The sequence below is a fragment of the Strongylocentrotus purpuratus genome, unplaced genomic scaffold (assembly GCF_000002235.5).
Source record: "Strongylocentrotus purpuratus isolate Spur 01 unplaced genomic scaffold, Spur_5.0 spur5_scaffold_14, whole genome shotgun sequence".
Lineage (NCBI taxonomy): Eukaryota > Metazoa > Echinodermata > Echinoidea > Camarodonta > Strongylocentrotidae > Strongylocentrotus > Strongylocentrotus purpuratus.
In genome coordinates, this window is record NW_022145599.1 from 6938461 (window position 1) to 7053343 (window position 114883).

A 114883-nucleotide genomic window follows, 5' to 3' on the forward strand; every position below is an offset into this window, starting at 1 on the left:
TACGGAGATTATCTGTACATCTACAATGAAATATTCGTGTATTAAAGTAAAGTACCTTCCGGAACAGTCCTGATATTGATGAATATTCCAGGATATCCTAAATATAAGTTTTGGACCAAATTAATATTAACTGATAATATAAAGACCTTTCAATTGATGTTATCATGAGTTTGAAGTAAAAAAAATCTTTTTAATATAGGCCTACATTTAATTGTTGGATATTGCACACATATTGTATTTATATGGTGTTATAAAAACTACAGTGTTATTACAGAATGTACATAAGTTATCTGTAACTAATTTAAATCTTAACTAAGCATCTTTCACATAAAGAATTCTATTCAGTATCTTGAACTGAAACCACTTCATGTTAACATCGATAATTAAATTGAAGGGAAGAAGATGATAAGAACTCCAAACAGTATTGTCAAGGTCAAAATCCTGTTTCCACTTTGTAAGACTTTTACATTCCTTTATCTTATGCTTCAACAAAGAACGGTATATATGTGCACAACCTTTTTCCACTTTTATTATTAATTACAATGCTTCCGGGATAATACATGTAGGTTCAATGACCTTTGGTATGATATTTCTATTAAAACCAAATCGAATAGCATGACAAAAGCCATAATATTAAAGAAAGTTTACATGTACATTGTATTTACGTTGAAAATCAAAATATGAGAGAAATGATTCTTTTGTTTCTAAAACATCGTTAACACAACGTACCCCTTTATAGCACACCAAGACTTGAAATAAATTACGTTATTATTAACTTGTATTTTAGGGTTATTCGCAAAATGGGCTGCGCTTTGTGGTGGCTAATTCTTTGTAATATTCAGCCCCCATGAATATCTTAAGTGATTTAGAATGCATACAAAATAATGTCAGTCACCTTAACCCCATCTTCATTGTACAATTATAACATTTGTTTCCTAAATACTTATTTTATCACGTTTGCCATGCCATATAAATTCGAAAAAACGTCGATTGATCTCCTTCATAATTTCTCATTTTGCTTCAGGAAGAGATAAAAATAGGTAATTCAATTTGGGTATAAATAAGGATTTTACTGTCCTTAAGGGAGTTTTTTTCAACCATATCGTCATCTGACGGTTTATCTCTTGAACCTTTTCTTCATAATTGTGATTAACCATTTCTGATAATTTAACTGAAAAGTCTATGCCCAAGTACATCCCTCAAATATCCAATTAAGTTTGTACTCGTATAAAATCTCTTTTTTTGAAATTTCTATTCTTCCCAAATGATATCACTTGAGTTTTGGTTGTGTTGATTTTGAGATTGGACATATTTGCAAATTCATTAAGTCTTGTAAGGGCACATTGTAAATCCTGCATTGAACCGTTGAGTGTCAAAAGGGTATTATCTGCATATTGCAACGGTTTAAGCGTTTTTCCATTCATATGCAATCCAACTAAAGAATCTGAGTGTCGTATTAGGATACCAAGTATCTCACTGACTAACAAAAAGACGTAGGAAGACAAAGAATCTCCCTGACGACACTCTCGTTCTATTTCAAATCTACCTGTACAGTGTCCGTTAACTAATACACAAGAGGATGCATTTGCATAGAACAGGTTGATCCATTTCGTTCTTTCAAGAAATTATTTTATGTTCATTCAATTCAATTCAACTCAATTCAAAAAGAGTTTATTAATCAAATGATTCGCAGTCAAAGGCTGAATTGCACATTTGTTACATTTGTTACATTTAAAGATATACAAAATAAATAATTGAAAATAGATACATACAAACAAAATTGCAAAGTGCACGTTACAAACCAATAGTAAATGTTAAAAGTTTAAAAAGTTTAAAAAGTGATGAGTGGCAGTGGGCATTCTCGTGGTGATGGGCACACATGTCCAGGAGGTGGGCCCCTTCCCCTTCAAAAAAATAATTAATCAAAACAACCCCCTCCCCCCCAATAAATTAAGATTAGATCCCACCAACAAGGAAAGGGCGCCCATCACCCAGAGAATGCCCATGCATATACAACCAGCAAATACACAATTGTACATAGGAGAAGAAAATAATCATAACAAAATAAACTATATATTGTTTAAAATGTGAACAAGGTAAGGAAGAGCACTATTTTGAAATCTTTGCGTTTTACATTTAAAAGTGTTATATTTGTTTGAGTTTCTCAAATTGTATCTATTTTCTCTTTTAACCGGTAACCAATCATTAAAAACAGGGTGTTTTTCTAAAGATATTACAAAATGTTCACAAAGTTGTTTTCTTCTTGCTTCAAGTGTGATCAAGTTACACAATGAAAGAGCATTGACATATGTTATATAGTCACCTCCCAATATTATTCTAAGGACTCTCTTTTGAATTCGTTCTAAATTTAATATTTGCTCTTGAGTAATATTTCCATTAAAAACAGGACACAATAATCAAGTACTGGTCTTATGTATCCCATGTATATAGTTAAAAGGTCATTGTGAGGAAAATTAAATGATTTCAATCTACGGAGCATATACAATTTCCTATTACACCTTAACATCGTATCTTTGATATGTAAGTCCCATTTGAGATTACTTTGTACAATGACCCCAAGAATTTTAGCAAATTTCACTATATCTAATTCAACATTCCCAATAAGTAAATTTTCAAACACTAGTGGTCGTTTCATAAAAGTAATAACCATGGCATGACCTTTGGCTGCATTTAATTTCATATTATTTACACTAGTCCATTGTTGAAAGTTATTAAGAGATTCTTGCATTCTTGAAATTTGAGTACATTTCCTACTTTCAACAAGTGTAAGATCATCAACATACTTATAATATGATATAATGTCATCTTTACAAGCATCGTTTATCATTATCAAAAATAGTACAGGGCCTAATTTAGTTCCTTGGGGAACACCAGTATAAATCAATTGTGAGTCAGAAATTGTACCTCTATATTTCACACATTGGGTCCTATTTTGTAAAAAGTTAACAACTAACGAAGTTACACAGGGCCTGACGCCCAAGTCAATTAATTTTCTAATTAAAATGTTGTGGTCTATTCGATCGAAAGCCTTAGACAGATCAGTTAAAACTAATGTAGATATAGACTTGGGTGAATCAGCATTTTCATACAATTGGTGTAGCAATTTAATCAGATAATGACAAGTTGATACCATTGGTCGATTTCCATATTGATGTATATCAATTTTTCCTTCAATATCTTCCAGTAGCCACTTAACAATAAAGGATTCACAAATTTTAGCAAAGTGGCTTGTTAAAGCTATCGGTCTAAGATCTGTAATTGTGGGTGTATTTTTCTTAGGTATAGGAACAATTTGTGCATGTTTCCAAGAGTTAGGAATAATACAAGTTTCAAAAGACACATTAAGAATATCGGCCAATGGTACACACAGTTCATAAGAAAATTCACGAAGAATTCTCACTGGTAAATCTCCCGTTATACTAGATTTTTGTAAATTTATTTTACTAAGCAACTTATAAACTTGTTGACATTCAATGAAAAGACATTTTACAGGTGATGGTAAGTATGCAGGTAAGAATGAGCTATCAAGATGAGGCAAATCTTCAGCAATAGATATAAAATGTTCATTAATTTTGTTAGCAGTTTCAGTATAGCAGTTTGGATTACTAGAGTCAATTCCAGGAATGTCAACAGCAGTCTGTTCTTTTCTGCCTTGAGTGAGAATTTTTATTTTATTATGCCAACCAGCAGGATCATCTCTCTTTAAATTGGTTATCCTGCAGGGGCGGATCTAGCTTTTTGCTAAGGGGGGGGGTTGACCAAAATAATGACGATGCGGAGCATCGTCCACGAGCCGCGAAGCGGCGAGCCGATTTTTTTTTTGGGGTGTTTATTTGAACCCCGTAAGTGATGTTTTCCTGGCATCTATTAACACAATGGAGACCATAAAAAGCAGTGCATGATAACGTCTTTTTAAATCAAGTAACAGTTAAATACACAGTTATATCCAGAGTTATCATGTGTTTGGTTAAGTTACCTGATGAGTTGAATATCTTCTCACAATATTTGCACTTGAAAGGGTTTCTCTCCAGCGTGCGTTCTTTTTTCTTTCTTTTTTTCTTTTTTTTCTTCTTTTTTTTTCCTTTTTTTTTTTTTTTTTTTTTTTTTGGGGGCCGCCCAAGGGGGGGGTTGCAACCCCCCCAACCCCCCCCTGGATCCGCCACTGTCCTGGTATTATGGTAATGACTTTTAGCTAATGGTATTGCTTTAGCAACTTTGTTCTTAAAATGACGCCACAGTGGTTTATTGTCTTGGCACCATGCTCTTTGTCGGTTTTGGATTGTTGACTTAATATCTGATGTCATCCAAGGTTTATCGTCCTCATGGAAACGAATCTCACGTACTGGGAGGCTGTCATCAAGATGTTCCTGAACTGTACTTAGTAAAATTGTCAACTTATCATTGACGCCGGTTGCTTGGAGAACTTCTTTCCAGGAATGTTGGGTTATCCAAGATCCAAAAACCCTTCGACCACTATCCGTCAAGGGTCGAACAATTTTTTTGCGTATTTTATTTGAACGGTTAGCTTGAGGAAAACGTGGTTGCCACAAAACACAGTTGTGGTCACTATTAGCTATTGGACATAAAATCTCAGGTGAGTGATATAATAATGAATAATTTGTAATAATCATATCTAAAATATTTTCTCCTCTTGTTGGTTGCTGTACCACTTGCTTAAATCGTTGATCTTGTAGAAAGGGCTCAATATCGAGGTCATTAAAATCACCAATTATGAATATTCCGGCTCCAGGATATCGAATTAGTAGTTCATCAATGGTAGAAGTAATGTGATCGATATAATCCGGTGAGAGCGGGTCCCTGGGTGGGAAGTAGATCACACAGATTATAATAGATGATACTTGGCGTGGTAATTTTGGTGGTCTCATCTGGATCCACAGGACCTCTAGGCCGTCAGGAACTTGTACTGGGAGTTGTTTGCAGTGGAGTCGTTGTTTACCGTAGAGCGCGACGCCGCCACCAACACGATCCTTTCGGGATTTGAAGAATAGATTGTAATTTGACAATGAAAAAAGCTGCAGAGGGGTATTTTCGTTGAACCAAGTCTCTGTAATTGCAATTAAGTCAGCATTATTGATATCAGCAACAACTGACATATCATCAAACTTGTTTTGTAATGATCTAGCATTCAATAAAAGGACAGAGGGTAGATCATACTTCTGTTTCCTATTCTGATGTGTAGAAGTTTTCTCAATATGTATTGTAATAAGGCATTTGTTTCTATCTTGTTGGATATGCCTATTACTAGTTCGTTTAGTAATTCGTTGTCGAACAAGGACAGGAATTTGTTTCCGATTTCGTGAATGATTGCCTCCTCTCTTACCTCGGTGGGGAGCAGGTTTGCTATTGATACCCAGGTGTTTGATGATGTCCCACGTAGCAGGGGGTAGTTTGGTGCGTGTACATGTTGTCCTTATATCATGTAAAGATGAGATGGGATATCTACGGATTTGAGATATTTGTCCATTTTCATTGATGTTGCCGTTGAGTCGAGGTCCAGGGTTGCTCTCAACGTCTCCACATCGAAGAAGTTCACTACGAAAAGTTGATATCGAGTTGTTATAATATTGAATCCGTCTTCCGACGAATTTATGGTGGAAAAGTTTGGTTCCAATGCCATGAACATAACCATCATTGAAGTCGTGAATAGGCGAGTTTATTTCAAATAGTGGTAGGGTTACGTTTCTCAAAAACAGAGTGTTCCGAAAATTGTTGTACCAGTAATTATATGGGTGGTACACATTACACAGCAGCAAGCACAAAATCATTAAGTCTTTTAACTTCATCTTTCATGGTTCCAAGTAAACAAACTGATATAAAACTTGGCGTGACCATGATCTTTATTAAATCAGTTGTAAAGCAATGGTAATTCTTGATATCAAGAAATAGGAATAAAATTTAAAACGGCTTTCCATAGACACGCATGATCAGTGGACGTTCACGCCGTTCTCGTCCACTCAATCTAAAAGTCTCTAATGTTAAGCAATGTCAACATCCTTGATGCAATCCGCTTATTTGCATGTTAATTTATTTCATATCTATAAAATATGATTGCGAGTGAGCTTATAGAATAACCTGTGGGGACATTTTTAGCTCTTCCGGCACGAAGATTTTGATTTGGTTTGCTTTATATCGTAAAGCTAACTTTGGTACACTAAACTTCTACACAGAATTTTGAAATTGTTCTCCATTAATTAATTATGGTAATTTATGCAAATTTATTCCAAAAATAACAAAATTGCTTCTTCTCCCTCATTTCTTGACCGATTTTGCTTTGGTTTGCCTTATCTGGTCGAGCTAAATTTGGAACACTAAATTCTGCACCGAATTTTGAGATTTTGCTCCATTGATTAATTATGGTAATTTAGGCAAATTTATTCCAAAAATAATTAAAAAAATAACAAAAAATGCTTCTTCTCCATCATATTTCGACCGATTTCGATTTGGTTTGCTTTATATCGTAGAGCTAACTTTGGTACACTAAACTTCTACACAGAATTTTGAAATTGTTCTCCATTAATTAATTATGGTAATTTATGCAAATTTATTCCAAAAATAACAAAAATTGCTTCTTCTCCCTCATTTCTTGACCGATTTTGATTTGGTTTGTCTTATCTGGTAGAGCTTAATTTTTATTTTTTGACCAGTTCAAAAGTGTACCACATAAAATTTACGATATTTGTTGTTGCGAGATGCGGATGAGCACTACGTCATTGACGTTCTGGTTTGAAATATTGCCCTCATTTGCTGATAATGGGCACCGTGACATGCGAACCATCGGGATGAACAATAATTTCCTGTTGGGGTTAGGAATGGTGGCAAAATGTGTTGCCATTTAACCTTGAGTAAGAATACATCTACTCATTAGTGACAATGGACATGGTAGTTGTAAACATATGCCTTCAGCCATAATGCATGGTCATACCGAGGATTTGTTTATGTTGGGGACCGGGGGGGGGATTCAATGAATTATTGAAAATCATTATTGCATTTTCTTGGTTTTTTTTTATTTGTGGGAACTGCCCCCTACCCTAGCCCCCGCTGCGTACAGTCATGGTTCAGTGGCGAAGCAATGGCCTCCTAACTGTGAGGCCCCAGGATCAAATCCGTGTCGATGTGCCATATCGAAGCCCTTTTGTGGGGCATTAATCCTCATTACTGTCATTTATGACTTAAGGGCGTAGGCCCCTAGTTGATAAGCATAGTAGCATACACATGCTTTAGCATTCACACAAAATAAACACTGGCAAAATATTATTCAATACAAATTGAGAATGCATGTTATTATCTAGATCTATTAGGAATAAATCATTGTCAAAATAATTCCATGAATTGGGGTTTAAAAAAAAAATATTCCAACTATATGAGCGACAGTGTATATAGAAGTATACATCTTTATACACATTCACAAATAAATGCCCCTTTCCCCTTCTCTTTAGATCCTCTCTTCACCTGTGATGTGTGCCCATTTTCCGTTGTAATAAATGCCCCTTTCCTCTTCTAGTTAGTGCCAAATTTCACCTTCGATGATTACCACTTTTCAGGTGCGGGAAGTGCCCCTTCTCACTGCTTATAAGAGACCCTTTTACTTTGACACCAGATCCTTTGTTTTTCCTTGTATCATTTGCTGTTTTCCTTATGTCAATCTTTGTTTTTCCAGCTTTCATCTCCTCTTCTATCTTTTTTTTCTTTTTATCTTTTCTCATGTTATTCTTTATTTTCTTTCTATTATTTTCTTTTTCTGTTTTCTTTTGTTATTCTATGTTTTCCATCTTTCATTTCCTCTTCCGTTTTTTAATTCTATATTATTTATCATTTTCTCTTTTAATCTTTCTTTATGTTAGTCTTTGTTTTTCCTTCTTTCACTTCTTCTGTTATTCTTTGTTTTCCTTTTTTTAATTCTTTTTTTGTTTTTACATATGTTATTCTTTGTTTTTTGCATGTTTCATCTTCTCTTCTTCCTTTCAGTATATACTCTTTAACATTTTCTCTTTCTGTCTTTCCTTATGTTATTCTTTTTTTCTTTCTTATATCATACCTTATGTGATTATTTGTTGTTATCATGCTATCATTTATCTTTTAATCTTTCTTAATGTTATTCTTTTTTCTTCCCGTTCCCCTATTCTTATGTTATTCTTTTTTGTTAACCTTCTTTCACTTTTTATGTTAGTCTTTATTTTTCTGTTATAATTTTCTTTTATCTTCTCTTCTTTCTTTTCATTATCTGTTCTATGTTTTTTATCTATCAACTTTCCTTATGTTATTCTTTGTTTTTCCATGTTTCATCTCCTCTTCTTTTTTTAAATTTTCTATAATTTATCATTTTCTCTTACTATCTTTCCTCATGTTAGTCTTTGGTTTTCCCTTTTCACTTCACATTTTATTATTTGCTTTCCTTTTATAATTTTCTCTTTCTGTCTTCTTTATGTTAGTCTTTATTTTTCCTCAGTTCTTTCACTTCTTATGTTATTTTTTTCCTTTTATAATATTCTCTATCTGGTTTAATTCATGGTTTTCTTTGTATTTTCAATCTTTCATCTTCTCTTCTTTCTTTTCATAATGTATTTTTTGTTTTTCCTTCTATCAACTTCCGTTACGTTATTCTTTGTTTTCATTATTCTATTATTTCATCTTCCTATTTTTCCTAACGCCATCCTTTGTTTCTTCCTTTTATCACCTTTTCTTATGTTATTCTTTGTTTTTATTAATTCATCATTTTTTCTCTATCTATCCTTATATTGTTCCGTGTTTTTATCCTGGAACTGTAATCTCTTTCTCTCTTGTATAACTTTCCCGCCAGAACACACTCACTTCCAGTTGAAGATAGCTGCCTGGCACGGTTTATGTTCACACTGCAGGCAAGATCGGTCTAAAGCGGTCTAGGAAGCGAACCGGTCCAGAAGACCACATCGCGAAATGATCTTCTGGATCGGTCCAGAAGATCGCTTCCGTTCATACTCACCGTTATACCGATATACCCTAGATCGGTCTGGCCTAGATCGGTGCAGGTAGTGAGTGAGAACGAGGTCTAAATTGTCTATAGAGGCTTACATGTTTGCTCCGAATGGTAAATTCGAATCTCTGATTATGTCGCCGGTTAGAACTTCGCTCAAATTCCAGTCATATTGACTCAAATTGTGGGCTAACGTGCAACTTGTAGAAAAACAATTCAAGATGTAATCTACGTCTTTTTATTGTAATTTTAAGGCAAATCTTCCTCCAAAAAAAAATTGAAATGGAACTAAAAAACGAAAACATTGTTGGCTGCTCGGCCCACGGCCTAATAGTTTTTATTGATATTCCCATTTATGTATGCTATGCCTTAATTTGCTCTGTCATTAGGTTTAAAAAGACAATGGAAGGAGTGAGTGATATCATCATACTCGCGATGGCGGAGAGGATTGGAGTTAGTACACCGTTAACGAAGCTAGCTTTGAAACTCGGCTTAAAAATGGAGGATGCTGAAAGATTTACTGCGATGAACCGGATGAATGGCCAAGTATCTACGGAAGGAACAATGAGGATGCTGCACACATGGAAGAATAAGACACTTGTGAACAAACAATGGGCCACATTAGAGGCAGCTCTCATAGATGCAGATCTTGCCGGGATAGCTGACAAATTTTCAAGTAAGATTTATTTTGTTCTCTCTCACCAGAGGGTTCTGTTCTGTTCTGTAAAATGCTCTGATATAACGAGGTATCTGTTATAACAAGGTGATTTCACTGGTCCCAGCTTTTCGTATTTCTCTCCCCTTGATATAACAAGATTCCTGATATAGGAAGGTAATTATTTTTGGTCCAAGGACCTCGTTATTACGAGATTCCACTGTACAGCATTTAACTCATTATGTAGGGTATATGCCTAACAAACTTGACATTGGCTTTTCCAGACTAGTAAATAAATCGGAAGGCCCGTTTCTGCTGACAGGAATGTAAAATCTAAAAGTGAAACCAAGGTTATTAATACACACAAATTAAACATTTTCGCTCTCAGGTGGTGTGATATGATTTTGCGATAGAAATTGTAATTCTCAACATGAAATGCCCACATTCCCTATTATTCTAATTAGTTACAGATCATCTCTCTTTCTCTTTTAAAGACAAATTCCTCAAACTGTTCCCCCCCCCCCCTAATATACTACTTTCGTCCGAAATCTTTGTTGGCACATAATGTGCCATTTCATTGGCACTCCAATCTGTATGTGTACTTTTTAGTTTCAAGTTCTTCTCTTTTTCTTTCTTTTTCTTCTCTCTCTCTCTCTCTCTCTCTCTATCCTTATCTTGTTATATATTTATATCGCTTTCATCTTTTTTCTTCTCTTTGTTCCGTCATTTTCTCTTTCCCCCTCCTGTCTTTTATTAAGGCCACCAAAGAAAAAGGGTCGTGGCCGATTCGCCCTCCCCTCCCTGGTCCACCACTGATTTATGTACGCATTATGAATAACTTTTGTTGGGGTTGGGCTTTCATTCCATCCAAAATGTTGCCGACCCTTAATACTCAGGATAGCGTTATATTTATATTTTTTCTCGCTCTCTTTCCTGTTTCTGTCTTCTTTTCTTTTATATTCTTTTCTCTTTCTTCAATTTTTTTCGTCCGTTGCTATCTCTTCCCATCTTTTTTAGGCCGCCAAACGGAGTGGAGGGAGGGGGGGGGATTCGGCTTCTTGATCCGCCACTGTTGAATTGGTTATTCCAGGCTATAATAGTTTTTTTCCTTTCTTAAATTTTTCGTTACCCTTTTATATGGCCTGACATTGAGTTCTTTTTTTCAATTGAAATACGCATCATTGTAGGCATGGTAGAAGAAAAAGCGAGGAAGGTACCGAGGTCCTCCATGGGGCTTCGAAGCAAGCTAGTCGACCCTGATGGAGATGAAGAAGGTATTGCAAACAATATGCATACATTATAGTCTAGTCAAAATGATCCTTTACCGTTATAGTTAATGAAATATATCAATATTTCCCTTAACTACCAAATACTGATATGATATCAATGTTAAGAAAAAAGAAAAGAAAAGGGAAACATGGTAAAATAGCAAAACATTGAACCATTGAATTGTGTGTGTGGGAGGGGGGGGCGGGTAGGGAGGAGGAGAAATGATAATGATAATAATAAAAATAATAATAGTAACAATCATATCAATCATAAAAACAATGAAGATAATGTAAATTATGATATTAATAATAATACAACTTAATTTGAGATGAGCTTTTGCATAATTTGAATTCTTAAATCTTATTTCTGACGGATTTGACATGTATATGAATAATTCATTTATTCATAATAGGTTTATGTTTTCAGCAGCTTGAATATTCGTCAGTGTTAGTGCTATAATAAATAATATGATGGGTGCATGTAATACACTTTAATAATTATCCTCTTTCTCTATTTTCACTGCCCTTGATCTTCGTTTACAGAACGTAAGTATGCAATTTTATCCAATCTTGATTATTTCATAGACTGACTTTAGTCATTCATCTGATATTTCTTTCCTTTCATTTACTTTTTTGCTTCATTGAAACTATGCACAAGATTACAATTCATGAATATATTGAAATCAATAGCATTATCATGGTATGTAGAATATTACAAAACAACAATATCATATTGCTACATTTATAACCTCGTGTTCGCAATTTCAATTTACATCCATCTTCTCATGGATGATAATTATGTGTGTCTAATTTACTAATTTTACTCTCATAGATATGAAGTGCAGTTCTTTCATTTGATGAGTGTGTATGGTCGATACGTAATATAACTTGGAAACATGGAACATGTCAATTACCTGTAAAGGTCCGGAAAATGAGAAAAGAACGATATTAGAAAATGTGTTGTTGTTACGCCAAACTGAAAAAGAAGAGAGGCACCTTGCATGCGAATTAAGAAGTAGAAAAATATGTTCTCACGTATAGTAGTTTTCTATCGATAATTTTAGATAGTTCACATGAGATTTGAAGGACAAAATGACGTATCATGATCTTCTTTCTCATTTGCATGTATTAATTGCATGTATTGTAAAGCAGCAATGCACCTTGAACAAAATGTAAATGCGGCGTGTCATAGGGTATCATTATTATTCCTATTGTCAAAGAAGGAAGCTATTTGTACTGCATATCTGTCATGTTCTTCATGTCTTTTCTACCTTCCTCAATCTTCGTTCACAGCACGTAAGTATGCAACTTCAACCAATGATGTATATTTCATATGTTCAATAAATCTCAATAAATTTGTCTTTTTAATAATTTCTCTGTTCAATTGCAACATCTAAAACAAAGTGAACGTCCGTGAATGCATTCAATCTCAGAGCAATACAATAATTATAAGAAAAGTAAAAAAGATACCATCTATAGGTATTTTAATTTTTTTCTACTCCCGGATAACATATGTACACGATTTATCAACCATATCTCAATACACTCATGGTGCAACGTTTCAATAAACTGGATTATTCGAGCAAAATAATAACCATGATAAAGCTATGTTCCCTACGACAGTGTGAACATGAATGTTACTTACACTGAATAAAAACATTTAAATGGACCGCAATATCACTAACTGATTAACTAACGAAATCATCTAAAAAGGAGGAACATAATTTGTACATACAGTCTTTTAGTCTAATCTAATATGCATTTTAATCTATTTTTCATCTGTCCGTGATCATCGTCCATAGCTCGTAGTAAGTATTCAACTTATTCAAAGGATTTTTGTATAAATATGTTGAACATTCTGGTTTACCACTTGACATATGCTTTTTCTATCAATAGCAATATTTGCCCTTTTAAAATCCTTTTATACAAGACTATTATTGAGAAATATACTCAAACTGAAAGCATATCAAAATTTATCTTAATGTTGGATAGATCAAATTAAAAAAAACATTACAAATAAAATTAAAACATGCTAAGAAAAGAAAAAGAAAAAGGGTAACATATTTTTTTCTTTCTCTATCCTCTTTCCTGATTAATTTCTTTGTTTTCTTTTCTTATTTTACTACACTGATAATATGTTTATGCTGCCATAAGACGGAATTTTCGTCAGTGTTCATGCGATATAATACATATACGTTTTTTACGATATTGTACACAGAAAGCGAGTAAAAAGTGAACCAAAATAAGAGAGGAAAAAACGATTGCATGTATGATTATATTCTAATATGTATCTCTTCGTTCTTCTTCTTTTCCTTATGCCCTTGATCATCGTTCAAAGAACGTAAGTATTCAACTTTATTCTAACATTATTATCTTATTTAATCTGATTTTTCTTTCTTCATCCAACTGATACATTTCCCTTACATTTACATATTTGCTTCAGTGAAACTTGGCACGAGGTTAACATTTACAAATGTATTGAAACCGAAAGTGTTTTCATGATTAGGTAATATAGAATCGAAAAAGATACCTCATAAAGCTATTTCATTTATAACTTCGTGTTGACGATTTGTATTTACATCCATCTTCTCATGAATGATAGTTATATGTATATGATTTATTTGTTTTACCTTCATAGATATTTATATAGTTCTTTCATTTGATTGGTGTCGATGGTCAATAATAAATATAATTTTGGAACATGCAACATGTCAATTAATGGTGAATTAATACAAATGAGAGAAAAAATATAAGGAAATGGTTCATAATTGTTACACAAAACTTTACAACTTTAATCTACCTAATGATAGTTACATGAAAACATGTACATGATTAATAATCCAAATTTGATGAACTCGTGTTGCAGTGTTTCGGCAAGAAGGGATGTGCAAAACGATAAATCATAAAAATGTAGACATGAATGATAACTAACGTAAAGGGTACATATTCGAAAAGAATATTACCAAAATGATTAGCCCTAACCAGGCGCGTACGCAGGGGGGGGGGGGGGGGGGGGGGGGGTTGGGGTTAAACCCCCCCCCTTGAGTTTTTTTTGTGTGTATGTTTTGTGTATGTGTATATGTGTGTATGTTTTATTAAAAAAAGAATTTAAAAAAATTACGCCAATGGCTGACCTAAAAAAGGTGACCTTACCCCCCCCCCCAAACGGAACAAAATGTCGAATTTTCAAATTTCGAGACCAAAAAAAAGAAAGAAAAGTGCCCCCCCCCCCCCACTGAGCGACTTTTTAGCTGGCTGAGTCGTTACGATTTTTTTTTTGGACTCCAAAAAAAAAAAAAAATGTCCGCTTACCCCACCCCCCCCCCCCCCCCCAAATGAGGAAAATATCAAATTTTCAAATTTCGAGACCAAAAAAAAAAGAAGAAAAAAGTGCCCCCCCCCCCTCCCCCACTGAGCGACTTTTTCAGCTGGCTGAGTCGTTACGATTTTTTTTGGACTAAAAAAAAAAAAAAAAAAAAAATGTCCGCTTACACCCCCTTCTACTGAGGAAAATATCAAATTTTCAAATTTCGAGACAACAAAAAAAAGAAAAAAGTGTCCTCTTACCCTCCCTTAACAAACTCAACATTGCTATTTATAGAAAAAAAGAAAAAAATTATACCAATTGCTGACCTAAAAAAAGTGTCCTCTTCCCCCCCCCCTTATTCAGCGGCTGGCTGAGTCGTTGTGAAATTATCGGCCCGATTTAAAAATTGTTAACCCCCCCCCCCCCCCCCTCTTGAAAAAATCCTGCGTACGCGCCTGGTTGCAGTGCTTCGGTACAAAGGGATATCCATGCAATACAATAAAAACAAGTGTTTGCTAAGCCATTGTTAAAATGAAAACTAACTAAAAATAAATGAACTCGCGAGAAATAATACCAACAACTTGAAGATTAACAGAAAATTCCCTTCCGTTCTCCACCCAGAGAGGAACATGAATAATATATGTAATCTAAACTTATCTGTAATTCTATCTTTTGTCTTCGGCCCTTGATCTTCCTTCACAGAACGTAAGTATAGAACTTAATACTATAATATAAATTTGATAAGTGGTTACTTGCTGATGACCTTTCTTACATGTCCTTTATTATCAATTCATTTTCATTCATTATTCTGAACCTTTTCACGCACTCATAGCTTATAATGCTCTTATCTTCATAAAATCCTGGTTACACTTTGTACTTTTTTTTAAATATTTCATTTCAGGATTTGTATATGTAATGCGTTCAATCATTTGACCTTAATAACAGTAAAGTGTATTGCGTTCATACCATGTGGTCTGTGAATATTATTTCTACATGTTGAACATGTTAATTGATAGTAAAACTAAGACATCTTAAAGCTTATCTGCCATAGTTTACAGGAGGGATTAGACCGCCCTGCAAGGTCACTGGACAGGTGGTTATCTCATCAACTCAGCTATCAGTTAACATAAGAAAAAGAGGATCATGGGGGACCAATGGTCACCGATTAGGCATTGTTTGTTATATAGAGGGCGCAGGTAGCTACAAGTAGTGCAGTGGGCCTTTAAAAATTTAGATTAATTTTAACATCAAACACAGAAAGAAAAGAGGCACCTAAAAAAGAAATGATCTTTCCTACGTTTAAATTCATATTTCCAATGTTGTAATTCCAAGTAATAGTAAATGATTAAAATAACTTCAAATATGAGTTGTCATTTTTTTATAGAGCTTTTAAAATGTTATGGAATACACCGTACAAATTTAATATGATGATTATTTATGAATAACAAAGAAAAAGCCTATTTGTACGGTATATCTATATTGATCTAGATCTCATTATTACTTCCTCCGATCTTTTTTTATGGCCCCTGATTTTGGCCGATTATTCATCGTTTATATGGATATTAAATGTTGGTTATTTGTCAGAGAATGTTATTCTTAAAGTAAATCCTGTTTTTATTTGTACATTTTACAAAAGATAATCATTTTTATAATGTATGGAAACGATACAAAGATAAATGAATGTAATGGTACCATTTATTGATATCTAATTTCTCACATCGGTTTTAGGATTTGAATTTACAAATTTTGTATTCATAAGGATTTTTAAATGATTGTATCTGATTTTCATAGCCTCCTTAAAAAAAGCAGTGTTGCTGTTTTTCGGTACGAACAGAAATTTTTGCAATAAATTAAGAACAAGTGTATGTTAAGCCATTTTTAAAACGAAAACTAACTTAAATAAAGGACACGAACTCTCGAGAAATAATCACGAAATGATTAACCGAAACTCCCCCCCCCCCCCCCGTTCTCTACCAAATGAGGAACATGATTTATACATATAGTCTTTACTTATCTGTAATTCTATTTCTTTCTTCTGCCCTTGATCTTTGTTTCACAGGCCGTGGTAAGTATGAGACATAATCCTATAATATCTTTTTGATAAGTGTTTTAATTCTGCTGACCTTTCTTACATGTCCAATATGAACAATTCCTTTTAAATTAATATGGCGTTTGTAAATTTAATTGTTAATTATAGAACATCTTAATTGATAGTAAAGACAAGAAATGCTTCAAAGCTGCCCGGCATCCATGTTTCATCGGTAGAAAGCCTTGACAGAACGTGAAAAACGTGTCAGTCCTTGATCAGAACGTGAGAAATGTGAGGGACCCCATCAGAACGTGAACGGCCGACACTAAACGTACTAGCATCCTTGGTAGTCCGCAGTGTGCCTTGGAACTCCTTACCCTCCCACGACCCGTCACGGAAACCGTGATAGACACTGAGAAAAATCGACAAAATCCCACGACACTCTACGTTTCGAGGAGATGGGGCTGCCGTGGCTACCAAGAACATAGTGTAAAAGTAGCATTACATGTTGTTAATTTTTCAGGAAATATTATTCTTATTTTTTTTAAACATTTTACACAAAATAATAGTTTTAGAATGTATGAAACAATAAAAAGAGATAAGAAAATGTTGACAGGGACAATGGTATCATATATTGATATAACATTTCTCATACATCAGTATTTCGATTTAAATTTACAACTTTTATGTTCATGAGAATTTTTATATGTATCTGATTTCCATGTCATCCTTTAAAGAAATAGTGTAACAGTGCTTCGGAACGAAAGGGTTTTTGGCTAAACAATAAAAACAAGTGTTTGCTAACCTAGTGTTATAATTTGTATAATAACGAAATGATTAACCTAAACTTCCCTCCCGTTCTTTACCAAAAAAGCAACATGATTTATATTTGTAGTCTGTATTATATTATTTATTTTTTTATTCCCTTCATCTACGTTCACAGAAGGTAAGTATGAAACTTAATCTTTATATGTTTATTTAATATGTCAGTTCCTATATGAGGTTTAATTTTTTTTCAAGACCTTTTAAAACACTGTTTTGCGCTGTACAAATGTAATATGATAATTTTTACGATTATCAAAGGAAAAGCCTATTTGTACAGTATACATCTTTATTGATCAAGATCTCATTTCTATTTCCTCTGATTTTTCTTCATGGCCCATGATTTGGGCCATTTTTTGAAAATCTATATGGTTATTAAATGTTGGTTATTTATCAGAGAATGTAATTCTTAAAGTAAATCCTGTTTTTATTTGGACATTTTACACAAAACAATAATTTTAAAATGTATGGAGATACACTAAAAAGAGATAAGAAAATGTTGACAGGGACAATGGTATCATATATTAATATAACATTTCTCATATATCAGTTTTTCGATTTAAATTTACAACTTTTATGTTCATAAGAATTTTTATAAGTATCTGATTTCCATGTCCTCCTTTAAAGAAATAGTGTAACAGTGCTTCGGAACGAAAGGGTTTTTGGCTAAACAATAAAAACAAGTGTTTGCTAACCTAGTGTTATAATTTGTATAATAACGAAATGATTAACCGAAACTTCCCTCCCGTTCTTTACCAAAAAAGCAACATGATTTATATTTGTAGTCTGTATTATATATATATATTTTTTTTGTATTCCCTTGATCTACGTTCACAGATGGTAAGTATGAAACTTGATCTTTATATGTTTATTTAATATGTCAGTTCCTATATGAGGTTTAATTTTTTTTCAAGACCTTTTAAAACACTGTTTTGCGCTGTACAAATGTAATATGATAATTTTTACGATTATCAAAGGAAAAGCCTATTTGTACAGTATACATCTTTATTGATCAAGATCTCATTTCTATTTCCTCTGTTTTTCTTCATGGCCCATGATTTGGGGCATTTTTTGAAAATCTATATGGTTATTAAATGTTGGTTATTTATCAGAGAATGTAATTCTTAAAGTATATCCTGTTTTTATTTGGACATTTTACACAAAACAATTGTTTTAACATATTGTATGGAGATACACTAAAAACAGATAAGAAAATGTTGACAGCATATGGAAACGTTTGCTTGTATGTGTCTCATAAAAGAAGTTGACCACAAACTGACTCCCACACGGTGTTGAGTGCTCAGGGGTCACTAGCCTATAATCTAGGCGGAGTGCCGAGCTTTTTCTTTGCTGCTAGACTAACCCTAAGCAGAACGTCTGATACGGCGAGACTACGAACCGTGAGTCGCGAAGCGGCTCACCGCCTATAATCACTGGTCTAGCTAATCAATATTCATATATATTCAAAATGGCGGATCTATGAATCATTCAACAGCCCTACCAAATAAGGTACACCTATGTTACGTTCGACCAATCAGATATAAAAAACCGCAACGAAAAAAGATTGCGCTCGAGTCATCATGATCATAGTATCCGTGGTCCCGTAGAAAATCACAGCACAAGGGGATTGCTTGGTATATTGCACTCTTTCCAAAACCAGTAGGTAATGCAACAAAAATTTCCCTGCCGGCTTCAATAACGCTACGAATAGCGGATTCCTGCAGTTCTCTGAATTTTCCATTAGGAATGCCTAGTTTGTTGGCCGCATATGATAAACTTTCTCGCAGAAGATCGTCGTCGCATGAACTACCCGCCATCTTGGATGAAGAAAATGACGTAATGTCACGTGATTTATAATATGCATATGCATAGCTCTTCTCCATACGTGTTTCTGATTGGTTGAGTTCATTTCGTATTCATGAGGTTTTTTCGTACGAAAAACTGCCACGGATTCATGGTCGATAATAAAAAAAAACAACGACTAAAGCTAGACCAGTGATTATAGGCGGTGAGCCGCTTCGCGGCTCACGGTTCGTAGTCTCGCCGTATCAGACGTTCTGCTTAAGGTTAGTCTAGCAGCAAAGAAAAAAGCTCGGCACTCCGCCTAGATTATAGGCTAAGGGGTCACAGGCTACTGGCTTCATCGGGCAGGTAGTTCCATTATGTGAATGGGTAAATTAACTATTACAAAATGAGGGGACACATTACATTGTACAATAGGGACACACGTTGCAGAACATACTCTTTTGTTGACTTACTCACTACATGAAACTATAAAACTAAAATACATTTTGTATTCTAACAATTGGAGTACAAATAATAATAACAGGTGAATGAAATGCATAAACACCACAAACACCTGGGGAGGAAGCATTCATAAATTTGAATACATATAGTTGATAAACGACTCCGATGAAACTATAAAACTAAAATAAAATTTGCGTTCTGGCAATTGGAGTAAGAATGATAGCAGGTGAATGAAATGCTTCAACAACACAAACACCTTGGAAGCTAGGAAGCATCCATGAATTTGAATAATTTAGTTGATAAACGACTCCGCATGTGGACGTTTGGTGGAGCAGAAAGCATTGGATTATTAACAACACAAACCCATTTAACAGAATGTCGGAACGTAAATTAAATTTGGCGCGGTTGGAAAATGCATCTTTCTACCCTGCGACTTTAATGGTACGATCCAGTAAATTAAAACAGTAAAATGGATCTTATTTTAAAATTACTCATTAAATAAAACCCAAAACTTCAGTGATATCAGAAAAAAATATGTTATATCTTACTAATAATTAAAAAAAGATGTATAAACATTGTGAAAGTGTCGCATTTTACGATAAAAAGACACCGATTTAGCGAAGATGACGTCATTAGTGCGCTTGCATCAGGGAATTCAAGGTCAAAAGGTCAATTCAGACGCTGATAAGTTAATGGTCGAGCCTTTTTGTTTCCTTTATTCCGACAAAATTATACAATCAATCAAAACAAGTTTAATACCAGGAGAAAGCTAACGATTAGTATTTTCATTAACCGCTTGCCCCAAAGTCGCTTGACCACAGTGAGAGCTTGCGAGAGCGGCCAAAGTGTGATTGAAACTCGCTATTTGCTCTTCTCCAACGCAAAAAGACACGACATTGTGCTGGATAAATGTATTTTTTCCGGCAAAAGTACAGAAAATTTGCATATGGTCTTTTTATATTATAATTTATGAAATGTTACCCGAGTGAATTCCGGGCGCCCCAATGCTGGAAAGAAACGCACATTTTAGAAAACTTCACTTTTTCATGGAAAAATGCTTATTTGTTCTATGCACACAAGTCAGATTGAGCGGATGATACAACGTTTCCATATGGGATAGTGGTATCATATATTGATATAACATTTCTCATATATCAGTATTTCGATTTAAATTTACAATTTTTTTCTCCATAAGGACTTTGTATATGTATCTGATTTCCATATCCTCCTTAAAGAAATAGTGTTAAAGTGCTTCGGAACGAAAGGGTTTGTGGCTAAACAATAAAAACAAGTGTTTGCTAACCCAGTTTCATAATTTGTATAATAATGAAATGATTAACCGAAACTTCCCTCCCGTTCTCTACCAAAAGAGCAACAAGATTTATACATATAGTCTGTATGATATTATGTAATTCTTTTTTCTTCTTCCCTTGATCTACGTTCACAGAACGTAAGTATCGAACTTAATCTTAATATATTAATTTGATATGTCAGTTCCTATATGAGGTGTCATTTTTTTCTTCAAGACCTTTTGAAACACTGTTATGCGCTGTACAAATATAATTTGATTAATGAGTACGATTATCAAAGAAAAGGCCTATTTGTACAGTATATTGATCAAGATCTTATTTCTTTTTCCTCTCATTTTTCTTCATGGGCCATGATGTAGGCTATTTTTTAATAATCGATATGGCTATTAAATGTTGGTTATTTGTCAGAGAATGTTATTCTTAAAGTAAATCCTGTATTTATTTGGACATTTTACACACACAAAATAGTTTTTCAATGTAGGGAGATACACTATAAAGAGATAAGAAAATGTAGACAGAGTAAAATGGTGTCATATATTGATCATATAACATTTCTCATTTCAGTTTTACGATTTAAATTTACAACTTTTATCTTCATAACAAACTTTTAAGATTGTATCTGATTTTCATAGCCTCCTAAAAAGAAGTAGTGTTGCCGTCCTTCGGTACGAACAGACATTTTTGCAATACAATAAGAACAAGTGTGTTTTAAGCCATTGGTAAAACGAAAACTAACTAAAATAAAGGACACGAACTCTCGACAAATAATAACGAAATAATTTACGGAAACTTCCCTCCCGTTCTCTACCAAAAGAGGAAAATGATTAATACATAAAGTCTTTACTTATCTGTAATTTTATTTTTCTTCTGCCCTTAATCTTTGTTTCACAGTGCCTGGTAAGTATGGGACATACTCCTATAATATCTGTTTGATAAGTGTTTTAATTCTGCTAATCCTATAATCTTTATTTGATAAGTGTTTTAATTTTGCTGACCTGTCTTACATGTCCAATATAAACAATTCCTTTTAAATTAATATGGGGTCTGTGAATTAAATTGTTAATTGTAGAACATTTTAATTGATATAGTAAAGACAAGAAATCTTGAAATAAAGATTAATTTTAATACCAAATTGAGAAATAAAAGAAGCATACAAATTGCAAATAATCATAAAGTATTTTCCTATGTATAATTTCGTATTTCCAATGTTGTCACTTCAAATAATAATTAATTGATTAAAATCAGGTCCTATATGAGGTGTCTTTTTTTCTCAAGAAAATTGTCCCTGAAGTCATGTGCGAATGAGAAGCCTAGTAGGCCGTAGTAAAACGGGGTGAAAGCAACAAAACGTGACAGTACGTAATAGACCGTAACAAAACTTGGGAGGTGGTCCGTGGTGGGACGATTTACGGGCCTGGCGCGCCAAGAGTGTTGGGTTTTACTACGGTCTGACATGCATGTTGCGCTGGTCTCAGGATACAATAATAGCTTTTGCTTTGGAGGTCTCTTTTTATATCGTGCTTCAAAGCTGCCCGGCGTCCATGTTTCATCTGTAGAAAGCCTTGACAGAACATTAAGAACAAGTGTGTGTTAAGCCATTGTTAAAACGAAAACTAACACAAAAAAGGGGACACTAACTCTCGAGAAATTTGACCTTACCTTTCCTCCCGTTCTCTACCAAAAGAGGAACATGATTGTAGTCTATACTTATATGAAGTTCTATATTTTTTCTTATTCCCTTGATCTTCGTTCACAGACAGTAAGTATGGAACATAATCCTATAATATTTATTTGATAAGTGGTTTTATTCTGCTAATCCTATAATCTTTATTTGATAAGTGGTTTTAGTCTGCCAATCCTATAATCTTTATTTGATAAGTGGTTTTATTCTGCTAATCCTATACTCTTTATTTAATATGTGTTTGATTTTGCTGACCTGTCTTACATGTCCAATATGTACAATTCACTTTTCATTTATTTTTGTGAACATTTCCACGAGGTTAACATTCTTACAAATATTCAAACAGAATGCAATATTAAGATACAGTAAAATTGAATTCGAAAAAAGCTTATAATGCTCTAATTTTGTTAAAACCCTGGGTATTATATGCATTTCCATTCATTTTTCACAAGGATTGTTATATGTATCTCATTATCAAAGCCTCCTGAAAGGAATAGTGTTGCAGTGCTTCGAAACGAAGAGACATTGTTACAATACAATAAAAACAAGTGTTTGCTATTCCATTGTCAACATCAAAACTAACTAAGATAAAGGACACGAACTCACAAGAAAGAACAACGAAATTAATAACCGAATCTTCCCTCCCATTCTCTTCCAAAAGAGGAACATGATTTATACATGTAGTCTATACTTATCTGTAATTCTATCTTTTTTTTCTTCTGCCCTTGATCTTCATTCACAGTCAGTAAGTATGAACATAATCCTATAATCTTTATTTGATAAGTGTTTGAATTTTGCTGACCTGTCTTATATGTCCAGAATGTACAATTCACTTTTCATTCATTGTTCTGAACAATTCCACGAGGTTAACATTTTTACAAATATTCAAACAGAATGCAATATAAAGATACAGTAAAATGGAATTCGAAACAAGCTTATATTGCTTTAATCTTGATAAAACCCTGGGTACTCTATGCATTTCCATTTATTTTTCTCATTTTGTATGTTATATTTCATTGATTCATTTTGCTTTTATAAAAAATTGGGCGGAGTACTTTCAGACATGACGTCTGTGAATATTATTGTTAAATGTAGAACATTTTAATTGATAGTAAAGATCAATTTCAACACCAAACTGAGAGAGAAAAAAGGAATATCAATTGCAACTTATCAGAAAGTATTTTCCTATGTATGATTTGTTATTTCAAATGTTGTAATTTCAAATAATAGTAATTGATTAAAATAAGTTCAAATATAATGTGTCATCATTTTTTCTCAAGAGCTTTTAAAAGAACGTATACGCTGTACAAATGATAAATGATAATCATTTACGATTATCGAAGAAAAAGCCTATTTGTACGGTATATATTTATTGATCGAGATCTCATTTCCAGTTGCTCCGATCTTTCTTCACGGCCCATGATTTTGGCCAATTATATATAATGTATATGGTTATTACAATTAACAATTATTATCTTCACAATAATTTTTATTCGATCTGATTTGTATAGTCTCAATTAAATAAATAACGTTGCAGTGCTTTGGTACGAAAAAAACATTCTTGCAATACAATAAGAATAAGTGTTTGCTAAGCCATTGTTAACATGAAAACTAACTAAGATAAAAGAATCAAACTCTCCAAAAACAATAACGAAATGAATATTACCGAATCGTCTATTCCGTTAAACCAAAACAGCAAGATGATTTATATATGTAGTCTGTATTTCAATATGTCATTTCTGTATTTATTATTCCCTTGATGTACGTTCACAGAACGTAAGTATGAAACTTATTCCTCATACATTTATTTGATACGTCAGTTCCTATATGAGGTGTCATTTTTTTTCTCAAGACCATTTAAAACCCTTGTATGCGCTGTACAAATGTAATGTGATAATTTTTAAGATTATCACAGAAAAAGCCTATTTGTACAGTATACATCTTTATTGATCAAGATCTCATTTCTATTTCCGCTGATTTTTCTTCATGGCCCGTGATTTTGGTTGATTATCCATCGTTTATATGGTTATTAAATGTTGGTTATTTGTTGGTTATTTGTTGGTTATTTGTCAGATATGATAATTTGTACGATTATCACAGAAAAAGCCTATTTGTACAGTTTACATCTTTATTGATCAAGATCTCATTTCTATTTCCGCTGATTTTTCTTCATGGCCCGTGATTTTGGTTGATTTTTCTTCGTTTATATGGTTATTAAATGTTGGTTATTTGTCAGATAATGTTATTCGTAAAGTAAACCCTGATTTTATTTGGCGATTTACACAAAACATCAGTGTTAAAATGTATGGAGATACACTATAAAGAGATAAGAAAATGTTGACAGGGACAATGGTATCATATATTGATATAACATTTCTCATATATCAGTATTTCGATTTAAATTTACAACTTTTATGTTCATAAGAATTTTTATAAGTATCTGATTTCCATGTCCTCCTTTAAAGAAATAGTGTAACAGTGCTTCGGAACGAAAGGGTTTTTGGCTAAACAATAAAAACAAATGTTTGCTAACCTAGTGTTATAATTTGTATAATAACGAAATGATTAACCGAAACTTCCCTCCCGTTCTCTACCAAAAGAGCAACAAGATTTATATATGTAGTCTGTATGATATTATGTAATTCTTTTTTCTTCTTCCCTTGATCTACGTTCACAGAAAGTAAGTATGGAACTTAATCTTAATATATTAATTTGATATGTCAGTTCCTATATGAGGTGTCATTTTTTTCTTCAAGACCTTTTGAAACACTGTTATGCGCTGTACAAATGTAATTTGATTAATGAGTACGATTATCAAAGAAAAGGCCTATTTGTACAATATATTGATCAAGATCTTGTTTCTTTCTCCTCTCATTTTTTTTCATGGGCCATGATGTATTTTTTTTTTTTTTAATAATCGATATGGCTATTAAATGTTGGTTATTTGTCAGAGAATGTTATTCTTAAAGTAAATCTTGTATTTATTTGGACATTTTACACACAAAAAATAGTTTTTCAATGTAGGGAGATACACTATAAAGAGATAAGAAAATGTGGACAGAGGAAAATGGTGTCATATATTGATCATATAACATTTCTCAATTCAGTTTTACGATTTAAATTTACAACTTTTATCTTCATAAGAAACTTTTAAGATTGTATCTGATTTTCATAGCCTCCTAAAAAGAAGTAGTGTTGCCGTCCATCGGTACGAACAGACATTTTTGCAATACAATAAGAACAAGTGTGTTTTAAGCCATTGGTAAAACGAAAACTAACTAAAATAAAGGACACGAACTCTCGACAAATAATAACGAAATAATTTACGGAAACTTCCCTCCCGTTCTCTTCCAAAAGAGGAACATGATTAATACATAAAGTCTTTACTTATCTGTTATTCTATTTTTGTTCTGCCCTTCATCTTTGTTTCACAGTGCGTGGTAAGTATGGGACATACTCCTATAATGTTTATTTGATAAGTGTTTTAATTCTGCTGACCTGTCTTACATGTCCAAAAAGAACAATTCCTTTTTCAATTATATGGGGTCTGTGAATATTATTGTTAAATGTAGAACATTTTAATTGAAAGTAAAGACAAGAAATCTTGAAAATGAAAATTAATTTTAATACCAAATTGAGAAATAAAAGAAGCATACAAGTTGCAAATACTCATCAAGTGTTTGCTAACCCAGTGTAATAATTGGTATAATGAGAAATGATTAATCGAAACTTCCCTCCCGTTCTCTACCAAAAGACCTACATGATTTATATATGTAGTCTGTATTATATTATGTAATTTTTTTTTCTTCTTCCCTTGATCTTCGTTCACAGAAAGTAAGTATGGAATTTGATCCTTATATATTTATTTGATATGTCAGTTCCTATATGAGGTGTCATTTTTTTTTTCAAGACCTTTTAAAACACGGTTATGCGCTGTACAAATTAATATGATATTTTTTACGATTATCAAAGAAAAAACCTATTTGTACAGTATATATCTTTATTGATTAAGATCTCATTTCTTTTTCCTCTCATTTTTCTTCATGCCCCATGATTTTGGCTAGTTTTTGATAATCGATACAGTTATTAAATTTTGGTTATTTCAATTAAATTCAATTCAATTTTATTTCGCAATAAAAAAAATCAGAATATACAAAGTGGTTTTATTCTGCCAATCCTATAATCTTTATTTGATAAGTGTTTGATTTTGCTGACCTGTCTTACATGTCCAATATGTACAATTCACTTTTCATTCATTTTTCTGAACATTTCCACGAGGTTAACATTCTTACAAATATTGAATCAAGATACAGTAAATTTGAATTATATAATGATTTAATCTTGATAAAACCCTGGGCACTCTTTGCATTTCCATTTATTTTTCTCATTTTGTAAGTTATATTTCATTGATTCATTTTGCTTTGATAAAAAATTGAGCAGAGTACTTTCAGACATGACGTCTGTGAATGTTATTGTTAAATGTAGAACATTTTAATTGATAGTAAAGACAAGAAAACTTGAAATTAAAGATTAATTTCAACACCAAACTGAGAGAGAAAAAGGATATCAATTGCAACTTATCAGAAAGTATTTTCCTATGTATGATTTGTTATTTCAAATGTTGTAATTTCAAATAATAGTAATTGATTAAAATAAGTTCAAATATAATGTGTCATCATTTTCCTCAAGAGCTTTTAAAAGAACGTATACGCTGTACAAATGATAAATGATAATCATTTACGATTATCGAAGAAAAAGCCTATTTGTACGGTATATATTTATTGATTGAGATCTCATTTCCAGTTGCCCCGATCTTTCTTCACGGCCCATGATTTTGGCCAATTATATATAATGTATATGGTTATTACAATTAACAATTATTATCTTCACAATAATTTTTATTCGATCTGATTTGTATAGTCTCAATTAAATAAATAACGTTGCAGTGCTTTGGTACGAAAAAACATTCTTGCATTACAATAAGAATAAGTGTTTGCTAAGCCATTGTTAACATGAAAACTAACTAACTTTCAAAAAATAATAACGAAATGAATATTACCGAATCGTCTCTCCCGCTAAACCAAAACAGCAAGATGATTTATAAATGTAGTCTGTATTTCAATATGTCATTTTTTATTTATTATTCCCTTGATGTACGTTCACAGAACGTAAGTATGAAACTTATTCCTCATACATTTATTTGATACGTCAGTTCCTATATGAGGTGTCAATTTTTTCTCATGACCATTTAAAACACTTGTTTGCGCTGTACAAATGTAATATGATAATTTTTACGATTATCACAGAAAAAGCCTATTTGTACAGTATACATCTTTATTGATCAAGATCTCATTTCTATTTACGCTGATTTTTCTTCATGGCCCATTGATTTTGGTTGATTATTCATCGTTTATATGGATATTAAATGTTGGTTATTTGTCAGAGAATGTTATTCTTAAAGTAAATCCTGTTTTTATTTGAACATTTGTATGTAGATACACTATAAAGAGATAAGAAAATGTAGACAGGGGACAATGGTATCATATTGATATAACATTGCTCATATATCAGTATTTCGATTTAAAGTTACAACATTTATCTTCATGAGGATTTTTATTTCTATCTGATTTCCATATCCTCCTTAAAAGAAATAGTGTTACAGTGCCTCGGAACGGAAGGGTTTGTGGCCAAACAATAAAAACAAGTGTTTGCTAGCCTGGTGTTATAATTTGTATAATAACGAAATGATTAACCGAAACTTCCCTCTCGTTCTCTACCAAAAGAGCAACATGAAATCTGTATTATGTAATTCTTTTTTCTTATTCCCTTGATCTTCGTTCACAGAACGTAAGTATGGAACTTAATCCTTATATATTTCTTTGATACGTCAGTTCCTATATGAGGTGTCATTTTTTTTTCCAAGAACTTTTAAAACACTGTCATGAGCTGTACAAATGTAATATGATAATGTTTACGATTATCAAAGAAAAAGGTTATTTGTACAGTACACATCTTTATTGATCAAGATCTCATTTCTATTTCCTCTTAATTTTCCTCATGGCCCATGATTTTGGCCATTTTTTAAGAGGACACTTTTTTTTTTTGTCTCGAAATTTGAAAATTTGACATTTTGCTCCGTTGGGGGGGGGGGGGGTAAGGTTACCTTTTTCAGGTCAGCCATGCGAATATTTTTTTTTTTTTTTTAATAATTAAAAAAAAAAATCAAAAGGGGGGTTAGGGGGGTTTTAGAGTGGTTAACACACATAAAAATACCTAAGGGGGAGTTTAACCCCCCAACCCCCCCCCCCCCCCACTCCCTGAGTACGCGCTTGTCCATGCAATACAATAAAAACAAGTGTTTGCTAACCATTGTTAAAATGAAAACTAACTAAATATAAAGGACATGAACTCGCCAGAAATAATACCAACAACTTGAAGATTAACAGCAAATTGCATTCCGTTCTCCACCCAGAGAGGAACATGAATAATATATGTAATCTAAACTTATCTGTAATTCTATCTTTTGTCTTCGGCCCTTGATCTTCCTTCACAGAACGTAAGTATAGAACTTAATACTATAATATAAATTTGATAAGTGGTTACTTGCTGATGACCTTTCTTACATGTCCTTTATTATCAATTCATTTTCATTCATTATTCTGAACCTTTTCACGCACTCATGGCTTATAATGCTCTTATCTTCATAAAATCCTGGTTACACTTTGTACTTTTTTTAAATATTTATTTTCATTTCAGGATTTGTATATGTAATGCGTTCATTCACTTTACTTTAATAACAGTAGAGTGTATTGCGTTCATACTATGTGGTCTGTGAATATTATTTCTAAATGTTGAACATGTTAATAATATTTTAAAAAAACTAAGACATCTTAAAAATTTAGATTAATTTTAACTTCAAACACAGAAAGAAAAGAAGCACCTAAAAAAGAAATGATCTTTCCGAAGTATAAATTCTTATTTCCAATGTTGAAATTCCAAGTAATAGTAAATGATTAAAATAACTTCAAATATGAGTTGTCATTTTTTTTTATAGAGCTTTTAAAATGTTATGGAATACACCGTACAAATTTAATATGATGGTTATTTATGAATATCAAAGAAAAAGCCTATTTGTACGGTATATCTATATTGATCTAGATCTCATTATTACTTCCTCCGATCTTTTTTTATGGCCCCTGATTTTGGCCGATTATTCATCGTTTATATGGTTATTAAATGTCCGTTATTTGTCAGAGAATGTTATTCTTAAAGTAAATCCTGTTTTTATTTGTACATTTTACAAAAGATAATCATTTGTATAATGTATGGAAACGATACAAAGATAAATGAATGTAATGGTACCATTTATTGATATCTAATTTCTCACATCGGTTTTAGGATTTGAATTTACAAATTTTGTATTCATAAGGATTTTTAAATGATTGTATCTGATTTTCATAGCCTCCTTAAAAAAAGCAGTGTTGCCGTTTTTCGGTACGAACAGACATTTTTGCAATAAATTAAGAACAAGTGTATGTTAAGCCATTTTTAAAACGAAAACTAACTTAAATAAAGGACACGAACTCTCGAGAAATAATAACGAAATGATTAACCGAAACTCCCCCCCCCCACCCCCACCCCCGTTCTCTACCAAATGAGGAACATGATTTATACATATAGTCTTTACTTATCTGTAATTCTATTTCTTTCTTCTGCCCTTGATCTTTGTTTCACAGGCCGTGGTAAGTATGAGACATAATCCTATAATATCTTTTTGATAAGTGTTTTAATTCTGCTGACCTTTCTTACATGTCCAATATGAACAATTCCTTTTAAATTAATATGGGGTTTGTAAATTTAATTGTTAATTATAGAACATCTTAATTGATAGTAAAGACAAGAAATGCTTCAAAGCTGCCCGGCATCCATGTTTCATCGGTAGAAAGCCTTGACAGAACGTGAAAAACGTGTCAGTCCTTGATCAGAACGTGAACGGCCGACACTAAACGTACTAGCATCCTTGGTAGTCCGCAGTGTGCCTTGGAACTCCTTACCCTCCCACGACCCGTCACGGAAACCGTGATAGACACTGAGAAAAATCGACAAAATCCCACGACGCTCTACGTTTCGAGGAGATGGGGCTGCCGTGGCTACCAAGAACATAGTGTAAAAGTAGCATTACATGTTGTTAATTTTTCAGGAAATATTATTCTTATTTTTTAAAAACATGTTACACAAAATAATAGTTTTAGAATGTATGAAACTAAAAAGAGATAAGAAAATGTTGACAGGGACAATGGTATCATATATTGATATAACATTTCTCATACATCAGTATTTCGATTTAAATTTACAACTTTTATGTTCATGAGAATTTTTATATGTACCTGATTTCCATGTCCTCCTTTAAAGAAATAGTGTAACAGTGCTTCGGAACGTAAGGGTTTTTGGCTAAACAATAAAAACAAGTGTTTGCTAACCAAGTGTTATAATTTGTATAATAACGAAATGATTAACCGAAACTTCCCTCCCATTCTTTACCAAAAAAGCAACAAGTTTTATATTTGTAGTCTGTATTATATTATTTTTTTTTTTTATTCCCTTGATCTACGTTCACAGAAGGTAAGAATGAAACTTAATCTTTATATGTTTATTTAATATGTCAGTTCCTATATGAGGTTTAATTTTTTTTCAAGACCTTTTAAAACATTGTTTTGCGCTGTACAAATGTAATATGATAATTTTTACGATTATCAAAGGAAAAGCCTATTTGTACAGTATACATCTTTATTGATCAAGATCTCATTTCTATTTCCTCTGATTTTTCTTCATGGCCCATGATTTGGGCCATTTTTTGAAAATCTATATGGTTATTAAATGTTGGTTATTTATCAGAGAATGTAATTCTTAAAGTAAATCCTGTTTTATTTGGACATTTTACACAAAACAATAGTTTTAAAATGTATGGAGATACACTAAAAAGAGATAAGAAAATGTTGACAGGGACAATGGTATCATATATTTATATAACATTTCTCATACATCAGTATTTCGATTTAAATTTACAACTTTTATGTTCATAAGAATTTTTATATGTATCTGATTTCCATGTCCTCCTTTAAAGAAATAGTGTAACAGTGCTTCGGAACGAAAGGGTTTGTGGCTAAACAATAAAAACAAGTGTTTGCTAACCTAGTGTTATAATTTGTATAATAACGAAATGATTAACCGAAACTTCCCTCCCGTTCTTTACCAAAAAAGCAACATGATTTATATTTGTAGTCTGTATTATATTATATATATTTTTTTTTATTCCCTTGATCTACGTTCACAGAAGGTAAGAATGAAACTTAATCTTTATATGTTTATTTAATATGTCAGTTCCTATATGAGGTTTAATTTTTTTTCAAGACCTTTTAAAACACTGTTTTGCGCTGTACAAATGTAATATGATAATTTTTACGATTATCAAAGGAAAAGCCTATTTGTACAGTATACATCTTTATTGATCAAGATCTCATTTCTATTTCCTCTGATTTTTCTTCATGGCCCATGATTTGGGCCATTTTTTGAAAATCTATATGGTTATTAAATGTTGGTTATTTATCAGAGAATGTAATTCTTAAAGTAAATCCTGTTTTTATTTGGACATTTTACACAAAACAATAGTTTTAAAATGTATGGAGATACACTAAAAAGAGATAAGAAAATGTTGACAGGGACAATGGTATCATATATTGATATAACATTTCTCATATATCAGTATTTCGATTTAAATTTACAACTTTTATGTTCATAAGAATTTTTATATGTATCTGATTTCCATGTCCTCCTTTAAAGAAATAGTGTAACAGTGCTTCGGAACGAAAGGGTTTGTGGCTAAACAATAAAAACAAGTGTTTGCTAACCTAGTGTTATAATTTGTATAATAACGAAATGATTAACCGAAACTTCCCTCCCGTTCTTTACCAAAAAAGCAACATGATTTATATTTGTAGTCTGTATTATATTATATATATTTTTTTTTATTCCCTTGATCTACGTTCACAGAAGGTAAGAATGAAACTTAATCTTTATATGTTTATTTAATATGTCAGTTCCTATATGAGGTTTAATTTTTTTTCAAGACCTTTTAAAACACTGTTTTGCGCTGTACAAATGTAATATGATAATTTTTACGATTATCAAAGGAAAAGCCTATTTGTACAGTATACATCTTTATTGATCAAGATCTCATTTCTATTTCCTCTGATTTTTCTTCATGGCCCATGATTTGGGCCATTTTTTGAAAATCTATATGGTTATTAAATGTTGGTTATTTATCAGAGAATGTAATTCTTAAAGTAAATCCTGTTTTTATTTGGACATTTTACACAAAACAATAGTTTTAAAATGTATGGAGATACACTAAAAAGAGATAAGAAAATGTTGACAGGGACAATGGTATCATATATTGATATAACATTTCTCATACATCAGTATTTCGATTTAAATTTACAACTTTTATGTTCATAAGAATTTTTATATGTATCTGATTTCCATGTCCTCCTTTAAAGAAATAGTGTAACAGTGCTTCGGAACGAAAGGGTTTGTGGCTAAACAATAAAAACAAGTGTTTGCTAACCTAGTGTTATAATTTGTATAATAACGAAATGATTAACCGAAACTTCCCTCCCGTTCTTTACCAAAAAAGCAACATGATTTATATTTGTAGTCTGTATTATATTATATATATTTTTTTTTTATTCCCTTGATCTACGTTCACAGATGGTAAGTATGCAATTTGATCCTTATATATTTATTTGATATGTCAGTTCCTATATGAGGTGTCATTTTTTTTTCAAGACCTTTTTAAACACGGTTATGCGCTGTACAAATTAATATGATATTTTTTACGATTATCAAAGAAAAAACCTATTTGTACAGTATATATCTTTATTGATTAAGATCTCATTTCTTTTTCCTCTCATTTTTCTTCATGCCCCATGATTTTGGCTAGTTTTTGATAATCGATACAGTTATTAAATTTTGGTTATTTCAATTAAATTCAATTCAATTTTATTTCGCAATATAAAAATCAGAATATACAAAGTAACGGTAAATTTTAACTATGTTTACAAAGGTTATATGCGGGGCTTTCCATGAAGGTTGCGAAAACCTGTGAAGTTGGATCGCCCATTAAAGAATGAAAAACAAAACAAAAAGAAATATCAAATATTATAAGCACACAACAATAAACTAAGTAATATAAGCAAAATACAAACACTTCAACTATATTTGTCAGAGACTGTTCTTCTTAAAGTAAATTCTGTTTTATTTGGACATTTCACACAAAACATTAGTTTTTAAATGTATGGAGATACACTATAAAGAGATAAGAAAATGTAGACAGAGGAAAATGGTGTCATATATTGATCATATAACATTTCTCATTTCAGTTTTACGATTTAAATTTACAACTTTTATCTTCATAAGAAACTTTTAGGATTGTATCTGATTTTCATAGCCTCCTAAAAAGAAGTAGTGTTGCCGTCCTTCGGTACGAACAGACATTCTTGCAATACAATAAGAACAAGTGTTTGCTAAGCCATTGTTAACATAAAAACTAACTAATATAAAGGACACGAACTCTCAAGAAATAATAACTGAATTAATAACCGAATCATCCCTCCCGTTCTCTACCAAATGAGGAACATGATTTATACATGAAGTCCATACTTATCTGTAATTCTATCTTTTGTTCTTCTGCACTCGATCGTCATTCACAGTCCGTAAGTATCGGACATAATCCTATAATCTTTATTTGATAAGTGTTTGATTTTGCTGACCTGTCTTACATGTCCAAAAAGAACAATTCACTTTTCATTCATTTTTCTGAACAATTCCACGAGGTTAACATTCTAAAATTTTCAAACAGAATGCGATATGAAGATACAGTAAAATGGAATTCGAAAAAAAAAGCTTATAATGCTGTAATCTTTATAAAATCCTGGGTACTCTATGGATTTCCATTTATTTTTCTCATTTTGGAAGTTATATTTCAATGATTCATTTTGCTTTGATAACCAATTGAGCGGAGTAGTTTCAGACATGACGTCTGTGAATATTATTGTTAAATGTAGAACATTTTAATTGATAATAAAGACAAGAAATCTTGAAAATAAAGATTAATTTCAAAGCCAAACAGAGAGAAAAGGGATATCAATTGCAACTTATCAGAAAGTATTTTCCAACTAATAATTTGTTATTTCAAATAATAGTAACTGATTAAAATAAGTTCAAATATAATGTGTCATTATTTTTTCTCAAGAGCTTTTAAAGGGATCGTTTAACAATGTTAAATCTGAGATACACGGCACTACGTGTTATCACTGTCTGTGATATGGTATAATATTGAAGTCCTAACAAAATTGCGCTTCAAAATGATCAAGGAGTGCCTCAAAAAAGTAAAAATCTTTGAGTGACCGGTTTTACCATAATTGTTTTCCCCAATAGACTGTAGTGTTATGAAAACCGTTTGGCAACCGGTTTTCAAAATTTGTAATTTCAATCATAAATATCTTGATAATTAGAGAGGCGATGGGATTGTAAAACTCATCGGCCTCCTGACTGACCTAAAGGTTTATAATTATCATTGCAGCATGAGCTAAATACAGAATTTTGTTTCAGAATCTGAAACAAAGTTACCGGATCCCTTTAAAAGATTGTATACGCTGTACAAATGATAAATGATAATCATTTACGATTATCGAAGAAAAAAGCCTATTTGTAGGGTATATATTTATTGATCTAGATCTCATTTCTATTTGCTCCGATCTTTCTTCACGGTCCATGATTTTGGCCAATTATATATAATGTATATGGTTATTAAATGTTGGATATTTGTCAGACAATGTTATTCTTAAAATAAACCCTGTTTTATTGGACATTTTACTCAAAATAATCGTTTTAAAATGAAAGGGAAAATATAGAGACAAATTAATGTTGTTATTGAAAAATGGTACCTGTGGCTACAGCGAGGTTGATAATAAATAAACACGTCTGAACATAGGCTTCTACGGGAATTTGTAGCTTTAATTGGAGTAACCACTTCATTCCATTCCAATTCATTCCGTTTTATTCCGTGAAAACTGTGGATAAATCACAGAAAAAGAATCTTAAATATAAGTACATCATAGCATCATCATCAATATGGCAATAACACAGTCTCTTTGAGAAACTCATAAAATAATATAGTATTAATGACTGCTTTGAGAGAAATAGTTGTTTTATTACGCTCAAGGGAAGGTTAGAATTGTGCTATTCCCCGAGGCTTGCCGAGGGGAATAGCCCAATTGTAACCTTCCCGAGAGCGTATGAAAACAACTATTTCTCGAATATTAAAGCAGTCATTAATACTTTTATATGCCGAAAAAAAATAGACTAAAAAATAAAAAATAAAAAATACTTTTTTTTTTTGTCGAAGGTGAGAGTCGAACCCTTGCGTAGATTGAGTGATCAATATTACACCAACGCCTTACACCACTCGGCCATCGCGCACTGTTCACATGCTCGGCAGTTTTGTACAACATATACATTAAAATGGATTGAAACCGGCTTCGGCGTGATGAATGCTTCGCAAAAGCACCCTTCTTTTACTTTTGCAATGCATATTGGCACGAACTTAGATCAAGATCTATCGGCAGATGTTGTTTTTTTGTTTTTGGAAGTTTATTTTCGTCTTCATGTCAACAATGCAAGATAAAATTGTCGGTAAGATCGATCGAGATTCAATTGTATTGAAATTACCGACCAATCCTTCGCACACATACGGTATCCTCGATCGCTCAAACCATTTTTTAACATGTAAACCTATGGGGTAACCATGGAGGCTGACCTATTTTTTTAATAACCATGGTTATTAAAAATATTAAATGTTTTATGCATGGTTACCGGGAATTTTACAGGAACAGTTGAAGTTTATGAATGCAATTCGACCAATCAGATGGCTGGATTACTTAAGTGAGGTATATAATGTACATTGTGTCATGATCTTCATAACCTATTAAAATAACCCCAGTCACTATTTTAGTCCCATCTGCATTATGGCTTTACATAAATATAGACTCGCACTGCAAGTGTCTCAACTAGACTTAATTATGGCTTGAATAAACAATGAACTAAACAATAATGAATTCCAAATCTCTACTCTAAGTGCTTCAGCACCCTCATAATATATCTTCAAATTATATCTTTACTGTTATCCTTGTTCTTGATACAAGGTCAAATGTACATACCGTGTGAGTCAAAAAAAAGTTTACACCTAGAAAATTGCTAGTCATTTTTAAAATCATCTTTGAACAGTAAATCATTATACATCTTATGAAAAAGTGTTTTATCCCAAATCATTTGGTATCATTTGTGTGTGGTATGTGTTCACGCTTGGATGAACAGGAGGCATTGTTTGTGAGAGTACAAAAATCGACTTGCGCCAAAGTAATGCCTACAGTATTGCCTCGTTGACACTTGCCCGCATTTTGGTCCCGCACTGCCCAGCTCTATGGCGTACCCCAATAAACAAATTCACGTGAAAATCACGTCATTATCAAGGTATCGACTTGAACAGATTTACATTCTTCAAACACTTGACATTTACGTGATTGTGTTAACACGTTTCTTGCACTAGGTCACTTATAAATCACGTACACTAAATCACGCAATTGTCACTGGAATATCACCAATATAATAACGTGATTATCCCTACCTTGGAGACCATGGTTTGTAAACCTAATACTCCCGTTTTTGTTTGGTTATGAAATTACATCTTCATAAACGAAATTATCACATTCTTTAGAAGTTTTAGAATCGCGTCACAGAAACACGTGAGGCGTTAGTGATAGTTTTAGTCAAAATATCTGGGTGAAATTCACGTGAATATTAAGAGGCTGACTTGAGATGAATCATGTTCTTCATTCACGTGAAATTTACGTCGAAGAGGAAATATGTTACTATAACCCGCGTTTAACCCAATAATTACGCAAATGTTACACAATAAAAGAACCAAAATAATGGCTTTCTCATCCCGTTTTTGAACATCGTGTTTTGGATCTTCCATAATTACGTCCAGGCGCGCCGGAAGCAGTTTGGGATTGGAGGGGTTGGGGGGATGCAAACACCCTATAAGAAAAAGCTAGTTGCAACTGGTCCAGTTGATGAACCAGTTAATGCCAACTTTTAACCCTGGAAATTGAAATGGGCTAAATGATCCAGTTGATCCAGGCCAGTTAGAATTCAACTGGTCTAGCTGAGCCATTAGAACCATTTGGTAAAACTTCCAACCAGTTGAACGGCAACAACACTTCAATACTGGTACGTCTGTATTTCCAATGTAAAGGCATTGGTAATAAGTAGACTTACATAATTTAATTAATCGAATTTTTTTCATATACTTGTATTTAAATGAAATTATTTTAGTTCATAGTTAATGTTTCCCTTATTCATGTGTGTGCGTGTGTGTGTGTGTGTGTAAATTCACATATCTTAGTTAATGACTGATACATATTTAAAACTTTTTCTGTAAAGTGAAAACAATTCGAGTATCTGGATAATGGTCCGATCTGCTCACCCAGCCAAAACTATTTTTTAAAGCCAGGTGGTGGTGTGATGTTTTGAGAGGGAGGAACGTGTTGGAATCCGGTATGCATGCTTGCCTATCATTATGTCGGGCTGACGTTTGGTGTTCTTTCGAGTTGTCGGGAACGCCCTTTAGGAGTTTTTTTTAGGGAGTGCATACAAAATGATCAGGTGCGTGAGCCGGTCTATTTATTCATTGGTGAGGCATATTATGCAAATTATAGAACTTGGTAAATGATAGCATGATGGGTTCGGTTAACATGAACAGTTTATTGGGATGCCGAACTGGTGTCGTTTGGGGGAATTTGGTTTATTGGGATCGTGTTTTTATTTTTAATTAGAAGGTGCGTATTATGATTAGGTACGCGGGCCGGTCAATTCACTGTAATGCATTTTAGGAAAATCATTTAACTTAGTTATGACGAGGTTCCGTATTACAATTCAAGGCATTTGTTAAGGGATAAAAGCTCTTTGTAATATATTTTTTTTTAAATTAGATTACGGTTATATAACAATACAACGTATTTCTCATCGACTTGTGCAAGAAGAAATGTTTAGAATTGAGATGAGGAGTTCTGTCATTGGTCTAGTTAAATTGACAGGGAAAGGGGGAGGCTCTTGCTCTCGGATGTATACGTATTGTGTATACCGAAGAGCAGATTTGGGTTGTTTTGTGTGGGGATGTTGTATGTGTAGTGAATATGCTTGTGTGTATGAATGTGGTGGGTTGTGTGGTACGGGGTGGAGTCTGCTTACATCTTTTAAAATATAATTCGACGATAAGTATGCATGTATTTTTGGCTGCAGATAGTTTTTTCTATACATTTGCTGGAGTTTATGGATGTAAGGTTTTGGATACAATTACACACAAAATAACATGGCAGTGAAATTATCTTTCATGACATTAAATGTTAGAGGAATAAGAGATAGGTTAAAAAGAGTGAATATTTTTGAATGGTGCAAAACTAAAAAGAATAGTATAATTTTCTTACAAGGAACATATAGTACAGTAGAGATAGAAGAGCGGTGGAAACAAGATTGGGGAGGGCCAATGTTTTTTAGTCATGGGTCAAACCATAGTAGAGGGGTTCTTATTTTATTTTCTAATCATTTAGATTTTGAAGAAAACAAAATTGAAGTAGATGAAGAGGGGAGATACATTATTTTTAAAGGTGAAATACAAAGGGTTAAAATGCTATTGGTTAATGCTTATTTTCAGTGATGATCAATGTGATCGGAACTATTTAGTTTTATTAGGAGGTGATTTCAATAGTATATTGGATGGAAAATTATGTGGGGTCAAAAACACCTGTGAAATCTCGGGTTATTGATTTGATTAAGGAATTTTTAAATAAATACGATTTAGAAGATATATGGAGAAAAAAATTCCGAATGTAAAGCAGTTTACTTTTCGACAAAATTGGCCGGTTGTGCAAAGCCGTTTAGATTATTGGTTTATACCTTGTAGTGTTGAAAAATCTATTACGCCAGATCATTCTGGCGTTGGGCTAGAATTTAATGATTTGGTTGATAAGTTTGTTTTGGGGAAATCATATTGGAAATTTAACAGTAGTTTATGTATGGATAAAGATTTTGTTGAAGAGGTGAATAAGGAAATACAGGAATTAAAATCTGAATGGTCATTACAGATTTTGAATAAATTAGTATTTTGGGATTTTTTAAAGATATAAATGAGAGAATTCATTAAAACATACTCGCACAAAAGGCAAAAGCAAGGAGCGTTGAAATAGAACTGTTAGAACTGTAATTTAATATATTCCCAGATTTTAGTTTCAAATAATTGTAATTATGGAGAAGGGGCTGAATAATTGACATCTTTTCAAAAGCGACTTTGGAGAATATTCTCAACAACAAAAAACCGAGAAACATATTGATTGGGGGGAAAATCTGTTCAAACCCCAAACAAACATTTCACAAACGTCGAATTATTTTACAAAGGTATCCTTCTCATCAACGCTGTAAAGGTAGTTAACCATATACTGTTCAAATTACATAAGCAAATACAGGTGTCGAAGTCAGAAACAAGCTAATTAAATATAAGTATTGTCCTTTAAATTATACTTAATAATTACGTGTTATCAATTAATGATTTTTAACAATAATGAGACATTTAAAGCCCCTCTAAAGCGTTGGGGGCCTCAAATTCCAAAAATGTGATCGCAAAATGTCACTTCAATTCTATAATGATGTACTTACTTACTGCCCATTATGCCTCCTGGCACATAGGGCAGCAACAAAAGTCTTCCACTCCTTCCGATCCTGGGCCAGTCTTTGGATTGTATCTCATGTGTGGTTCAGGTCTTTAATCTCTCCTTCCACAGTTCTTCGCCAAGTGGTTTTTGGACGTCCCCTCTTTCTTTTGCCTTCTGGTGTCCAGAAGGCAAAAGAAAGGCTGTTCGTGTGAACAGCCTTATGATGTTACGAAGGCTGTTCGTATGATGTCATCTCTGTCCTTTCTCATTACATGCCCGATCCATCTCCACCTTCTTCTCGTGATGATGCTCTCCATGCTGTCTTGATGGCATTGGGCATACAGTGCTTCATTTGAGATGGTGTTTGGCCAGAAAATGCGGCATATTCTTCTAAGACTCTTTGTGTGGAAGACTGATAGCTTGCTAAGGTCGTTTTTAGTCATTCTCCAACATTCAGAGCCGTACAGGAGAGTGGAAAGGACACAGCTCTGGTACAATTTTAGCTTGGTCTTGGTGCTGTACTGCTGCGATCTCCATATATTATTGAGCATTCTGAGTGCATTTCTGGCTTTATTCAGACGGTTCTTAATGTCTTTACCTGCGCCTCCATTTTGCCTGACAGTGCTGCCCAGGTAAGTAAACTCCTCAGTTATAGGTAGGTCTTCCCCGTTTGCTTGAATTGGTAAAGGATCCGAGATGTTCAGGGTCATCACCTCTGTTTTCTTTTGGCTGATCTTCAAGCCAATTTGCTGGGCAAAATCACTGAGTCTGGATGTTTTTTCCTGCATATGCTGGTGGGTGTGTGAAAGTAGAGCGAGATCATCTGCAAAGTCGAGGTCCTCAAGTGTAGAAAAGAGGGTCCATCTTATGCCTCTTTTTTGGTCTTCAGTTGCCTGTCTCATCACCCAGTCTATGGCGATATTGAAGAGCAGTGCCGACATGACACACCCTTGCCTAACTCCAGTCTTCACTTGGAACTTATGGTTACTGTTTCCAACTCTGCATGTGAAATTGGTGTAAAAGCTCTTAATTACAAGAACTAGCTGCTCTGGTATCCCATATTTGCGTAGTATTTTCCAAAGGCTGTCTCGGTGGATGCTATCGAATGCTTTTTCAAAGTCAACAAAATTAATATAAAGTTTCCTCTGCCATTCTGTGCATTGCTCTATGATGTTACGAAGTGCAAATATCTGGTCAGTGCACCCTTTTCCCTTCCGAAAACCTGCCTGTTCCCTTCTGAGATTTTGGTCAACAGCATCTATGATACGTGTAATAATTATCTTTGCCAATATTTTGCTTGGTATTGACAATAGAGTGATGCCACGCCAGTTATTGCAGTTTTTCGGGATCCCTTCTTTGGTAATTTTATGATAACTCCCTCTGACCAATCGCCAGGAACTGCCTTCCTTTCCCATATAGCTGTGAAGAGTGGCAAAAGAATTTTTGCTGCTAATTCTGGGTCCGCCTTAAAAAGTTCTGCGTTGAGATTGTCAGAGCCAGGGGCTTTACCATTTTTTAGTGATTTAATTGCAGCTATTACTTCATCTTTTAAAGAAGAAGAGGCTGACATACAAGAGGCAGAGGTGGACTTGGATGTCAGCAGCATACCACCAACTAAATTAGTTGGTGGTATGCTGCTGACATCCAAGTCCACCTCTGCCTCTTGTATGTCAGCCTCTACTGTCGGTGGTGGTCTATTCAATACCTCGTTAAAGTGCTCGGCCCATCTAGCTTCCTGTTCTGCTTCTGTTGTAAGAAGCCTCCCCTGTTTGTCTTCAATAGGTGAATTTGTGGTTCCTCTATACTTGCCACTGATTATTTTAGTAATTTTATATACCTTTCCTTGTTCTCCTATAATGATGTGAACGAGGATATTATAAACATACACTCCTGCAGAGATTTACCCCTAAAATGTATTCGAAGACGAATATTGATGACAGGATACAAAGTCCGGGTTTTCTGTTGTAAGTGTGTTTTAATAATGAATGACATCCTTTTTCATATCATTATGCAATTTAAGTGAAATTTTGTCATCAAGATCACGTGTTCCACATTCATAGACTACATATAGATAGATAGATAGATAGATATAGATAGTTTATAGGTTTCCACAATATCTCATTTTACAAAGAGTGTAACAACATATTGAAAATGATTATTTTATACATGTACATACAATGCCGGTACCCACTATTCAGAATATTGTCCATTAAGTTTAACTTAAGAGATAAAGTGGCGGAGCCTATGGAAAAGCAGAGCTTGTTGTGGATAGGCTCCTTAAACTAAAAATGACATAATTAACTAAAGTAAAGTTTATAAAATACAAATACACGCTAAAACAGGGAAAGGGGGATTACAGGGATACATGAACCGATACACACAATTAACTACAAAAGACAAGGAAAAGCTTATTGAAACAATATTACAATATAGTTTGTTCTCGATATGAGTATATTATAAACATAGTTGGTATGGTCATACCGTTAGTTACTCATTGTAATGAACAAAAGTATACAGTTTGGAGACAAGAATAGTCAGGAATGACAATATGTATTCAAATAATAACTTTTCAATTTTCTTCTGAATACATGTACACTTACAGACCTTTTAATCACAGAAACGAGATAATTCCAGAACTTAGGACCTGTATATATTAAGGTGTTTTGAGCAAAGCTTGTTCTCGTTCTAGGAAGGTGATAGGAAAACGCCTGTCGGGTAGAATATTCGTGGACTTGATTTCTTTTCTTGAACAAATAAGATAGTGCCTGGGGCAGTTCGTTGTTATTCAGGTGAAACATGAGGCAGCCTAATTGTAAATTAAAAATATAGTAGCATTACATGTTGTTAAGTTTTCAGGAAATGTTATTCTTAATTTTTTTTAACATTTTACACAAAATAATAGTTTTAGAATGTATGGAAACAAGAAAAATAGATAAGTAAATGTAGACATGGGAAATGGAATCACATATTGATATAACATTTCTCATAAGTCAGTATTTCGGTTTAATAAAATTTGGAGTGGACTATTAGGCCATTATTATTATTATTATTATTATTATTATTATTATTATCATTATTATTATTATTATTATTTAAATTTACAACTTTTATCTTCATAAGGATTTTTATATGTATCTGATTTCCATATCCTCCTTAAAAGAAATTGTGTTACAGTACCGCGCTTCGAAACGAAAGGGTTTGTGGCTAAACAATAAAAACAAGTGTTTGCTAACCCAGTGTTATAACTTGTATAATAACGATATGGTTAACCGAAACTTCCCTCCTATTTTCTACCAAAAGAGCTATATGATTTATATATGTAGTCTGTATTATATTATGTAATTCTTTTTTCTTATTCCCTTGATCTACGTTCACAGAACGTAAGTATGGAACTTAATCTTAATATATTAATTTGATATGTCAGTTCCTATATGAGGTGTCATTTTTTTCTTCAAGACCTTTTGAAACACTGTTATGCGCTGTACAAATGTAATTTGATTAATGAGTACGATTATCAAAGAAAAAGCCTATTTGTACAGTATATTGATCAAGATCTTATTTCTTTTTCCTCTCATTTTTCTTCATGGGCCATGATGTAGGCTATTTTTTAATAATCGATATGGCTATTAAATGTTGGTTATTTGTCAGAGAATGTTATTCTTAAAGTAAATCTTGTATTTCTTTGGACATTTTACACACACAAAATAGTTTTTCAATGTAGGGAGATACACTATAAAGAGATAAGAAAATGTAGACAGAGGAAAATGGTGTCATATATTGATAATATAACATTTCTCATTTCAGTTTTACGATTTAAATTTACAACTTTTATCTTCATAAGAAACTTTTAAGATTGTATCTGATTTTCATAGCTTCCTAAAAAGAAGTAGTGTTGCCGTCCTTCGGTACGAACAGACATTTTTGCAATACAATAAGAACAAGTGTGTTTAAGCCATTGTTAAAACGAAAACTAACTAAAATAAAGGACACGAACTCTCGACAAATAATAACGAAATAATTTACGGAAACTTCCCTACCGTTCTCTACCAAAAGAGGAACATGATTAATACATAAAGTCTTTACTTATCTGTGATTCTATTTTTCTTCTGCCCTTGATCTTTGTTTCACAGTGACTGGTAAGTATGGGACATACTCCTATAATATCTGTTTGATAAGTGTTTTAATTCTGCTGACCTGTCTTACATGTCCAAAAAGAACAATTCCTTTTTTCATTTATATGACGTCTGTGAATATTATTGTTAAATGTAGAACATTTTAATTGATAGTAAAGACAAGAAATCTTGAAAATGAAGATTGATTTTAATACCAAATTGAGAAATAAAAGAAGCATACAAATTGCAAATACTCATCAAGTGTTTGCTAACCCAGTGTTATAATTGGTATAATAAGAAATGATTAATCGAAACTTCCCTCCCGTTCTCTACCAAAAGACCTACATGATTTATATATGTAGTCTGTATTATATTATGTAATTTTTTTTCTTCTTCCCTTGATCTTCGTTCACAGAAGGTAAGTATGGAATTAGATCCTTATATATTTATTTGATATGTCAGTTCCTATATGAGGTGTCTTTTTTTTTTCAAGACCTTTTAAAACACGGTTATGCGCTGTACAAATTAATATGATATTTTTTACGATTATCAAAGAAAAAACCTATTTGTGCAGTATATATTTTTATTGATTAAGATCTCATTTCTTTTTCCTCTCATTTTTCTTCATGCCCCATGATTTTGGCTAGTTTTTGATAATCGATACAGTTATTAAATTTTGGTTATTTCAATTCAATTCAATTCAATTTTATTTCGCAATATAAAAATCAGAATATACAAAGTAACGGTAAATTTTAACTATGTTTACAAAGGTTATATGCGGGGCTTTCCATGAAGGTTGCGAAAACCTGTGAAGTTGGATCGCCCATTAAAGAAAGAAAAACAAAACAAAAAGAAATATCAAATATTATAAGCACACAACAATAAACTAAGTAAAATAAGCAAAGTACAAACACTTCAACTATATTTGTCAGAGACTGTTATTCTTAAAGTAAATTCTGTTTTATTTGGACATTTCACACAAAACATTAGTTTTTAAATGTATGGAGATACACTATAAAGAGATAAGAAAATGTAGACAGAGGAAAATGGTGTCATATATTGATCATATAACATTTCTCATTTCAGTTTTACGATTTAAATTTACAACTTTTATCTTCATAAGAAACTTTTAGGATTGTATCTGATTTTCATAGCCTCCTAAAAAGAAGTAGTGTTGCCGTCCTTCGGTACGAACAGACATTCTTGCAATACAATAAGAACAAGTGTTTGCTAAGCCATTGTTAACATAAAAACTAACTAATATAAAGGACACGAACTCTCAAGAAATAATAACTGAATTAATAACCGAATCATCCCTCCCGTTCTCTACCAAATGAGGAACATGATTTATACATGAAGTCCATACTTATCTGTAATTCTATCTTTTGTTCTTCTGCACTCGATCGTCATTCACAGTCGGTAAGTATGGGACATAATCCTATGATCTTTATTTGATAAGTGGTTTTATTCTGCCAATCCTATAATCTTTATTTGATAAGTGGTTTTATTCTGCCAATCCTATAATCTTTATTTGATAAGTGGTTTTATTCTGCCAATCCTATAATCTTTATTTGATAAGTGGTTTTATTCTGCCAATCCTATAATCTTTATTTGATAAGTGGTTTTATACTGCCAATCCTATAATCTTTATTTGATAAGTGGTTTTATTCTGCCAATCCTATAATCTTTATTTGATAAGTGGTTTTATTCTGCCAATCCTATGATCTTTATTTGATAAGTGTTTGATTTTGCTGACCTGTCTTACATGTCCTATGTGTACAATTCACTTTTCATTCATTTTTCTGAACAATTCCACGAGGTTAACATTCTAAAATGTTCAAACAGAATGCGATATGAAGATACAGTAAAATGGAATTCGAAAAAAAAAGCTTATAATGCTGTAATCTTTATAAAATCCTGGGTACTCTATGGATTTCCATTTATTTTTCTTATTTTGGAAGTTATATTTCAATGATTCATTTTGCTTTGATAACCAATTGAGCGGAGTAGTTTCAGACATGACGTCTGTGAATATTATTGTTAAATGTAGAACATTTTAATTGATAATAAAGACAAGAAATCTTGAAAATAAAGATTAATTTCAAAGCCAAACAGAGAGAAAAGGGATATCAATTGCAACTTATCAGAAAGTATTTTCCTACTAATAATTTGTTATTTCAAATAATAGTAACTGATTAAAATAAGTTCAAATATAATGTGTCATCATTTTTTCTCAAGAGCTTTTAAAGGGATCGTTTAACAATGTTAAATCTGAGATACACGGCACTACGTGTTATCACTGTCTGTGATATGGTATAATATTGAAGTCCTAACAAAATTGCGCTTCAAAATGATCAAGGAGTGCCTCAAAAAAGTAAAAATCTTTGAGTGACCGGTTTTACCATAATCGTTTTCCCCAATAGACTGTAGTGTTATGAAAACCGTTTGGCAAACGGTTTTCAAAATTTGTAATTTCAATCATAAATATCTTGATAATTAGAGAGGCGATGGGATTTTAAAACTCATCGGCCTCCTGACTGACCTAAAGGTTTATAATTATCATTGCAGCATGAGCTAAATCCAGAATTTTGTTTCAGAATCTGAAACAAAGTTACCGGATCCCTTTAAAAGATTGTATACGCTGTACAAATGATAAATGATAATCATTTACGATTATCGAAGAAAAAAGCCTATTTGTAGGGTATATATTTATTGATCTAGATCTCATTTCTATTTGCTCCGATCTTTCTTCACGGTCCATGATTTTGGCCAATTATATATAATGTATATGGTTATTAGATGTTGGATATTTGTCAGACAATGTTATTCTTAAAATAAACCCTGTTTTATTGGACATTTTACTCAAAATAATCGTTTTAGAATGAAAGGGAAAATATAGAGACAAATTAATGTTGTTATTGAAAAATGGTACATGTGGCTACAGCGAGGTTGATAATAAATAAACACGTCTGAACATAGGTTTCTACGGGAATTTGTAGCTTTAATTGGAGTAACCACTTCATTCCATTCCAATTCATTCCGTTTTATTCCGTGAAAACTGTGGATAAATCACAGAAAAAGAATCTTAAATATAAGTACATCATAGCATCATCAATATGGCAATAACACAGTCTCTTTGAGAAACTCATAAAATAATGTACATTGTGTCATGATCTTCATAACCTATTAAAATAACCCCAGTCACTATTTTAGTCCCATCTGCATTATGGCTTTACATAAATATAGACTCGCGCTACAAGTGTCTCAACTAGACTTAATTATGGCTTGAATAAACAATGAACTAAACAATAATGAATTCCAAATCTCTACTCTAAGTGCTTCAGCACCCTCATAATATATCTTCAAATTATATCTTTACTGTTATCCTTGTTCTTGATACAAGGTCAAATGTACATACCGTGTGAGTCAAAAAAAAGTTTACACCTAGAAAATTGCTAGTCATTTTTAAAATCATCTTTGAACAGTAAATCATTATACATCTTATGAAAAAGTGTTTTATCCCAAATCATTTGGTATCATTTGTGTGTGGTATGTGTTCACGCTTGGATGAACAGGAGGCATTGTTTGTGAGAGTACAAAAATCGACTTGCGCCAAAGTAATGCCTACAGTATTGCCTCGTTGACACTAGTCCAGATTCTGGCCTATTTAATTTTGATCTCCACCACACCAACACTACCTCTCCCTACTTACTTGCTACCAGCCGATGATGGCGTGATCATTAAGCTGGGCTTGTGAGCATAATTATGAGTTTGTTGATAACGCCACCTTCGACTACGGAGCCCCGGAAGTGACATGGAGAATTTTTTTTTTCTCGTTTTCCTGAGATAAATTCTCGTTTTCCTGAGATAATTTTTCGTTTTCCTGAGATAAATTCTCGTTTTCCTGAGATAATTTTTCGTTTTCCTGAGATAAATTCTCGTTTTCCTGAGATAATATTTCGTTTTCCTGAGATAATTCCCGTTTTCCTGAGATAAATTCTCGTTTTCCTGAGATAATTTTTCGTTTTCCTGAGATAAATTCTCGTTTTCCTGAGATAATTTTTCGTTTTCCTGAGATAAAATCTCGTTTTCCTGAGATAATATTTCGTTTTCCTGAGATAATTCCCGTTTTCCTGAGATAAATTCTCGTTTTCCTGAGATAATTTTTCGTTTTCCTGAGATAAATTCTTGTTTTCCTGAGATAATTTTTCGTTTTCCTGAGATAAATTCTCGTTTTCCTGAGATAATATTTTGTTTTCCTGAGATAATTCCCGTTTTCCTGAGATAAATTCTCGTTTTCCTGAGATAATTTTTCGTTTTCCTGAGATAAATTCTCGTTTTCCTGAGATAATATTTCGTTTTCCTGAGATAATTCCCGTTTTCCTGAGATAAATTCTCGTTTTCCTGAGATAATTTTTCGTTTTCCTGAGATAAATTCTCGTTTTCCTGAGATAATATTTCGTTTTCCTGAGATAATTCCCGTTTTCCTGAGATAAATTCTCGTTTTCCTGAGATAATATTTCGTTTTCCTGAGATAAATTCTCGTTTTCCTGAGATAATATTTCGTTTTCCTGAGATAAATTCTCGTTTTCCTGAGATAATTTTTCGTTTTCCTGAGATAAATTCTCGTTTTCCTGAGATAATATTTCGTTTTCCTGAGATAATTCCCGTTTTCCTGAGATAAATTCTCGTTTTCCTGAGATAATATTTCGTTTTCCTGAGATAAATTCTCGTTTTCCTGAGATAATATTTCGTTTTCCTGAGATAAATTCTCGTTTTCCTGAGATAATATTTCGTTTTCCTGAGATAATTCCCGTTTTCCTGAGATAAATTCTCGTTTTCCTGAGATAATTTTTCGTTTTCCTGAGATAAATTCTCGTTTTCCTGAGATAAATTCTCGTTTTCCTGAGATAATATTTCGTTTTCCTGAGATAAATTCTCGTTTTCCTGAGATAATATTTCGTTTTCCTGAGATAAATTCTCGTTTTCCTGAGATAATTTTTCGTTTTCCTGAGATAAATTCTCGTTTTCCTGAGATAATATTTCGTTTTCCTGAGATAATTCCCGTTTTCCTGAGATAAATTCTCGTTTTCCTGAGATAATATTTCGTTTTCCTGAGATAAATTCTCGTTTTCCTGAGATAATATTTCGTTTTCCTGAGATAAATTCTCGTTTTCCTGAGATAATATTTCGTTTTCCTGAGATAATTCCCGTTTTCCTGAGATAAATTCTCGTTTTCCTGAGATAATTTTTCGTTTTCCTGAGATAAATTCTCGTTTTCCTGAGATAAATTCTCGTTTTCCTGAGATAATATTTCGTTTTCCTGAGATAAATTCTCGTTTTCCTGAGATAATATTTCGTTTTCCTGAGATAAATTCTCGTTTTCCTGAGATAATATTTCGTTTTCCTGAGATAAATTCTCGTTTTCCTGAGATAATATTTCGTTTTCCTGAGATAATTTCCGTTGTAAAATGAACAGTTAAAATGAATTGAAAAAATACAATTTTCTTCTAATTTTATAACGTTTTGGCATCTGAATGCCCCCCCCCCCCCCTGAGTACGATGTCATATATATTTACTATAAATTGCGAGCGAGCGAAGAGCGCAATTGACAAATAAAAGACACTCGTACAAATTTAGGTACAATACCAATTTGGATGATAAATCTATCTTGATTCAAGAACACTTTATTAACAGACTGCCCGATTACAATAGGGGACAGCCCACGAGGCCGACGGCCGTCAGCCTAGGGCCTAAATCCAGTTTTAGGGGGGTATTCAGCAGGCGCGGATCCAGGATTTCTTAGGGGGGGGGCCCAAATTTGAAATTTTGCGAGCCAAATATTGGTACGTAATGGTGACCAACAGTGACGTAATGCGGGGGGGGGGGGTCGGTGCAGGGAGGGGCGATTTTCCCCCTCCCTCCTCCGCGAAACGCGGAAGCTTTGACGTTTCATTAAATTATTAGAGAAAAAAGACGATTTGTTGTACCGTTTTCGAAAATAATTCTCGTCTGAATTTAGTTTTCCCCCTCCCGTGCGAAGCGCGGAAGCTTTTACGATTTATTAAATTATTAGAGAAAGGAGACGATTCGTTGTCGAGTTCTCGACTCTTAATCCTCGTCTGAATTTAGGTTCCCCCCTCCCGTGCGAAGCGCGGAAGCTTTTAAATTTCCTTAAATCATTAGAGAAAGAAGACGATTCGTTGTACCGTTTTCGAAAATAATCCTCGTCTGAATTTAGATTCTCCCCCAACCCCCTCCTCCCGCGCGAAGCGCGGACGCTTTTACGTTTCATTAAATCATTAGAGAAAATAGACGATTCGTTGTACCGTTCTCGAAAATAATCCTCATCGGAATTTAGTTCCCCCTCCATCCCGCGCGAAGCGCGGAAGCTTTTACCTTTCATTAAATCATGAAAGATTCGTATTACCGTTCTCGCCTCTGAATCCTCGTCTGAATTCAGGTTCCCCCCTCCCGCGCGAAGCGCGGAAGCTTTGACGTTTCATAAGATTATGAGAGAAAGAAGACGATTCGTTGTACCGTTTTCGATTCTTAATCCTTGTCTGAATTCAGTCCCCCCCCCTCCCCTCCTGCGCGAAGCTTTGACGTTTCATTATATTATTAGAGAAAGAAGACGATGCGTTGTATCGTTCTCTATACTCTTAATCCTTGTCTGAATCAGGGGCCGTCTTAGGGCCCCTGGGGGGGGGGTCGAGGCGGCGGAGCCGGCCCCGGAAGCTCAGGGGTTTTAGGCGTTTAATTAAGGTCAGATGAACATTTTTTGTATACCTTATTATTTTGTGAGACTGGCACGTCACTATTTGGCGTGGGGTCCAGGGGGCGGAGCCCCAAAATATCAGGGGTTTTAGGCATTAAATTACCGTCAGATGAGCATCTAAGGGCCCGCCGTAGGGCCCTAGGTGGAATCCAGGGGGCAGAGCCCCTGGAAGCTTAGGGGTTTTAGGCATTAATCACGGTCAGATGAGCATATTTTGATGCCTCATTATTTTTCAACACTGGCAGTTAACTATTCTTTCTTTCTTGCTCTCATTCTATTTTATTTCTCTTTAATATACTTTTTCAAAAAAGTAGGGGGGGGGCTCGGGCCTCCCGATCCCCGCCGTACCTCGGGCCCTGACAAGTAGGAATCAACTAAAAAGTGAGGAAAAATCTCGGAAATTATGTCATTTCAGCAATTTGTAATCCACCGTTGTGGAATTAGAAATAAACCACGTTTGAATTTGATTTCCCCCAAGCCCCCCCCCCCCCTATCAGTACGCCAGTATCTCCTCTTTTCCTTTTTTCTCTCCCTTTCCTTCCTTCTCTCTTATTTTTTTGATTGGGGGGGGGGGATCAACAGCCTGGGAGGCAAGGCCCTTTCGCCTTCCCCAATCTCCTTCTTCCCCCTTTTCTTTTCTTCTTCCTCTTCTTTCTTTCCCTTTCTCTCTTCTACATGTATCTCTTTCCCTTCTTTTCCTTTCTTCTCTCTCTTTTTTTTTTTTTTTTTGCGGGGGGGGGGGGGCCAAGGCCCGCTCGGTCCCCCCCCCTGGATCCGCGCCTGGTATTCAGTTATTCACATCACCTTGTAGGTCTCAACATTCAATTGTCGAAATTCGATATATTTATGAAGATAATTATCAATTCCAAAAGGGCCTTAAAGGGGAAGGCCACCCTAAGAATATCTATATTTTAATAAAAGGAGACAAATAAGACAAAGTGATTAATAAAAGTTTGAGGAAAATCGGATATGAAATAAGAAAGCTATGAAATGTTCAAGTTTTAAACAAATTAAAATCGATCAAGAAAATCGGGAAATCTGTGATCATATAACAAACGATGTCTAGGGTTTCGAAAGTTATGCAACATGTATTGGTCGGGAATTATCTCACCGGGAAAACGAAAAATTATCTCAGGAAAACGAGAATTTATCTCAGGAAAACGAGAATTTATCTCAGGAAAACGAAATATTATCTCAGGAAAACGAGAATTTATCTCAGGAAAACGAAATATTATCTCAGGAAAACGAGAATTTATGTCAGAAAAACGAAATATTATCTCAGGAAAACGAGAATTTATCTCAGGAAAACGGGAATTATCTCAGGAAAACGAAATATTATCTCAGGAAAACGAGAATTTATCTCAGGAAAACGAAAAATTATCTCAGGAAAACGAGAATTTATCTCAGGAAAACGGGAATTATCTCAGGAAAACGAAATATTTTCTCAGGAAAACGAGAATTTATCTCAGGAAAACGAAAAATTATCTCAGGAAAACGAGAATTTATCTCAGGAAAACGGGAATTATCTCAGGAAAACGAAATATTATCTCAGGAAAACGAGAATTTATCTCAGGAAAACGAAAAATTATCTCAGGAAAACGAGAATTTATCTCAGGAAAACGGGAATTATCTCAGGAAAACGAAATATTATCTCAGGAAAACGAGAATTTATCTCAGGAAAACGAAAAATTATCTCAGGAAAACGAGAATTTATCTCAGGAAAACGAGAATTTATCTCAGGAAAACGGGAATTATCTCAGGAAAACGAAAAATTATCTCAGGAAAACGAGAATTTATCTCAGGAAAACGAGAATTTATCTCAGGAAAACAGTAATTATCTCAGGAAAACGAAATATTATCTCAGGAAAACGAGAATTTATCTCAGGAAAACGAAAAATTATCTCAGGAAAACGAGAATTTATCTCAGGAAAACGAGAATTTATCTCAGGAAAACGGGAATTATCTCAGGAAAACGAAAAATTATCTCAGGAAAACGAGAATTTATCTCAGGAAAACGAGAATTTATGTCAGGAAAACGAAATATTATCTCAGGAAAACAAGAATTTATCTCAGGAAAACGGGAATTATCTCAGGAAAACGAAATATTATCTCAGGAAAACGAGAATTTATCTCAGGAAAACGAAAAATTATCTCAGGAAAACGAGAATTTATCTCAGGAAAACGGGAATTATCTCAGGAAAACGAAATATTATCTCAGGAAAACGAGAATTTATCTCAGGAAAACGAAAAATTATCTCAGGAAAACGAGAATTTATCTCAGGAAAACGAAAAATTATCTCAGGAAAACGAGAATTTATCTCAGGAAAACAAGAAAAAAAAAATTTCTCCATGTCACTTCCGGGGCTCCGTATTCGACGGCTTGAATCAAGTGTGTAGGGAAATTATAAAGGACCATGCAGATTCTGGACTACGTTGACACTTGCCCGCATTTTGGTCCCGCACTGCCCCGCTCTATGGCGTACCCCAATAAACAAATTCACGTGAAAATCACGTCATTATCAAGGTATCGACTTGAACAGATTTACGTTCTTCAAACACTTGACATTTACGTGATTGTGTTAACACGTTTCTTGCACTAGGTCACTTATAAATCACGTACACTAAATCACGCAATTGAGACCATGGTTTGTAAACCTAATACTCCCGTTTTTGTTTGGTTATGAAATTACATCTTCATAAACGAAATTATCACATTCTTAAGAAGTTTTAGAATCGCGTCACAGAAACACGTGAGGCGTTAGTGATAGTTTTAGTCAAAATATCTGCGTGAAATTCACGTGAATATTAAGAGGCTGACTTGAGATGAATCATGTTCTTCATTCACGTGAAATTTACGTCGAAGAGGAAATATGTTACTATAACCCGCGTTCAACCCAATAATTACGCAAATGTTACACAATAAAAGAACCAAAATAATGACTTTCTCATCCCGTTTTTGAACATCGTGTTTTGGATCTTCCATAATTACGTCCAGGCGCGCCGGAAGCAGTTTGGGATTGGAGGGGTTGGGGGGATGCAAACACCCCATAAGAAAAAGCTAGTTGCAACTGGTCCAGTTGAAGAACCAGTTAATGCCAACTTTTAACCCTGGAAATTGAAATGGGCTAAATGATCCAGTTGATCCAGGCCAGTTAGAATTCAACTGGTCTAGCTGAGCCATTAGAACCATTTGGTAAAACTTCCAACCAGTTGAACGGCAACAACACTTCAATACTGGTACGTCTGTATTTCCAATGTAAAGGCATTGGTAATAAGTAGACTTACATAATTTAATTAATCGAATTTTTTTCATATACTTGTATTTTATTGAAATTATTTTAGTTCATAGTTAATGTTTCCCTTATTCATGTGTGTGCGTGTGTGTGTGTGTGTGTAAATTCACATATCTTAGTTAATGACTGATACATATTTAAAACTTTTTCTGTAAAGTGAAAACAATTCGAGTATCTGGATAATGGTCCGATCTGCTCACCCAGCCAAAACTATTTTTTAAAGCCAGGTGGTGGTGTGATGTTTTGAGAGGGAGGAACGTGTTGGAATCCGGTATGCATGCTTGCCTATCATTATGTCGGGCTGACGTTTGGTGTTCTTTCGAGTTGTCGGGAACGCCCTTTAGGAGTTTTTTTTAGGGAGTGCATACAAAATGATCAGGTGCGTGAGCCGGTCTATTTATTCATTGGTGAGGCATATTATGCAAATTATAGAACTTGGTAAATGATAGCATGATGGGTTCGGTTAACATGAACAGTTTATTGGGATGCCGAACTGGTGTCGTTTGGGGGAATTTGGTTTATTGGGATCGTGTTTTTATTTTTAATTAGAAGGTGCGTATTGTGATTAGGTACGCGGGCCGGTCAATAGACCATTTTCGTAATGTAACCAAATTTAATGCACAAGTCTTTGTGAAGTGCCTCAATACAAATTATTTCATTCACCTGATAAGAATAATAGTAATTCAATAGTCAGAATGCAAACTGCATATATCAAGTGTTGCTAGGTAGGTCAAGCCATAATGTTTGTCCGACCTGGCAACGATTAATGTATGCAGTTTGGATTATGTCTATTGAAATACTATTATTCTTACCAGGTGAATGAAATAATTTGTATTGAGGCACTCCACAAAGACTTATGCATTAAATTTAGTTACATTACGAAAATGGCCTATTCACTGTAATGCATTTTAGGAAAATCATTTAACTTAGTTATGACGAGGTTCCGTATTACAATTCAAGGCATTTGTTAAGGGATAAAAGCCATTTGTAATATTTTTTTTAAATTAGATTACGGTTATATAACAATACAACGTATTTCTCATCGACTTGTGCAAGAAGAAATGTTTAGAATTGAGATGAGGAGTTCTGTCATTGGTCTAGTTAAATTGACAGGGAAAGGGGGAGGCTCTTGCTCTCGGATGTATACGTATTGTGTATACCGAAGAGCAGATTTGGGTTGTTTTGTGTGGGGGTGTTGTGTGTGTAGTGAATATGCTTGTGTGTATGAATGTGGTGGGTTGTGTGGTACGGGGTGGAGTCTGCTTACATCTTTTAAAATATAATTCGACGATAAGTATGCATGTATGTTTGGCTGCAGATAGTTTTTTCTATACATTTGCTGGAGTTTATGGATGTAAGGTTTTGGATACAATTACACACAAAATAACATGGCAGTGAAATTATCTTTCATGACAATAAATGTTAGAGGAATAAGAGATAGGTTAAAAAGAGTGAATATTTTTGAATGGTGCAAAACTAAAAAGAATAGTATAATTTTCTTACAAGAAACATATAGTACAGTAGAGATAGAAGAGCGGTGGAAACAAGATTGGGGAGGGCCAATGTTTTTTAGTCTTGGGTCAAACCATAGTAGAGGGGTTCTTATTTTATTTTCTAATCATTTAGATTTTGAAGAAAACAAAATTGAAGTAGATGAAGAGGGGAGATACATTATTTTTAAAGGTGAAATACAAAGGGTTAAAATGCTATTGGTTAATGCTTATTTTCAGTGATGATCAGTGTGATCGGAACTATTTAGTTTTATTAGGAGGGGATTTCAATAGTATATTGGATGGAAAATTAGATTATGTGGGGTCAAAAACACCTGTGAAATCTCGGGTTATTGATTTGATTAAGGAATTTTTAAATAAATACGATTTAGAAGATATATGGAGAAAAAAATTCCGAATGTAAAGCAGTTTACTTTTCGACAAAATTGGCCGGTTGTGCAAAGCCGTTTAGATTATTGGTTTATACCTTGTAGTGTTGAAAAATCTATTACGCCAGATCATTCTGGCGTTGGGCTAGAATTTAATGATTTGGTTGATAAGTTTGTTTTGGGGAAATCATATTGGAAATTTAACAGTAGTTTATGTATGGATAAAGATTTTGTTGAAGAGGTGAATAAGGAAATACAGGAATTAAAATCTGAATGGTCATTACAGATTTTGAATAAATTAGTATTTTGGGATTTTTTAAAGATATAAATGAGAGAATTCATTAAAACATACTCGCACAAAAGGCAAAAGCAAGGAGCGTTGAAATAGAACTGTTAGAACTGTAATTTAATATATTCCCAGATTTTAGTTTCAAATAATTGTAATTATGGAGAAGGGGCTGAATAATTGACATCTTTACAAAAGCGACTTTGGAGAATATTCTCAACAACAAAAAACCGAGAAACATATTGATTGGGGGGAAAATCTGTTCAAACCCCAAACAAACATTTCACAAACGTCGAATTATTTTACAAAGGTATCCTTCTCATCAACGCTGTAAAGGTAGTTAACCATATACTGTTCAAATTACATAAGCAAATACAGGTGTCGAAATCAGAAACAAGCTAATTAAATATAAGTATTGTCCTTTAAATTATACTTAATAATTACGTGTTATCAATTAATGATTTTTAACAATAATGAGACATTTAAAGCCCCTCCAAAGCGTTGGGGGCCTCAAATTCCAAAAATTTGATCGCTAAATGTCACTTCAATTCTATAATGATGTGAACGAGGATGTTATAAACATACACTCCTGCAGAGATTTACCCCTAAAATGTATTCGAAGACGAATATTGATGACAGGATACAAAGTCCGGGTTTTCTGTTGTAAGTGTGTTTTAATAATGAATGACATCCTTTTTCATATCATTATGCAATTTAAGTGAAATTTTGTCATCAAGATCACGTGTTCCACATTCATAGACTACATATAGATAGATAGATAGATATAGATAGTTTATTGGTTTCCACAATATCTCATTTTACAAAGAGTGTAACAACATATTGAAAATGATTATTTTATACATGTACATAGAATGCCGGTACCCACTATTCAGAATATTGTCCATTAAGTTTAACTTAAGAGATAAAGTGGCGGAGCCTATGGAAAAGCAGAGCTTGTTGTGGATAGGCTCCTTAAACTAAAAATGACATAATTAACTAAAGTAAAGTTTATAAAATACAAATACACGCTAAAACAGGGAAAGGGGGATTACAGGGATACATGAACCGATACTCACAATTAACTACAAAAGACAAGGAAAAGCTTATTGAAACAATATTACAATATAGTTTGTTCTCGATATGAGTATATTATAAACATAGTTGGTATGGTCATACCGTTAGTTACTCATTGTAGTGAACAAAAGTATGCAGTTTGGAGACAAGAATAGTCAGGAATGACAATATGTATTCAAATAATAACTTTTCAATTTTCTTCTGAATACATGTACACTTACAGACCTTTTAATCACAGAATCGAGATAATTCCAGAACTTAGGACCTGTATATATTAAGGTGTTTTGAGCAAAGCTTGTTCTCGTTCTAGGAAGGTGATAGGAAAACGCCTGTCGGGTAGAATATTTGTGGACTTGATTTCTTTTTTTTGAACAAATAAGATAGTGCCTGGGGCAGTTCGTTGTTATTCAGGTGAAACATGAGGCAGCCTAATTGTAAATTAAAAATATAGTAGCATTACATGTTGTTAAGTTTTCAGGAAATGTTATTCTTAATTTTTTTTAACATTTTACACAAAACAATAGTTTTAGAATGTATGGAAACAAGAAAAAGAGATAAGTAAATGTAGAAATGGGAAATGGAATCACATATTGATATAACATTTCTCATATGTCAGTATTTCGGTTTAATAAAATTTGGAGTGGATTATTAGGCTATTATTATTATTATTATTATTATTATTATTATTATTATTATTATTATTATTTAAATTTACAACTTTTATCTTCATAAGGATTTTTATATGTATCTGATTTCCATATCCTCCTTAAAAGAAATTGTGTTACAGTACCGCGCTTCGAAACGAAAGGGTTTGTGGCTAAACAATAAAAACAAGTGTTTGCTAACCCAGTTTTATAACTTGTATAATAACGATATGGTTAACCGAAACTTCCCTCCCATTTTCTACCAAAAGAGCTATATGATTTATATATGTAGTCTGTATTATATTATGTAATTCTTTTTTCTTATTCCCTTGATCTACGTTCACAGAACGTAAGTATGGAACTTTATCCTTATATATTTATTTGATATGTCAGTTCCTATATGAGGTGTCATTTTTGTCAAGACCTTTTAAAACACTGTTATGCGCTGTACAAATGTAATATGATATTTTTTACGGTTATCAAGGAAAAAGCCTTTTTGTACAGTATACATCTTTATTAATCAAGATCTCATTTCTTTTACCTCTCATTTTTTTTTCATGACCCATGATTTTGGCCATTTTTTGTTAATCGATATGGTTATTAAATGTTGGTTATTTGTCAGAGACTGTTTTTCTTAATGTAAATTCTTTTTTTATTTGGACATTTAACACAAAACATTAGTTTTAAAATGTATGGAGGTACACTATAAAGAGATAAGAAAATGTAGACAGTGGAAAATGGTGTCATATATTGATTTAACATTTCTTATATATCAGTTTTATGATTTAAATTTACAACTTCTATCTTCATAAGAAAATGTATATGATTGTATCTGATTTTCATATCCTCCTTAAAAGAAATAGTGTTACAGTGCTTCGTTACGAACAGACATTTTTGCAATACAATAAGAACAAGTGTATGTTAAGCCATTGTTAAAACCAAAAAACTAACTAAATTAAAGGACACGAACTCTCGAGAAATAATAACGAAATGATTAACGGAAACTCCCCTTCCGTTCTCTACCAAAAGAGCAACATTATTTATACATAATTATAGTCTGTACTTATCTGTAATGCTATTTTTCTTCTGCCCTTGATCTTTGTTTCACAGTGCGTGGTAAGTATGGGACATACTCCTATAATATCTTTTTGATAAGTGTTTTAATTCTGCTGACCTGTCTTACATGTCCAATATTTATATGTATCTGATTTCCATATCCTCTTTAAAAGAAATAGTGTTGCAGTGCTTCGGAACGGAAGGATTTGTGACAAACACAACAAAAACAAGTGTTTGCGAATCAATTGTTAGCGTGAAAACTAACTAAGATAAAGGACATGAACTCGCGACGAATAATAAAGTACTGATTATAACCGAAACTGCCAAAAATTTGATCGCAAAATGTCACTTCAATTCTATAATGATGTGAACGAGGATGTTATAAACATACACTCCTGCAGAGATTTACCCCTAAAATGTATTCGAAGACGAATATTGATGACAGGATACAAAGTCCGGGTTTTCTGTTGTAAGTGTGTTTTAATAATGAATGACATCCTTTTTCATATCATTATGCAATTTAAGTGAAATTTTGTCATCAAGATCACGTGTTCCACATTCATAGACTACATATAGATAGATAGATAGATATAGATAGTTTATTGGTTTCCACAATATCTCATTTTACAAAGAGTGTAACAACATATTGAAAATGATTATTTTATACATGTACATAGAATGCCGGTACCCACTATTCAAAATATTGTCCATTAAGTTTAACTTAAGAGATAAAGTGGCGGAGCCTATGGAAAAGCAGAGCTTGTTGTGGATAGGCTCCTTAAACTAAAAATGACATAATTAACTAAAGTAAAGTTTATAAAATACAAATACACGCTAAAACAGGGAAAGGGGGATTACAGGGATACATGAACCGATACTCACAATTAACTACAAAAGACAAGGAAAAGCTTATTGAAACAATATTACAATATAGTTTGTTCTCGATATGAGTATATTATAAACATAGTTGGTATGGTCATACCGTTAGTTACTCATTGTAATGAACAAAAGTATGCAGTTTGGAGACAAGAATAGTCAGGAATGACAATATGTATTCAAATAATAACTTTTCAATTTTCTTCTGAATACATGTACACTTACAGACCTTTTAATCACAGAATCGAGATAATTCCAGAACTTAGGACCTGTATATATTAAGGTGTTTTGAGCAAAGCTTGTTCTCGTTCTAGGAAGGTGATAGGAAAACGCCTGTCGGGTAGAACATTCGTGGACTTGATTTCTTTTTTTTGAACAAATAAGATAGTGCCTGGGGCAGTTCGTTGTTATTCAGGTGAAACATGAGGCAGCCTAATTGTAAATTAAAAATATAGTAGCATTACATGTTGTTAAGTTTTCAGGAAATGTTATTCTTAATTTTTTTTAACATTTTACACAAAACAATAGTTTTAGAATGTATGGAAACAAGAAAAAGAGATAAGTAAATGTAGAAATGGGAAATGGAATCACATATTGATATAACATTTCTCATATGTCAGTATTTCGGTTTAATAAAATTTGGAGTGGATTATTAGGCTATTATTATTATTATTATTATTATTATTATTATTATTATTATTATTATTATTATTATTATTATTTAAATTTACAACTTTTATCTTCATAAGGATTTTTATATGTATCTGATTTCCATATCCTCCTTAAAAGAAATTGTGTTACAGTACCGCGCTTCGAAACGAAAGGGTTTGTGGCTAAACAATAAAAACAAGTGTTTGCTAACCCAGTGTTATAACTTGTATAATAACGATATGGTTAACCGAAACTTCCCTCCCATTTTCTACCAAAAGAGCTATATGATTTATATATGTAGTCTGTATTATATTATGTAATTCTTTTTTCTTATTCCCTTGATCTACGTTCACAGAACGTAAGTATGGAACTTTATCCTTATATATTTATTTGATATGTCAGTTCCTATATGAGGTGTCATTTTTGTCAAGACCTTTTAAAACACTGTTATGCGCTGTACAAATGTAATATGATATTTTTTACGGTTATCAAGGAAAAAGCCTATTTATATATCAGTTTGATGATTTAAATTTACAACTTCTATCTTCATAAGAAAATGTATATGATTGTATCTGATTTTCATATCCTCCTTAAAAGTAATAGTGTTACAGTGCTTCGTTACGAACAGACATTTTTGCAATACAATAAGAACAAGTGTATGTTAAGCCATTGTTAAAACCAAAAAACTAACTAAATTAAAGGACACGAACTCTCGAGAAATAATAACGAAATGATTAACGGAAACTCCCCTTCCGTTCTCTACCAAAAGAGCAACATGATTTATACATAATTATAGTCTGTACTTATCTGTAATGCTATTTTTTCTTCTGCCCTTGATCTTTGTTTCACAGTGCGTGGTAAGTATGGGACATACTCCTATAATATCTTTTTGATAAGTGTTTTAATTCTGCTGACCTGTCTTACATGTCCAATATTTATATGTATCTGATTTCCATATCCTCTTTAAAAGAAATAGTGTTGCAGTGCTTCGGAACGGAAGGATTTGTGACAAACACAACAAAAACAAGTGTTTGCGAATCAATTGTTAGCGTGAAAACTAACTAAGATAAAGGACATGAACTCGCGACGAATAATAAAGTACTGATTATAACCGAAACTGCCCTCCCGTTCTTTTCCAAAAGAGGAACATGATTTATACATATAGTCCATACTTATCTTTAATTCTATCTCTTTTCTTCTCCCCTTGATCTTCTTGCACAGTCAGTAAGTATGGGATATAATCCAATGATATTTATTTGATATTGTAATTTTACTGACCTGTATTACGTGTCCAATATGAACAATTCACTTTTCATTCATTTTCCATGAACAATTCCACGAGGTTAACATTCTTACAAATATTCAAACAGAATGCAATATGAAGATACAATAAAACGGAATTCGAAAATTCGGAATTCAAGGCTCCGATACGGAGAGACATTCTTGCAATACAATAAAAACAATTGTTTGCTGAGCCATTGTTAACATGAATACTTTAAATAAAGGACACGAACTCTTGAGAAATATTGAGGAAATGATTAACCAAAATTTCCCTCCTGTTCTCTACCAAAAGTGGAACATGAGCATGTAGTCAGGCGCGTACGCAGGGGGGGGGGGGGGGGGTTAACCCCCTCAATTTGTTTTAATGTGTGGGTATCGGAGGATAACCCCCTCACTTTTCTGTTAAAAAAAAAACTGATCTTACCCCCTCCCCTCCCGCTTATTCAGCGGCTAGCTGAGTCGTTGCGAAATTTGAGGCGCGATTTTCAGATTTTAACCCCCCCCCCCCTTGAAAAATTCCTGCGGACGCTACTGCATGTTGTCTATTTATCTGTAATTCTATCTTTTTTCTTCTGCCCTTGATCTTCGTTCACAGTCGGTAAGTATGGGACATATTCCTATAAGATTTATTTGATAAGTGTTTTAATTTTGCTGACCTATCTTACATGTCTAATATAAAGAATTTCCTTTTCATTCTTTTTTTCTGAACAATTCCGAGAGGTTGATATTCTTACTTAGATTCCAACAGAATGCAACATGAAGATACATTAAAACAAATTTAGAAATAGCTTATAATGCTCCCATCTTGATAAAATCCTGGTCACTATATGCATTTTCATTCATTTTTCTCATTTTGGAAGTTATAGTTCATTGATTCATTTTGTTTTATACAAATTTAGCTGAGTACTCTCAGACATGACGTCTGTAAATATTATTGTTAAATGTAAAACAGTTTAGTTAATAAAGACAAAGAATCTTGAAAGTAAAAACAATTTAACACCAAACTGAAAGAGAGAACAAAAATTGCAGCTTATCAGAAAGTTTTTTTTCGACGTACAATTTCTAATTTCAAATGTTGTAATTTCAAATAATAGTAATTGATTAAGATAAGTTCAAATATAATGTGTCATCCTTTTTCTCAAGAGCTTTTAAAAGAATATAATGCGCTGTAGAAATGATAAATGATAATGATCAGGCGCGGATCCAGGATTTCTTAGGGGGGGGCCCACTTTTTTTTTTTTGGTCCGAAAAAAAATCGTAACGACTAAGCCAGCCGCTAAATAAGCGGGGGGGGGGGGGGGGGAAGAGGACACTACTTTTTTTTTTGGTCTCGAAATTTGAAAATTTGACATTTTGTTCCGTTGGGGGAGGGGGTGAGGTCACCTTTTTTAGGTCAGCCAATTGGCAATATTTTTTTTATTATTTTTTTTAATTAAAAAAAAAAAAAACCACAGAAAAGGGGGGGGGGGGTTCTCCAAAATACACACATAAAAAACCGTGGAATCCAGGGGGCAGAGCCCTTAGGATTTTAGGCATTAATTTTAATCATGGTCAGATGAGCATATTTCGATACCCCATTATAATGTGACACTGGCAGTTAACTATTTTTTCTTTCTCGCTCTCTTTCTTTCTATTTCTCTTTAATATACTTTTTCAAAGAAAGTGTGGGGGAGAGGCTCGAGGATCCCGATCCCCGCCGTTCCGCGGGCCCTGATATGTAGGCATCTCAAGAAGCATTTTCTTGCCTGGCTGTAAATTTAGGAATATGTCATTTTCCAACAAACGCATGAAGTGAGGAAAATTATCTCATTTCAGCATTATTTGTTAACCACCGTTATGGAATTATAAATAAACCACGTTTGAATTCTATTTCTCCAACCCCCCCCCCCCTCCCCTATCAGTATGCCAGTCCCCCCCCCCCCCCCCCCTCCGATCTACACCTTGTTGGCGGGAAAATTGCAACTGATATCAATTACCTTTCTTCATTCTCTTTTTTTTCCTTTCCCTTTCTCTCCTCTTTCACTTTCCCTTCCCTTCCTTATCTCTCTTTTAGGTTTGCTGGGGGGGGGGGGAGGGGCACGGTCATTTTGGTCCCCAACCCGCTCCACACATTGTTGGCGGGATTAACCGCAACTGATCTCCGCTTCTTTTCTCCCTTTTCTTTTTTCTTCCTCTTTTTGTTCCCTTTTAGCTCTCCTCTTTTCCTTTTCCTTCCTTCTCTCTTTTTTTAGCGGGGACGGGGGGGGGGGGTAGGGTAGGGTCTTTTGCGCCCCCCCCCCTCGATCCACAACTTGTTGGCGGGAAAATTACAACTGATATTCCCCTTCTTTTCTTTTCTTCTTCCTATTTTGTCCTTCCCTTTATCTCCTCTTTATCTTTTTTCTTTCCCTTTCCTTAATTCTCTTTTATTTTTTTATTGGGGGGGGAGGGGGAGGCAGGTCCTCCCCCCCCCATCTCCTTCTTCCCTCTTTTCTTTTCTTCTTCCTCTTCTTTTTTCCCTTTCTCTCTTCTTTCCCTTCTTTTCCTTCTCTCTCTCTCCTTTTTTTTTTTTTTTTTTTTTTTGCGGGGGGGGGGGGCCAAGGCACGCTCGGCCCCCCCCTGGATCCGCGCCTGATAATGATTTGCGACTTTCGAAGAAAAAGCCTATTTGTACGGTATATAACTATTGATCTAGATCTCGTTTTTTATTTGCTTCGATCTTTCTTCACGGCCAATTGATTTTGGCCAATTATATATAATGTATATGGTTATTACATGTTGAATATTTGTCACAGAATGGTATTCTTAAAGTAAATCCTGTTTTATTTGATATTTTACCCACATAATAGTTTTAGAATGTATGGAAACAATATAAAGAGATACGTAAATATAGGCATGGGAAATGGTATCATATATATATATATATATATATATATATATATATATATATAGATCTAACATTTCTCATATCAGTTTTGCAATTTAAATTTACAACTTTTATCTTCATGAGGATTTGTAAATGAATCTGATGTCTATACCCTCCTTAAAAAGAAATAGTATAATTGCAGTGCTTCGGTACGAAAGGGTTTGTGTCAAAACAATAAAAACAAGTGTTCGGTAATCCATTTTTATCATGAAAACTAACTAAGATAAGGATGAATTAACGAGGAATAATAGCGAAATGAATAACCGAAACTGCCCTCCCGTTCTCTACCAAAAGAGGAACATGATTTATACATGAAGTCAATGCTTATCTGTAATTCTATCTTTTTTCTTCTTCCCTTGATCTTCGTTCACAGGAAGTAAGTATGGGATATATTCCTAATAATATTTATTCGATAAGTGGTTTTTTGCTGATGATCTATTCAACATTTAAATGTTGTCCTCATTTCAAAATTTATATTAACATTAATCCATCCATGTGAATTATTGCAAAAGATGATAAGTCTTAAAAACATAGATTAATTTCAACATCAAATACAGGAAGAAAAGCACCAGAAATGTACAGAGAGAGACTTGTGTTTCTAAACGCACTGTTTGTTATTTCCGATCTTCTTACTCATTGTTATATGTATACAATGTGATTGTCCTACTCCAGTGAAATGGCGCTGTAGTGATTCGGTAAGAATTAATATTTGAGCAGAACAATGAAATCATGTTCACTGAGACATTGAAAACATGAATGGTATTAAATACAGAGTAATGAAATTACCCCAAATCCTCCATATACTTCTGGTTTTTATATATTCTATAAGACGCAACTTGATCCTATTTTGGTTATATGATACGTTTAAGAAATTATGACTATCATTCTACATTTTTTTTCTAGCCTCATTTAAAACTTGGCAAGATTGTAACATTCAGAAATATTTCCAATTTGAATAAATATCAATTTAGAATGTAAAGTTATATTTAATTGATATAACAATATGTAATATTACATGCTTAAGAGTTATTTCACAAATGTTGCGTTCCGTTGTTAATCATTGAATTTACCTTGCGAAATATTATATGGCGCAAAGCTTTCATACGATGAGATTATGTGGTAAATATAAAAATATGGATATCATTCGAGACATGGAACATGTCAATTGCTTGTTTAGTCATGACAAGGAGAGAATGAAAAAATATACGTTTAAAGAAATGGCTTATTGTTATACCAAACTGAGAAGAAATTGAAAAACCTTAAAGGTACTATGTCCCATTTGTAGCAAACATCAAATTCTGAAGAGCTTTGCAGGAATTATGCATAATTATGTCACGTAATATGTCCTACCTGTGAAATTTAAAACGTTAACAGTGTCCTAATTTTCGAATTATGCAAGGAAACCCGTTTACTTTCTAGACTTTATTGTCAGACACTATTGAGTGACTGACTGACTTCTTCTTTTCTTTGTTAATAACATACATGAAATGAGCTATGCATTTGTCTACATCAATAACCTACTTCTTGTAATGGCAAAAAATTAAACTGATTTAATCTTTGCGCAGCACATAAATGTACGACCATTCGGCACAGGGGTCTGAAAATCAAGACTATTAGTAAATGGATTGCAATCACTAAAGCATGGCCCAGGGAAGCGGGGGTGCTGCAGCACCCCCGGAACTTTTCCAGGGGGGGGGGGGGAGCACAGCAACCCCTGCAAATTGTTTTGGTATGATATATTTACTGTATATCATTACATGCTTCGCTTACAAAATTGTCACACAGCCGACAGCCACAAATGAAGATTAGAAAGTACACAATTATAACGTTTCTTTCACAAAATCCTATAAAATTACCCCTCGAAGCGATTTTTTTTTTTTTTAATTTATTTTTTAATTTTTGTATATAATAAAAAAATAAAATAAAATAATAATAATAAAAAAAAATTTGTGGTAATTGGTGACCCAAAATGACAGACCTTACCCCCCCCCCCCCAATACCGACCGACCAAATTTTCAAATTATGAAACACAAAAATATATATATATATGTCCCATTACCCCCCCCCCCCCTCCCCTCAGCAGCCCCGGTGAAAAAAAAATCGTTCCCAGGGCCCTGCACTAAAGTCGTTTCAACAACTAATGGTCGTTATTTTCCCACTACAACACTTTTCAAGCCCTTTCGTTTTGAGGGAAGTTCTAAAGTATCATCTTTCAAATGCCATTGGAATTTAACCTTTTCAATTTTTTGGTCTGCAAATGGGACACAATGCCTTTAAATTATATAAAATTAGACACGAATTTTCAGAGGCATATAGATTCTCTCATTTATTCCCTGTAAGAAATGTAAGGCTCGTTTCCCATGATCATGAAAGAAGTTCTGAGTCTATTATTATAATTATAATATAGTTTTCCCACTTATAAAAACGTCTTTTATCTTTAGAATGTGTGATTAATTCATCTTACCTAATAGTGCTCTCGCTCGATGGGTGTCTATGTAAATGTAAGCGCTCCTAAATAAGCTAAGATAGTACATTGGTTTTACATAATAACTAGCGATGAACCTGTCATTGTTTTTCTTGATTCGAAATCGTATTGAACAGTGATTGAAGTGCTAGAACGCATATACACAGATCCTGCCAGATTCACGGATGGGATCTTGCTGCAAAAACGAGACTTCCAACCAGGCCTCAAACGTAGGGATCGCTCATCATCGTCATTCTCCCCGATGGAAAATTCACGTCACGACATATTTTCATCACCGATGGCAAGGAACCATTGGAGGAGAGTTATCGTGTCTGGTAGCAACACTGCAAAGCTTACTGCACTCTGTCGTAGTCTGTCAAATGACTGGGCAACACAGAACACGGCGTCCGGCATCCTCTCAGAACAGCAGCATCTCTTTGAGCTATCTGCCAATGACATAAAGCCCAAACAGACGATCGAGAGTGCTATCAAGCATCAACTATTTTCAGGTATACAATCAAAACTGTTGTCAGTACATAGAACATACCCATCCGAATGTATACGTGTTGACATAGGAGGACATAAATATATATATATATATATATATATATATATATATATATATATATATATATATATATATATATATATATATATATATTATGCTAACGTACAACTATAACCGTATAATAATAAAATCAATTTAATGAGGAGTAGGACGAGCAAGATGTGTGCGGATTTATGTGTGCGTGAGGGGGTGCACTTATTTACCACCACAATGACGGATGTGCGAAGTGCAATGACATTCTCTGATTTAAAAGGATAATATTAAACGCAATCGTGGGCAGTTTAAAAGGATAGGCCAGCCACGAATGACAATAAAACACCCTTTTTCGGCGTTCGTGCTTCCGTGAGAACCGGACATGTGTCCGCAATGGTGGAATCCACCTGCAAAATATCATAGTAATGCAATAAACTTTTTCTAAACAGAACGTAGCTCACAAATTGTATGGATTGTTCAATTTTCTTTACTATGTAGATCTTGATGAGGTTGATGAAGCCCTGATTCGACAGTTGCTCAAAGACATGCCTCAAGCAATCACCATTCTCATTGATGGGTTCAACGGCAAAAACTGCGGAGACAGCATCATGGATGTCTTGTCAGGACGTACACTCCAGGAGGTCACTGTCATGGTAACGACCCGACCACGCTCTGCAAAACGGCTCGATCTGATGGCACCGGGTGTGTATGATCGCATTGACATGTACTAAATCTATTGGTTTCCCCAGAGTTGCGTGGTATATATCCTCACATCGAAATTAGGTTCTCATCAAGAATGGATATGAATATGGAAGTGGATAGCGAAATGCGGAATACCGCCCTGCTGACTTATTTCAGAAGATTCAGAAGATGACTTTCAGAGGAGGAGAGACAGCAGCTGTGACTGCAAGAATCCAAAGTACTTGGAAAACGTTTCGGGAACTCTCTCCTTTCCTTACCTCAAGGGCGATCCCGTTAAGAGTGAACGGCCGGGGAAGGTGTATGATGCCTGTGTTAGAAAATGCATGACGTACGGGAGCGAAACATGGGCGATGAAATCACCCAGTGTACAGCGAATAGAGAAAGCTGAGATGAGGATGGTGAGGTGGATGCGCAGGGTATCACTTCACGAGAGAAGGAAGAACAAAGTCCTCCTTCAATCAATGGGGCTGATGGGGTGGCACAGGTTATGAGGATGAATAGACTTAGATGGTTTGGACATGTGGCAAGAAGAGAGGAAACAAACTGGCTCCAGATGGCTCTAAACTTTCGGGTCACCGGAAGAAGACCCCGCAGGAGACCCAGGAAAACTTGGAAGGGAAACCATAGAAGAAGATGCCAAAGCATCGGGTATCAGTCGTATGGATCCCACAGACAGGAAAGCTTGGAAAGCAGCCATTAAGGAAATGAAATGTCCAACCCCACAAAGTGGGACAAATGGACTTTAAACGCTGATGTTGATGATTTTTTTTTCGCTACACTACACATACTGTATCTACACCAGACAGGATAAGTTCGTGGAATCTTGTTAATAACCGCTTATTAGATTCGTAAATGCATTCCCCAATCGAAGTTGAAACTACAATACATGTTCTTCATTATAAAGAATCGTGTAATTCTTTTCGATCTGGTTGTTAAAAGAGTGCCATAGAATATTTCATGGAACCTACCGGTACCTGAATTATACCTGAAATTTTACTACTACTATTAAAAAAGAAAACAAAAATGTTCACATGCTTTAGTCAATCGCTCATAAAACTTCATGTGAAATAATATTATAGTTGTACATATTGGAAACAAGGTTTATTCTTTTTCATGCCTTTTGTGAATATTTTATCGGTGTATCTCTATTGCGTTTATTTGTCTGTATTTGCTACTATGCCAGCAGTTTGTTAATTTCAACACAAATTTGATGTACAAATATGTTTCCTTCATTATAATGAATCGTGTAATTCTATTCGATCTGGTTTTAATAAGAGTGTATTATACCTAAAGGATTATTTCTCATATTACGAATGACAACAAAAAAGTTTTTTTACATATTTATCAGTTGCTCAGCATCATGTGAATTGAAAACAAGGCTAAAGATACTATGTCCTTTTTGCAGCAAACATCAAATTCTGTAGAAATTTGCAGGAATTATGAATATGTCATGTATGTCCTAATTGTAAACATCAGCAGTGTCCTAGTATTCAAATTATGCAAGGAAACCCGTTTACCTTCTTGACTTCACTGTCAGACACTGTTGAGTGACTGACTGGCATCTTTTTTTCTTTGGTAATAACTTACATAAATTGAGCTGTAACAGGTACGTGAACTTTTGTCTACATCAATAACCCACTACTTGTAATGGCCAAAATTAAACTGGTCGAATCTTTGTGCAGCATAAAACGTACGGCCATTCGGTAAAAGAGTCTGAAAATCAGACTATTAAGTGATTACAATCACTTAAGTCGATTCGACAACTAATGGTCGTTATTTTCCCACTAAAAGCCATTTTCAAGCCCTTTCGTTTCGAGGGAAGTTCTAAATTGTCTGTCAAATGCCGTTGGAATTTAACCTTTGCATTTTTTGGCCTGCAAATGGGACATAGTATATTTAACACCCTAAATACAAAAGGTAGTGTTCATATTGTTTGATTCCTTTTCAGTCAACCATTCATATAATAATGAGTTGATTCCAGATTCAGATTTTGTAAACAGAATATGCCTACTTTAAATGAAAGATGCATTATTGAAATTCAAATTAGTTACCTTTAAAAGATTTACATATTGTACAGAAAATGTTACACATATATTTTGTTACTGAACACATTCAAATATAATGTGGTCTAAGCATGACCATTTTTTTTTCCCCATTTTTTGAACCCTCCAACAGGCCATTTATTGAAAATCAATCTCAAGATAACATATTTGAACCCATGTTCCAATGAATATCATACAATATTTCATAATAAGATATACATAACGAATATCAACCATAATACTGTATATACAGAACATACATGTAGATAAGGGAAAGAAAAACAAAAATTAAATAATAATGCAACATCATGACTGAAAATGATATGGGAAATTCAATATACTCCTATTAAAGGATCAAAATCCTCTCAAAATTTATCCATTTTTTATCGAATTTGTCAGTTTTGTTAGCAAATATACTAACTTGCCTCTTATTTGTGTAACTATTCTTGATATATTGTTTTATTGTCCGAAAGGACGGTACAGACTTTTGTATTCGAGAAAAATATAATTGTTGTTTAGTCCAAATTATTATACAGTTTAAAGCATCATTTCTTTTTTCAATGAAACCTAACAAAACATGTATTAAGGACAGTTTTATTCTACAGCGTGTTACAATAGTTAACCAGTCAGTCAAACGACTCCAAATCAATTTGGTCACGTTACAGGAGTAAAAAAAGTGTACCATATCTTCTTCTTCTCTTCTTTACCCCATTCCAATGCTGATAGTGGACGTAAGAAAGCGTACATTAAATGGGTAACGTCTTCACATGAGTTCAACAATATTCTTCTAATCCAGGTCAGTTTCAAAGCTCTAGAAAATTGTACAACATCAACCATTTTCAATCCACCATTTTCGTAAGAACAAACCATCTGTTTTCTGCTAATCTTATCAGGTTTCCCTTTCCAAATAAATTTAAAAAAAGAGACATTTATTGCTTTTAAAAGATGTTCAGAAGGGTTAGGAATGGACATAAATAAATGGTTAAATTGCGAGACTAGCAGTAATTTCACCAAGACCACGCGACCAAAAACAGAAATGTTACGTTTCCACCAAGATATCATTTGCCTTTTTAGTTTATCAAATATTCTGTCGTAGTTGAAATCCGGAAGCTTTTCTAAATCAATACCAAAGTCTATTCCCAAATACCTTATGAATCCCCCGTTAACCAACGATATGTCAGTCCCATGAACCTGATGTAAATCAATATTTACAGTTTTTTTCAAGGAACCGATACACAATATCTGTGTCTTATAGAAACTGCGCATTATAAATTTACAATTATTATTATTATTATTATCAGCGTATTGTAATATTCTAAGCATGACCATTGGTTATTTCGTATTACACATATAAACGTCAAACTAACGAACGAAATTCATTTGTTCCGTTTTTATCGATATCAAAACAACGCTTTTAACTGTGTTTTAATAATTGTAAGAAAATGTTTACAACTAAATTTAAAAAATAAATAAAATAAAGGTATTACTTTTGAAGAAAAAGAAAAAAATCGTAATGAAATCGTGTCAGGTTATGGAAAATATATTGCAAAAACAATTTTTTTAAAAAATATTAAAGGCTTCGGTTGACCAAAATGTGTATTTTTTGTGTAATACGATTGGGATACAAATCATATTTTGTTATAAAAATGTGTATTATCTAATGCGCCCTTATACTGCTGGGATCCTATTTTTATGTCAGAATACTCAATGTATTTTTTTGTTTTGTTATTAAAGGAATAGTTGATTTTTGTGGAAGAGGGCGCTACACAAAATATTTTTTTGGGTGAGATAATGAAAAAGTGAGTGTCAGATTTGAAAGAACATACAATTCAAATGACAAAATCATCTTTGTTTGATCAAAATCGGTTCAGAGACCGCTGAAATATCCATTAATATAACCATTTCTTTATTCGATAATTTTGAACTATCCGTTGAAAAACAAGATAGCGCCTTATACGTTTTATTCCCGCCAATGGCAATGTTCATTGGCTTTTTGTTGGCTTTTTGTTGGCTTTTCATATTGGTTATAATACGCACAACCACCCGGATCGTGTATTATATATTATTAATTATCTAATTAATTAAAGGTCACCATATTTTTGTGAAAGTGGAGCTGAATTTGTACTCGAATTTAATTTATATTTCACACATTTTGGGGTCTAAAATTACCTTTATAGCAATTTAAGGTCCTAAAAGGGCACTAGAAATGTCATGAATAAGAATAAGAGGAATAACCATGCACTTTGAAGGCATTTGCGGTCTTAAACAAGAACTCAACTATTATATCCCTTGAAGTTGTGCAATTTGTTTTTATTCATAACGAATGAAACTTGTGAAATGGTAAATATATTGAAGAAAATGAGTGTTAAAGTGCATTTACACAATAATATTCTACTTTAACAGGCACGTTTTAATTAAAAAGACTCATCACGTTCAACCTTAGACTTGCATAAAGAAAGGAACAAATAAAATGATATTTATAACATTGTGTTAATTATTGGAAGCGAAGAAGAAGAAGAAGAAGATAAGAAAATAAAGAAAAGGAAGGAGATGATAAAGGAGAAGAAGGAATGAAGATGAAGAAGAAAATGAAAATGAAAATGGAAAGAAAAAAGGACCGTTTAAACGCTCAGGTTTGTTTGTTTATTTATTTAAATACGGTGATTAAAAAATATGGTTTCAGCTTAGCATAGCTGTTTTTCAATACCATTACTTTTAGAATAACAACACCATTATTTATGAATCTCAAGTTTCTTGCTGGGTATCAACTAAATAAATATTGCATTTTAATTCTCTTATTTAAACACAATCAAGGTTTTTTGCCCAGTTCACTTAACATTATGCTTTCACTCAATAATGCAGCTCATACTTATAATACAAGGAATAAAAATAAATACCATCTATGGGTTGTTGAAAAATCTTATTTATTATTTTCTTTCAGACATAAAGCACCAACAATATGGAATACTTTGCCAAATAACATAACATCTATAATAAATTACAATGGAATTAAAAGAAGTGTAAAGCAGCATCTAATTACATATGATTTTGGGTAGAATACTTTTCCACTTTATATATATATATATATATATATATATATATATATATATATATATATATATGTGTGTGTGTGTGTGTGTGTGTGTATGTGTGTTTTTGTAGGGATTGTATGGTTTTTAGTTTTTTTTCTGTTGTTATACAAGTTTTCTTTGGGGCAAAATAAGTTTATGTAATTTCAAATCTTTATTATGTTCATCACAATTTTTAAAATTATTTTGGGGGAGATATCTCGGCAAACTCATTTATTGGGGTTTTTATAACTCCCCTTTTCCATTATTGTTTAATATTTTAATGTACTTATGTATATTCTAGTGAAAGATTTTGCATGTTATTATATGTATGTGTTTTTGTAATGTGATTTTCATGGAAATTAATAAACTTAATTGAACAAAATAATTCATTGAATTGAATTGAATACATAACACTAAAATAAGTAAATGTAAAAAAAAATGCAAAGTTAAAAAAGTGAAATATAATTTAACTTAACACACACAAAAAAAAAGAGACTAAAAAAATACAGGTATATAACTAGAAAGGGTGGTGGTATAATTGAGAAACCAAAATGCATACATTTTGGACAGATGGTTGTTAGTACATTATTGTCAGTGAAATCTTAAAGTAGCGTTTTATTCCTACTCCTTGTTCATCCATGTACCAAATGGACAACAACATCAAGACTAAGGCAAGAATAAATTGTGAGGCTTTATACAAAATAAAGGTGATGGGACTCATTACTTGCCCTGTGTAGTTTTAGGGGAGTTAAATAAGGAGAGAGAGGAGGGAGAAGGAATAATTTTGGCAATACAGGATAAGAGAGATAGAGAGAAAGAGAGAGAGAGAGAGAGAGAGAGAGAGAGAGAGAGCGACAGGGGCAGAGAGAGAATAAAAAGAGGGGTGGGTTGGTGAAGGACAGAGCTGAACGGTTTGGAAAACTAATAAAAGTGCCAGATGGTGATAAGCCCAAATTCATTGCGAATATAGGGGAAAAGATAATAGAGAGAGAGAGAGGGGGGGGGGGCTAATTCGGAGAGAGAGAGAGAGATGGGGAGAGGAAAGGATAATCAATGGAGAGAGAGAGAGAGAGAGAGAGGGGGTATAGAAGTACAAAGGGTGTAATAATGTAGATATGTGGATGGAATGCTTCACTATCCGGCCCCCGGAAAATTACCTCAAGGACAACCACTTCCCGAGGACAATTACCCCCTACCTGTGGACAATTACTCCCACCACTAAAAATTATCCCCTAGGAAAATTATCCTCTGCCCCCCACCCCCCCCCCCCAAAAAAAAATAAATAAATAAATAAACAAATAAATAAATAAATAAATAAATAAGTTATAATAATTATTTTTAAAAAAACACCCCATGTTCATTAAAGAGTAGTCCACCTTGATAATTAGCTTTACCACTCCTGTACTATGTTCATTAACATTTTCTGGCGGCTGCCACTTAATTCTTCTTAAATTTTATTTCACATGGTAACAGTAATGGGATTCCGTAGTTCATTCACTAGAATATACTACATTAGAAGTACTACAAACGAAAACTACAGAAGCCTTAGTAATGGGTTTGAGGCCATTTTCGATTCCTAGCTATAAAAATCTTCTTTCTTCTCTTTCTTTGTAGTAATTTAATAAAAGAAATCCTGGATCCGCGCCTGCTGTATTACGTGTTTCATATTTTGTTCCATTCATATATTGTTTCGGATATTCATTACTACACATAGACAGGAAGGTTAAACGAAGATTAAATTAAATGGACATTAAAAACAAGAAAAAATACACTGTACAATATAATTTTCCAATTATACGCACATTTATTTTTCCAATAACATATCTACCGGATGAATAGTATACAATATCGTAAGCACTCTTAAGCACTTTACAGATATATTAAATTTTTATCAAAAATAAACACTGGAAAACATCCCACATGACATTTCATTTACCATAAACTTTGGGAACTTAGGGACACTGTGAGGGATATAAAACCGCATACGGATTGCACACACTGATATTGCAGTGATGCATTAGCTTGAATATTTGCACATAGATTACATCTTTAGAAACACTGTGAATTGTATTTCTACATTGTCCTGCAAATAATTCCAAGTCATATGTCTGTATATGGCTGCATATTCCATTGTGAGTGAAGGCATTAGCTAACACTCTCTCCAAATGTTTATCAGAATGGCCAGATGGCCAAGCGAATTTCACAAAATCTAAAAGTACTATTCAAATGGCAAGAATCTATATGAATTGACAACACGACTATATATTTTTTTTTCTTCCACATTTCCTATAGTAAAACTATAGTGGTCAAAGCATCACACTTTGGCAGCTGCACAACGCAAACTAGTTATTCTGTTTGATCAGATATGCAATTCTATAAGCGATGATATATGGTCCAATCGATTTCGAAAACCTTCTATTTGCACAATAACAATCAAATAAAGTAATATCTTTTTTGTAAAAGATAAAATGATTTATACTTGAACGGCACTTTAAAACTGTATGCCCCTTCTGGTACAAAGTATCACTCTTGTCACTAAGTATACCTCAACAATGATGAACAACATACAGATTTGTTTCTAGGTTGTTTTAGCCTACCATATCAATCATAACATTCCATAACATGAATCAAGTGACAATAAAAATGCAAAAAATGACTTCAAGCAGAGCTATTTTCTTTAAATTGATTTGTTGAATTAATATTTAATCATGGGACAAAATAAGGAAAATTTTCTGATTTAAAACTTGTACCAACATTCTGTTGATATTGGATCCTTCCATGTGAAAAATTGATCCTACTAACATTCACACATAATTACTGGAAGTAAAATGAAGATTTATTTCTGACCTGAATTCAACATGGTATGTTCCTATGGATGTACACCTTAAAATGAAAATGTAGACTTGACTTTCACTTTAATGTCGTACCACACATTTCAACAACATTTGTGGAATTCTTCTATTTGCCAAAGCATCTGATGGTCCCTTCAAACTTAAAGAACTCATGATGAACATTCTTTCTTCTCCGTTCTACCCGTTCTACCTCTGCACTTGTGGTTATCAAAAGTATCTTTACATTTGAAAGACTTGGAGCACTGTTCACATTTGAAACATCCTACAGTCTTCTGTCCGCATGAATGACGCTTCAGGACGTACTCTGTGCTGAAGGACTTATCGCAAGCATCACACTTGTGAAGAGCCTTACCTTCATGAGCGGAAACATGGCTCTCGAAGCACTTCTTGTCCATGAAGGCTTTCCTGCAATGCGGGCACTGAAGGGGGAGTTCCCCCGTGTGCATCTGCTGGTGGACCTTCAGCTGGAACTTGCGTCGGAAACGTTTCTCGCATTGATCGCACTGGAATGGCTTAACGCCTGAGTGGATTAGAGAATGGCGCTGCAGGTCACTGACCAGATTGAACGCAGAGGGGCAGCGTTCGCACTTGTACTGCTTAATCCCATCATGAATCAGTTTATGCCGTTGCAGATGTGAAGACTGCCTGAATTTCTGATCGCACACGGTGCATTCATAGTTCTTGATGCCTGCATGGATCTCCTCATGCGACTTCAAATGGCTGTGCTGTTTGAATCTGGCATCGCACTTTGAGCACGCATAGGGTCTCTCGTCTGTGTGTTTAGCTATCTCATGCTGTTTCAGATTGCTCTTGACAGAGAAGGCCTTGTTGCAGAACTTACAAACAAATGGCTTATCTCCTGTATGGATCCGTTGATGGACGTTATGACTACTCATCTTCTTAAAGCCCTTGTCACAGTGTCTACAGTAGTACAGAGACTCATCCTTCTCCTTGGACTCTCCGACGGTCCGGACAGGATACTGGTCCACATAATCAGGTCCTGGATCCTCAATAACTTCTGGACCAGGGGACACGGGTACATTGCTTGCATCAAGACATCCATGGGCTTTCGAATCACCCATGTACTCTTCCCCACATTCAGCACACATCTGTTGCTTTACGGTCCCATCCATAGCATTTGGTGTGTCTTTCTTCTTCATCTTACTCCTACTCTCACGCTTTGTCCTCTGTCTCGTGGTGGACTTGGCTTTAGGAGCAGGGTTGTTGATGGTGAGGGAAGGATTGTGGAGTAGCTGGGTATGTCTGGCTAACATGGCTGCACTGGGGAATAGACTGCCACAGGAATTACACAGGAAAAATGTGACATCAGTGGCATCTGATGGATCGGTCTGAGCTATAAGGTATGACACAAGAAAGACAAATGTGGAACGTGGTTCATCTGATAGAATATCTACAAATTCAAGCTTAAAATGCACTGGCATTCTCAACATTCAGGGGGCATTTCACAAAGCTTTTTTTCAATGACAACTAACAAAAATCAGTGATAAATCTGCTGATAACTAATCAGAAGCAAGGATTTCAGTAGCTTATAACAAAAACTACCATTTGTCACTGATGACAAGTTTTGTGAAATGCCCCCCTGATTATATCAAATATATATTTAATAAGTAATTAGGCCTAACTCTCTATTGTAGTATCATTCAATATCTTTATTCCCCCCAACTCAGGAAAAACCCAAAAGCTTCAAAACTTATTCAATCCCGGTAAAACTAGAAAGACTAAGAGCATTTTCCTGGTACAAATTATCTGAGAGGTATACAACAAGATGACCTAAATAGGATAATAACTTACATTTTGTGTGTAGTTACATATAACTATTTCTGTAACATCCCAACTACAATTGCTATATTATTTCTACTCAATTAAAAAAAAAAAACACAGTAGAACACAGAGGTTAATTATCTGTTCTCAGTTGTTCACATATACATAGAATACAACAATTTTTATTTCTCAGAAGTACAAGAAAAAGTTAGTTCAATATATGTACCTCTACTGCTATCTGGACCTGATGTAGAACTCTGATTGGGTGGAAGGTCAGAAGCTAGACAAGGTAGATCATCAGAATCAGATCCTTCCTATCATGAGATACAACAAACAAACAAAATACATTACACAGGAGGTTCAGTTTTGATAAAGGCATACATTATGTACAGTATGAGCATTTGGATAATGCTTCGTTGTTGATGAGATCCTTACCCGTGAAACCGACATGACCTAAGATTACTCAGGAAACATTCTTTTAGTAATTGAATTAGTTCTGACAAAATTCTTAACTTATATGGAAAACTAGTGGTTGTCACTTTTAACACCAATAATCTCTCCTTTAAGTCGATTCTACATGCACATGTCTGGGTGTTTGTGAATTTAAGGGAGTGATTATGAGCAAAACTGTGCACTTTCAAATAAAATTTGACCAATCAAATCAACTAAATAATCATGAGGAACCCCAATTGATGTGTTAGCTGATTTTCCTATTTCATATTGTAAAATTTAAATAATAAAAAGAAGAAAAACATATATTTTGATCAATACTCCTCACAAGTCCTATTTTGGCCATATTAAACTACTCACCTGTAATTCACAACTGCTAGTGGTTGCACCAATGATTGGAGTCAATGCAGCCATTGCAGGGTGCTGCATAGTAGGAGCATCAGCAGAGTCTAGAGATGGAGCAAGACCTGAAGCCTTAGAGTTCATTCTAATGGGAGCTGATGGGACTCCTTCAGCATCTCCAGTCCTATGACATGGATCTGGTTGAAAATACAAATGATACTTTGTTAAATGAGTAATTGTACTATATTAAATAAAGTGAATGGCAGCCTACACTTCTGCAATTTGCTGTGGATTGAAACCTTCGACTGCATTATTTCTAAATATTTCCATATATAAGTCGATGGAAGTGGTCCACTCTTTGTTTCATTAGTGACCCTAGATGGCAAAGAATTAGTTTCCTAATCAGTTCAATCTCTAATGTTTCTAAAATTTCTGTCATATTCTTATTATCTTTCACTCAGGTAAGCACTAGACCAATACACAAATATAATACATTTACTAATTAAATACAAGGTATATGAAACTAGTGAATTCATTGACACATTTGTGTTGAATTATTGGTTTAGCTGACAATAAATATATAATAAACAGCTTTTAGCATTGCTATTGTCAATACGGAGTAACTACTTTTCTTCAACATGCAAATCTGAAATACTGCACTAGAGAATTCAATATGTCAAGAAACAGACCACAATTTTCTACGGGAATCTGGGGACGAGGAACACCCAGGTGCATGACTGTATGGGAATCAAGCTGAGACTTGGTGAAGAACTTTCTGGAGCAGTAGCTGCACTGGAATTTCCTCATGTGAACCTGCTTCTCATGAAAGGCCACAGCTGCTTTCCTTCGGAATGCTTTCTGAAGCATAAGAAAGATGAAACAGATCATAATCATCGATTAGTTACTCACACCCACATGTATGAGATCACTGTATGTGCAAAATTGCAATGATGGCCATACACAAAGAGGAACATAATAAACATTTTTTAAATGAACTCAATAATTCCATGATGAATACATTTTCAAAATAATGATGAATATATGCAAACTAAGTTCTTCAGATGTTGATCTTTTTAGTATAATAATCACTTGTGTCCATGAGAAATTAAAGACATCAATAAGTTTGGTCAGGTAAAATCGCAGAAATTTTTTAATCATAATGTATTCCATGCTAAATAACTTGAGTGTATTTATAGTGGTTGATGATAACAGTGTTACAAACTGTACAAGAATATTTATACAAAAAAAAAAGATTTTGAGGGATAGTATGCTTTTAAAAACTAAAACTTGAAGGGAAATGATAGAATAGTTTAGAACTCCGATAAATCTCTAGAATTCTTACATAAATATGATTTTGTCTCTGTAGGTGACTTGAAATAATTTCATCTGTTTTACCATGATGTATAATAGTAGAAGGCTGCCCATACCTTACAGATCTTGCAGGCAAATGGCTTTTCTCCCGTATGGATCCTAAGATGTCTCTTAAGGTCATGGCCCATGAAGAAGGCTGTCGGACAGTGAGGACACCGGAACCGCTTCTCTCCTGTATGAATGGCTTCATGGCGCTCCAGGTACGCCTTGCGATGGAAGGAGAGTCCACACTGGAAACACTGGAATGGTCTCTCACCTCTGTGGGTCTTCTCATGTTGGTCCACTTGTCGCTTCTCCTTGAATGTCTTTGAGCAGTACTGGCATTGGTGAGGACGATCGCTGCTGTGGGTTACGATGTGTCGTTGAAGGGTTCCCTTGTTTGCAAAGCCCCTTTCGCAGATGGTACAGGAGTATGGTCGTAGGCCGTGAGCTTTGACCTTGTGGCGCAGCAGTGACACCTTCTGCTTGAAGACATCTTTACAAAGCTCACAACTTACAGTATCTTCCTTTTTACATGTTCTACTGTGCTCCAAGTAGGACTTTTTTTGTACAAAGGTCTTCGAGCAGATATCACAAGAGAAGGGCTTAACGCCATGGGCACTGACTAGGTGCTTATGTAGGTGAGACTCATACTGGAAGGCCTCGTCACATCGGTCGCATCTGAATCTCTCAGGGTTCTTGTGTTCTTTGGCATGAGCCATTAGAGTATTGCGTCCAGTGAACGTTTCTTCACATTCTTCACACTGGTGGACAGTATGCTGTATGCCATGACACTTCTGTTCATGGCGTAACAGATTACACCTTCGACAGGGCCTTCGACAAACACTGCAAGATAGCTGTTCATCATCAGTCAGTTTTGAAATTTCATTTGAATCTTGCTCTCTTCTTTTGGGTCTTAAAGACTTTGGTTTAGTTTTCCTGTGAGATGCCCTTGCTGCTGCAGTTCTCTGCCTTGTCATCTTTTATAAAATGTGGACAAGAAAGTATATGATTATGAAAACTACATTTGTAATCATACAAAAGTGAAATAGAATATAAGGTTTTTATCATTTATAATAAGAATCAAAGTTTCATTGATAAAAAGAATAATAAAACTTATTGTGACTATCAAGGTTGAGAAATTGTCAAAGCAAGAACTTAGGAAAAGTAAGAGATTATAATAGAACAACCTCACAAAAAACATAATGCTTCATATAAACCCGTTTTGAGTTACATTGGTATGGAAGTTTCAATTAAACGTATTTTCAAACTTACATCCTAATACATTTACTTACAAATATACAGAAGAGTAAAAGAAGGCTTTAAAGTATTATATCATTATAGGTAGAAAGCAGGAAGGCTGGTTGACAAGAACTTTCATGATTCTTTCTTGACTGAAGGCCTTTACAAACAAAAGTGTTTTCAAGTTACCCTAAGATTTGGTCGTGCTGCCATATTCTTCCGATTAGCAATCTTCTTTTCCTTTACAACCTTGCTCTTTTCTGGAAAACAAAGACAACATATAAACTTGCATTTAAACAATGTCATCAATCTGTCAAAACAATGGAATTTTTTCTTTATTTTAAATGAAAGTGTAATCAAACTGCCACATGTGTATCAACAAACCTTTTTTTTCAATACCACACATTCAAATGTTTCACACATAGATATTTTTTTCTTCAAAGCTATGTTTACAAGTAATCAATTCAGTTGGATGAGAAACTACTTGTTCAGCTTTACAAAACGTTTTTGCTGATCCATCTGACTTATATGACACCTCATATCTCACAAATATTGTCTCTTTCCAAACCTATTTTATGTTATATAACAATAAACTCAATTTTATAGTTAAAAAAGAAATCCAATGTGTTAAAGAGGTACTACAATGTATGTCCCATTTGCAGGCCAAAAATAATGAAAACGTTAAATTGTAATTTAGAACTTTCCTCAAAACGAAAGGGTTTGAAAATGGCTTTTAGTGGTAAAATAACGACCATTAGTTGTCAAATCGACTTAAGTGATTGCAATCACAAGTAATAGTCTCGATTTTCAGACCCTTTTACCTTGTACAGATAGGACATACATGACATATTCATAATTCCTGCAAAGTTCTACAGAATTTGATGTTCGATGCAAAAGGGACATAGTATCTTTAAAGACATTCACACTACCTTTATGAATCTTCATATGTTCCTTGAGCTCTGTGAATAGACTGAACCTCTGGTCGCACTCTCTGCAATCATGTGACAGTGACTTAACATGCTTCTTCTCATGGTCAGCCAGTGCCTGTAGGTCTCTGAAGCTCTTACTACACCTCTGGCAGATAAAGGGCTTAAAATGAATCTTCTCATGTATCCTGACAGCCTGTTTCCTAGCGAAGCCTTTCCCACAATGGGCGCAACAGAACGGTCTCTCTCCGGTATGGATGCGGGTGTGACGCTTCAGGTCGCTGCTGATGTTGAATGTCGAAGGACAATGAGAACAGGAGAAGAGTCGTTTACCAGTGTGCGTAAGGGCATGCCGCTTCAGGTGCTGCTTCTGACGGAAGACAAGCCCACAAGTTTCACATCGGTGAGGTTTGCTCCCATCATGAATGGACATATGACCTTTTGTAAAAAGGAGAATCCCATCGGTTATTTAATACTTTGCAGTTGTGAAAACAATGGCAAATAGTCCATACTACACAATGAAACGTGCAACCAGAGAGCTTGGTATAACTCCACCTTACGGTAACTCCAAGGCTTCTAAATTGGTTTGTTTCATAAATTTGCGTTGCTGTGATGTAATTCTTGTTTAGGAGAGCTTAAAATTTGCAAGGTACTAGGGAAAAGGACCCATTGTAACTCAGATTACCACCTCATCTTCATCATTCAATCAAAAGATACTATAGTTCAATGTATTTAGGACTCCTATTATCCCTATATTCTTAGATTTGTGTCACATGTTTGATAAGTATGCACTATTCAGCAAAAAAGGAATAAAAGCCAAAGCAAATCAATGGATAGTTAAAGAACGAGAGACAAAAAGAGACAGAAGACAGACGAACAGAGAATAGAGACTTAAGATATGAATCATTAGCAGAGGTGTGTAGTATACCTGTGAGATGGCTCTTTTGTTTGAAGGTTTTCTCACACTGTGTGCACTTGAAAGGTCTCTCCTCACTATGTGAGTTACGTTCATGTTCCTTGAGATGTCCTTTCAGCTTGAAAGCATTATCACACTTGGAGCAAGCATAAGGTCTGTCATCAGAGTGAGCATAAACCTGTCCATTTCATTAAGACAAAACAAAAGAAATAAAATTAGCACTTAGCATACATCTACAAAATGATAATTGACCCATGGATAATGGGGCAGGGGTGGTCCTTGTGTATAGGGCCTACAGGAAGAAAGATAATTCCCTTCTGTTCCATAACCCTTAAGCCACTTGAAGATGGTAACTATTTGGGGGATTTAATTTTTCTAACGATGTACGAAATCATTTTGTTGTTGATTAGTCCCTTTTAGTTGGAGTGCCTTGAGCACCATGCATGGTGGATATGTGCGCTATACAAATATCCAATATTATTATTATTATTATTATTTAATCTATATATGCCTGTACCTTTACCAATTTCAACTTACCTCATGTTGCTGTAGATTATACTTGAGAGTGAACGTCTTCTCACAAGTCGGACAGGAGAATGGTCTTGGGCCCTGACCTCTAGGGGGCTTGGTAGGTTTTATGACTGGTTCTGTCTGGGGTACACCCACTGCAGTTAGGACACCCATGGGAAACGCAGGGGTACGGGCCAGTAGAACAGTCTGCTGCTGATGTAATGGAAGGACAGCTAGTGTTGATGAAGGTAGTCTGTATGAAGCTTCAGTTTGGTTCGTCCAGCCTAGATTGTTTTTCATAGATACCATTGAAGTAAGAACAGTTTTGGTCACACGATGTGAGATCTGTTTCTGGATATGAGAATTATCATTGTTTATGTTGTCTCTTTGTCCTGTTGGACTGCAGTGATTGCTTTGAATGACAGATAATGTGCCGGCGACTGTAGTCACTCCTCCCACGTGTGTCTGCATTATTCCAGCTCCATTTTCAGTTGTTGGTGTTTTGACAATGGGTTGTAACTGATTTTCAATTTGATTGGTAATTTGCATGCTTAGATTTCCATCCATGCCTGAAGGATTATTCAGGTTTCTATTAGAATGAGCTTCCAGTGTCTGAGTTGGATTTACAACACAAGTGTACTGAGTGTTTCCTCGGGTCTCTGTACCCTCTTGGGACTGGGTTGAATGGATTGCTTCTGACATGGCAAAATACCCTGATCCAAACTTTGCAGTTGTAGTGTTTGAAGATAAGACTGGTAGTTGACCACCCTTGCCATGTTTGACTACCTCCTGTTGTGGCAGGGGATGAGGGGAAGGCATTAAATGAGCTTGTGAAGATGGGTTCACAGTCTGTAGTTGTGTAAGAGTGATATCATGGCCACTTGGCTTCCTGGTGATTGGTGGTTGATTGATGATGTCATAATGGTTGGGTGGAGCCTGGGGGAGTGTCCCCTGTCCAGTTGGTAACATGCTTCCAACGCTGATGAATGGAGAGAGTTCAAAGCCTTGGTGATGAGTGGCGCAATGCTGGGAGAGCAGCAGAGCCGATGGGAACTGAGTCCCACAGCAACTGCACAGGAAGAATGGCCCTGCTGAATAAGGAAAAAAAAGAGAACACAATAGCATCAAAGCTAAACTAGTAACCCTTTAACTTTCAACTTTAATTGATCTCAATATATGTAATAGAAGCTTAATATACATGTAAATGTAACATGTCTTTCATAGATACAAACTTCAGGAAAGAGTGACTGATTCTATTTCTGGAAGAAAACGTAAATCTTTTTTAATAATCCAAACACTTTTTTGAAAGCTCAAGGGTGGGATTTGCCACATACGTAGCCTTCAGCAAGGAAGGAGTTAAAAGTATCATACCACTGGAATATCAATAATAGTAAGATTTATTGGTTATCTATCAATCACAAATAAGAAACTCTTTTAAAACAAAAGAAATAAAGAAACACAAAGGAAAGATTACAGTAGAAATGTGCAAGGTTCAAATCCATGGGCCTTGGTGAATGCATTCTCATTTTTAATTTTGAAAAGAAATTGATATGATCACCATTTTTTTAAATATGCTTGGCTATACTAATAATAAAAAAAGACAATGCTATCAGTTCAGGGACGGATCCAGGGGGGCACAGGGGACATGTGCCCCCCCCCCCCCCCCCAAAAAAAAAGTGTTGAAATCAGCCCCCAATTCGCCAAAAATGTACTGGCAAACAGGGACGTGCCCCCCCCCCCCCCCCCAAAAAAAAAAAAAATAGTACGCTCCTCCCAGCCCCGCCCCCCCCCCTTTTCATTCAGAGCCAAGCCAATGTGTATCAGAGGAAAATATGTATGATCTGACGATTCGTAACGTGTTGAATGAAAGCCTATAGGTCTACTGCAACTAACGAAAAATATAACGCATGGGACTGTGAGCTAGCAATAAATCCGCGAAATTGCATAATGTGTTCCAAATGCGTGAATTATATCTCCTTATTTAAATAACATTGCATGCAAGGGTATGTAAGGTACACTCACCATTGTCCATAGTCGATAAATCACCGGTAAAGACCTTAAATAAAGGAATACTGATAAAAAATCTCTCTCATATCCGTCTTCGTCCTCACTCGTTCCGAGAAAACAACATCGATGACGTCATATTCTTGGCCAATCATGGCAGTATCATTATCATGATGCCGTCTTCGTCGTGTACTTCAAAAGTAATCAAGATAGTTAATCAGCAGCAACTCTTTGATCCCCCCGCCCCTCTCCAAAAAAAAGTTTCTAATGTGCCATTCAATAATGTTTTTTTTTTAAATAACAGGTCACGATAATAGGACTTAGTGCCTAAGTGCCCTTTTAATTTAATTTTTTAATATTTTGAATAATGGGTTGAATTTGAAAAGGGAAGTACGTTGTTGAGGCTGTCTACCCGACGTATGCAACTTGGGCTTCACATGGAGGAGGGCAGTGGCAGATCCAGGGGAGGGCCCAGGCCCCCTCCCCAGGGGGAAAAATGTGTAAAAAACACGTTAATTTTACCTCTCTTTTTTTGGAGATGGGCCCTCTCCCCTGGCGCTCAAGGGGGGGGGGGGGTGCGATTTTTCAAATTTGTGAGGGCTCCAAAAATATCTGAGGGAATTATCGGCCGATTGTTTCGCCGCCAAATATTTTCTCACGTATTGGGCCCCCTCCCCTGCCGCCGGCTGAATCCGCCTCTGGAGGAAGGGGGGGTGCATAGGCCTGTTATGCCTCCCCTAGAATCGCCAGTGTGTAGTACACAATGTAGCACCATTTTATTTAAAGATTCATTTCCAGGATTGAATTTTTATTTTATTTTAAAGGGAGATGGTCAGATGTGAGCATGAAGCTGAATAACACCCTGATGTAGACTGTTTTTCAATAAAGTATGTTGCAAAGTTAAAGCAAGAAGTGCCATTGAGAACCAGACCATTGAGTGAATGGGATGGTGAAATCATCTTCTTTGAAAATGTTCAATCCTTTTTTCTTTTTCTTTTTTTTTTTTGGGGGGGGGGGCTTCGGTGAGGTGGGGCACATGCCCTCCTATATTTTTTTTCTCTCTCTCTCTTTTATTCTATACATCCTGATTTCCTATGCATCATTCCCTCTCCCTTTCTGTTCCTCTTGTGTGCTTTTCCCTTTGCTTTGCCATACAGGCATTTCTTTGATTTTAATTTTCTCCCTCTCTTATGCTAGCACACTTCCTCTCACTATGAACATGACGGACAATGAAAGGGGACAAAATATACAGTTCCTCATGTAGACAAAGGAACATCCCTTCACTGCTTTTATGTAAAAATGTGTGGAACAGGTGTCACATGCATATTCACCCGTTTTACACATTTTTACATAATAGCAGTGAAGGGATGTCCTTTGTCTACCTGAGGAACTGTATATTTTGTCCGCTTTCTTTGTCCGTCATATTCATAGTGTCTCCATCTCTTCCACTATCTCTCTTTCTCTCTCTCTCTCTCACTCACTCTCAAGTATCAAGATTTTTTGTATATTTGTTTATTAATTTCTCTCTGTCAATCACTCTCTCTCTCTCTCTCTCTCTCTCTCTCTCTCTCTCTCTCTTATTCTTCTATCTCTATTTCTATGTTTATATTTCAATTGACACATACCCCAAAACACTGCCATAAGCTACAATTTTTTTCAAATATTCTTTTAATAATAGTCATCTCTTCATAATTTACAATTCAAATTACATGTGTTCTTAATATAAAATATACAGAATCACACCTAAATTTTATATGTACTATTTCCCAAACTAAAAACATTATTCATAGCTATTTATCAGTAAAATGAACAGATGATATTAACATTTCTAGTCTTAAAAATTATAGCCATCTTTTCAGTATTTCCCAAACAAACTTTGTATACTAAAAAGGCTGATTTGTTTTGTTTAAACACACTTTAAAATAAAAATAACAAATCATATTGCTTGGCATTTCCAAAATCAGTTTTTAGTCATTTCAAGATGTAAAATATAAACAATATTCACTTGAAAAAAGAAGAAAAAAAAAGGGAAATTTTGTTGAAGAATTTGAAACCCAAACGACATGTCTAAAATACAAAGACACGTATTAGAATGGATCCTGATTCATTAAACAGATTATTTCGATGTAAAAAAAAGAAAAAGAAATAAAAGTCATTAATGGATTGAATACACAGGAAATTAAGAAATTGTCTATAATAGAAAAAATATCTCAGGATTCGATATGAAGCTTAACAAATTGCTACATCTGTGAGACCAGAGACATTACAGTATTTAAAATCATATCATTGACTGACATCATTTTATCCTTATCAAAATCAAAATTTCAAAAAATTCTTTCAAAAAACAATACAGGGAAAATTTCAAGCAAGATGATTATCAGTTTACATGGTTTACTAAAAGAGACCTTTGCATACATGCATTTCTCTTGTTTTCTTTCAAAGTACATTTACTCAATCCGTAAAGACTAAATGGCAGGCAGTTATTAGCCACAAACATAATTTCCATCTGAAATATTTTACCTCACTTTGTAATCTAGTAATTCTACACAATTTTAAGTGAATTCAAAAATAAATTATATCAAAGGTATTAGGTAACTTTGCCTCTGATTATTAACAAAATCTTGGATATAGGTCATGCTGTAATCATTATCAGAAATGAAAACCATGACTTTTACAAGCCAATCGCATGTTTGATTATCAAGATATTTAAGATTGGAATTCAAAATTTCAGAAACAATTTTCCAAACGGGTTTGAACATTTTTTTTCCAATACTACAGTCTATTGGGGAAAATGAGTATGGTAAAACCGGACACTCAAAAGATTTTTACGTTATTGAAGCACTTCATGATCATTTGGAAGCGCTATTTTTCTTGGGTTTCAATATTACACCATATCACAGACACTGATAACACATAGGGCCATGCATTTCAGATTTGTAAAACCGTTAAACAATGCCTTTAAACCTTGAACCCTGTTCTTATTTTACTTATCTTGTAACAACAGCATATACATGTACTGCTGTACAATATGGCAGAGTAAAACACATGCACTTACACTAATGTACATCCCTGAGTATTACAGAGGTGTGTCCGACTCAACTCTTCTCCTCCTCCAATATTTCCTATTCTCTCTCAGTTGCCAAGACGACAAATCCCAATTCCTGTTCTACCACTTGATGTTAAGAGCATTTGTGTTCTTCTCCAACGCATGGTACTGCGTATGCAACATAGTCCTTGCTTTCTCACTGCCCACTCCTCCGAGCCACTCCTCGTAAAGAGTCTGGACCACCTCGTTCTCCTCGGGTGTCCTCGTAGGAGCAGAGTTGTACAGTTCTTCAACTTCCACGAGTAGTTCCTTCGCTGTGATGCCTTCTTCAGCCTTGATCTGCCCTCCTCCGTTCACACAGCCTGACCAAAAATATATAAAGATCTTATGGTTAACAGTGTTTTCTATAAATCAATATCTGACTGAACCATATGAAGCTCAAACCTTCACAATGATGTTGAACTTCACTTAGATCATAATCCATACTTGACTTTTGATTATTCATTAATTAAATTTTGATTGTTTTATTACAACAAACACAAGATTTTGCTTTGGTTTCATTGCAATATTTCAACACTGTGCCTGCAAATGCATGATAAAGAATGACCCAAATTGATTACATCTGCTCACTACTAACAATAGATCCCCTGTAAATGGTGATAATTTACCCAAATTGCCTTATTGCTGTTCTTTTTATAGTGACATTTAATTTAAAACATAATTCAATTTTTAAGTATCATTTTTTGATTAATAATCAAAAACCCTTCTAATGTTAGAAGCCTATCCGTGTTTGCATAGCAACTCAAACTCCTATGAAATCCAGTTGAATACATACCTGCTGGACAAGCCATGACTTCAACAAAGTGATAGGGCGACTTTCCTCTCTTGATCTTCTGTACCAGGTTCTGTATGTTCCTGAAGCCATAGGCCAGAGCAAACCTCAGCAAAGGCTGTCCGTCAGATTCCACAGTCACTTCCTTGAAGTCTTTGTTCCTAAAATGAATGGACATTGATTAGATCTGAGGACTACAGGTAGATCATTTTTTTAATTAAAAAAAAAAAGTTTTTAATATATGTCTTACTCTATGCATCATATGACTGAACAAAAATGATTAAACATCTTCATGTAGGTCAAGAGTGCAAATAAAGATTGAGTTGGAGTTTGTTTTTCTTCTGCAAAACTATAAAAATAAAAAAACAAGTATTTGAGAGAACATGTCATAAAATCAATCAGTCATGATCTACCATAAAAAAAATCACTATGACCACACATAATATCTATATCAATCAACAATAAAACATATGTATTTGTAACTGGGAAGCTTCTAGCCACTTCTATTACAACTATGATGAATACATTTTCTTAAATTTTTAAGTTGTAAAGTTTCCATTTTAACAGAAGTTGTTGCTTGATTGCACAAAATCAATGAAGTAAGAGATATACTGTTTACATTCTTTCTAAAGAGAAGAAAAGTTGATCATATACCAATGCCTACTTACTTCATAACTTTATATTGCAGTTCACCCAGTTCCTTCCCGAACAGTTCTTTGGCCGCATGGCGTAGAATGTGCTCATGAAAACCACCAGATCCGCCTCCAGAATGACTTACAACAGAACTACTCTCACCAAATGGAAACCTGTATATACATGTAACACACACCAACAAGACCAAAGGGTATAATCTAATATGATATACTAAATTAGTAAACAGGTTAATTTTATTTTTCAGATATTGTGTAAGATGATGAATTAATGTCACAAGTCTTGATCTCTAAAAGATAATGCACTGAACTTGTCTTACACAAACAAGTTTCTTTTTCAAACAGTTTAAAATGAGTATTTTAAAAGGTTTTGTTATCTAAACACTTCTTATTGTCATCCTTTCTTCCCTAAAACCTTTAAAGAAACTCCAGAATATACTCTACAAAATCTATATTTCATTTAGAATTGTTTGGTTATGTAAAACTAGATTCCATTTCGTAGTATTTTGCACAAATATGCAAATACTTACACTCTATTATACTCCTGTGGTTCAATTTCTGATAACGACACCTGTTCTTTGGCAAGCATGGCTTCAACTTCACCTGGAAAAATACAAACAACATTTTCTTGAGTATATAACAATGTTATACATGTATGGGGGCAATGGTTCTCAATGAATATCTGTAGAATTGCAACAGTTATATAATCTCTGTCCAGCACGTAAATACAAGTTAATAGTTTATAAGAACTTCAATAAAACTAAGGAAAGCTCATAGATTAAACAAGAAAACATCACAGAAGTAGTAGGAATGTGCCTGCTGTCTAACTATATCACAGAGTCGTTTTTCTTTCTTTAATTCCAGAAATAGCAAATCATTGCCATGCGTTTTTGCAAAGTATTGGTGATTATAGTTTGCAAACATTTCCTATTTCCTACCTACAAGCAAGAACTTGATTTCTCAAACCTTTTTTTAATTCATGAAGACTGACCAGCACAAGTAAAAAAAAATAAAAGGTCAGTTTACAAGAAAACTAAGACATAAAGATCAAACAAGGCAAGGCCAAACAAATCAATCAATTGATTAACAACAGATACATACCTGACGTTATGACACAATCAACATCTCTTGTCCTGTACACATCATCATAGAAGTCATCTCTTGAGGCTTCCAGCTTCTTATCATAGCAAGGCATGACGGTGACATGGTAGATACAGTCAGGCTTGACCCGGAGGGACTGTGCTACGTAGTCTTTGACCAGAGAGCCTATGATCTGCTGGGGTGACTTGGTCGTGCTGATGTAAGGCAGGATGTAGGAGCCGTGTGTTTTCTCGGCATAACATACCCAACCTGAATTAGAAAAGGAAATAGAACACAGTTAATAGTCTCACAGTGAACTTGATGATGATGATGATAATAATAATAATAATACATAACATTTATTAGGCGCTTAATACTGATGTTTCTAAGCGCACAGTGTTCTGATTAAGAGAAGACTATAACCCGTAGAATTAAATTAGAAGAAAAAGCAAAAATACAAAAGTAACATAGATAAGGTAAGAAAAACAGGGGCAATCAACTAAATAAAGACAAAGACAAATATGGTGCGCACCTCCATTGACCGACGCACAACTGCAATTTACAATTTGAAAAGATAGGTTTTGAGTAGAGATTTGAATTGAGATACAGAGGGGGCGCAGTGAATAAAGGCGGGCAGTTTGTTCCAGAGAGCGGGGGCAATAACTGAAAAGGCGCGGTCACCATACCGGGTGTTAGTGCGGGGTCCAGGTGTTAACAGTAATGTGGAAGATGAACGAAGTGTTCGTGACGACGTACGGGAACGTAAGGATATGAGATCGGAAAGGTAAGAGGGGGCTAAGCCATTGATAGCTTTGTAGCACAGGAGAAGAATTTTGAAGGATATGCGGTGGTGAATTTTAAGCCAATGTAGTGAGTTCAATATTGGAGTTATGTGCTCTGATTTACGCGAGAGAGTCACAAGCCGAGCAGCGCTATTCTGTACCCTTTGAAGTGGGACTAGATGTGACTGAGGGAGGCCAGAAAGAGAAGAATTACAGTAATCGATATGGGTCGAGACAAAAGCATGGACTAATTTTGAAGTTGTGGGTCGGTCAAGTAGACTCCTGATTCTACTGATCTTATATATACCAAAGGAAGCAGACTTACAAATATTACTAATGTGTTGTTTGAAAGTAAGATTGCTGTCAATATTTAAACCAAGGTCACGCACAGAAGCACAACAACTGAGAGAGCCATCACTCATAACAAGATCAGGAAAGGGGTCTGAGTTCCGAAATTTAGAAGTAATATGAATCATTTCAGATTTTGAATCATTAAGGCAGAGACAGTTTTGAAAAGACCAGGTTTTGATTTCATTGAGGCAACTGGTGAGTTTGTTCGCGGCTACTGTCCTGCTGTTTGGGTGAAGAGTTACATAAATCTGGGTGTCGTCTGCATACATAGTGTGTTGAATATTCTGATGAAGGTTAATAACATTTGAGAGAGGGCTGGTGTAAAGAATAAACAGGAGGGGGCCGACCACGGAACCCTGAGGAACGCCGCAGATGAGGGGAAATGATTCCGAGTTGGTGTCATTGATGATCACCTTCTGAGTTCGGTGCATGAGATAGGAGCGAATCCACTGAAGTACGGTGCCGGTGATGGAGAAGTTGTTCTCTAAGCGATGGAGTAACAGGTCGTGGTTGATAGTGTCAAATGCGGCAGTGTAATCAAGCAAGATGAGGACAGCTTCATTACCCTTATCTACAGCTAGAAGTAGGTCATTTAGGACCTTGACAGTTGCAGTCTCAGTAGAATGATGATTCCGATAGGCAGATTGGTGGATTGGAAACAAACCGAGATTGTCAATGTGGGCTTTCAGCTGTAGTGACACAATACGTTCCAAAACCTTCCCAAGGAATGGCAGGTTTGCGATGGGCCTGTAGTTCTTAAGTCCATTCGTGTCGAGACTCGGCTTCTTTAGGAGGGGAAGAAGCAGAGAAGTCTTAAAAGACTCTGGAACTATTCCGGATGATAACGAGAGATTGAACAGTTTGGTTATGTGAGGAAGGAGTTCATCGAGGACTTCCTTTAGAAGCCAGGTAGGAATCGGATCTAGCTTACAGTGTTTAGAAGGAAGTGAAGTGATGAGCTTCCTGACTTGTGAGAGGGATACAAGGTAGAAATCAGAGAGTTCATGACGAGGGTCTGGAGCAAAAGATCTTGGAGCTGGTGCTGGTACTACATTAGGGAAAGAGGATACAACTTTGGCGACTTTTTCCCTGAAGAATGTAGCAAATCTGTTGGCGAGTTCACTATCAGAAGAATGATCTGGAAGAGGTGAAGATTGAGTGGGCGTTGAGAGTGTCTTCACAAGACGAAACAGTTCTTTAGTGTCAGCATTCTTGATGAGATCTTTGAGATACGCTGACTTCGCATTGAAGATGCACTCATAATATGACTCGCATTCACGGCGGTACAGCTCTCTATCAACAAAAAGTCCAGACTTGATCGAACGACGTTCCGCACGACGCCTTCGCCTCTTGGCTTCCTGGATATCATCGGTAAACCATGGCGCATCAGGTCTGATTGATACAGTCTTGACCTGGATTGGAGCGTGCTCATCAATCAACGTCCGCAAAGATGAGTTGTAATGCTCCGCGGAAGCAGATGGACAAGATAGATCAGGAAGTGAATGGAACATTGTGTCAATAGAGTTGCGTAGAGAGTCCTTGTCAATGCTGCGATATTTCCTGAAGGAAACCTCTTTCTTGGGATTCTTCGGCCTTGCGATATTGACAGTGGTGACAAGTGCACAATGGTCGGAAGGCATGGAAGATAGCGAGTTCACGTTGCAGACATCATCCGAATTCCTTGTGAAAATCAAATCTAGAGTGTGACCTGCGCGATGGGTTGGTTCACGAACATGTTGCTTGAACCCTAACGAATCAACACATGTCATAACAGATTTTGCAAAATTATCATTGGGATCATCAACATGTATGTTGAAATCACCCAATAATAGAGGAAAATGATCATCTACAACAGCACCTTCAAGGAGAGTTGGAAATTCATCCAAGAATGTGCCGTTGGAGAGATTATTATTGGCAGACGGGGGTGGTCGATAAATACAGTACAACCTTACAGCAGATGAAGGTGTCAGATTGAGTGTGACATCCAGTAATTCAAAAGATGCAAAATCATTGTTGTTGTTCAAGGTACAGCGAGCCGTGGATCTATAGAGAAGCAAAATCCCACCGCCCTTGGAAGATAACCGGGGTCGATGGGTGAAATCATAATTAGGCAAACCAGATCTTAGATCAGCTAATATGAGACCATCCCTCTTACTGTCTCCAGAGAGCCACGACTCGGTGATGACTAGAACATCTAGATCATGTTCAACAATCAAATCAGTAATTGCGTGTGTTTTATTGGTCATGGAACGTGCATTCCAAAGGCCAAGTTTGAGGCTATTGGATGATACCGACATTGGTGGAGGGAAATCCGGCCTTGGTATCGTACGCCGCCCACGTCCGCGATGAGTTCGACGTCGGCGACCGATGCCAAGATCGCAGATCCTGCTCCAAACATTCATGGGTAGTAAATTAAGCGGCTGGTTATTAATCTGATGGAGATCATTCAAGTTGTATGAAATATGTAAAGCTGTACAATCAGCTGAATAAGGAGGTGAGTTGGTATGGCCAATATTGGAAACATTCTCAGTGCGATTCACTGGACCAGGATTGGGCTGGATATCTCCAGAATTAAGGAGACATCGAAATGTAGCTGTCGAATTACAGTAGTATAGTATAGGTTGACTATGATATTTGAGATGTTTACAGTGGAGGCTCTTCATGTGTGAGCCAGTACGAGTGAAACATTCCTTGGTTATATAGGGCTGATTCAAAGTGTACAGAATAGAAATAACAAGCCCTATAGAAAACAACACTTTCAATGGCTTTCCATCCATTGTACAAGCAGGAATAGCTTACACAAAAGGAGCATACAAAAGAGACTATTGTGAATGTCAGTACATTCAAATGGTATACAAGCAAAGTACCAGTAAAGCCTAATGCACATGCCAGTACAGTAAAATTGAACAAGAACATCAAACATTAAACTTAACAGAAATACTGCAAATTCACACCAAAATACACCTTACAAATTGATTACCTCTGTTCCTTGACCAATATCAAACACAATGTTGAAAATACAAATACTAAATCCAACCAAAATTGGTGAAAAATGAAACAAATTACAGAGCTCAAAATGAGAGAGGCTACCTATAGAGGTGCACACCAAACGAGTTGATGAGGGTGATGGTGATGGTGATGATGATGATGATGATAATGATGATGATGATGATGATGGTGATAATGATGATGCTTTGGTTATGTCGATGTAAGACAAGATGTAAGAGTCGTGTGTTTTCTCTGCATAACATACCCAGCCTGAATCATGAAAGGAAATAAAACACAATCAATAGTCTCATAATGAAATTGATGATGATGATGATGATGATGATGGTGACAATGATAATCATGATGATGGTAACAATGATAATCATGATTGTGATTAGATGAAAGATTTGGCCATGCTGGTATAAGGCAAGATGTACATTTAGGAGCCAAGTGTCTTCTCGGCACAACATATACAGCCTCCATGAAAGGAAACGAAACACTTTCAATACGCTCATAGTGAACTTGATTACTACTCCTTGTATAACAAAAAACTCTTTACATGCCAAGGATCACAACCGGCTATTCCCAAATTGTTTAGGGTATGTGGAAAATAAACACTAGTGATCTGACAATAGCTGACAGTGGTGCTCCACGGTTTTGTTCCATTATTTGACCAAATACTGTTCAAACTATTACCTGGGCACGCTGATGCTAGCATTGGTAGTGATCCCTTGGTAGCTTGATTGTTGAACCTCTGAATGAACTCTCTCTGGCTCTCCAGAAGACTAAAGTCCCTCGCAAAGGTCTCATCAAACACATGATGCACACCTACAGGATTACATTCAATGTAACAGGTATCAACATCAACAGGACTGTCCACAATTAATCTTTCAACATTTGTGCATTCTCTTTGCCACCTTTGCTTTGTACACAATCCTGAATGTTTCCTTCACAATTAAAGTTGTAGAACATCAACATACCGTACACAATACATGTCCATTCTGACAGTAAGACTAGTACATTTCAAGAACAAGGTCATCATTATGTACTTAGAGGACCTATAACCATTTCCCCCCTTTTCTTTTTAAAAGTTCTTTGTGCCTGCCTGTATTCTGTTTGAAAAATATGATTGTACGACAGCCTCACATTAGATGGTATTTTAAATCTGCATATACCGGTAGGAGGACACATATTTGAGCCAACATATCCATCATGTATAATGCTTCGGCAAAATATCCGTAATATTTTTTAGTGAGATAATTATAGTGATGGATGAAAATGAGGATCTTTTGTGTTACCTAGTTCTCTGAAGAAGGTAGCCAACCTCTTTGCTGTGTCAGGAAGAGATAGTTTATATTTGGCTGCTAATGACGCTCTAGACTGTGGTGAGATGGTCACAATCACTGTCATCTGTTTGCTAACTTCTCCATTCTAGCAAAGAAATAAAACAAAGAGAAAAAAATATATAGTGCTATACATTGAAAATTTGTGTGTGCCTGGAACATGCTATTAAGAGGCCATATAAGTATATACAAATTTTGCATAATTTATATTTGTATTTTATTAGAAACTTAAAGAGAAGGTTGAGTTCTGGGAAGAGGTGAAAAATAATTTGTGAGCGTTATCATTCTTATTATGCAAGCGTCGAAGAACATCAGATGAGACATGTTCCCTGAAAGGCCGGGCTCTTCAAATGCCTTCATATTCTAAATATGTCATGTAACATCGTAAAACTCAGAGGGTAGGATTTTTACGCCACGTGTTCGTGTAGTCCCATATACATCTGTCTGTGTACGTGTTTGTAACTTTACCAAGACTTGGCCAAATTTCTTATCATTTTGATGATTCCAGAACCTTGCATTACACACAAATTCTTATATACTAGATGATCAACCTTTCTGGTCAATTCCACCCCGTTTCTTTCACAATGCAATCGCATGACCAGAACTCAACTTCATCTTTAATTCACATGATACATGAATATTTGGTTTCACAATACTACATACCGTAGGCATAATAATTATTACATATATATGGCAAAAACTATTTGAAAGATACATGGAAACAATATGAAAGAATTTGTGTCAAGGAACTTCACAAAGACCTACATGTATGCATTAAATTTGGATACATTACCAAAATGGCCTATTGATGATATGATCAACTCGCTGTACATAGTGGTCAAGAGCAATATAGCAATCAATTGCTGACTTATGTCTGTGTTTAGGGGTCCCTGATATCATAGCAATAGTAAGCAAATAACTACCGTTGGTGAAGGTGATGGGACAAACTATCACTTCCGAGGCGATCTGGATGTAGCTATCTTTACGTAGCGAAGCTGAGAAAAGATAGCGCATACATTCAGATTGCAGAGGAAGTGATAATTTGCCATCGCCTGAAAGCAAAAGGTGATTATTTGCTTTATATTCCACATCGGAAATATTTCACTTTTTCCGTCATTTTAGAGCAACAAGTCATCAATTAACAGCTAGCAAACGGTGTACGATACGTACAGTGCATGCAGTATGGTGTTTGGTGTGACCATATAGTTCACGCGTGGCCAAAGGTCGCATACTAACACTAAAAGCGCTTAAAGAGGAGAGCAAAATGCAGCGTATACAATTAAAGTGCGTTCCACTGTGTAGATAGGACTTCTATCTTCAGTGAAAGTGTGTTGCACTTTGTAGATAGCAGCCTATCTAAACAGTGTAACAAACTTTTTGCTTCTCCCAGCAATGATGGGCAAACTATCTAGTATCTTTCATCACGTGATATACTTTTGACCCATCGTAGAGCAAGATTCTTAGTATGTGGAATATAATATAAAATAACAAAAAGGAATGACGGGTCTTTGGTGAGTGACAGAAATGTTGACTTACTGCAGCAAGCTTTCTATTTTCCTCCAGGACTCTGAAGAGTTCCTCCTGACTCTGTTGTGTAATAAGAACACTTTCAGCTGATGTGATGCAACCGCTACATGCCAGGCAGTCATTCAGTGTTATCTTAGCCTTCTCCAACTTCCTTGACCCTCCATACTGCAAGGTGAGAAATGATCAATACTTACTTTTCTTGTATTATTGTTAAAGATATAAATCCAGCATCCTATACATTCTGATGAACATACAGCTTTAACCAGTTGTAATCATTATGCATACATGTATGTACATGTATGCCATGTCAGAAGCTAAGACAGGTAATTTTTCTCTGTGAATATTTTGGTATATGGTATGGACTTGCACAGTGCTTTCACGAACTTGGATTTGCTCTGTCATAGCAATAGTTTGTTATGTTCTACGTTAAGCTTGTCTTTCATCAGAAATTCAAAAAGGGTTCATGAAATGTGAAGTTAGACATCATGAAAAAATTTCTATTAAAATACACAAGATAACATGTGATCTTCTTTATCCTTTCACTACCAAGCTTTAGTTTTCGAGTAACAGTAACATCTGTTTATTTCATGTTTATAATTTTTTTCATGAGGAAAATATTTTCTTCCTTCTGAAGTTCAACATAAATTTCATGAACAATTTTTCTCATAAAATGATCAATGACAATTTGATGACATCAATACAAAATTGCAGTTTGAATAAATAATTGTGACATAAAAATAAGAAAAGACAAAAGACAAATACATATACATTTGTAAATTTGGTAGCACCTTGAAGGTTGAAAATACATGTACATGTATGATGTATATTGTCTCTAAAATTATTAAAGGGATAGTTGAGTTCTGTTGCAGAGGGCACTACACAAAATATTTTTTTGTGAGATAATGAAAAACTGAGTGTCAAATTTGAAAGAACATAATATTTAAATGACAAATTCATCTTTGTTTGATCAAAATCGGTTCAGAGACGGCTGAAATATAACGATTTCTAATACTTGTGTATCACCACATATATTAGAAATGTTGAAAAAATTGAAAAAACCGTTGAAAAAACGAAATAACGCCTTTTACGTTGTATTTCAGCCAATGCCGATGTTGGCTTTTTTGTTGGCATTTTCATTAGCCGGGTCATGTAATGTTATTTTTAATTAAATAATTAATTAACGGTCACCATGTTTTTTTTAAGTGGAGCTGAATTGGTATGATCGTATTGGCTAAATTTCACACATTTTGGGGTCTAAAATGGCACTATAAATGTCATAGATAAGAATAAGAGCAATAACCATGCACTTTGAAGGCATTTGCGGTCTGAAAACAGAACTCAACTATCCCTTTAACCTTTGATAGGCAACTTACATCATCTAGTTGAAAATAGCTACCATCATCCTCTATTCGTATAGCTCCTGGTTTCCCCGCTACTTTTTCCATCTTGACTGGTTTGATGCATTCCTGAAATAAAAATGGCAATTTGGCAATGGAAGAAAAACAATTGGACATTTGGGTACCACAAGAAAGGGCGAATATGAGCAGTGGGTTAGAATAAGAGACAAACATTGAAAACCTCTACTAGAAAAGCATCTTTTCCAAAATGATGACACAGACATTTAGTATGAAACTAAATAAATGATAAAGCGTCTGTATCATTTCAGGATGAGAAAACAGGTAAAAAATTTGCCCAGTTTTGGTCCATATTCTTCCTGCTTTGCAATATTAAAGAATGATAACTTGAATGTACTTTGTTTGGATATAGTTTACCAGTTGCAGAAGACAATGAAGTCCACATTATTTCATAGACAGGTTTGTAAAGCTCTGTCTTACATGGCATGATCATAATTCGTCTTTTAGATTTTAGGCAACCACAGCAAAAAGGATACAATTACTGTGTAATCATTGCGATCGCATGCCGCATTGCACGTACAGACATAATGTAAAAACATAAATAAAGCCTTTCCTCTTTCCTTCGGATCTAACAAGAAATATTCATCGAGTAACACCAAACATCGTGAACGTATTGTCCTTTAAAATATTTGCTAACTTAAGTGACTGTTAAGTCTTCAATGATTTATGAAATATTGCTTGTTAGGTTTTTCAAAATCGCTGTTTTAATTTAAATCAACTGTCCAGATACACAACCTGTCTGGCCTGGACACACAACGCAAATTAGTGTTCATAACCTGTTTAAATGTCAGTAAGGTCGTTTTCCTGAGAATATTGAGAGAAAAAAATTGACCTACAATCATGACAATATCATAAACTAAACTCTAAAGTACGAAACTAAACATAGATCTAACAGTTTTTAAAAATAAAAATAAAAATATATTCTGATCTACCTGCGATGGAGTGATGAAGTCATCGAGATCAGCAAGCTTCAGTGCTCCACTAAAGTGAGCCATGACTTTGCACCAAGAAAAGAAAGTTTTATATAGGGTCTAGACCAAAATCCAAGATAGTCTTGCTAACTCGAATAGATCGTATCACAAAGCTCAGCAATGACAGTGCGGCAAGTAGTACGGTGGAGTGTTCTAGATGGATCGGCCTCGGCCGGGTAGCTGTCTGCGGGCTGCTCGGCTAGTCGCGGCGTAGTTAGTTGACCAGAGCCTGTCGCACTATCGGCTCATTGATTCTGCTCAAAATAAAGATGGGTTAAGGGCGAGGCTGAGTGCTTTGTTCCAAAATATTCCAAAAATATAATTAATTTTATGCAAACAAAATATAAAATAAAATGAAATATCGCAATATATATTTATTAGTTCGGATCTATCACGAATAGAGGTAAAAATTTTCATATAACGAATTTTAAGACATGAGATCTTTACTCCATAAAAGGGAATTCCCCCCTTGCAAAATTGGCACATCACCTGGTATGAGATGAGAGCTACAGTACTGTGCAGCTTTTGTATGTCCACAGTGCATTGTTCCCTCCATTGGGTTAAAGGTTGATAACAAGGAAATAGGTGTAGGCCTAGATCTAGATCTAGACGAACTTTTTTTTAATAAGTGTTATGTTTGGAGAAGAGCTCATGCTGCCTGAGACCTGGCTGAGGTGAATGTGAACTGCCCGGTCATGCAAGGAACAAGGAAGTGAATGCAGAAGACAATTCAATCAAGTCCGTGCAGTGGATTGTGCATGGCAAAATATACAAAGTCACACACCTGTATAAAACATGTCCAGCCGAATTTGACTGAGTTGTATCACATCATTTCAGCTTAAACTTAAAGTTCAGTACAGACTACAGTGGAGTGACATATCATCTTTATCTAGAGAGCAGATGTAGACTAATCTAGATCTACATTGACTTTCCTTAAAATTCAGGTGGTTCAACTACAAGTGGAAGTGGAAGTTTAAATAAGTCTAGTAACAACTTACATCTCATACTGCAAGATGGCTTACATGTCAGTTGTCGCTCACAATGACAAGATGTTGCACTTGGCAAGGTCACCTGGCTTTCGAGCTTGGGCTACTTTTTTTGGTGAGTGGCTTATCGTCTCAAAAGACATTTAATGAATTGTAACGGTGCAAAATTTCTTTCTCCTGCAGTTTAACATAATTTGTTCTTAAATTCATCAGTAAAGTTTTTAAAAATATATATATATATATTTCAATGTCGTTCACTCAGATAAAGTGGCAGCTTTGTCCTTTGATAATTGATTTCAATCCAATTTTTCCTAAAGATAAATCATTCACTGCTTTCTTATCATTTCCACTAGATAAACAAGCAACATACATGTAATGGTATAATGTTTTCTTCTTTATCAAATATGATTTTGTTATAAAAAAAGGCAAAGTCTTTTGCTGGATCGTGTCTTTATTTCCCAGAACAAAAATATAAGGAGCTGATTTTACAAACAGGCGTAGTGCAAATTCCCAACTAAAAGATGAAGTTGAGTTTTGGTCATGCGATTGCATTGTGAAAGAAACAGTGTGGAACCGACCAGAAAAGGTTGATCATCTAGCATATAAAAATGTGTGTGTAATGCAAGGTTCTGGAATCATCAAAATGATAAGAAATTTGGCCAAGCCTTGATAAAGTTACAAACACTTGCACAGAAAGATGTATATGGGACTAGACGAACATGTGGCGTAAAAAGCCGGCCCCCTGATTTTTACGTTGTTACATGCATATTTAGAATATGAAGGCATTTGAAGAGCCATGCTTTTCAGGAAACATGTCTTATCTGATGTTCTTCCACACTTGCATAATAAGAATGATGATGCTCACAAATTATTTTTCACCTCTTCCCAGAACTCAACCTTCTCTTTAAACAATAATCACAATCAATTTTACATATATACATCACAAAATGTAAATATGATATGAAAGGTAATACTATTAAAGATTGATTTGTCTTCTTTCATTTATCAGGTATTCTTGCTATAGGTGGAGGCATGGTAATCTTCTCACATGACGATTGGCTGTGGAAATCCTTTTGTCTCTTCTGCTGTGGATTTGTGGCCATATGTTCTCTAGATGACTGGGAGGTAATATATTCTTATTCACTATAACATTTTTAGCAAGTATGATGAACATCAATAGAAGGAGATGTAGGGTAGGGCACCTCTCTCATTTTGAAATTTATTCGCTTACACCGCATGCTACATCCAACAGGATACTGACTCCATTAGTGAAGCTTTTATGTTGTTTGTTTGTTTAAAATTACTTAACAAAAGTTGATGTGATTATAGAATTAAAAATTTCTTGCAAATTTTGTTTGCTTATTGATTAAACTTGTTTTCCAGAGTTCAGGATGGGGGGGGGGGGGGGGGGGGGGGATGGGGGGATCTTTGAGGCTAACAAAATCAAAGAGCCCAAGTTCTGTCTTGATATATATGTATGTAGGTCAGCTGTGATGTAAAGCACTCGCAACTTAATATTTGATTCAGATATATTACTGTATTGATCATAATACATTACATTACTTGTTTTACATCATCAGGAATGCATCATTGAGAAAGATGGAGACATTCTTTTGAAGAGGTTCAGTCTGGTCGAGAAGATCCTGAGACCAAAACAAAATCAGCGCCAAGGTGAGTGTCAACTAATAATTTTTCAACTTATTCAACTAATATAGTTCTTGTATAGCGCATAATACATTATGATATAACATATCTATGCGCTTCCATCTTTGAGCTTTGGAAGTTATTACCCTAGCTTTAGCTCCGGCAGTCGTAATCAGCGCACAGTGCATTTCAAGGAATAATCCTACCAGGTACCAATTTACCTCACCTGGGTTGAGTGTGGCAAATGTAGATTAATGTCTTGCCAAAGGACATTAGAAAAAGATTGTGTGTCTGTCTAATCATGTATCAGTCAGATCTCATTATTTATGTCTCGGTACTGACCTCACATGCTTAAAAGTTACCATCAAATTGACAGGACGCATGATTAAAGAAGGAGTCATTGTCCAAATATTACTTTCAAAAGAAATTGAAATGTTTTGAACAATCAAATATCACTAGATTATCAGAGAGATTTGAATACCAAGTGGTAAGCAGATTTGCATGATATCTAATAACATATTGTTGTGTCCTAGTGAAGGAGTGTAAAATTTCATGTAATATGAAAGTTTGGTGTTTTTTTTAAATTATGTTCATTTAGTTATAGCCGAGTCCTCCAGTATAGTGAAAGCTGAGGTAGAGGCAGAAGACATCAGATTCTTTGGTAGGGGGCGCCTTGTCATGCTGTACTTCAGTGCTGGCTATACCTTGCCTCTGACGGAGAAGTGCACTCTTGGGGATGGAAGGTAATATTACTATTTAACTCTTGTATTCTTAATCTTAATCTTAATTTTAATCTTGGTTTTGATTTAATTTAACTTAATTTAATTTAATTTAATTTAATTTATTATAATTTAATTAAGGAACTTTACATAACTATCTTGATCTAAGGAGACATGAATCTCTTGTATTAGGCCTACTCAATACTCATACTCCTGTAATACTTCACACAAGGCACAGACTGGCTGGCTTTTTTAATTTACACCGCGTGCCCATATTCTATAAATTAAATTTGAGATGACATTGTCTCCTGCTTATTTAGATTTCTAAGGATACTATTCCAGTGCACTTTGTCACCCAGGTAAAGTTACTTTTGTGATGTTGACGTCATCTTGTAGTCAACAAATAGCAAAATAAAGTGCACACAGTCCATTAATAGGTCATATCAGTACACACAGAGGACATTATTTCTAAATTTGTCTAATTGTAATATTGGTTTATGAGAGAGTTGTTAGATAAGGTTTTATTGACTCTTGTATGATATGTCTTTAGCAAGTACAGGTACTGAAAAGCCTCTCAACTGATTCTGTCTGACAGTGATTTCCAGTCAAACTTTGTCCATTTAAAATCAGTGTGAAATTAGAACTTTCTTCAGAAATCCATAGTCCACTGTGAAGATTATTTTTATCAAGAAAACCATCTTTCTTACAAGATTTACTGATCCCTGTACTAGGGGTTGTACTATTGTTAAAACAGAGACAGGCTATACATTGGATCATCATTGCATTTTAGCTTTTCAAAGTTTTATCATTTCTCTGCTCCTTATTGATATATCCATTTGTGATAATCTGTCTCTTGTTCAATTTTTTGCAGTGATCACGAGGTGATAGCAAAAATAATCCAGAAATTCCTAGCCCTGGATCAGAAGAAATGGGGGCACATGGAATTCAATACTGGCAAACCACCCCACTCAAGATCAACAACATCATCTTCTTCATCATCTTCCTCAGATGAAATGGAGGAAGAAGATGCAAAGACAAGATAGCACACTTTCATTATTATCCACTTTCTATTGTAATATTAGTAGTAGCAGGAATATAAGGATACTCTATATTCTTAGTGCATCCTTAGAGGAAGAAGGATGAAGAACCAAATGTTAAATTCTTAATACAATGAGGGAGAATTGGATGATGCAGATGCTGGCTTTTTGTTGGGTTGTGTATGTTTTGGTAAGAGTGAAGCCTTTTTTTGTGCAGACTGCATGCAATCTCTGTATGAAGGAGACGCGACAGCTCAGTGATAGAGAAGTGATCTCGGAACCAGGAGGTCTGAGGTATGAACCAAGTCAATGTGCAAGGTCCCTTTGGTGAGGCATTTCTCATTGGTTACACAGTCCTTCAGAAATGACTTAAAGCCCTTCTGTACTCGTTTGGCCACGAGGGATTAGACCTCCCAGCATTGGCAGGTGGTAATCTCATCAAATCAGCTCTCGCATAGGAGACCATAGGGGACCAATGGTCACCGATTAGGCATTGTTTACTCTATAGACGGCGCAAGTAGCTATAAGTAGTGCAGTGGGGCTTTAAAGCTGAGTAGGTTTACTGATTATTTGTATACAAGTATAATGAATTTCTAGTAGTCATGTACAGTCAGTCAGTCAACAGAGTGAGTATAACCAAACATTTGAGAATGTCATCATAAGTAGCAGTTATACAGGTATGTACATGTACATGTGTTTTTCTTCTTCATGAAAGATGGAATGCTTTTAATTCCATTCCATTGGTAGGTGATGGGGTGGGGAAAGTAGTCCCCTCCCCCCCCCCCCCCCCCCCACCCACCAGGGGATGATGTGCATATCTGTGCTTTTAGGCTTTAGCAATTGTGCGGTCTTCTCCATTATGTGTCCAATTCATCAGTATATTGCAAAATATATGAACGTTACTGACAAACACCAGTCTGTAATTATGTCATCAATTAACATATAAGTATTAAAAGATGTCTATCCTTAATATACATATTCCAGGAATAATGAGAGAATTTTCTGGAGATCCAGGTGTTAAAATGGGTACCCGGTAGGATGCGAAAGCTAATGTGGTTTGATTAGCAATGGCGCTTGTAAAATGGCGACTGGCTGGAATGCTCCCCAGGGAGTGGAGAATGTGCATACCTTGTTTGCTGGTAAGCCTGAATCCGATGACCGGGGTAATAATATGTTCCGCGCCTATAAACATAGTTTTAAGCGCATTATAAATGTGAGCTATTATTATTATTATTATTATTAATGATTGATATGAGTAGTATACTGGTACACCTGTGAAAAATAATTAGTTGATAGAAATGTGATACACATTTTATTAAAATATCTGTATTTTAATCATTTCAGTAACTTAGTTGGAAAGTTCTAGAATGTAAACTATTGTACAATATTTAATGAGTAGTAGGCACTTGATATCGTATTTATCGTGGACCAATGTGCTTCACCAGTACTGTTAAGAGATAAATCATTGAATCCTGCAATAGCAATCATGTTTGGAACATTGAAAATGGAAGGAATCCAGTCTAGGATATTCTGTGATCTTTCCCGGCTTGCTTGAATCACCGCTGTTAACTTTCACCATTGATCTGTCCAGTCGATCTGTCCAGTGATCTGAAAGCTCACACATCCAACATCTGTTGAATGGCATTTTTCGATTGGATGCATCTCCTTTTGCTGAAATATGATGACCATTGTCTATTGATTATTTCAAAACTTTTTTTCTTCAACGATCCACATTCTGAATTACAATTTTGTAGCCGTCAATTCATACATGTAACTGAATTGTATATATTCCTTACATTTTTATGTTCTCAGTGTATGAATGTATAAATTGTGTATATTTGTATATTTATTTTCAGTCCATCATCTAGTGTTCATTATTTTTGCCATACATAAGCATTCTTCTGTGTAGGTACTACATGTAGGTAGTCTCTTTGAAATTTAGATTTTCTGCTGTAGTGGAACAGAGTAGTTTGTAATCATGTACCTTTACATTAAAAACTTTTAAAATTGCTGCCAGTATTGATAACTTTCTACCAAATGAATGAAAGGAATCACATCAGTTTATTACTACTGTCGTCTTATTCATTCACGTATAACAAAATTATTAATATTTTTGTATTTCATTTGAAGTTTATCATGGTAACTTAAACACATGCTTAATAATATGTACAGTTAACAACTAAGTTATTCATACCCTTACCAAGTTTTGTAGTTTGTATGTTAACAATTTATTTGTCCTGATTTATGTTTCTTGAGAATGTGTGTGACATAGTAAAAAATTACATCTAAAAGTAGTTAACAAAGGCACTTATTTAACCCATACACCTTTCATTGTTGAGTTTTAAAAAAAAAAACAACATTACATTTACAAGTGGTATGAATAATTTAGTTGTTAACTGTTACTGCTAAGAACTGGCAGCAATGGAGTTGATGCTTGTATTTGATATAAAAATGGATCAGACAATAGATTTGAAGTCTGACGTATGTATATATTACTCAATGTTGAAGAAAGTACTTATCTTGGGAATGTATACTTATATGGTCCTGATACTACCATGATCGAGAGACATCTAATCTCACCCTTAATAAAGAGGTTGCTTGAATAAATAAGTGAAAGACTTACAACAAATCAGTCCTACATGATTAAAAACTTGAGGTGTACTGACATTTTATTTGAATATATTTTCCCAGATGGCCTCCAAGATGGCTGAGATGTTTACAATATAAAAGTAATAATGACTAATCACAAGTTTGCAAGAAGTGAAGTAACAAATGGAGAGGAAGAGGGTATGTCAGGTTTCTAGTGAGTCAAAGGTTGAATATTCATGAGAGAGAGAGAGAGACAGAGAGAGAGGGGGGTTGCCAAGGTAGGCAATGTTGAATGGGTAATGACAAAAGAAAAGAAGTATAAAGGATATAGAAAAAGGAGAAGGAATGTAGGTAAGATGATGAGAGTATGGAAAACTAAATGTAAATCAAACAAGTATCCATGAGTAAAATTCAACCTTACACCAAAAACAAAAAATATTTTTAACCTCTTTGATCAACTATATCTACTAAATTATCCCTTTCCCCATAGGTCAATTAAATTTGAATCCAGGAACCACCTGGTTACCATTTGAAATAAGTTAATGAGATGTGAGTAACATATAAATGGAGAAAGAAAGAAATTGATGGAAAGAGTATATAATATAAACTGATGAAGTGATGGATAAATAAATGGAGTGAGTGAATGAGTGATCATGAATGAATGATGAGGAAGTGAGAGTGTAAGTTTATTTTTGGTTGTTCAATTATAATTCATTGGCTGCCTTTTAGATGTTTTGTTATTGTTATATTATGAGTTACAAGCTTAATTAATATGGGGATTAATTCAAAATATAACTTTCTCCCCCCCCCCCCCCCCCCCCTTCTTTGTTTCTTATTAGTTTCATTCTTTCTTCGATTCCCGTCATTTCCCTTTTCTTTCTCTCTTTCTACTAAGGTGGGGTTTAGAAAAATTGTAGCCTGTCAATTTCCTGCTGCATGGATAATAAACTGTAGGCAATATTGCCCAAGAGAATCGAGAATGTGTAATGAAGTTGGCCTAATTAGAACTCGTCCTCATTTCTCACCTCACCCCACCACCAGCTGACGCTTTATGCTAACATCGACGTGGCGCTCCGGGTTTGCTCCGGAGCGAGCAAGATTCGGGAGATAGTTTTGCAGTTTTGAGCCTCGGTTTTGTATGGTGGCCCTGAAGGGACATCGCGAATAGACTAAATCGTGAAAAATATGCGATAAAATTCACGATATCGTCAATTTTATCGCATATTTTTCACGAAGAAATTCACGAAATTGACGATATCGTGAACTTTATCGTGAACTTTTCACGATGAAATTGACGATATCGTGAATTTTATCGTGAAAAGTTCACGATATAAAGTTCACGATATCGTCAATTTTATCGTGTACTCTATCGTGTACTCTATCGTGTACTCTCCTGACGGGCGCTTCGTAAACAAAACCAGCCCTAGCTGGGGGAGACAGAGAGAAGGAAAAAAGGGAAAGGGAAAGAGAAGATAAAAGGAAAGAAAGAATAAGAAGAAGAAAAGAGGGAAACGGGGGGGGGGCGAAGGGCTCTTGCCTCCTCCTCACTCCCCCCCCCCCCCCCCCTCCCCGCCAAAAATAAATCAGAGAGAGAGAGAGAAGGGAAAGGGAAAGGGAAAATGAAGATAAAAGTAAAGAAAGAAGAGGAAGAAGAAGAAAAGAGGAAAACGGGGGAAGGGCGAAGGACTCTTGCCTCCCCTTCCCCCCCCCCCCCCCCGCCAAAAAATAAATCAGAGAGAGAGAGAGAGAAGGGAAAGGGAAAGGGAAAGAGAAGATAAAAGGAAAGAAAGAAGAGGAAGAAGAAGAAAAGAGGGAAACGGGGGCAAAGGGCTTTTGCCTCGTCCCCCCGCCCCCCGCCAAAAAATAAATAAGAGAGAGAGAGAGAAGGAAAGGGAAAGAGAAGAAATATAAAAACGAAAAAGAGGGAGAATAGGAAAGAAAGGAAAAGAAAGAAAAGAAAGGAGGCAAGAGCCCTTCGCCCCTGTTTCCCTCTTTTCTTATTCTTTTTCCTCTTTTCTTTCCTTTTATATTTTCTTTCCCTCTCCCTTCTCTTTCCCTTTATGGCGGGAGGGGGGAGGGGGAGGTAAGAGCCTTTCGCCCTTCACCCGTTTCCCTCTTTCCGTCTTCTTCTTCTTTCTTTCCTTTTATATTTTCTTTCCCTTTCCCTTTCCCTTCTCTCTCTATCTCTCTCTCTCTCTCCTATTTATTTGTTGGCGCGGGAGGGGGGAGGAGGCAAGAGCCCCTCTTTTCTTCTTATTCTTCTTCCTTTCCTTTTTTATTCTCTTTCCCTTTCCCTTCTCTCTCTCTCTCTCTTATTTATTTTTTGGGCGGGGGGATGCAAGAGCCCTTCGCCCCCGTTTCCCTCTTTTCTTCTCCTTCTTCCTCTTCTTTCTTCCTTTTATATTTTCTTTCCATTTCCCTTCTCTCTCTTATTTATTTTTGGCGGGGGGGGGGGAGGAGGCAAGAGCCCTTCGCCCTTCCCCTGTTTCCCTCTTATTCCTCTTCTTTCTTTCCCTTTCCCTTCTCTCTCTCTCTCTCTCTCTCTCTTATTAATTTTTTTGGCGGGGGGGGGGGGAGGTAAGAGCCTTTCGCCCTTCCCCCGTTTCCCTCTTTCCTTCTTCCTCTTCTTTCTTTCCTTTTATATTTTCTTTCCCTTTCCCTTTCCCTTCTCTCTCTCCTTATTTATTTTTTGGCGGGGGGGGGGGAGTGAGGAGGAGGCAAGAGCCCTTCCCCCCCCCCCCCGTTTCCCTCTTTTCTTCTTCTTATTCTTTCTTTCCTTTTATCTTCTCTTTCCCTTTCCCTTTTTTCCTTCTCTCTGTCTCCCCCAGCTAGGGCTGGTTTTGTTTACGAAGCGCCCGTCAGGAGAGTACACGATAGAGTACACGATAGAGTACACGATAGAGTACACGATAAAATTGACGATATCGTGAACTTTATATCGTGAACTTTTCACGATAAAATTCACGATATCGTCAATTTCATCGTGAAAAGTTCACGATAAAGTTCACGATATCGTCAATTTCGTGAATTTCTTCGTGAAAAATATGCGATAAAATTGACGATATCGTGAATTTTATCGCATATTTTTCACGATTCAGTCTATTCGCGATGTCCCTTCAGGGCCACCATAGTTTTCAGGATCAGCCACGTTTGCCACGTGTGACGGACGTGTCTTTGGTTCTCTCTCGGAATATACCGAAATATTTGGAATTATCTTTGAAACGTACTTTGGAATTCAAATGGTAGCATTTGGAAAGATTTATGAATTTGGATTATTTCTGTAGGTAAGCAATTATTTTGTGGGCTTCTAACACAATCCTGCACCTTCTAACCTAATATAGCACGTGCGACGGCATTCAAATTTCCCGCCTTTTCTGGGAGGCCAATCATGGCGACGGCTTCGGCTCTCTCTGAGCCGGAACTGTCTGTGAGAAGTGAAAGTGATGACGTGTTCAGAGTTGTTACTCATAATCGACCTATAGGAAAGGAGAACCTAATCAAAAAAGAAGGCGAGAAGAAAGTGTAGCGGTAGAAAACTTAAACACTAAAACATCAGAATCAGACTCAAACACCACGGTTTATCAAACCCCTTCTCCTGGCAAAGATCCAAAGCAAACAGATTTCAAACTGTTCATTACCCCAATAGACAAAAATAAATCTTTAAAAAATACGAGTCCCATAAAAATCGCACGAGCGATTAAAGATGTGTGTGTTAGTCCCGTGGAATTCATAAAACCTGTTAGCTCTGGATTACTAGTTAAGTGTAAGAACATAAAACAAGTTCGAGCAATCCTACAGTTGGATAATATAGGGAATATTCCCGTCAAAGTGACCGAGGGTGCAAGAGGCGCCAAAGGGGTAATTTACGCCATTCCAATAGAAATGACCGAGGAAGAAATTTTGTCTGAATTAAGAACGCAACAGGTAACAGCGGTTAAAAGAATGACAAAAAGGGTGAAGAATGGAGAAGATAAAGATCAAATGGAAACAAACGAATCAAAGCAGATTCCTCTAACAAGCGTCATCCTGACCTTTAGTACATCCACTCTACCAACATCGATAAGGATGTGCTACCAAATAAAGTTGGTAAAATTATACATTCCCAAAGTAGTCAGGTGCTTCAAGTGCCAAAGATTTGGGCATGGGGCAGCAGAGTGCCGGTCTAACATGAGATGCGTTAGATGTGGCGAAAGCCACAAGTTTGAGGAGTGCGCCAAAAAAGACACCCCGAAATGTACTGCGGAGGCGAGCATTCTGCTGCTTATAATGGTTGCACACAAGCAAAAAAAGCTAAACAAGTACAACACATCAAAATCACAGAAAAAATCACATATGCACAAGCATCACAAATATGGACAAATAAACAAAATCCCCCTCAAACTAACATTGTCACACAAACCTCCCAAATGAGGAAAGAGGAACAAGAAAACACACAAATTAAACCAAGAGATGCGATACCTGGCTCATATGCCATCGCTGCAACCACACAAAACGTACCTCCCGTAACCACCAGCACCCAACAAACTCAAAATGTCTTACCACCTCGAACAACCTCAAAACACCCTTCGAAAATCCCTCGAAAAATCCCACAAAATCCTTCAACAACATCAACAAACTCCACAACAATCACTTCAAAAAAAGACAATGAAAAGAAAGAAAATCCTTCTGTAACCACGAACTTTATAGCTACAGCAAATGATGATCAGATAATTGACTTTATATGTCAATTGATCCTCTCACTCACAGAGGGCAAAACTCTTAAAGAAATAAATAATTTAGTTCTGGTCGCAGCGAAAAGATCGCTGCAGCAAATAAGTAGTGCTAACAATGTTGATAACGATACTTAAAACATTGATGATACTGTTTTCCATACTACAATGGAATGCACAGGGATTACTAGGGCATGGAAAAGAACTTATAAAGTATTTGAACACACACAAACATTGCTATGATTTGATATGTATACAAGAAACATGGTTTCAGGAAAATAGAGTTCTTCAAATTCCTGAATACACATGTCTCCCAAGAAATAGGGAAAATCAGGCGAGGGGAGGATGTGCGATATACGTTCATAATAAAATCAAGTATGAAGGTCCAATGAATGATGTAAATTTAGAAATGCAGCAAGTAAACATACACGCAGGAAATGAAAAGTTATCAATTGTGAACTTTTATAATCCTTGTAAGAAATTAAATGAATATATTATGAATGTGCTATTAAAAGACGTTAATAAAAATGATAAAGTTATTATAGTAGGCGATTTTAACGCTCATGGTACCATGTGGGGAAGTGACAAAACAGACAAGAATGGACAAGTGATAGAACAATAATTTCGTGAATCATCATAATCTAACTGTTTTGAATGATGGCGAAGGAACCAGACTGGATCCACGAACAGGAAAATTGTCATGCTTAGATTTATGTATAACCACTCCTTCACTGGCATGTAGAAGTACTTGGAGAGTCATGGAAAGCCTTTTTGGAAGTGATCACTTCCCAATAAATATCCAAACAACTTTAGACGGGAAAAGCTCTGAATATAAAGATGCTTCAATAAGAAGTGCAGATGATTTTATCTCCTTTAAACATATAAATTTGAAAAAATTTGCTAAGAAATGTGAAGAGATGATTACAAATGATCTCATACTTATAAATAATGATATACAGGAAATATATGATAATTTCATGAAATATTTAAAACTGTGTATAAAAGAAACTGTACCGAAAAGGAGAAATGTCTCTAAAAATCCGGTGCCTTGGTGGACCAAAGAATGTACAGAGAAAATCAAAGAGAGAAATAGAATGTGTAATAAGATGTCACGGAAAATAACTTTTGAAAAGGTAGATGAGTACTTAAAAAAGAAAGCAGAAGCACAGCGTGTGCTCCGCCAAGCAGAACGAAAATACTGGCGAGCATTTTGCACGAAGCTTGATCAGTATATGCCAGAATCTAAGATCTGGACTTGTATAAAACGGCTGAACGGTGTACTAATAAAAAAATAAAAAAAATATGTCAACATTGATTGTAAATAGTAAAGATATTGTCTCCGATCAGGAGAAAGCAAATGCCTTTGGAAATTACTTTCAAAAAATAGGAATAAAAGACAGGGATACTAATAAGGAATTACCGAAGGCACCAAATAATGACATTCATATTTTAAATGTAGATCATGTTATTAATGAACCCTTTTTTATAACAGAATTTGAAAAGGCAGTGCAATCGCGAAAAAAGACTGCCCCAGGAAAAGATAATATACCTTACGTTGTTTATGAAAATCTGCCAAAAGCAAACAAGGAAATCATGCTGAACATCATTAACTTAATATGGAAAACCGGGGAAATTCCAATTCAACTAAAGCATTCTATAATAATCCCCATTCTCAAACATGGAAAAGATCCCAGAAATACATCGTCATATAGACCAATCTCTTTAACATCATGTTTTGCCAAAATAATTGAACGAATGATAAAAGAAAGATTACAATGGTATGTTGAAAAGCATGAATTATTACCCAATTTTTTAAGTGGATTTAGGAAAGGTCGTAGTGTGACAGACAATATTGTACAATTAGAAAACGACATCCAAAAGAGTATAAATTGTAATGAACATGTAATAGCGGTTTTCTTGGATGTCGAAAAGGCTTTCGATACAGTTTGGATAAAGGGTCTGGTTTTTAAATTAGCAAAAAATGGAATAGAAGGGAACATGCTGAGATATATAGAAAATTATCTAACAGCACGAACTTTTCAAGTACGA

At 34.9% G+C, this 114883-nt stretch overlaps 4 protein-coding genes across 4 annotated transcripts; 2 read left to right on the forward strand and 2 right to left on the reverse strand.

The window, feature by feature from the left end:
• The first annotated feature begins 9427 nt into the window (after positions 1–9427).
• LOC100893764 lies at positions 9428–69110 on the forward strand. Its single transcript, XM_030984972.1, has 27 exons — positions 9428–9668; positions 10835–10921; positions 11459–11461; positions 12209–12211; positions 16282–16287; positions 17195–17197; positions 20768–20770; positions 21522–21527; positions 22387–22389; positions 24989–24991; positions 25746–25751; positions 26143–26145; positions 27477–27479; positions 28156–28158; positions 30048–30053; positions 43514–43516; positions 44267–44272; positions 44664–44666; positions 58549–58551; positions 59313–59318; positions 61141–61143; positions 61637–61642; positions 62007–62009; positions 62662–62664; positions 65345–65347; positions 67573–67944; positions 68475–69110. Exons 1-27 carry the CDS (start codon positions 9428–9430, stop codon positions 68705–68707), a joined length of 1023 nt encoding a protein of 340 aa, XP_030840832.1. The 3' UTR covers positions 68708–69110.
• Positions 69111–75663: 6553 nt separating this feature from the next.
• On the reverse strand, positions 75664–86304 carry LOC100888427 (zinc finger protein 850). Its single transcript, XM_003726357.3, has 10 exons — positions 86184–86304; positions 84189–85252; positions 83664–83829; positions 82739–83173; positions 81999–82069; positions 80645–81547; positions 79907–80075; positions 79236–79414; positions 78652–78739; positions 75664–77997 (listed from the first exon to the last, which is right to left on the reverse strand). Exons 1-10 carry the CDS (start codon positions 86191–86193, stop codon positions 76793–76795), a joined length of 4290 nt encoding a protein of 1429 aa, XP_003726405.3. The 5' UTR covers positions 86194–86304; the 3' UTR covers positions 75664–76792.
• Positions 86305–87810: 1506 nt separating this feature from the next.
• On the reverse strand, positions 87811–101229 carry LOC583182 (cytosolic Fe-S cluster assembly factor narfl). Its single transcript, XM_030984079.1, has 10 exons — positions 101112–101229; positions 100138–100230; positions 98774–98929; positions 97193–97325; positions 96591–96722; positions 91795–92043; positions 91224–91296; positions 90712–90849; positions 90047–90204; positions 87811–89573 (listed from the first exon to the last, which is right to left on the reverse strand). Exons 1-10 carry the CDS (start codon positions 101172–101174, stop codon positions 89332–89334), a joined length of 1437 nt encoding a protein of 478 aa, XP_030839939.1. The 5' UTR covers positions 101175–101229; the 3' UTR covers positions 87811–89331.
• A 588-nt stretch (positions 101230–101817) lies between these two features.
• On the forward strand, positions 101818–106645 carry LOC583204 (cytochrome b-245 chaperone 1). Its single transcript, XM_783124.5, has 5 exons — positions 101818–102251; positions 103146–103261; positions 103717–103807; positions 104379–104523; positions 105371–106645. Exons 1-5 carry the CDS (start codon positions 102164–102166, stop codon positions 105540–105542), a joined length of 612 nt encoding a protein of 203 aa, XP_788217.1. The 5' UTR covers positions 101818–102163; the 3' UTR covers positions 105543–106645.
• The last annotated feature ends 8238 nt before the right edge of the window (positions 106646–114883 follow it).

Excerpts from the sequence above, each read along its gene's own strand:
- LOC583204 (XM_783124.5), top strand. The coding sequence starts at position 102,164 with ATGGCTTACATGTCAGTTGTCGCTCACAATGACAAGATGTTGCACTTG. Across the intron at positions 103,262-103,716 it reads GTTCTCTAGATGACTGGGAG|GAATGCATCATTGAGAAAGA; the intron begins GTAATATATTCT and ends TTACATCATCAG. Across the intron at positions 104,524-105,370 it reads TGCACTCTTGGGGATGGAAG|TGATCACGAGGTGATAGCAA; the intron begins GTAATATTACTA and ends AATTTTTTGCAG.
- LOC100888427 (XM_003726357.3), bottom strand. Across the intron at positions 83,830-84,188 it reads ATAATCTACAGCAACATGAG|GTTTATGCTCACTCTGATGA; the intron begins GTAAGTTGAAAT and ends TGAAATGGACAG. Across the intron at positions 80,076-80,644 it reads TTGCCTGCAAGATCTGTAAG|AAAGCATTCCGAAGGAAAGC; the intron begins GTATGGGCAGCC and ends CTTATGCTTCAG.
- LOC583182 (XM_030984079.1), bottom strand. The coding sequence starts at position 101,174 with ATGGCTCACTTTAGTGGAGCACTGAAGCTTGCTGATCTCGATGACTTC. Across the intron at positions 96,723-97,192 it reads TACCTTCTTCAGAGAACTAG|GTGTGCATCATGTGTTTGAT; the intron begins GTAACACAAAAG and ends GTAATCCTGTAG. Across the intron at positions 92,044-96,590 it reads GCTAGCATCAGCGTGCCCAG|GTTGGGTATGTTATGCCGAG; the intron begins GTAATAGTTTGA and ends TTTCTAATTCAG.
- LOC100893764 (XM_030984972.1), top strand. The coding sequence starts at position 9,428 with ATGGCGGAGAGGATTGGAGTTAGTACACCGTTAACGAAGCTAGCTTTG. Across the intron at positions 9,669-10,834 it reads GATAGCTGACAAATTTTCAA|GCATGGTAGAAGAAAAAGCG; the intron begins GTAAGATTTATT and ends GCATCATTGTAG. Across the intron at positions 67,945-68,474 it reads CAAGCATCAACTATTTTCAG|ATCTTGATGAGGTTGATGAA; the intron begins GTATACAATCAA and ends TTTACTATGTAG.